Source organism: Furipterus horrens, unplaced genomic scaffold, assembly GCF_987537825.1.
Source record: "Furipterus horrens unplaced genomic scaffold, mFurHor1.1.pri manual_scaffold_9, whole genome shotgun sequence".
Classification (NCBI taxonomy): domain Eukaryota; kingdom Metazoa; phylum Chordata; class Mammalia; order Chiroptera; family Furipteridae; genus Furipterus; species Furipterus horrens.
Window position 1 is genome coordinate 91061482 of NW_028327179.1, and position 116320 is coordinate 91177801.

The following is a 116320-nucleotide window of genomic DNA, read 5'->3' on the forward strand; positions in this document are numbered from 1 at the left end:
AGCCCAGTGCTCAGTCCACTGAGCCACGCCAGCCAGGGTTCTAGCTCTCTTTGTTTAGCTTTACCTCCCTTTCTACAGGGCAGCTGAAAATTTTAGAGCATTATGTTTTTCCTGCATCTTTTGCCTAAATCAATGGTATAACTAAAATCTTACTCCCTTCTCCCCTTTTAAGTCTAGCTTTTGGCACAGGTTTAAAGGTAACCTTTAAAAATTTAGAAACACAAACCATTGCATGCACGAATAATACCAGCAAGCCTCATAATGTATTTTGGCTGTCCTCTTTTGGAAAAAGCATTGAACTTGTAGTGAGAAGACTTAGGCTTTATGCGTCTCTGGGCCGTCTTGGACAAGTCAGTTAACTTGTCTGATCTTCAGTTTTCTCATTGGTAAAATTGGAGAATAATAATTTTTCATTTACAAAGTTGTTACAAGAACAGATGAGATAACATGTGAAAGAAAGAGGACTCTGTAATCTGTAATGATCCATTCAATTAGAAATACAGCTGATCTCATGTATATTGAATATATATGGAATCGAAAATATTCAAACTCATAGAAACACAGTAGAAGTGGTTACCAGGGGTTGGGGGAAGGGAGGAATGTGGAGGTGATGGTCAAAAGGCACAAAGTTTCAATTATGCAAGATAAATAAGTTATGGGGATCTATTATACAGCACACTGCTAATAGCTAACTACTGTACACGTAGTTTGCTAAGAGGTTAGTTCTTCTTAGTTTTTTTCTTATGTATTTTTTCTACTTTTTTTTTTTTTTACCTTTCAAGAGGGTAGTTCTTAAGTGTTCCTATCTCATAAATAATAATAATAATAATCGTCGTCGTCGTCGTCGGCAGCCGTCCGTCTCTAGAGACGATGGTGTAGCTTCTTAAGAGTCTATCTGCACCGCCGAGAATGGCTGTGCAGTCCGATTCGGGAGTGACACGGTATCTGTCTCCTCCCGTGTTGAATCGACATCTTGCGATGACGCTGGAGTGTCCTCTCCAGTGAAGCTGAAGCTACAGAGCCTGGGCAGGGTGATATGGAGGGTCTGCTGTTGCCCATGCAGCAGACCCCCCCTCTCTTCGCAGCTGAAGGATCCAAGGGAAAGACGGAGTCAATACAGCTTGGCTTCAGGTGCGCCGCAGGAGTTGCCGGTGTTGACTACAACGTCAAACCGCCTTAGGGACTCCGGCTCCGGATTTTCTGTCGGGGTTTACTCCCTTAGCCTTTCCCCTGAAGAGGTATGCCGCAAGGCAGCGGAGGTTTTTTGGAATCAGAGTTTTCCCTCTCTGATGTGCCCTGACTGGAAGATCGAACCAGCGACACTTAGCTCGCAGGCCGACGCTCAATCCACTGAGCCAAACCAGCCAGGTACTCACAAGTGATTTGTATGTATTTCAGAACTTTGGCTTATGTCCATTGTTTGAAACTCAGAACTTACTTTACCATAGAAATCACTTGAAGCCTCTGTTTAACAAAACTTATTTAAATTTATATTGTAAACATGCTCAAGTATTCTCTTTGCTGGCCATATCTCCTAGCATCAGGTTTTTACCTGATGCCTAGTAATTTATTCATTAGTAATCCAAATTCTTTAATGAGATGGATATCTAATTTGAGTGTCTATTTTTTTTTAAAAAATCTCTTCTGGGTACCTTCCAACTTCTTAGTTATGCATCAAGGAAGGATGTGAAATGAAGTAGACTCAAGAAAAACTTGTGCAGATTAAAAAATATTAAAGTAAACAGATCTTCCTCATACATTCACAACACCACTTGTCAATTTCTAACAAGATACCTGTCCTTAAAGCACAGTCTAGTTAAATGATACTAAAGTATTAACCTAAAGATGGCTCAGGTGTTGAGAGATGTCTGTGACATATGTCACTCATTCATCCTTAGGGTATTTTGGCTCATCTAGCTGAGAGGATAGAAATTCCCTTTTTACATCATCTGCTAAGATCACCCATTCATTGAGAATAATAATAATAATAATAATAATAATAATAATAATAAAGTAATGGGAGGAAACATTGGGAGGAGATGGATATGCTTATGGCCTTGATGGTGGTGACGTTTTCACAAGTATATACTTGTCCCCAAACTCAACAAGGTGGATACATTCAATCTATACAACTTTTTACATGTCAATCATACCTCAATAATGTGGTTTTTAAACACTTAGAAATACAGTCACATGCATTTGCCTCACAAAAGCTGATCTAGTTTTCTGTAGCTAGCCATGCCCATGGTCCGTTCATGTTGCCAAATAATTCCGCAGCCAACCGGCCCAAAGCTTTGAGTACTTCCCTCAACTGCAGATAAATCTAAGAAGCTGACCTAGGGCTTAAATTGCACGAGGGGTAGATTTGTGGGTATGGGAAAGAAACTAAAACTGTTTTATTTTTATTTTTCTCTTTATTCTCTTTCTCCTCTCTCTTCTTTACTTTCTGAAAAACCCTTAATTCGCCCATTCAGCTAAAGGAGAAGAGGTAAGAGTTTTTCTTGTCCTTTATCTGTATTGTTATGCCCTTTTATATTTATCTGTATTCCAAAGTCACGATGCATTGTGGTTATGTGTTAATATATCTGTTACTCCTATAGACCGCTTTTTAAAAACTTGTTTTTCATTGTGGGTTCTCAATAAATGTTTGTTGGGTTGAATTAACATGAATAAAACATAATATAATTGAAGCTATTCAGAGCTCAGAACATAGTTCACACACTCAGATCCAGTGACTTATTCAAAAGGTTTCCAGGGGGTTAAAAATAGAGATCTGGATCCAGGCAGTTTTGTTCAGAGAATTTTGAGGGGGTGAAATAGCTCTGGCTGCAGACTGGGGTCTTTGTTATGAGAAAAATGCAAATACGAAGAATTGCACAGCACTGCCAGGGTAATGTCTGGGTATTTTTGAACCTTTGGCAGAACCGAAGTTTTGTCTGGAATACACTTCCTTCCCTTTCCTCACATCTCTAATCTCAGTCACGGCTTAACCCGGTAACACATAATAAATAAGGAAAATTTATCGAAATCTTTTTCTAAATCTCAATCCCTTGAAATGATGACCTGGCAATTTCTTGCGCACCAATAATTCTGAAGTCAACATGGTGTATAAATATGGCAACTGCATGTCCTAACTTTTCTGCCTCAGTTTTGATTTAAAATATTCTCTCTCATTATCAGACTTGTCTTGTTTTTCGGTTTGTATTTATGGAGGTCCTATAATAAATAATTTATCTATGTGAGAAAACTACTATACAACATCATCTTTAAGGTATTATGCTTCAATTATGTTTTTAAGTGTAGAGTAGGAAGAGTAATTGGATTCCTAAAGACATGTATTTGAACACATTCCCAAACTTAACCGGCAATAAAATGTATAAGCTAGGATGTGAGGGTGATCTGTCTGCAACATGTCACCCCACTGACTGCCAGGTTTGATTCGGCTGATCTGGCTGGCTAGGTGGGTGTACCTTTCCTCCCTCACTGCTCCAGGGGCTGTGCTGCTCCCAAGGCTGAGCAATCCTTCTGGGTGGAAGAGGACACCTTTCCCCTATAGAGCGGACCCAATCTCCATCAAGTGTATGCAAGTAGCTACGCTCCCCTGCTAGACCAGCCAAACAAGCTCTCGAAGGCCCATTTGTAAGAGAAGGTAGGGTAGTCAAGCTTCCAAAGTCTCCAGACACATCCAAATAAGGGGGAAAAAACAAGTTAAAATTAGATACCATTAAAAAAAAATCAACCCAATAACATATATGTTTAAATTTTAATATATAATGTTGGTAAAGGTCGGAAAATCAGGTGCATCCTCCAGTAAGCATATAAAGTCTTTAAAACAATTTTTCAGTATCTAGTGAGAGTATTAAAAAATTCAGCCATATTAAACTAATAATGTTACTTCTAGGAAACCTTTCTAAAGGATGTGGGTAAAGATTCATACATAAAGATGTTTGTCAAAGTATTTGTAACAATGAAAAATTAGAAGAAATCTAAATCTTAAGTATTCGGCATTCAGCTACATATATTTTGCACTTTATATCCATGCAGTGGATTAATATGCTGGCTTTTGAGTTCTTTCCACATAAATGTTCTCTGAGAGAAATAAAGAATGGTCATGTTGAAGAATAATTAAATTAGTCTTACTAAGAACATAAGAAACAAAGTAAACATATAGTATTAATAATGTATATTAATATCAATATGCCCCTCTGGAATTAAATCAAGACCTCTGACTGGGATTATGGCTAATTTCAGTTTTTATTCTTTGCTTCATTCTGTGTTTTAAAATGCTCTGTAATGAGCATGTGTTATTGTTGTAATCAGAAAAGAAGAATTAATATTATGGAGACTTATCAGTGAACCTCAACATAGAAACAAAATATTATATGAGAAGCTAGGTGGAGTGAAGGAGGGAGTCAGCAGAGCTTTGTCAAAGAAATTCTTGCTTGGAAAGAACATCACAAAGGACCATGCTGCAGACCCAGAAGGGAGTGTTCAGCTTTGCCTGTTACAGTCCAGGGAATATTTAAGTGCTGAGAACTCAGTAAGCCAAGATCATGGAAGAATTTTGGTTTGAACATGCTTTAAGTAATCAAAAACTTCTCTGTGTAGCAAGGGAGATAGAGAAGAAAGCACCAAGGGTTTAAGGAGAATGTTAATGAAAGCTGATAGCTATGAAGTTACACAGCAGGGCAGAACACTGTCTCTTGGAGAGACCAGCCACCTGGACAGGTCCCCCACCTCTGCCTAGGAAGGTGGAAATTAAGTAATTTATGATTCTTATTCTCATTTATTGATCTCATTAAGATATTAAGCACCTTCTAAGTACCAGACACTGTGCAAGGCCCAGGGAATTTATTGGTAAATAATACACCTGGAACATACTTGTAAGTTGAACAAGTTGGGTTTATTAACTTGTTGCTGCTAAGGAGAATGCACACCGTGGGGAATCGTGGGGGCCTTTCAGTGAGGGGGTATTAGAAAGGACTTAAAGGATTTGGGTTTGCCCTGACGGTGTGGCTCAGTTGATTGGGCATGATCCCACAAAGCAAGGGATTACCGGTTTGATTCCTAGTCAAGGCACATGCCTGGGTTGTGGGTTGGGTCCCTGGTTGGGGTGCGTGCAGGAGGCAGCTAATCAATGTTTCTCTCTTACATCAATGTTTCTCTCCTTCTCTTTCACCTTCCCTTCCTCTCTCTCTAAAAATCAATAAATGGGAAAAAAAAAAAAAAGGATTTGGGTTTAGGTTAGGTAATTTAGGAGAAAGTCCAAAAAAATGAAGTTTGGTCTATATTGGGTGTTTTCAAGAAGTGGGCAGTATTTCTATGATTGGGCATATATATATATATACATAATTCCTTGCCTTAGGATACATTACTTGATTTGAGAGAGAGAAGGAAAAAAAAAAACAAACCCAAACCCATCAATATGAGAGAGAAACATTGATTGGTTGCCTCCCACACGTACTGGATCGAACTCAGGCCTGGAACCTAGGCGTGTGCCATGACCAGGAGTCGAACTCATGAACCTTTGGTGCATGGGGTGAGGCTCCAGCCAACTGAGCCACACCAGCCAAGGGATATCAATATTTCTTACCTGTAGGGAGGGCCCACAAGAGTAAGGCTAATGCTATCACTGGGAACAAAGTGGCAGTTAACCATATGAGCTGGAGGGAGGATATTTAGTATTCTGTAATTTGGACAGCGTTAATGTTTTCTGTTTCTTCAGATATGATTACAAGTGGTTGTGGTTTTTTTGATTCACCACAGTCACATGGTGCTCCTGTCTGAAGTTAATGGTGTGTGACATTGTTTCTGTTCAATGGGATAACAGCAGGCCCTCGCTGTGCGTGCCGGGCCAGCTCATAGCAGCACCAGGCCTAAGAGACTATATCAGGCCAGCTCCTGGATATCCGGGGACTGCTTTTCTCTTTCTCACAAGTAAAAATGTAAATGCAGTGCTGACTGGTGTGGCTCAGTGGATTGAGTGCTGGCCTGCAAACCCAAAGGTTGCTGGTTCAATTCCCAGTCAGGGCACATGCCTGGGTTGTGGGTCAGGCCCCCAGCTGGGGGCGTGCGAGAGGCAACCCATTGATGTATCCGTTGCACATTGATGTTTCTCTCTCTCTTTCTTTCTTCCTTCCTTCCCTTCTCTCTAAAAATAAATAAATAAAATCTTTAAAAAAAAAAGTAAATGCAGAACTTCATCTTATGCTAAGTGCTATGCAAAAATGAATAGGTGCAATGACAGAGGGTCAAGGGTCGGGTAGAACCCATTTGCACAGGTTGGTGGAAGAAAGTGTCGCGGCCCTGACTGGGTAGGTCATTTGGTTCCAGAATCATCCAGATTTGATCCCCGGTCAAGGCACATACAAGAAGCAACCAATGAATGCATAAATGAGTGAACAAATCAATGTTTCTGTCTGTCTGTCTGTCTGTCTGTCTGTCTGTCTGTCTCTCTCTCTCTCTCTCTCTCTCTCTCCAAGAATCCATAAAATAAAATAAAATGTCCTAGAACTGGGAATGAGGTCAGAAAAAGGTTATCATTGGAGAGTCACAGGTTCATGGATTCCGCTGTCTGCTGAGCCGGGTACTTCAGCTAGTTGCTGAGGGTTAGCTGTGAGAGTAGGAGGTCTCTGCCCTCCTACTCATTAGTGACAAACTTAGCCATGAAACAATTAATTTGCCAAGTGATTAATCTGGGAGTGAAACTACTAATGACGGCATATGATAAACTAAAGTAGTGATTACACTGTTTAAGTGAAATGGTCATTTGCAAGAAATCTTTTCTTAGTCTTCAGGCTGCTATAACAAAATACCTTAGACTGAGTGGCTTGCAAACAGCTGACATTTATTTCTCACAGCCTGGAGGCTGGATGTCCAAGGTCAGGGTGCCAGCATGGTCAGGTTGCACACTTCTCATTGTATTCTCATTTGGTGGAAGGGGTGAGCTAGTGCTCTGGAGCCTTTTTAAAAATAAAGCCATTAATCTCATTCATGAGGGTTCTACCCTCAGTTCCTAATCACCTCGTAAGGGCCTCACTTCCTAATACCTTTGCAGTAGGGATTAGGATTTCAATATATTCTAATTTGCAGGGATACAAATATTAAGACCATAGCAAATCCTGAGGGACAGATTGCAAATGTGTCATGGAAGTTTGGAAGACGGAGTCCATTCCAGACATAGGAGTGTGTCTCCTTCTCGCCAAGAGGTTGCTGATTGAATTAATTCTGGAAAAATGAAAAACAAAAAATTTGTTAACAGAAATAGAGTGGTTTGTTTCCTTGGAAAAAAGGGAGCAAAAGACCTAGATTCGTGATTGCCAGAGTCCTGTGGAGAGAGGGCCTAGACCAGCCTGTCCACAGGTCTCAGCTGGTTTAATAATATCTCTGGATAAACACACGAGAATTCTCTTTTGCCACGTACTCTCTTTATCAAATAGAATTAATAAAAGTCAGTTCTTATATGATTGAAAAGAAACTGCTAAAGGTTAATTTTGAAAGCTCACTTGGTCTTGATGTATTATCCTTTCTCTGAATTGCTGAATTGGTTTTTCTATTTTTAGTTGTTCCTGTTAAGAATTTTGATATGTTATCTTCACGAGTAATATTGGTCTGTGGTTGTTTTTTTTTTCTTTTTTTGCAATGTCTTTGACTTTATCAGATTAATAATAACCTCATAAAATTAATTAACTGGGAAGTGTTTATCCCTCTGTTTTCTGAAAGACTTTGTGTAGGATAGGTATCATTTCTTAAATGTTTGTTAACATTCACCAAGTAAGCTGCTGAGGCCTTGAATTTTCTTTTTGAACAGTTCTTCATTACAAATTCAGTTGCATTAACAGATATAAAGCTATTTGGGTTTTTGGTTTTGAAAATTTTTGTCTTTTTGGGAAATTGATAATTTTATCTAATTCTTCAAATATATTGGCATAAAGTTGCTCATAATATTTCATTACTCTTTAAATGTCTGTAGCATCTGAAGCAATGTTTTCTCTTTCTTTCTTGATACTGGCAATTTATATTTTTCTTTCTTTTTTTCTAGATAAATTTTATTTTATTCAAAGAACAAATGGTTTCATTGACCTTATTTTATTTCCATTTTCTTTTTACTTGATTTGCATGCATTGTTTCTTCTTCTACATACATTTAATTTGCTTTGATTTTACAAAGTACCTTATTTTCATTCAATTTAAGATATTTTCTAATTTTCTTTGTAATTCTTTCCTTGGACCCTTCTCAATAGTTCTTTCTCTCTAAATATTACTCTGACTTGTACCTCAAGATTTTTCTTATGCACATTTGTTCATTCAACAAATATTTATTGATTACCTACTGTGGGGTATTAGGTACTGTTCTAGGTACTTGAGAGACATGAGTAAATAAAATAAATATGCCTGTCCACACAGAACATACATTCTAATGTGGACTATAATTTTATGACTTGGCTTGTGTATATTCCTAATGAAGGGGTCCTTTCTTTCTGTAGTCTTGACATAGTACTTCCTTCCTATATCTCCATTATGATGCTACAGTACTTATTTGCAACTATGAAATGATACCAGTGGCTTTTTTCCCCCCTCACCTGAGGACATTTTTTCATTGCTTTTAGAGAGAGAAAGAGAGAAAGAGAATCACTGATGCAAGAGAGAAGCATCAACTGGTTGCCTCTTGTATGCGCCTGGTCCTGGGATCATACGCTTCTGGACTGGGGATAGAACCCACAACCTAGGTATGTGCCTTGACTGGGGATTGAACCCATAGCCTTCTGGTTACAGGGCGATGCTCCAACCAACTGAGCCACACTGGCCAGGGTGATACCAGTTACTTTTACATTAAAAAATACTTAACACCTAATACTTATATCTTAATTGATTCAACCCACCTGTCTACATGTATTTCCTAAATTTATAATCTTTCTTTGAGAAAAATGGTATTTATTGGAAGAATTGTTTTCCTCTGACTTATTTATGCGTTATCCTGACTGAAGACAGGAAGATAGACTGGATTTTCATAAGCATCGTATGGTTTTAGGATTTAATCAGTACCAAGGTTTCCTAACATTGCCAACCAAAAGTATTATTAAAATGATCTCTCTGAGTGCCGGGATTATGGTGACTTTTTTTTATCTTTTGGAGTTATGGTGACTTTAATTTTCTCTTTTATACTTTCACTGTTTCAAAAATAAACAAAGGAAGGAGCCCTTTGAATGACCTAAAGTCTTGAACATAATTGAAACATTTTCCTGGTCACTTGCAGAGTGATCTGATCTTTTAAAAAAAATAATGCATTTAAAATTGATGCATTATTTAAAACAAACAAATATTAACTGAAACAAAAAAAATGAATACTTGGTAAGGGATTAACATTCAGAATATATAAACAACTCCTACAATTCAACCACACACACAAAAAAAATACAGTAAGATTTTAAAAAATGGGCAAAAGACCTGAATAGACATTTTTCCAAAGAAGACATACAAATGGACGATGGGCAAATTAAAAGATGCTCAACATTACCAATTATTAAGGAAATGCAAATCAACACCACAATGAAATACCGCTTCATTTTTGTGGACTTGGAGAAACTGGAACCCTTGTACCCTGTTGTTAGGAATGTAAATGGTGCAGCTACTGCGGCACAGGATGGTGATTCCGCAAAAAGTAAACACACAATTGCCATACGATCCAGCCATCTCACTGCTGGGGATGATCCCAGAATAACTGAGTGTGGGGACTCGAAGAGATTTTGTACACCCATGTTCGTGAGCATTATTCATAATCATCAAAAGGTGGAAGCAACCCAAGTGTCCACCGGCAGATGAACAGAGGAACAAAATGTGGTGTATACATACAACGGGCTATTATTCAGCCTGAAAAAGGTAGGACATTTTGACATATGCTATAACATGGATGAACCTGAGGACATTAACTAAGGGAAAATAACCAGTCAGCCAAGGACAAAGGACAGCTATTATATGAGTCCACTTATATGAAGTCCTTAGAATAGTCAAATCATAGAATCCGAAGAATGGTGGTGGCCCTTGGGCTGTGGGGGAGGGCAGAATAGGAGTCAGTGTTTAGTGGGCACAGAATTCAGTTGGGGAAATTGAAAAAGTCCTGGAGATGGGCGGTGGTGAGGGTTGCAGAACAGTTCAAGAGCACTTCATGCCTCACAGCTGCGCCCTTAAAAATGGTTAATTTTAGGTTTTGCATATTTTATCACAATAAAAAAGTGGGCGCCCAATCTTTCCCTAGGTATTATGTGGAGGTAATTTTAGAAACCAAGAAGCAACAATACTTCAAGGCTAGGTAGTTCTTTTTTTTCCCCTCTCTTTAAATTACATTTAAAAAATGATTATCTTGCTTCAGGATTGTGGTGCTTATGGGTGGAGATTGAAATCTTAAAATCGCAGTAAGCTCTCTGTTCCTCTGGCCACATCAATTTTCTATCTAATTTTAAAAGCATTTAAATTCTTTTTATTACACAAGCGCTTATTAAATGTGCAATTTAAAATGTATAGGGTTGTGCAACACGGTTGAGTTAACATTGCCATGGGAATCTCATTAATCGAATTCATCGCTACTCTGCTATTATTAGTACTGCATTAACCCATTCTTATCAGATACTCTTAATTCATAGCTTATTTTTCCTTTATAGAATTTCCATACTTTCCCTTCATTGTTCTTCACCCTGATTGTCCTATTCCTACAGCAGAATATCTTCTAATTTTTTAATGTTAAAGTGATATGTTATTGCACTGAATCTTTTCAGTAAACCAAGGAAAGTATTCTTATTTCTATGTTAATAGATGAGGAAACTCAGGCTCAGAGCAGTTGAATAACTTGCTCACTGTCACACAGTGAGTCACTGGCAAAGTAGAAATTTAGATTCAGGGCAACCTGTCTTAATAAAAGCCTCTCCTCAACTCCATCAGCATGTTATACCTTATTTTCAGTATCTTCCTGAAATCTCAACTCTTTCATGACATGAGAAAATATAAAATACACATCACTGATAACGACCTTAAGCTTGATTGAGGCAGAGAAATGGCACACATGAGAGTTTCATGTTGATCTGGAATCTTTCTTAAAAATCATCTTTCTCTAAGTAATTTCTGCACTTATTTGCATGTGGGAATATTTCCTATTGTCCTTTGTTGCTGAGTTTACATCATATCCTGAACAGTGCCGTGGTTTATTTCAATTCATGCTTTCTTGTTCCTGGTACATCGTTTTGGTTTGAGTATTCTTCTGATGGGATGAATGCTCTGCTTTTCATCACGCTCAGGCAGAATTCGGCTTCTCTCCTCGCTCCCCACTCTCCTTCACACGCTCCCTGCCCAAGACAGGGACCAAGTATTCATGCTAATTCCCAGAGGACAATCAAGACTCTTTCTGATCCGACGATTTGTCTTTGCCACCAGTACTTTTACATTACTCTCCACCCCATTGCCCTGGTTTATTCATGCACCGTTGTGGCTCATGCCTTCTGCTGAGGCCCACGTTCCCACATGTGTCTATAGGAAAACCTCTCCAGGCGGTTCAACCAGCTGATTCCTTAGCTGGAGCTCCAGGAAATATGGAGTACTCTATCTTCTTTAGGTCTGTTTTGGTAGTCCAAGAATTAGAAAAAGAGGGATCTAGTTGTTTTATGCTAAAGTGTTCAGGCACTTGCAAGAGAGGTGGTAGGTTATGAAACTGTCTTCAAGGAGCCAACAGTATAGTCTGGCAATGCGTTAGAAGATAGTAGTAGCTCGACTTTTCCCCAGCTGTATGCACTCAACAGATATTTATTGGCTACCTTTTGGGTACCTCTATCTTCTATGTGGAGTTTTCAACCTAGAGGGACCAAGTTGTGGAAAATTGTGACACATTATGGGAGAGCATAGCATTTAATCCAGCCTGATGTCAGGCAGCAGGGTGGGGAAAAGAAATGCCTGGAGAGTGACCGGACAAAGGGGCTAAACGTATTCTAGAATGAGGATATAGTGCCAACAGAGATTCAGGGGGAAGGACGATGTGACTACAGTAGTCAGAGGAAACACCCCACGGAGAAGGGGGCTGCCTGGTTAAGAGCTTGGGAGCTGGAGGGGCTGACTGTGTATCTCAGTATACAATAGTCTCCACTTATCTGCAGTTTTGCTTTCTCCATGGTTTCGGTTACCCGTGACCAAGCTCAGTCTGAAAATATTAAACGGAAAGCTCCAGAAATACATAATTCATAGGTTTTAAACAGCTGTTCTGAGAAGCATGATGAAATCTCCTTCGGTCCCACCCCAGACTTGAATCACAACCTTTGTTAGCATATCTGCATCAATTAGTCACTTAGAAGCCAGTTCGGTTATCAGATTGGTTATCAGAGAGAGAAACATTCACATTACTTTTACTACAGTATACTGTTATTATTTTTCTAGTTTGTTGTTAGTTACAGGTAAGTTAATCCTGACTGTGCCTAATTTATAATCAAACTTTATCATACTTATGTATGTATAGGAAAAACCATAGTATATACAGGGTCCAGTATTCTCTGCAGTTTCAGGCATCCACTGGGGGTCTTGAAACATATTTCCTGCAGATAATGAGACTGCTGCATTTAGCATTTATTTTGCCTTAGAAATAATTTATTGTTTATTTTTATTTAACACACACGCACATCATGCTACATATCCTGTTTCCTTACATGGTTTCTCAGAACAGCAAAAGAGCAAAAGTGAAACAGCAAGGCCTCTTAAATTCTAGGCTCAGAACTTGCCCACTGTAGCTTCCACGGCCTTTTTTTTTTTTTTTTTTTTTTTTTGTCCAAGCCAGTCGTAAGGCTCGTCCAGATTCAGTGTGGCAGATGATTACACAATGGCTTGAATTCAGGGAATGTGATTTATTGGGGGCCTTTTAATAACAATCTTCCACAAGAAGCTAACAGTTTTAACAGGGAGACAATCATCAGCACATAGGGCTATAATAGAGGTAGGTCACAGTGCAATTGGGACGGAGGGAAAGAAACCCCTGGACTGGAAGGGGGAATCAAGAATAGCATCAGGGAGGCATCATTCACACGGGGCCTGAGACTTGGGAGACAAGTCCTGTTTAGGAGGTTAACTTAATGGGTGCTGAACAGAGGGATGGAGAAGGGAAGGGAGGGCATTCCAAGCAAACAGAACACTAGGTGCAAAGGCATCAATAGATGATACAACAGAGCATGTTGTACTGGGGAAATAATAATACTTTTCAGAATGGTCAGAGTAAAGGGCATTTGAGGGAGGGTGAGGATGAAGAGGCTGAACCTGATTTTAGAAGAGGTCACGGAGACATTTTGATCAGAGCAAGCACACAATCTGATCTGTGTATTTGAAAACCCCTTTGGAAATCTATAAGAGGGGGATGAGATAGAAACCAGCACCACCAGTCAGAAGACAATCGCAAAATACCGGGTATAAGCACGTGAGACCTGAAGAGAACAGTGGCTTAGGGGGCAGAGACGAGAAAGGGATCCAGAAATATTTATGAGATAGAATGGATAGGATTAGGCAACTGAAGGAGGAATGTAAAAAGACTCTCTCAAGTTTCTGACTCTGGCGACCAAGTGGCTGCAGGTGGCATGGTTTTAAGAGAAAAGTGCTCATTTGAGTTATGGATAATTGATCGATTTTGAGATGCCTGTGTGACCGTCAATAGCGATGTGGGGTTGACAAGTTAGAAATAGAAATCTGAAGTCTAGGAGAGAGGACTGGACTAGAAATAAAAGTATAGAATTGATCAGGTCACAGGTGGTAGTAAGAAGCCATGGACTTCCCAGAAGTGCGTAGACGGAAAAGAATGGAGGCTGGGCATGATGGGAAGGGAAGAGCTACATTTAATGGTGTGAAGAGGAAGAGAAGTCCCTGTAGGAAATTTTCAGAAAAGAACCCGAAAGATGGAAGGAAAACCAAGAATAGTGTGTTGCACGACTCAAGGGAGAGAATGCATGTGTGATGTTGGGTGAGGGGCAATTGCAGGAAGTTCAAGAGTTCCCTCTTAGAAAGTGAAGTGATCTACCCAGAGGGAAGTGTGTGGGCTTAAAAGGATATGGAGGGGAAGCCTTGTAATAATTGGGCTGAGAAAGAAAATGTTCTCTGAATGCCACTTCCTGCCAAGTTTCTGCTCAATATTCTTCTCACTTTCCCACTAAATTTCGCCTTTTCATGCTCTCTTCCCCATTCACTCCTTAAAACCACTCTAATTGTCTGGCATTTCTTGCTGTATAAAAATGACTTTCAAAAAATCACCGATGACTTTTGTGTTCCACCTAATGTACATTCTGTCACTGTTATTTGTTCAGGAGAATGAATATGCCTGGTAGTCTTAATAACATACTCTGTGACTTTGTCTAAATTCTTTAATTCTGACTTCCAACAGTGAAGTGAGAATATAAACTATTTTCTCCCAGTCTTAGTGGAATGTCGGAGGAGTCGATAAAGTGAGGTTGTAAGGCACGTGGACGTCTGCAATATATAAGTAGCTGTAACTATATTATCTCCCTAATAGGATTGTTCAGGGATTAAGTGACATAATGAAATAATATAAAATACATAATAAATAAGACATATAAATATATGTAATACTATTTATTGTTATTATTATTATAAGATAATGTGAAATTCTCAATAAATATCTGGCACATGATAGCAAATGGTAACGACTATATTTTAGTTTGAAAATTAACAAACTAGGACTTCAGGTCAAGATGGAGGCATAGGTAGACATGCTGCATCTCCTCACACAACCAGACAAAGAATTACAACAGGATCTCAAAAACAGATAACAACCAGAACCATCAAAAAACCAAGCTATATGGAAGTCCAACAACCAAGGATTTAAAGGAGCCACACTCATCGAAACAGGTAGGAGGGGTGAAGTCAGGGCAAAGAGGCAGTGTGGCTCAGAAAAGTGGCAGTAGAAGGGACAGTTCCACATTCACATGTGGTGGATAAAAATCAAGAGGGACACCCTGGGAGCGAGCGATCCCAGCTCCAGGCCAGGTGTCCAGCACCAAGAAGATAAACCCCCATTGCCTCTGGCTGTAGAAACAAGTGGGGGGTTGGGGCGGTGGAGAAAGGGCCCACATGGTCTTAGAACCTACTCGAATCCCAGGGCAGGAACTGAAAGGGCACCAGTTGCATAGGGGAGGTGGGTGATGTAACTGAAAATGGGGTAAGTGGCTGGGCAAATCACCAGAAGCCAGGTAGTGGCATTGTCCCGTCTCCGAGTCCCCCACCACAGAGTCACAAAGGGGTGATGTGGGTGGCCTTGCCCTGACAATTACCTAAGGCTTTGCCCTACACAATTTACAGGTGCCTTTGCTACATAGGCCATGCTACTATGATAGGGAATAAAAGCAGCTCTACCTAATACACAGAAACAAACATAGAGACGCTGCCAAGTTGAGGAGGCAAAGAAATACAGCCCAAAGGAAACAATAGAACAAAACCTCAGGAAAAGAACTAAACAAAATGGAGATAGCCAACCTATCAGATGGGAGAGTCCAAAACACTGGTGATCAGGATGCTCAGAGAAATGATTGAGTATGGCCACAAAATAAAGGAAGGAGTGAAGGTTATGCAAAATGAAATAAACAAAAATATACAGGGAACCAATAGTAAAGGGAAGGAAGCCGGAATTCAAAGCAATGATTTGGAACAAAAGAAAGAAATAAACATTCATCCAGAACAGAAAGAAAAAACAGGAATTGAAAAAAATGAGGAGAGGCTAGGGAACCTCTGGGACCAACATCTTAATCATAGGGGTGCCAGAAGGAGAAGAGGAAAACAAGAAACCGAAAACTTATTTGAAAAAAATAATGAAAGAAAAATTCCCTAATTTGGTGAAAGAAATAGACACACAAGTCCAGGAAGCACAGAGAGTCCCAAACAAGTTGGCCCCAAAGAGGACCACACCAAGACACACCATAATGAAAACGCCAAAGGTTAAAGATAAAGAGAGAATCTTAAAAGTAGCAAGAGAAAAGTAGAGAGTTACCTGGAAACAAGTTTCCATAAGAGAATCAGCTGATTTCTCAAAAAAAAAAAAAAGGCAAGAAGGGACTGGCAAGAAGTATTCAAAGTGGTGAAAGCAAGGACCTACAACCTAGATTACTCTATCCAGCAAAGCTATCATTTAGAATGGAAGGGCAGATAAAGTGCTTCCCAAAATAAAGCTAAAGGAGTTCATCATCACCAAGCCATTATTACATGATATGTTAAAGGGATTTATTTAAGAAAATGAGGATCAAAACTATCCAAATGACAACAAACTCACAACTACCAACAACTGAATATAAAAAACAAAAACAAACAAAGCAAACAACTAGAACAGGAACAGAATCAGTGATATGGAGATCATTTGGAGGGTTATTAGCTGGGAGGGAGAATGGGGGAAATGGTGCAGGGATCAAGAGGCATAACTGGTAGGAACAAAATAGACAGGGGGATGTTAAGAGTAGTACAGGAAAGGAAGGAGCCAAATAACTTACACACAGGAACCAAGGGGGTGGGATTGTTGGAGGGAAGCGGGGTACTGGGCAAAGGGGGACAAAAGGGAGAAAGTTGGGACATCGTCGTCGTCGTCGTCGTCGTCGTCGGCAGCCGTCCGTCTCGAGAGACGATGGAGTAGCTTCTTGAGAGTCTATCTGCACCGCCGAGAATGGCTGTGCAGTCCGACTCGGGAGTGACAATCCCTGCCGCACTTGTTACAGGTGAAGGCAGATGGCGTTGTTGCTGCTGTTGACGCTGCTTCCGCCTCGATCTTTTCTGGACCGCCTCCTCGTTGCGCGCAGCCTCTGCACGTGACGTACCTTGCCTGACCGCGAGCCTCCAGGCTAGGCGGTCGTCTGCTTGAACTTCCCATGTGTTGAGATTGATGGAGCATTGTGTCATGTCCTTTTTGCAGATGTCTTTGAACCGCAGTTTTGGGCGCCCTGTCATCCTCTTGCCTTCTGCTAGCTCGCCGTAGAGGAGGTCTTTGGGGATACGGCCTGCATCCATTCTTTTGACATGGCCGAGCCACCTGAGGCGTCTCTCGCTGAGAACTGCATGCAAACTGCTCATATTGGCTCGCTTCAGCACCTCGGTGTTGGGGACCTTATCCTGCCAGGCGACATGCAGGACGCGTCGCAGGCACCTCATGTGGAAGCTGTTGAGTTTCCTTTCGTGCCTTGCGTAGGTGGTCCACGTCTCGCTGCCATAGAGGAGAGTGCTGAGCACGCAGGCTTGGTAGATGCGCAGTCTGGTTTTCTCAGTGAGGCTGGAATTGTTCCACGCTCGCCGGTTCAGTCTGGCCATAACTGTGGCTGCCCTGGCGATTCTCCGGTTGACCTCCAAGTCGACTGACAGAGAGCTCGAGATGGTGGACCCGAGGTAAGTGAAGTCGTTGACAGCCTCCAGGGTGTACCCGTCGATGGTGATGCATGGGGGAGTCCCCGTGCCTTGAGCCATAACGTTCGTCTTCGTCAGGCTGATGGCTAGTCCGAACTCCTTGCATGCGTGGGAAAGGCAAGTGACTAGCTGCTGGAGTCCCTCTTCGGAGTGTGATGTCAAAGCTGCGTCGTCGGCGAAGAGCATCTCACGGATGAGCACCTCTTTGACTTTGTTCTTGGCTCGTAGACGGGCCAGGTTATAGAGCTTGCCGTCGGATCTAGTGTGAATGAAGACACCCTCGCTGCAGTCCTTAAAGGCGTATTGGAGGAGCATGGAGAAGATTCCGAACAGCGTAGGCGCGAGGACGCAGCCCTGCTTTACTCCGCTGCTGACTGGGAAGGCCTCAGAGGTTGCGCCGTTGTAGGACACCGTGCTGTGCATGTTGTCGTGAAAGGACATGAACACGGCAAGCAGATGTGGTGGACAGCCAATCTTCCGTAGCAAGCTGAAGAGTCCGCTTCGACTGACCAGATCAAACGCCTTCGTGAGGTCGATAAAGGCGAGGTAGAGTGGTTTATGCTGCTCGTGACACTTCTCCTGCAGCTGGCGTAGGGAGAAGATCATGTCCAATGTTGATCGGCCAGCTCTGAAGCCACACTGGGACTCTGGGTAGACGCGGGAAGCAAGGGTCTGCAGGCGGGCAAGAGCGACCCGGGCGAATACTTTGCCGACGACGCTGAGGAGAGAGATGCCCCGGTAGTTGTTGCAGTCGCTGCGGTCTCCTTTGTTCTTGTACATGGTGATAATGTTGGCATCTCTCATATCCTGGGGGATGTAACCCTCCTTCCAGCAGCGACAGAGTAGATGGTGGAGCGGCTAAGTTGGGACAACTGTAACAGCATAATCAATAAAATATACTTAAAAAAAGAAAATTAGCAAACTAAAATTTAGCGAGTGAAGAAAGAAGGACCAGTATTTGGGGATGCTTAGGTAGAAAAATACTAGGTGTTGTGAAATGATACAGCTGGAAATTGCTTCAAAATAATATCTGGTGTGGCTCAGTTGGATGGAGCCTCCTCCTCTAGACCCAAAGGTTGCAGGTTTGATTCCCAGTCAGAACACACACCCAGGTTGTGGGCTTCTGGGCCCTTAAGAGGAGACAACTGATGTTCTCTCTCTCTTCCTGTTCCCCCTTCTCTCTTTCAAAGCAATGAAGCAATGTCCTTGGGTGAGGATTTTAAAAATAAATAAATACAATAATCTCCATGTTGTGGGTGGGGTACAGGAATTGGCCATGCTATGGAAGCTGGGCTTTCATTATTCCAATTTTGTGTACATTTGAAAACCTCAGAGTAAAATGCTATTATTTGTTTCACTCTCTGCAACTGTGTTGACGCAATGCACTTGATATATTGAAATGTAATGACAACTTGTTAACAGCTCAGATGGCTTCTTGCGGTTTAGGCACGTTACACACCATTCCGCTCCCTAAAGTAAGGGGTTAATGCAAGGAATATTTCATTTGAAATGAAGACGATGATTTGAGTTTACAGCTCTTATATATCATAAATGGGAGTCATTTCAATAACTAGTCTCAGATATCTTTTTCTGTTCCAACTCACAACTTTACGCATCATGAAAAAAAAAACTACAAGTTCCAGGATGCACTGCCCAATCAACGTTAAACCCAGGACCTCGCGTTTCCGAACTGGCTGCCCTCGCCTTATTTGAATAGGAATCATCCCGGCGAAAATTGACTTCTGCGACCCGGGGAAAATTTCCGAGTCTTTGTACGCCTGGGTCGGTCTGGCGCGCAGTTCGAAGAGGCCAGAGCGGTGCCTTTCTGTTCAGGCGTCGCCCCGGGCAGCCTTCCGCTCCTCGGGGGCTTCCGTGAGCCCAGGGCTCTGTAGGTGCGCCTCCAAGATGGCGACGCTGTTGGCGGTAAATTCGGGTAAGTGCGGCGTGGCCGAAGGGAAAGGGGGGCAGGGCAACGATCGGTTTTCCAGGAAGACACCCGGGCCGTGATGTTCCTTGGAGTCCAAGCCCTGTCTTGTGCACAGTGCCTGCTTCTCCCTCGCTCTGGGCCTAGGGTTCCACCCCCTCGCCAGTTTGAATGGCGCGCGTCGCCGCTGCGGCTCTGGTTCCCCGAGCTGGACTTGGAGGCTTGAGACAAGGAGACGGAGTTCCCTGCAACCGGGCATGCAGTGTCTCGCAGCCCAGGGCCGAGCCTGATCCTTTCCCACTGCTCTCCCCATTATGAGTCTGCGGCCGGGATTTCTCCAGGATACTCGAGTCTCGGGCAGTGAGGCCAGAAGACCGGAGATATTTTTCAGCCACCAACGCCCGCTGACAACTCGTACCGGGACCCCTCGTGGAGGTTGGGGGGGTCCTGCAGGATGCAAGGACCCGATTATGAAGCCTGCAACCCGGAAGGTGGCGGAGAAGGGGTACCGCGGGTTTATCAGATTATTTCCAGTTTTGCGGGGGTGTCCCGTTCCTGGACGCTCCCGTGCCTTTGGAGTGTTTGGTCTTCGGGGCGAGGTAGAATCTCGAAGGCAGCCAAGGAACTCGGGAAGATTTGGGCCGTGTTCCCTTTTGGCAGTTCTCTGCGCGGGGCGGTACCACTCCTTCCCGCCCCCGGCGGCGTTTGAAAGAGTGGGTGCATTTTGATTGTCACAATTCCTGGGAAGCATTGTTGGCGCCTGGTGGGCGGGGCAAGGATTCCTGAAAATGAATTATCTGCTAAGAATGCCAGTGAGGGCACTGAAACGTACTAGGCTTCGCGGGCACAGTGAAGAGCATATCTGTGTGGTAAATGCTTGTCGAGAATCTCACTCAAGAGCCCTCTTTCTTGGGCACTTTGTCCTTCCGGCTCTATGCAGTGTTTTGTTTTTTTTTTTTCCCCCAAGATTTTATTTATTTATTTTTAGAGAGTGGGGAAAGGAGGGAGAAAGAGAGGGAGAGAAACATGAATGTGTGGTTGACTCTCACGCGCCCCCAACTGGGGACCTGGCCTGCAACCCAGGCATGCGCCCTGACTGGGAATTGAACCAGCGACCCTTTGGTTCGCAAGCCCGCACTCAATCCACTGAGCCACACGGGCCGGGGCTGCAGTATATAAATATAGTTCTTCTTGTTGCTGATTTGTTCTGCTTTGCACAGGTCTGCTGCTGCTATTCTTGAAAAGTTGTGTAAAGCTGAGTGTTTCAAATCAAACCATTTCAGAAACAGAGCTTACTCAAGCTAAGTATGTATAATACAAAGAAATTTATTAGTTCCTCACAGGTTCTATTGTATACTAAGTGTTATTTTTGCAACCAGAGCGCCTACTTTCTTTTGTCAACTCTTGGTCAGATTTCTTAAATGCTTGTGGTAAGGCAAGTTTCAAATTTGCCTGTGAGCCGTTTTTGATATCTTCATACCCTGTGCCGGTCGGTTACCAGTTCTGACTGTACAAGCAGGCCTCGTCTGTTTTACTGCCCTGGTTCAGGTTCTCTCGCCTCCGGAGTGGCTTACCTATATCACGCTTGGTTCCCGACACTTCCTATCCTAGTTAGTCCATCCATCACGCCATTGTCCCACAGTGCCAGTTTCATTTTGTCACCTACTAGTACTTGCAACTTTCCCATTTACTAATAGGAAAAAAGCCAACTTGTTCAGGAATCCAAGGCTCAAAACTACACCGCCTTTTGCAGTTAGAGAGGGCGGAGAAAATGATTTCTAGGGAAGTCAGCTAGTCACCATCCAAATAGCACCTTATAGGGGTCACCAGGATCCAGGGGCAGACCCTCATTTTGACAGGTCCAGAACTATTGGTTAGTGTATCCAGAGTTGCTGAGATGCCAGTAATTGAATTTCTCTAATGAAACTTGGTAGAAGACAGATATATGCCATACCAGTATGCCAATTTACTGATCTGTGATAGGAAGTGTATCTGCATGGGTGCTCATGCTGGTTCGTCAGCTCATTCTTTACTCTAGACATTTATATGATAGTTGTATTTTTAATCAGAGGGTCGGCAGGGAGGGGAGCAAAGCAGGGCATTGGATGATTACTCTCTGTGTGGTCTAGGCATTCTGATTCCATTCCCCCACATCGCCATGCCAAAGACCTGACATGCCATTTCCTACCTTGCCTTTCAGATTAGGGTAGGTATTCCCTTTTATATACAGGTAACCGCGGTGTAACACAGTTAGGTTCCTAACAAATGCCATGTTATGAGATTCCGTGTTATATGAAACAAAGAACTAGTACAAAAAGGGGGGTTAGGTTCCAAAAATTAAAAAAAAAATCCTATTATATTTTTATAATTAAGAGAAATATCTTTATTAAAGCAATTTTCGTCAAAAGTATTACATATGAATTAAGTAATGTTTTCTTCGTCATCACTACTAAGCTCCATTAATCGATTGCGTTTTCTTTTTGACAAGATAGCCTCATCCCCTGAACTTTCTCCAGCATTATCTTGATTTATATGCTCTACTTTTTGCAAAAAATCTGTTATTTCAGATTGCTTGCTTTTTGCTGAGAGAGCTTTATAAAGTTTGTTATACGGTGCTAAGCACTTCTGAAGTTCTCTCTTAAACTTTGTGCTCCTTTCAGTGCAAGGATCTGCATTTAAGAAATACGACTCTAAATGTTTGGCTGAGTCTAGGCCTTTCTTTATGCTTTTTAGAGTGAACCGTTTAACTTCTTCGTTCTCATTAGTGCTATCGTCCCCTAAGTTATGTTGGCACATTCCAGATGTCGTTTCCACCAAAACTGCTTCATCAGTTTCTTCTTCTACCAGCAATTCTTGGATATCTTCCACAGTCATATGTTAGAGCGAAACCGTGTTGTAGAAGTGCTGTGTTATATTGGGGGGGGGGGTGTTCCCCAGTTCTCTGTGTTAGAGCAAAATGGTGTTATAAAAGTCCGTGTTATACGGGGGATGGGGGGGTTCCCCAATTCTCTGTTAGAGTGAAACCGTGTTATAGAAGTTCGTGTTAAATAGGGGATGGGGGGGTCCCCCAATTCTCTGTGTTAGAGCGACACTGTGTTATAGAAATCTGTGTTATATGGGGGATGCCTGTATTCTCAGCACTCTATGCTTCATCGCATTTTTTATTATACTGGTAATTGTTATTTGAAGTCTTATTTTTAACGTCCCACTTGTCAGTCTCTAAGTTCCATGAGGGATCCTTTCTGTTTTGCTTAGTGTATAGTCCCAGGCCCTCCGTAAATATACGTTGAGTGAATGAGTGAGCCAGCTTGACTGATTTAGTCTGTCCTCTCCCTGCATGTCCCCTCTTTTAAAAAATTCCCCAGTACTTTGGCTTTTGACATTGTTCATAGAAATGTAACGCATTTAATTAGGTTAACTTTCATGTCAGTCATATTGTCCTGGTAACTTTAATTGGTTTTGTGTTTTCTCAGATACCAGTTAAACGTGTTTATGGACCATCCTTTACAGTTTAGGCTAATTTTACAGTTCGTATCGTTATTTATTTCTAAGTTTCATCTGCTCAGTGATTGATTGGATGGGGCTAGTTTCCCTGCCAGAGTCTTTATAAACACATACGGGAACCATATCTGATTGTTTGCGGACAGAGACCTTGGACTCCAGGGTAATATCTTTCAAATAAGGGGTCTTAAATACATGTAGTGGGTTCTCCACCAAAAAAGGAAAGCGTATACAAAATGTGAGTGCACTTCTGTAGTCAATGAATGAATGTTAGTATTTCATATACAGCTTGTTTCCCTTTGCATATATGTGTGTCCTGGGTTGAGATATGGAATATTTCTTACCATGGGTTGTAGTAGAAAAAAATTTGAAAGCCATCAGGCTGACATCTTCAATCTCACACGTGCCCTTTGAATTCTCTTTCATACTTTCCCTTGGCTGTTCTTTGTCGCCCAGGGTTTTCTCATCCTTTAGATTGCTGTACAAGTGTAAGCATCCCTTAGAAGTCCTTGACCATCATTTGATCTTTAAAAATTTTTATATTGTTTGCGGCAACAATCATACTCTGTTTAATATTGTTAGTGGAATAGTTCATTTATGTACACTTTGTCACCCGAATTGGGAGTTTTTAAAAACCAGGATTGTTTCTCTTAACCCCTGTGATATCATACTGTTCATTCGTGGAACTTAAATATTTTTAGATAAGTAAATTTGGCTGAAGTTTAGGTAAATTTGCCTAATTGTGTCTGTTTACCAGATGTGTCTGAAATACCTAAATTCATCTCGCTTATGTGTGGAGGCAGTGCCGCTTAGTGGTTAGGACACATTCCGATGCCAGGATGCCTGGGTTCACAACCTACTTACTTACCCAGTGTGACCTTGGGTGAGTTTCTTGACCTCTCTGCTTAGTTTCCATATCAGTAAACATGGAGGAAGACATAGTGTTGACATCATAATGTTCTGAGATAAATAATACATGTAAAGAGCTTAGAACTATGCTCAGTAGCACATAGCAAAAGTTTGGTATTACTTATTACCTTTACAAAGCCAAATGAAACCTTTTTTATATGCATTTACAAAAGTTTTGTATTTCTAATATCCCAGCCAAAATTTTTTTTTCAGCTGCTATATTTTACAAATGCTGATTTTTCTCCCCTACTCCTGCTTTTCACTTGGATGGAAAGTTACTTACATTTATTGCGTGCCTGCGGTATGCCAGGCAGGGTATTGTGTGTTTTATCTAGTGTAGCTCATTTAACCATTCAACCCCATGAAGCAGATGATGTCCTTATTTTAGGTATAAGGAAATTGAAATGTAAAGAGGTTATTTCCTCACTCCGTGTCACACAGCAAATAAAGTGGCAAAACCAGGTTAGATAAAATGATGTTTACATTTTTGCTTGAGAATTTTAATAAGTATGCTTTTATGTTAATGTTTGGTTTATATGTATAACTTGGTATGTTTAAAAGTATACGTGAGTATGACTAAAATGTTTAGACAACACCTTATGTTATTTTCCAAATACGTTTTATTTGATGTTTGTTTTATTTATTTTTTTTCTTTAAGCTGCTAGTCTGTGGGGTCCGTATAAAGACATTTGGCATACGGTGGGAAATGCTCTTTGGAGAAGACAACCTGAAGCTATTCACCTTCTTGACATGATTTTGAAGAAGCATAAACCCGACTTCATCTCATTGTTCAGAAACCCAGTAAGAAATTTTCTTTCTTTTTTTAAAAACTCTTAATGCATATAAATGAAATACATTACTTATACTGGTTCATTGATTTCAGGTTTTCTCTAAAAATGTGATGTTCTCTAGAACCAGTTATTATCTTCTTTTTGTTCTCTATAGAAGTTAATATTGATTTATTTCTAGCTAGGAGATATCTTAATATTTGAATACAGGTTAGAAAGCTCAGTATATTCTAGAAAAATGAGCCTCCTTGGAATTTCTGACTTCTAGTTAATACATCTGAGATCAGTAAGATTATTTTATTTGTTTCTAGGTACACTTGAAAATTTTAACTCTTGATAATGTTATATGAGTTGTGTTAGCTGAACTAATCATTAGTTCCTGCATATCATTAATTACTGCATCTTGAAGTCCTTTTCATCCAGGAATACTTAAGTGGAGGGCATTTGTGTTTGGAAATTCCTTTTCTTACTGTTTGTCAATTTTCTATTATAGACTAACAAGATCATATAAGAACTATTTATAAGTTTGTCTCACCCAGAAATGACCTTTTGCTTTTTAGGTTTTTTAGCTATTTTTATTAGAAAGAGTCCTAGCCTGGGAGCCAGCTGAGTTGAGTTCCAGTCTGGGCTATCCCACTGGAGTTGTATTCCCATAGGCTGGTCGTCTGCCTTATTTGGGCATCAGTTTTTCCATGTATTAAAAGAGCAGTTGGATTAAGTGATCTTTGTAGCCTTTTTTAAGGCGTAAATTTCTGAGATTGTATGATCCATCAAGTAATTCTTTATTGTATGCCATTTGTTGAATATTTGAACCAAGTTGGAAGACTTGTTTGGGGATAAGACTACATTTTAAAAAATGTATTAGTAAATTATCATTAGCTCCACTAATTAATTCAACACTTCATATCTATCCATTTGTTATTTTCCACTTGAAGACCTTATTATTTTTATTTATTAAATATATAATTGGAAAAGTTCCTTAGAAACTTGAGAAACAGTATGCTATTTTATGTGTTTTCTTAAAATTTTGTAGTTCAGAATTCAGCAGGAGCCATTATTGAGAAGGTAGTAATAGTATAAAAAGGTGGAGGTAATGTAAAACGTTACCTCATAAAGGTCTAATTGTAGATTATCTGATAAGAAATGCCTCTTCTGTCATGTTACCAGGCTGTCTTATGAATCAACTCCTTTAGGTAACAATTTAAGACCTTGTCTCCAATGTAGTCTTTTCATTACATGACCTCATTTATTCTTTATCATCATAGCCAAAAAATGTTCAACAACACGAGAAGGTTCAGAAAGCCAGTACAGAGGGAGTGGCCATCCAGGGTCAGCAGGGAACCCGGCTTCTTCCCGAGCAGCTCATTAAAGAGGCCTTTATCCTCAGTGATCTCTTTGACATCGGAGAACTAGCAGCTGTTGAGCTTCTCCTCGCTGGTAGGTTGACATTTAACTGCACCCACAGTAAGGTAGTAAGAACTGTAAAATCATTCACTCAGAGTTTAAGGTAGGACATATATCGTTTAGATTCCAAAATAGTATCTAAGGATGCCGTTTATTTGAAAAACTGTATTAAACATATTTCCCTTTGTTTTCCTTTGGCTAATGGAAGGCTTTAGTGACTGGAGGCATTAAAAGTCACTTAACTTTTAAGGTAAGCTTTTACATAGTAGTTCACTAGCAAAGAATCATCGACTGCATCTGAGAAATCCTATAGCACAAACATTTAATGTCATATATTGAGCAAGAAGGTAAGGTTGTCGCTTTTTTTGGAGTTTCTCTTGGAGGGGGTGATTCAGATAATGTCTAGGACAAAAATAAGATAATTTCAATTATATTGAGTTCGAGGGAGAAAATAAAAGAAGGCGGTGGATGGTAGAGAGATGGAGGCAGCTCTGAGTAGGGTACTTAGAGGTGGCCTCTATGAGACTGGGACACCTGACCTGACTGGCATGATGACAGATGCCAGGGTTGTCGGGGAAGGATGTTCTAGGCAGAGCAGACAGCAGTGCTTGAGGTGAGAACAAAGGATGACAAAGGATAAAAAGGCCACTGTGCTAGGAATGTTAGGAATGAGGGGGGAGAGTGAAGGGAGATAGGATAGAGCAGGAATCTGACCATACTCAGTCTTTTAAAATTTTTTTAAAATTGATTTTTGAGAGGAAAGGGTCGGGGGGTGGGGGGTGCAGAGAGATGGGGGGTGGTAGAGAGAGAAAGAGAAAGAGAAGAGAAACATCAGTTTGTTGTTCTACTTACTTGTGCATTCATTGGTTGATTCTGGGGATCGAACCCACAACCTTGGTGTATTGGGACAATGCTCTAACGAGCTGAGCTACCCAGATAGGGCCTGACCTTGTTCAGTCTTAAAGGCCATGGAAATTATTTGGATTTTATTCAAATAATTTTAAGCAGAAGGTTTATATAATCCAGAATAACTGAGATTATTTATTTGGCTATATAGAAAAAAGATGGAGATTTCCACAAAATAAGCAATTTGTTTTAATTACAACAGAGAAGCCATGTAGACGTTTTAATTGAAAGAAAGTCTGATATGTCTAAAGATATCATGTGGCTGCCACAATCCCTTTTAACCTAAGGCTGCATTAAAAGAAATGTGATATTGAGGATAAGTAAGGTAGTTTTCCCATTCTGTGATGGAAATGTTGACTGGAAATGCTTGAGTTTTGAGTTTAACTCAGAATTTTTATTTAACAAACATTTTTTTTTATGCATACCATGAGCTACTCACTGTTAAGATTCCAGGGAAATAGGCCCTGGCTGGTGTGCCTCAGTGGACTGAGTGCTGGCCTGCAAACCAAAGGGCTGCCGGTTTGGTTCCCAGTCAGGGCACACGCCTGAGTTGTGGGCCAGCTCCCCAGCTGGGGGCACGGAAGAGGCAACCAAACATTGATGTTTCTCTCCCTCTCTCAATCGCTTTCCCTCTCTCTAAAAATAAATAAATAAAATCTTTTTAAAAAAAGATTCCAGGATATAAAGATGAATAAAACCTCAAGTAATATAAAGGAGCTCATAGTCTAGTCATTGACAGAGATGTGGAAACAAATAATTGCTACACCATTAAGTGCATTAATGCAGGTGTGTGCTAGATTTAGTGATGGTCTGGAGGGTAGAGGATTAAACTGACCTCGGGTTGTACAGAGAAGTCTTCACAAAGACCATGAGGCGTAAGGTAGGCATTGAAAAATGAGTAGGCACGTGTCAAATGGAGTAGGCGTGCACTTAGGACCAAGGGCATCCAGACGGAAGCCATCGCCTGTTCAGATGTGAAGCAGTGAGATGAATTTGGGGAACAGAAGGGAGGGGAGTGCAGGAATACTTGAACTAAGGGGAGAAAATAGGAAATGAAACAAATTATAGGCAGGGTGCTCTAAACAGGACAAAGTGAAACGTACTCAAAGGAGAGCAGTTGAAACGGTGAGTGAAGAAGATGAAACACAAGGAAAGGCTGTTTAATTTTCAGAAAAGACTCCAGGGAAAGAAACTTCAGATATTGGAAAGCTTTCATGTGAGAGAGAAAACAGTGGATGGATGTTTGCAATAGAGAATCCATACAGCCCCTTAAGCCCTGAGATTCTGGGATTTCTTTGAACAGTGGTATAGTGACTTTTGTCTCACCCTAAGCACATAAGTATTTATTTACTAAATTATTTCTCAACCTCTTTTCCAGGAGAGCACCAGCAGCCACATTTTCCTGGCCTCACCAGAGGACTAGTGGCTGTTCTTCTATACTGGGACGGAAAGCGGTGCATTGCAAATTCCCTGAAAACTTTGGTGCAGTCTAGACGAGGGAAGACGTGGACCCTCGAACTCAGGTCCCTTAGCTTCTTGGGATTTCAGGGGTTGATTGGAAATTACCTGAGGAATTATAATTTTAGAAACAACAAAGATTTCTCATTAATATGTATAATTTAAATAATGTGTGTAATATAAGTTATAAATGCTCCCTTTTTCTGCCAAGAATGACATAACAGTTTAAATGCACTTAATTTTGTTAACAAAAAATAACTCAGTTATTTATGGTTATAAGCTTATTGAAAGTCAGGGATCTAAAAAGGATGAAAAGATCTAGGTTATAATTCTGGTTGTTTCTAGTAATGCAACATTATTGTCAAAAACATTTGCTGTATACATGTGATGAGGAAATATAAGCATTACTATTCATTATAACGTTTATTGATTTCTTTTTATTACAGCCCAGAACTGGTTTCCATGACAACACGCTTTACAGATGAGCTGATGGAGCAAGGGTTGACTTACAAAATCCTTACTCTGGTGTCACAGATTGATGTGAACAATGAGTTTGAGAAACTACAGCGCGAGAGAGGTTTGGGCAGCGAGAAACATCGCAAAGAGGCAAGGTTTCACAAGATCACTTCATGGGTTGTTAAATCCCGGGGGAAGAAGAGTCATGACAGTTAGAACATTCTTCTAGTACAGGCATGGGGAAATTAATAATGCATAGTCAAGTGTTCAGGCAGCTGTGTGCGAAATAGACTTGCAGTGGTTTGGGCTTCTTCCTAGTCCCTTTTGTACCATTCTGGCTCTCCTTTGGGAATAAACTTTACAAGAAATTGGTTATCCCTCGCAGGAGCTTGGAATTTAGGAATGAGAAATTAACAGTAGGGTTTGTCCAGAATTTCAGAGGTGAGATTGTAGGATAGAGATTGTAGGATTCAGATACATTTATTTAGTTAGCCTTTATAAAAGATAGTTTAGGTTTTGGAATGAGACCAGGCTTCATTGTGATTTATTGATGTATTTTTATTTTAGACATAATTTATTTTAGACATACATAATCATGCATTTTTATTTCTAGGTTTCTGACCTCATCAAGGAGTGCCGGCAGTCTCTGGCAGAAAGCCTTTTTGCCTGGGCTTGCCAGTCACCTTTAGGCAAAGATGACACTCTCCTCCTTATTGGACATTTGGAAAGAGTGACAGTTGAGGCTAATGGCCTGTTGGACACAGTGAACCTGGCTCTTCTAATGGCACTCCTGTACTGCTTTGATATCAGCTTTATAGAACAAAACATAGAGGAACGCGATGGTATTGGATTTTATATCTATTAATACAATACATGTATTTCTAAAAATCAGATTTAAAGTTGTGGAGATAACATTTAAGAAGGATGATAGTTTAACTACTAAGTTAAAAATTTATTTTTTATTTGTGTACAATTCATTTATATTTGAATATATATATATATTTATCGAATATTTTATGGTTGTCCTATTGCAGTTGTCCCAGTTTTTCCCCCTTTGCTGTCCTCTGCCCAGCCCAGCCCCCTATATTTGAATATTTAGATAAAAGATCACATTTAAAAAATAATTATAGTCCTGTTTGATGTTTCTGATGTCTTTTTGGGTTTTGGAATGGGAAACTGTTACAGGTTATGTAACACATGTTCATGAGTTACACATGCCAAATTTACTTAATTGCTTGCTTCTTTACTATTTATTTACATTTCAAACCTTTCATGAAAACATTCTAAGAGAGAACTATCATTTTTAGTAATATATCATCTTTGACTTATATTTTCTCTGAAGTAGATAAAATTTTACTTGGTAACACATAACCAATTACTACTTAGAACTGAGGATCTCAAAAATGATTCCCCCAAGGAAAGATTATTGCCATTGAATACCATAGATATTTATAATTATTCCGGTAATTATCCACTGTCCACTTGGTTGTATCATCTACTTCGTCATTAGGTACATGAAGAGAAGGGACGTTACCTGGTCATCTTTGGTGACTGTTCTTAACCACTAGGGAAGGCTTACTGAACACACAGCTATACCTCTTTCCTCCAGTCAAGCTGTCACACAGTACCTGTGTATCAGAATAAGCAGCACCCACGCTTGTATAGGAACGCTACTAGTTAGCGCATTGGTCAGATGTCCTATAGTGAATGAAATGAAGCATGGAATTGAATAGGGGTAGGCTGTATTAATGAAAGTTTGTCAGCTGGGACTTTCCAAAGATAATGAAATGCCTGGAAAGTTTCTTTGGCTAATAACTAAGATAGAAAGGTTTTAGCACTAGGTTGTAATTGTATCAATTTCAGGTGCTTAGATTGATTATCTCCTAATTCCTATTACTCTGTATATAGTTGATTAATAAATGGAAGAAGTGAATTATTAGTGCACGTACAGTAGTAGACAGAAACTTCCAAAATACAGGAAATTAAATAAAGAATGTATTCTTAACCCCAGCTGCTGTGGCTTGGTTGGTTGGAGCGTCCTTCTGTGCACTGAAGGGTCATGGGTTCTATTCCTGGTCAGGGCGCATGCCTAGTTGAAGGTTCAGTCCCAGGTTGGGGCATGTATGGAAGGCAGCCAATCGATGTTTCTCTTGCATGTCAATGTTTCTCTCTCTCCCTGCCTCTCAAGATCAATAAATGTATACTCAGGTGAGGATTTAAAAATAAAAGTATTCTTGAAGGTTGTGAACTAATTATTCACAAGATGACATCAAAATGAAGTATAAGAAAGTAAATGAAATCTTGGGTGGTAAGTGGGGTTTCCTGTTACTTATTTATTTTTAGTATTTATTCAGAATTCTGTGCTTGTTTGAAGAACCACAGTACAACTGAACTGTAAATAGAAAATTCTTTATCATTTGGCTATTTAATTTATGTTACAATCAAAGTAGGTACTTGTTTGCAATTTGCATTCTTGTTTTTGGTCAGTTTTTACTTGATATTTTAAATTCAGGCTGGCTTCTCTAGTAAGATTCTGATATTTTGACCTTTAAGTAGTATTGGTTTATATTTTAGAATTTATACAGAAAACATGAGTGGCACTTTATTTTTCTAATTTATTTATAGTACACTTAAAAATCATCGAAAATGATAGAATTAAAATTTAGGATTATTGATTTCTTTTGTTTATTTGTGTAAAATTTTTACAGTGGTGTAAATTTTGATTTCTCAAACCTTAGTCAATTCTTTAATGAGAATTCTGGGGTTTTTCTGATATTTAGACATTAGTTCTGTATATCAAAGTGGGAATTTTTCTACTTCTTTGGTATAGTGGTCTGTTTTTGTCATTTCAGACATGATTCATCAACTCCCGCTGTTGACAGAGAGACAATATATCGCAACAATTCACTCTCGCCTTCAAGACTCACAGCCTTGGAAACTGCCTGGGCTGCAGGCCACTGTCAGGCTTGCCTGGGCACTGGCATTGAGGGGAGTGTCTCAGTTACCTGATGTGACAGGTAAATGGATTGTAGGTCATTTTGTTATGAGAAAGAACATATCCACTTTAATGGTATTTTGGAAGGGGTGTTACTTTTGCCCTGTTGAAGCATGAGCATAGGGACATATCCAGAGCTGTATTCAGTGAAACTTTGTAAGGTAGTAAATACAGAGCTTTTTTCCACTTGTCTCCCAAAGGTTTTATATGAACTCTTTTTTCCCTTAACTCTACTATGTTAGAAAGGAGGTCTTCGAATCAGTCAAGAGTGGATGTGGGATTCTGACTTAACAATTTATTACCCGCGGCAGTATGTCCTGTTCTGCTGTTTACGTTCATGTAAAGACCATGCTCAGGCAGTGGGGTGCACGAGCAGGGTGAGGCCTGTGCTGGCGTTGCCATTTGAAGCCCAAGAGTTGTCACTTGTTTTTGTGGTAAATCTGGAAAGATTTTATTGAAGTTTACCGTTCATGTCAATGTTTTCCAGTCTGGAGTGTCAGCTGATGCCAGTGTCTTACCAGCTGTATGATTCTAGAAGATTCTGTACACTAATGTCATGCTGTTCCCAGGGGGGTTACACAAAGCATTTTTTGTATTAGGAGGTTTTCTTTGGCCAAGTGGTTTTTATATTAAAGCTGATAGGTGGCTAATTAGACATTTATGATCATGTGCAAATTCTTTTTTCTGGAGTATATCAGTACTTTTCTGGCATAAAATCACCCTTTAAGCTTTTAAGTGGCTATATGATGGTTAATCAAATTCGTATGCTATAATTTGCACCCTGGCTGGTTTAGCTCAGTGGATTGAGCGTCGGCCTGCGAGCTAAGTGTCGCTGGTTCGATCTTCCAGTCAGGGCACATCAGAGAAGGAAAACTCTGACTCCAAAAAACCTCCGCTGCCTTGCGGCATACCTCTTCAGGGGAAAGGCTAAGGGAGTAAACCCCGACAGAAAATCCGGAGCCGGAGTCCCTAAGGCGGTTTGACGTTGTAGTCAACACCGGCAACTCCTGCGGCGCACCTGAAGCCAAGCTGTATTGACTCCGTCTTTCCCTTGGACCCTTCAGCTGCGAAGAGAGGGGGGTTCTGCTGCATGGGCAACAGCAGACCCTCCATATCACCCTGCCCAGGCTCTATAGCTTCAGCTTCACTGGAGAGGACACTCCAGCGTCATCACAAGATGTCGATTCAACACGGGAGGAGACAGATACCGTGTCACTCCCGAGTTGGACTGCACAGCCATTCTCGGAGGTGCAGATAGACTCTTAAGAAGCTACACCATCGTCTCTTGAGACGGACGGCTGCCGCCGCCGCCGCCGCCGATGCTATAATTTGCTAACTGTTGCCCGATCTTCAGAGGCACAGTAGAATATACTGTAGCTGGCTATAGGGTAGTAGGTAAGAATAGGCTGGGAATCCAGACTCCGTTTCAAGTCCTAGATCTTTGGTTACTTAATTTCTTTAGCTTTACACGTTCAAACTCTTTTATAACTTGGATGATTAGGGATATTATAATTAACATTTTTAAACTATACTTTTTTTTGTAAATTTAAATTTAAAAAATTGCTATAAAGGATGTGTTGTTTATCTTATTTTGCAGAAATGGGTATTTCTTGAAATAATAGAGTTTTAACAAAAATTTCAATTAAAAAAAATTAGTTCCTGCTCTCCTCATAGACTTCTTAAAATTTTATCAAACATGAATTATATTATTTTATAAAGGGTATGTTTGGAATTGTGCTTAACTTTTACAAAATTTGAATACTTACTTGACAGTAAAACTCAATTTACATTAAGCTATTGATGCCACGTGTTACCAAGTATTCTTCCATAAATAGTTCTGGAACTGATCATCAAGCAGTTTTAATTCCAACATTTATGAATTGAAGTGAAGGTTTGGAATTATCGTTGCTATTAATATTTACTTAATTGGTAATTTCAGTAATCATTATTACTCATAATAAGAATTAAGGAACTATTTGGTTCTCAAGGAGGCTGCATGGAATGGGTAGATATGTAGGTTTTATTTCAAAATGCAAAACAAAACAGAAACCAGAAAAAAAAGCCCATCTGTTTTCCTCTGGTTGAGATTATCCTGGTTTATATCTATCCCTGACCCTTTTCAAGGCAATGAAAATCCTTTGAGTAGCACACTGTATTTATATTTGGTCTCTGACAGTGAAGCAGAATAAGCTATGCAGTAGTTCTTTTCCAAAGCCAGATCACAGATTTACCTAGCAGTTTTATGTGTCAAATTTAAAAGAAGCAGTTAGCAATGTATTTCTTGATTGAAGGACTTAAAATATACCATTACCAAGGAAATTGAATGTAAGTCAGATCAAGGCTCTCTAGATAAAACTACTAATTTTTAGCATATCCAGAGGACAGAAAATATGTTAACCACACCATTGGGATGCATGCCACACCACATTGTGGAAAATCTACAGGATAAAAGTCCCTGTTTCTTCAGCAATTAAAGGACAAGGGAAATACTCTTAAGATGTAGGAGAAGCCTACAGATATATCAGTTAATTGCAATGTATAATTCTTATTTGGATTCTGATCCAAGCAAACTGCAGAAAAGATAAGAAGCAAAAAGATTTATGAGACAATTGTAAATTTGACTACTCGCTAGATATTTGATATTGAGGAATTATTTTTTAAGATGGTAATGATATTGTATATGTATATGGTTTATTTTCTTTTTAAAATATCTTTGAGTTTTATGCCAAAATATATGTAAAATGTTAAATTGTCTGGAATTTGCTTGAATCTAATTTTGGCGGAGGAGGGGACACATGGAGATCTAGATCTAGATGAAATGAGATTGACCATAATGCATAATATTGAAGCTAGGCGATGGGTATGTGGAGGTTTGGTCTTTTTTGTTTTTTTTTAGATAATCTGACGTTTCCAAACAAAAAGCTAAAAATGTTACAAGTAGACTAGTTTATCATTAGGTTAAGATTTGTTTTTTTAATTTTTGCTACTTTATTATCAAATGAGGAGAGTTACTTAGGTGGTTGTGTTCAGGTGTTGGTCTCACTTATTGGCTGTGAAGACTTTTTCTGAATGATCCACATCATTTCACTGTCAGAGACCAAAGCCTTAGCATCATTTTCAGATGTTAATGTTTTAACAGTAGCTCCCTGACTGTGTCAGTGTTACATCATGTATCTCTGAAGTAATTTTTTATCCTTCATGATGCTACTGTGGAGAGCATGTGGTTTCCTAATGCACTTTTTCAGCACTTCTTTGGGTCTGTGAGTATTAGAGCTAAACCCACTCTTATTTTGTGCATAGCACGTGCTCGGAGGTTGAGCAGTTTTGAAACATCAACAGAATATTATGGGATATTGTAATCTAGTTTAGTAACTTTTCTTCCATGTACTGTTTTTTGAAATACATTTCTAGCGCTCGCTGAATTCACGGAAGCCGATGAAGCGATGGCAGAGATTGCAATTGCTGACAATGTTTTCCTGTTCCTCACTGAATCCGTAGTGGTGGCAGAAAACTTCTATCAGGAGGAATTTTATATTCGTAGAATCCACAACCTCATCACAGATTTCCTTGCCCTTATGCCAATGAAGGTAGGTGAAATAATTTACAGTGAGTAGAAAAGTAGTGGAAGAATTTTATAAAATAATCTAAGATTGATCAGCGAACTAACATTATGTTTTAGAAACTAATACAGTCTTTTAATACAAACTAAAATTTGACAGTAGTTGTGTTACAGCTTGGGAATTAATTTGTGATTCATGAAAATGAAATGAAACCTGTTAACTGAGAATAAGCTAGAAGAAATTTTCACACTGAGAATGATTTATAATGAGAAAGTAATAGTTAATGAAAACGCTTGTATGGGTAGAAAATTGTTAACGCCACGCTACCCTAGGGACTGATGCTAAGTTGCCTTATTTATATTGCTGTACATGATTTGGAAGCCGTAGTGGAAAATCTCATTTCACAGGTAATTGTTTAGATTCTTAATTATAGTATATAAATGGGCTTTTGCATAGATACAGGTAACATGAAGGATTAAATAAATTAATACAAAGGCCACTTTTGAATAAAGGGATTGATCCAGAAAAGGAGCCTTAGAGTCATTTCAGACAGTTTCTTCATAGCATATGCTCTGAAGAGGGAGTAAAGTGCTATAAAATTACTTTTTGTGTGTGTGTATTTAAAAAAGCACTCTTAAAAGATCTATGCTTGTAATGCTGTTGTGTGGTTCTGATACCATACATAAAAAAAAAAAAGATTTTATTTATTTATTTTTAGAGAGAGGGGATGTGGGGAGAGAATCATGGATATGAGAGAGGAGAGATACATCACCCAGGCATGTGTCCTGACCAGGAGTTGAACCAGTGACCTTCCGGTTCACAGGATGGCACTCAATCCACTGAGCCGCACCAGCCAGGGCTCATACCATACTTCTTGAAAAACAGAGCAAGTGGAAAAAACTACCCATATGGCAGCAAATAATCAAGGAATGAAGTGCTTATTCATTATTTAATGAATCATGTTCATTGAGTTTGTCATGTTTCCAGGTACTATGCTAGGAGTTGTGAAGAAGACAAATAAATAGGAGACTCATTTCTCTGCCAGCAAAGAATATAAACTGGTTGGAGAGAGAAAAAATATACACAGAAAAACTTAGGTAGTAACAGTCAGTAGATGAGAAGTGCAGAGAGTAAATTACTGTGGATTTATTTAAGCTAAGGATAACTCACTCAGGACTAGAATAGTCAAGGAATACAGAACCGATAACTTGGCCCCTCATCAGCCTTGAAGGACTTGATGGAATAACATCACAGGATGTTGGAATAGGAAAAAGAAGCCTGCTAATCCTCTCATTTTACGTTTGCAGAAATGAAGCCTTAGAAAGGTTAAGGCTTAACGTTTTTCCTAGTTAGTGGTACAGATGGGACTTTGGTGATGGAATAGTAATGGTGTCTGGAAATGAAGGATGAGAGTAATTTGAATAAATAAAATCATAAATGGCTTGAATAGGGTAAACAATAAATTTATTTACACAATTCTGGGATACTAGAATTTTTAAAAATAGGTATAGGACTATTCTTGAATGTGCTTTGGTGGTTTGTCAGTGACTTTGTCCATTTCATTCAAATTGATTGGTATAAAGTTTTCTCTTATATTCCTATATCATATTTTTCATGCCTATAGGCTCTGTAGTGATATTTTTCTTTCTCATTTATAATATTGGTAATTTGTGTCTTCTCTCTCTGTTTTTTAATTAACATAGCCAGAAGTTTGTACATTTTATTGATTTTTCCCAATGAACCAGCTTTGGTATCATTGATTTCCTTATACTTTGTTTTACTATTTTTTATTTCTGCTCTTTATTATATTCTTCTTTTTGCTTTGGGTTTAATTAGCCTTCTCATTTCATTTTCTAGGTAGAAGCTTAGATTATTGATTTGAAGCTTATTTTTTCCCTAATAGAAGCATTTAGTATTATATATTTATCTCTAATTACTGCTTTAGCTGTGTCACGAAGATTTTAATTTATTGATTTGAGAGAGAGAGAGATCGATTTGTTGTTCCACTTATTCATGTGTTCATTGGTTGATTCTTGCATGTGCCCAGACCCGTGATTGAACCCGCAACCTTGGCCTCTCAGGACGACACTTAACCAACTGAGCCACCTGGCCAGGGCCTGTGTCATGAATTTTGATATGTCGTGTTTTCTTTTTTGTTTAATATATTTTCTAATTTTCCTGGAGTCTTCTTTCATTAGTGGTTGATTGATCAAGTCTTTCCCATCCGTGTTGATTTTCTGTGTACTTGTTCTATTGAATATTGAGAGAGGAGTATTGAAATCTTCAACTATAATTTGGATTTATCTAGCTGTAATTGTTTTGTAAGGGAGAAGTAGTTCCTTATTTCAGTTGGCATTTAGTTCACACAAATGTTATAAGGCAATGGTTCTCAACCAGGGCTGTAATGTTCTTCAGAGCGTGAGTGGGAAAGAATGGGGCCAGTTTTGCTTGTTACAATAACTATAGCTGTATTGTTGGTAGTCAGTAGTTAGCCAGTAGTTAGTCCAGGGACGCTAAACCGTCCTACGGTACTCAGGATAATCCACACCAGTGGAGAAATGTTCTGCCCGAAAGGCCAGTAATGTCCCTTTTGAGAAACACTGTTGTTAAACATAACTTCCCTATAGTGGAAAAATGAATAGAAATTTTAAGATACTGATATTATATATTATGGCACGTATGAGATACAGCTGATCGATGTTTCTCTTTCACATCCATGTTTCTTTCCCTCTCTTTCTCTCTTCCTTTCCCTCTCCCTAAAAATAGATAAGATCTTTAAAAAATGTACTGTAAGTTATGAATAAGTAATATAATAAAATTTCAAGCATATTTCTTCATGTCATTGAAGTGAATTAATATTTAAACAGTTTGTCCTTTATGTAATCACTTTTAGATTGTTGCCTGATTTTCTGATTTCAGTATTACGCACTCATATAATAAATTTACATCTTAAACCATATGTAATACATTTATTAGGTGAAGCAGTTGAGGAATCGAGCGGATGAAGATGCTCGAATGATTCACATGAGTATGCAGATGGGCAATGAACCCCCCATTTCGCTTAGAAGGGATCTGGAACACTTAATGCTCTTGGTAAGCCATTATATTGGATAGATTGTCATCTTCTTCCATGGTTTTCCCCCTAACTTTGAAAGTTTTAGATATAATATCTTAAGTGAATTCATTGAAATTGTAAATTTTTATTTAAAAGTAATTTTTGAGTTGCATGCATCTCCCCAGTGTCTTTACTTACTCTTTGCAGATTGGTGAGCTGTACAAGAAGAACCCCTTTAATTTGGAGCTTGCTCTAGAATATTGGTGTCCTTCAGAGCCTCTGCAGACTACCACCCTCCTGGGTTCTTACCTCGGGGTGGCCCATCAGCGACCCCCTCAACGCCAGGTGAGCTCTTTTTTTTTTCACTTTTCCACTCTGAGTTGGTAATTGGATTGGGAATCTTGAAAAAAAAACGAAAGATGTTTTTTCTTGATGTTATTGCTGTTAACACAAATGAACTCTAGTAAAAATCTTTAAGTTTTGATTATTTTGGAATTTATGTAGTCAGGCTTTTATAACATACTAGGCAAATCATTAGAGACAGAAAGGTGTCTAGTCTCTGTGTGTAACTTATTTGAATTTTATTAGTATTAGTCTGTCTTCTACGGGTATGACAATAACCAATACAACTCATTCTTAACAAGTTGGAGAAGATAGGAGAGGTACAAGTACTAAAGGAAAGATGACAAAATGCCTATGAGTCGGTAGATAATGTAGGAAAAAGCTCATTTTCTATCCTATATTAACTATTCTACTCAGTAGCAAATAAGATGGCTTGCCGTGTCTGTCGTTGGGATTTCCTGTTCTAGAAGCTTTCATGTATTTAATATTCATGTAAGCTATAGAGTTTTAAGATCAGATGCCATTTCTTTTTACTGTATTTCTTACATTTATTGTTTCATTTTTCTCCCATTTAAAAAATGTTTTAGAGAAGGATTTATTAAGTTTTTAAAAATTCTCACCCGAGGATATGCTTATTGATTTTAGAGCAAGAAGAAGGGATTTGGGGGGAGAGAGCAAGAAACCTCAGTGTGAGAGAGAAACATCAATCAGTTGCCTCCCATATGTGCCCCAATCGGGCATTGAACCTGCGACCTAGGTATGTGCTCTGACCAGGAATCGAACCTGCAGCCTTTTGGTGTTTGGGATGATGCTCTAACCAACGGAGCCACCTGGCCAGGGCAGATTCATTAAAATTTTTAAAGATTAAAAAATCTCTCTACTGTATTATGAAAATTTTCAACCGTGGAAGAGAAATTAATTATAATGAACACCCAACATCTTAATTTAACAGCTATTAATGTCTTACCATTGGCATTTGCTTCATCTACTGTGGTTATTTTTTCTACCTTTATTTTGCTGGAGTATTTTAAAGTAAATTATAGGCATTATGACATTTCACCTCTCCTTGGTAAAGTTAAAACTCTTAAAAATAAGGGTATTTTTCTACAAAATTACAAAACCATCATTACACCTAACAGATTTAACAGTAATTTCCAGAGACCTGTGTATTTTCAGCTTAGAGTCTGAATAATATTTTTAGCTATTAATAATAGGTTTAAGGAATAAGCAAGAAAAAAGGAAAAATGAACCCGTGAACTCACAGAACAGGAGTGTAGGAACATGGTTTTGGCTGGAACACAAATAAAATATGTTTAGGTTACTATAAAAAATTCTTTTAGGTTTATAGGTCTTTATACTAAATTTGACTGGACTTTAGGAACTCTGGTGTCTAGGTGTATCTTTGAATTTATTGGTTACTTTTACATTGGTAAATTTTTTCAGTTGTTTTGCCTAAGAATGCGAGTAGTCTTATGTTCTGTGATACTGAGATGTTTTGGAAAAAAATGTATCTTATATCACAAAACTGTTATTCTGTAATTGCATTAAATTGCTAATAACAAGCTTGAAAAAGCAAATTTTCATAAGTAGAACAGCAGATTATTTTGGCTTTTTGGGGGGTAACTCAGAGCACTTAATTAATTTTAGTTAGTATGTAGTCTTTTTTAGGTAGTCCATGTTGCCTTAAATTTAAGGTATGCTTTATGTAAGCTAATGGTTTCTCCCTTCTTCAGGTTGTTTTGTCAAAGTTTGTCAGGCAAATGGGTGACCTGTTGCCTCCAACTATTTATATTCCTTACCTGAAAATGCTGCAGGGACTGGCCAGTGGGCCCCAGTGTGCCCACTACTGTTTCAGCCTGCTCAAGGTCAACGGTAGTGGTCATGGTAAGAAAAACCCGGATGTCGTCTAAGTTTGTTGTGATTCTCTTTTTTTTAAATTTAATCTTTATTGTATTTTTTTTCCATTACCATTTAGTCCCCTTTTAACCCCCCCCCCCCCAAACACACTTATTTTAACCGAGACATGCAACACCATTAATTTGCAGGAGAAAATAGTTGTGGGGTTGGCACCCTTGCCATGCAGCTGTCGTTGACATGACTGATTGGGAGAGCTACTGAATAATTGCGTATGTGAAATTCTGAGTTGAAACAGGGAGCAGAATTCTATGTTCAGTTGTGCCGGTAGTTGCAAAGGTGATTTTTGTACAAGCAAAAGTGCTAGAAAACCTTTAAAGGGCAAAAATGGAGGGCACTGTGACGGTCCACGTAACCTGAAGAGCAAGTGTACTTTGCAAGCCTCTCTCCAGCATGAATGTCGTAGTGGCAAATGGACATTTCTTGTTTTTCTTCGTTTTTTGGGGATTTCTCACGTTTACAAGCAGTTCTCTATTTGGAAATGGGGAAGCTAAACAATAAACATATGGTCTTGCCAAATTCAAATTGAGTAGATTCTTAAAACAGCATACTGAAAAAATTATAGGTTCCTCTTAGCCCAAATAGCATTTCCTTTTTCTTAAAAACAAAACAAATAAACAACAACAGCAAAAAAACAAACCTAAACCTCTCCTTGTCCTCCTGGGACAAATACAGATAGCACAGTAAGTGAAATTAATATCACTTTCTATGTGACCCTAATTAGTAGTTTCTTGCTCAGACCAGGTGACTATTTGCAAGGTCTGCCAAATATTTTAAATTGTTGGCTAAAGAGATGCTAGGTGAACGATGCACTGCCTTTGTTTGGCACAAGCCACTTTAAAAGTTTAAAGTGGGTGGTAAATCACACCAAAGATTCCCTGAGTCCTCACCGTACTCGGGGCTGGCGGTTAGAGATTCTGTAACATGGGAGTAGTGACTATGTAGCATGAGGAAAAGTGGCTGGAAGTTGGTAACCTTCATGCTCCTTAGAGATCAGGGTAACCAGGAGTGGTGAGGGGAACTGCTTTGGAGTGCACAAGCCGTTGGCTGGATGGGTCATTGCCCAGCCTCCAAAATAATGCCGAAAGTCTCTCTGCAGCTTCCTTTATCCATGACCATCCTCTGAGCCCTCCCAGAGTCAGATATGTCCAATTGTTTGAAGGTTATGAAATTTTGAGTTGATTTCTGCTTCCTTATGACACATTTGCCCTTGCACTACCTGGAAAGCTGAACTTTAGGATGCATAAAGATCACCTGAGGGTTCTTTCTTTCCTTTCTCTTAAATATTTTATGTTGTGATACTCTTGAGTTCAGTATCCTTTTGTCTATTAACAAATGTTGGTTATTTGTGGTAGATCCTACAGGTGTATAAATTATTTTTATAATAGGGAAAGAAGTACATGTGGCTTTATGCAGTGTGATGCCGTGATTATGGTCTCACAGACTGGGGAATTTTATCATTTGCTTTATAAAATACAGTCATGGTAAGAAATCAAAATTAATATGTAAAAAGTTTTAAGAATGTATCTGGTGCTCAAAGCAAAATATATACACCTTTGCCACTTAATTTTGATTTATTAATGTTCATAAGTGCTTGTTTTCTAAATTTCTGCACTTAATGTTTTCTCTTTTATTCCCTTTCCCAATTCAACTTTCAGACTTGAGTCTGGTTAAACCAAAAACACTGCAAAAGGGAAGAGAAAGAAATATTTATTGAACATCTGCTTTATTGGGCAGATATTATTACTTTCATTTTTACACGTGAGGAAACAGGTTTAGGGAAGTCATTTACCCAGAGTCACAAGTTACTGGGGAGCCACGATGGGCAGAGGGAGCTGCCTGGCCCCACGGGCAGTGCCGGACGCTTCTGTCGAGGCTGCTGCTCTGTGTGCTGTGCTGCTGCTCCCGGAGCGCGGCATGTCGTGAGGAGGGTCATTTACAAACCTGGACTGTAGTGACCTCTGTGGGAGTTTAAGCTCAACATTGGGGAATTATTTGGTGGGAGAAGTAGCCCTGTACGGTTATATGACAACATGAGGCGCTCTCCTGGGTGTGGAGTAGATTGCTGACGTCCAGGGCAATTCACCTTTGCATTTACATGGGCACCACCCAGTCTTAGTCCTGAGGGAAATCGGTCCAGAATTCCAGCTCGCAGGTGGATTCTGGCCCACTTTCAGCACACTTCTTATTTCAGACAAAGGCAAAGGGTTTTTTTTTCCTTTTTTTTTTTTTTTTTAATTTTCTTTCTTTATTGATGTTAGAGGAGAGGGAAACATTGATTAGTTGTTCCTCTTATTTATGCACTCATTGACCAGAGATTGGACCTGAAACATTTGGCATATTGGGACGATACTCTTAACCAACTGAGCTACCCGCCCAGGGCAAGACAAAATTTATTGTTTCAAATTTGTTTTCTTTCTCCACTTCCAATCAAATGCTGAAAGAAAATTTTGTGCCGTCTTTCCTTACAGTTGAAAATATTCAGGGAGCAGGCGGCAGTCCTGTTTCCTGGGAACATTTTTTTCACTCCTTAATGCTTTACCACGAACACCTCCGGAAGGATCTTCCGAGCGCGGACAGTGTCCAGTACCGTCACCTTCCTTTGCGTGGCATCACCCAGAAGGAGCAGGACGGGCTGATTGCCTTTTTACAGCTCACCACTACCATCATTTCTTGGGTAGGTAACCCGTCCACACTATATAAGAGTATAATTTTGTTTTCTAGCACAGTGGCATTTTAAGCAGCCCCCAAATTTTTGTGTGTTCTGTTTGGGTATCACTAAGTTCATTAGTGATAAATTTAGCACATATGTAGGATTAGGTTTTGTTTGGCTTTGTTTTTTTATTTCATTTTATAACCCAGTCTTTATATCCTTAATTATAAGAGTTCTGTTTATCTAGTCTTCAGGTGGTTCTCAAGGATGGTTCTCTAATTTAGTTGTAATTTTTCTTTTTAGCGACTTTATTGGGGTGACATTGATCAATAAAATTACATAAGTTTCAGGTGTATTTAGATTTAACTTTGATATGGTCGTTAGAGGTGAGCACAGTGTTTGCCTACTCTGCCACCTTTACGGGAAGCCTCCTATAAGATTCTGTTCTGAAGCTCTTTTATCTCTTCACCTTTAGAAGGTATAGTTGTAGTCGTCCTTATTGCCATAAGCTTGTAAGAAAGTAACAGCACACACCTGGAAAAAAATATTTATAAGACCAAGTAATAATCAGTTGTTGGCTGCTCATTCTTCTAGAAAGTTTCCCTGCATTGGTGTGGATGTGTATGTGTGTGTGTGTGTGTGTGTGAGCGCACTTAAAGAATGTTTTTAATTAAAAGGAAAAGTTACTTACTGAATTACTCATCTTTCCTCTTCTTACACCAAACCATCTTACCCGCCACTACCAAATTAGTCTTTGTTATAAACATCATTTTCATCACATAGTTTCTCTACTCAGAAGTCTCTTCTAGTTTCTTTTGTTCACCAGAGCAAAGATAAGTTGCTCAGTCTGACACATTCTGACTGAAGGTTAGGAAGTGTCTGGTAACTTTTTGCTTTTTGTTTTCAATAATGCTTAACATTATTCAACATCAAAATAAAGTTGGTAATTATTTCTTATTGAATTAAAATGAAATATTTGCTACTACATATATCTTCATTTTTTTTCTCAGTAAAGAACAAGTACAGTATGTATTCATTTGTATGTTATATTACAGTAGACTATATTGTTGGATTGACCAAAAAATCTATATATTTTTTTCTGTAAAATAGAAGACACATTTTTCATTTTCACCAATAACATTACTGACTTGGATGTTTTGAGTATGTCTGCTGTCTCCTGCTATTGCCTTCTAGTGGGCAGAGGCCAGAGGTGCTGCTAAACATCTTCCAATGCATAAGACAGCCCCACAGCAAAGAATTATTTGGCCAAAGTGTCAGAAGAACCAAGAAACTTCACAAACCACATTTGACATGTTTGATCAGTGACAGAACCTTCTCCATACACTGCACAAATCTTTTTTTGTGTTTCAGTTTTTACCTTTCTTGAAATAATAAAGTGTAATATGCTGAAAATGTGTCTTCTTCCATATTCAGCATTAAAATGGCTGCACAAAAATTCACCAATTTTGAAAATTTTTTTTCTTAAATACACGCTGATATTCCAGCTGTCACAATGCAATCTAACAAAATTGTTTCAAATGAAGTTAAAGACAACTAAGCACTACTAGAGCCATCGTACAGAAAAAACTAAATGAGCTCTTTGGCCAACCCAATACATTGTTCCAGAAAGGATAGAAAGTGCCTGGGTAAGATTTATGTGACCATGGCAGACCATTTATCTCTGCATATATTACTTTCATGCTTAGAGCTGTGAAAATAATGTTACAAAGGCTGTTTCTCCTCCATTCTTTACATTGACTGAGCTAGTGATCTGATTCCTTCCACTGGTAGACCTCAGGCATAAGCCACAGACTTACCTTTTAATACGTATTAGGCCTATGAATACTCGGTGTAAGTGCCAGAAATTCAAGATGATTGCTGGCCATTTCCCATTGCCTTTAAAAACGGAAAGTCTCGTATTCCTTTTGTCTTCAATGCTCAGAGTGAAAACGCCCGCCTGGCCCTCTGCGAGCACCCTCAGTGGACCCCTGTGGTGGTGATCCTGGGCCTCCTGCAGTGCAGTATCCCCCCCGTCCTAAAAGCTGAACTGCTGAGGGCACTGGCGGCTTTCGGCAGGTCGCCTGAGATTGCCGCTCTCCTCTGGCAGTCGTTGGAGTACACTCAGGTAGTGTTATGAGCTCCTTTATTTACATTATTACCATTTGGAAAGTGAGTCTTGATAATGTCGTAGGAGCAAGAGCATCCAGTTTGAAACTTATACCGTGAACTTCTCGATTACAAAGTTACCATTTTGATCCTGAGCATCTGAAATTGATAGGCTCCGGTTTTCCTCTTGGATCAGTGATGATGTCACTAGATTATGGGAGACTGGTTCTTCTCGTAGGACTTAGTTTTTCAGTGTCTGTTAGATATCAATGAATGGATGGAATTCCTCAGCTCAGTCTCTGAGACCAGGATGATAAAAGCCTTCGGAAGCCATCTGTACTCACTTCATGTGGAGAATGCCTGTTTCTTTTCTGCTTTTCCTTCTGTGCACATCCTGTCCTGTGCCAGGAAAGTGAGTATCTACCACCTTTTATTTCTTTAGATGTAAGCCCTACTGGGATTTTTCTTTCAAGGCATAGTTATTCTATATGTGGTAAAAGAAAAAGGAAAATAAGAATGTATTATATAGAGGTATTTCTAGGAAAATGGTCGGGTGGACTGTTTGTCTTCGAAATAATACAATGTAAGGGAGCCTGTGATTCTAACACGTTATTCCCAGAAGCAGCTGTTTTGAAACAGTAAAATATTCTAATTACGTTCTAACATACATGCCCTGAAGATGTTAATGATACTTCATGAAAACAAGAATTAAGTTGTTACGTGCTGAGAGGCCTAGCCACTTCCCGTTTGGTACAGTGATTCCTCTTTGTATCGCGGTTCACTTAACGCGCCCTCACTGTATCGCGGAATTTTAAAAAATATTATATTTATTTATTGCGGATTTTTCGCTATATCCTGGGATTTTGCGGTACTGTATACATATGTTGTTAAAGTTACGTAGGTTTAAGAGTGTAGAATATGTTTAAGAACATAAGTAGTGTTTATAAAAGTGGAAAAGGTTAATAAGGGAGTGGGAATGGTTTATAAGTGTGTGGGAAGGGTTTATAGAGCCTTAAAATATATATAAATACTAAAATAAATGTAAGGTTCCTACTTCGCAGATTTTCACTATTGCGCGGGGGTGGGGGGCAGTCTAGAACATAGTACCTGTGATAAGTGAGGGAACACTGTATTGATACTTCATTTTGCATTCACACGGGTCTCAGTACTGATCAGCGTCCTCAGTGCTTAGTGCTTCTTTATACCTGAGGTGAAACGTGATTGGGCTTAGACAGTTCTATCCTTAGAGCATGACTATTTTTTTAAAGAACCTCATCTAATAATATATTCTTAACGTGCAAGAGAGTTAAGTTACATGACAATAAATATAATTAATTACATCATAGACTATATATGTTCTAAGCAAGGTCAGGACAGAGCATCTTACCTCAAAACTTCTGCCCACATAACAGATCTGTTCTTTACAAATGTACTTCTTGGTTTTCTGGCACCAGCAGTAGGGCTGGTTGTAAAACGGACTAGTGTTTAGAACACTGGTGAGATTTCATCCCACAAAATCCTTTTATGATTCATTCCTAGAATAGCTGAGAGGAAATTTGCTGAAAACACATCTTGTGTGCACTTAGATATTATCTGAAGCCCAGGTAATTGGAAGTCCTACCCAAACCTGACCCAGCTGCTAATGAAGGTCCACAGAGCCTTCTCAGTTGTCAGTTCTGATGGTCACTGTAAGATTTGTGGAGGTGGTGGGTGAGGACTGTGACGGTCGTATCGCAAAACCAGGACATTTTGATGATGAGTGAGGAATGCTCCTAACATCTCATTTTTATTATTTTAAGATACTGCAGACCGTAAGGGCTCCAGGCCAGAGGCATGCTATTGGTATAGAGGTAAAGTTTTCGTTTTAGTTTGAATGCTATATTTATACATTCACGTAATAGAAGGACTAAGAATTATTCTTACTCTATTAAGTTCCTATAACTTTCACATTTAATGTATTTTCATTTGAAGGGTTTCTTGGTCAGTATTGAAACTTTTTATGAAAGGAACCAAAGTACTTTAGGTTTCAGAGCTGGAAAAGGATGTCCCATGGCAGTCTTCCAGTCTGAAAGTTTAGTTTCAACTCAATTTAATGACCTTACTTGGGTCAACCCGAAGTAGAACTTTGTTTCTTTTCTTTTCTCTCTCTATGCCCTGTCTTCTTGAAAGAAACATTTGAGATTTCTATTTTTAATTCAGAGTTGGGAACAGTATGTGCAAATTTGAAATTTTCCCATCTGAGTGATCTAGATTCACATACTTTGTATTGCTTCTTGGCCTTTTGGCTAAAATCAAGTGTTTAAAATACTGTTGTGATTTTTTTTCTCTCTAAATGAGTAATGGTAATAATCTGTAATGTGGCTTTTGGTGTGATACTGTAGCAATATCACTGAGTTAATGTCTGCAGAGTGCTTTGCACCTTATAGTTGATATGTTTATATTATCAATTTTTCTTTATTTTCCTTTGTTAGGTTGAACTAAATGAAATAGAATCCCGATGTGAAGAATACCCATTGACACGGGCCTTCTGCCAGCTTATTAGTGCCCTGGTGGAGAGCTCATTTCCTTCCAACTTGGGTGCTGGACTGCGGCCCCCTGGCTTTGACCCCTATTTGCAGTTCCTTAGAGATTCTGTGTTTCTCCGGTTCCGCACAAGAGCTTACCGGAGACCAGCTGAAAAGGTTATGTTCAGAGAAAAACTTTTTTCTCCTTACTCATTTATTGCTGCTCTTTCTATTAAAGAGAGATAAGATGCTACAAATTCATTTTAGCTTTTATACGTTAGTAAGCTTCAGAGTCCTACTATTGAAATGTCTATGGTCTGATTAGATTATGTGCATTAAAAAAGACTTTTGGGCCCTGGGTGGTGTGACTCAGTGGACTGAGTGCTGGCCTGTGAACTGAAGGGTCGCCGGTTTGATTCCCAGTCAGGGCACATGCCTGGGCTGCAGGCCGGGTCCCCAGTTGGGGGCATGTGAGAGGCGGCTGTGGATGTATCTCTCACACATTGATATTGCTTGCTGTCTCTTTCATCCTCCCTTCCCCTCTCTCTAAAAATAAATAAATAAAATCATTAAAAAAAAAAATTGGACGTTAAAACCAAAGCACTGACTTTTTTTTTTTTTTTTTTTAATCACTGTGTGGTTGCCTCTCCCTCGCGTCCCCAACTGGGGACCTGATATGCAACCTTGTCATGTGCCCTGACTGGGAATCGAACCAGCGACACTTGGCTCGCAGGCTGACGCTCAATCCACTGAGCCACAGCAGCCAGGAAAAGCACTGACTTTTAATGATCAATAATTTAATTGATGTGAATTCATAGTCATTCAGATCCTTACTGAACAAACTTTGACCAAAATGGAACCAAAAATGTTACACCTTTTTCAGTTGGAAATGCACTATCCTTTATTGGGATGATTTAGGTAAGGGATCGAAATAAGTTTACATTTGCACCAATTTCTGTTAACTATTGGTACTTCTGGGTTGTGGAGTCTGGCTTAGTGGGAAAGGGTTTTATGATCCATTTAGATTATGTCTGCCATGGATAGAAGCTGAGGGAGCACTGGTATCATTCACGTTTGCTTCGGTTGCAAACAGTCACAACTGAGCTTATCATATTTATCATTTTATGTAATTCCAATATTACTGTGAGGCAGGTACTATTAATATTCCCATTTTACAGATGGAGGCTTAGCAAGGATAAGGAACTTGCCTAAGGTCCAGGACCAGGATTTGAACCTAAGACTCTGATTTCAGATCCAGGCAGAACTACTAAGCTATGTAAGAGACCCTTCCAGGTTTTGGCGTAATTCACTGTAGTTAATGCTGTTTATTGCCTCACAGAGTACCCTAGGATGTATCGTGTAGGGATAGTTCTGCCTTATTTTTAGAGTTTGCTGTGTTTGAGCCTTTTAGGTTTATTTGTTGTATTAATGATTACAAGAATAAGTGCATGCTCATTTGGGACAATTGGGAAAAATATAAGGAATTATATCATTCATAATCTCGTTGCCAAAGATAACTACTTCTAGTCTTTATCCTATGCATGTGTACTTAAATTGAGATAATTAGTTACATTAGTTTGTGTCCTTTTTGGCCACTAAACAGAATATCATGAGGATTTCTTTTTCGTCTATTAAAGATTATTTGAAAATAGTCTTTTTAATGTCTACATAGCCATTACTTGTACCTATCGTAGTTTCTTTATTCATTGCTTTATCATTGAATATAGTTTGTTTCTAAATTAGTCCCAAATTGCTGACGTTCATTTTTGTGTCAATTGCTTTATAATTTTTGCTTCTCATGTAGTAAAAAGAAACACATTTTATTTAGGGTCTAGAATTTCCTTGGTAACATATTTCTTTATCAGGTGAAACAATAATAGCAGCCATGCCTCATTAATGAAAATTATTTCATATAAAGTGTTCTGATATTTTTTGCATTTGTTTTGAGTATCTTATTTTCCTTTTCTTAAAAAGGTCATTATGACCTAGGTGTTTAGAGCGTCAGTCAGCCATATTCTTCCCAGGTGTTCTTGCGTCTCGCCCAAGCATGTCTGCATTTCAGGTGCTGCTGCCGCCTTCCCTATCATTAATCAGTTCCAGCCCGACATAGATACCCCATGGGTTTTCCCTCAGTTTGTGAATTTATTTCACTTGAATGTCTTCTTCAGATTTAACTTACAGCATGTTTTAGAACACTGGCTCTTCATAAAAACACTGCTTTGGTGAGATAAATAACATATATAGTGTTAGAGTCAGCATGTATATTTATCAGTCCTAAGATCTATTATTATATGGCCTAAGCCTTGTATATTTAAATAAATGATCTTGAAAATTTTGGAAAATATAGAAAAGTGAGTCATTTTAAAATAGTTTAAAAAAAAAAATCAGCCCTGGCTGGTGTGGCTCAGTGGATTGAGCAGTGTGACCTGTAAACTGAAAAAGGCTGCCTGTTTGATCCCTGGTCAGGGCACACGCCTGGGTTGCGGGCCAGATTCCCAGTTGGGGGCGTGTCAGAGGCAACCAATCCATGTTTCTCTCACACGTTGATGTCTCTTCCCTCTCTTTCTCCCTCCCTCCCCCTCTTTCTAAAAATAAATAAAATCTTAAAACATAGTGACCCTATAGACCCAGTTCCCAAACTGAGCCTTGATAAAATTATGTGCAGTGAAAATAATGATTTTAAAATAATAATTAAAAATATATATACATATAATTACCAGACTCGGCCTTTTAAAAAGTCTTTGCCATGGATTTTTAAAATAAAGTTTTAATTTTACTGCCTGTACTATTGTATATATTTATTTTTCTTTAGGCATAAATCTTTTTTCCTTTTTTGTTACATTGTTTTTAAAAACATTTTTAACAAAGAGATGATCATGGGTTCTTTGGGGGCAAGCCTACCCGTGGTTACGTCTTCTTAACGTCTTTGGCTCAAGACACTAGATAGAACACTGGTCTGCAGTTAGAAGCCCAGGGCTTGCCCCAGCACGTTTGCTGCCAAGCTTCATCGTTTTGGGGAAACCAGTCATGCTGTGAGCCTCACACGATTCACCTGGGAAGTCAGGGTGAACAGAGCGGATGGTTTCTCACATCCTTTTCAGCTGAGATTCTTAGAGGAAATTTGAATTATTTGACATTTTGCAAGAGTGTCCAAATCTGTTGTTTAATTATAAATGCACTATGACTAGTTACTAAGTGCTTTAGATGTGCTAATGAAGCCCCAATATCTGCTGCAGAAGCATTTAAGAGTAATGCTTTTACAAATGTTTTACCTTGAAAAATTTGCCAGTTCATTATCATTTAGCAAAACAAAGCAAAATGAATTGGTATTTCTATATTGCTTAGCATAAATTAATAAAATAGATGGATTTCACTCATTTCTGGAGAAAAATCGGGGGTGGAGAAGGAAAAGCCTAGCCTGGCTATGACCTTGGACTGTTTTGCTGTTATTGAAATATCTGTATCTTTCTATAGTGGGAAGTTGCTGAAGTTGTTTTGGAGGTGTTTTATAAATTGCTCGGAGATTATGAGCCTCAGCTTGAAGATTTTGTGGACCAGTTTGTGGAACTACAAGGTAATTAATTCTGTCACTTTCAAACAAGGTGTCAGCTATTTATAAAACTTTATAAATTATGTATTATATGTAATATATATTATTTGTTTATAAATTAAGTTAGAACTTAATCTCTTGTTTTTAGCAAGAGAGAGTGAAGTAAAATTTTACTGACTGGAAGACAAAGAGGATTTCCTTATAGGTTCTTTAGTGAGTTAACATATAATAGAGACTAATTGCTGTGTTCAGGTTAGCCTTTTGGGGAACTACCACTGTGTACAGTTTGTGGTGTTGTCTCGAAATCGAAACTTTGCCTGTGTCTATTTTGGTGCCATTTGATTTATGTCTCATACATTTCCTATAAATCAAAGGTGTAAGAAAAATACGAATTCACTATCTCTTCGACTATGTTATGCTGTATTTAGGAGAGGAAATCATGGCCTATAAGCCACCAGGATTCAGTCTGATGTATCACCTTCTAAATGAGTCGCCGATGCTGGAGCTTGCTCTGAGTTTACTGGAAGAAGGCGTTAAGCAGCTCGATACCTACGCCTCTTTCCCTGGTATGGGCCTGAATGTCTGTGTCTTGGAAACGGTTCTGATATTTTCATCTTTTGTTATCTAAGGGTTTGAAATAATCAAATGATCTCTGAAGTTCTTTTTCACTGTAAGAGTCTCTCTCTGGATCTACTGTGGGGTTTTCAGAGAGTCATATAATGAAAAGTATGTTTTCATGCATTTAATCTTTACGGAAAGCCCTGTGCAGTAGATATTATATTCGTTTAACAAATGAGGAAATTAATGCACAAAGAGGTTTCACATCTTTCCCCAGAAAGTGGCAGGGCTCTGATTTGAACCTCAGCAGTTTGGCTTCGGAGCCCACATATTTTAAATTTGAACGATGGGGTTATAAGTGATCCTTGTTTATATTTTTAGCTTTTTTATTTCCCAGATTTTCCACAATGGGCATGTATTACTTTTAACAGTTTTTCTGCCTTGGCACCATTGACATTTTGGGCCAAATAATCTTTGTTGTGGGGGCTTGTCCTGTGCATTATAGTCCTTTATTCATTGGATGCCTGTGCACTTGGCCAGTTGTGAAACCCAAAAGTGTTTCTAGACATTGCCAATGTCCTCTGGGGCCACAGCACTCTCCCCACCCTGCCCCATCTGAGAACCATTGCTCTATATAATTAAGGAAAAGATACAGGACAGATGACCAGGAGCCATTGCATAAGAGTCATCTGAAGCACAAAAGTTACCTTGACTTGCATGGGTGAGCAGTTTTGTGAAATTGCTGCTAAAAGTTTGAGAACTTGAGGGCTTTTTGAATCTAGAACTTGTCTTTTATTTTCCTAAGTCTTGACTGTGAGTTTCTAAGATTCACTGGAACTTTCTAACTTCAATTTTTGGTTGGTAGGGAAGAAACACCTAGAGAAAGCAGTACAGCATTGCCTTGCACTTCTCAATCTTACTCTGCAAAAGGAAAACCTCTTTATGGATCTTCTAAGAGAAAGTCAGCTGGCTCTGATAGTTTCTCCTTTAGAACAGCTTTTGCAGGGAATCAATCCCAGAACTAAGAAGGCTGATAATGTGGTGAACATTGCCAGGTAAGTTACAGCTGTGGGTGGAAAAATGATGAAATGAATCAGCTGGGCATTCTAGCCTTGATTTCCAAATCTGGTCAGATCCCTAATGCACCACTGGTTTTTTTTTTTTCTGTTCTTTTTTTTTTTCTTTTCACCTCATTTTGTTTATGCTTTCTGTAGCTCTGATTTTAATTACTTTACACTTTCTTTTTCTTCTTCCTAATTATTTTATATCCTAAACATTTCCAAGTATAAAATGAAACAATCTTTATGTGTGTCTCCTGTAGGGAAATCGGATGTTTGGAGGGCAGGACTGGGAACAAACTCTTCACTGGGTATTCTAGCTGTTCGTGCTTTGCTGGCAGGGTCTGGGGTTCCAGGGCTTGTGGAGCGTCACCCTGATCTCTGCCTGCAGCTTTCCAAGGCTTTCCCCCTATGTGCGTCAGTGTGCAAACGTCCCCTTTTGGTGAGGACACCATCCAGTGGATTAGGGCCCTCCCTAGTGACTTCATCTTAACTTGATCGACTACCTCTCCGAAGACCCTATTTCCAAGGTCACTGTGGGTTCACATATCGACATAGGAATTCTAGAGGTGCACGATTCAACCCATAAGAGGCTGCACGTAGTGAGAAGGGTAAACCGTTGTCTGATTCCTCCAAAAGTGCCGTATGGGTAGGAGAAGCCCTGCTTCTAAATGTTCTTTATTGAGAATAGTGAGAAGCCAAGTTCATCATGTTATTCCTCAAATGTTTTCTTGTTTTAAAGATACCTGTATCATGGCAACACTAATCCAGAATTGGCTTTTGAAAGTGCCAAAATCCTTTGCTGTATCTCCTGCAACACCAACGTTCAGATAAAATTGGTTGGAGATTTCACACATGACCAGGTAACTGATTCTGCTGTTAATTTTTGGTGCATTCTAAGCTTATATGGAAGTCACACTGTCTGGCGGGGAATCTTATTGGTGGAAAAACTCTTCGAGAGTAAGTATATTTATGTATGTTGAGTGAAAATCTGTCCATGTAAGGGGTTGTGATTTATACTTGAAGGAAATGACAAACAGATTCCACGTTGATATCACATATACTGTAGGGTTGGTTATACTGTCTGTACTGTAGTGTATGTGACTGTAATGTCTAATGAGACAGTTGCCATTCTGAGCGCATGTAAGTGATTGGTTGTAAGTATAACTTCTGTGTGTTTTTGCACCTGCTGTTTTCTTCCTCTGTCAGTTGCCTCTGTTGTGAGCGAGCCTCTGCGGTGCTGAATGTAGCTCACTATTGTGAGTTGTGTACTTCTATGGCTTTCGGATAACTCACATTTGTGTCACTTAATTTGATATTACATTATAGGAGTTTTTAGATATTTCTCTATTAATTTAATTTACAATCTGTGTTTGCTGAATAGCTACAATTGGGAACTTGCTATTTTTTTTCTCTTCATGTATGTTTGTGCCGTTGTATCTCTATGTTGGGTCAAGGTGTTAGCTAGTATTCTGAAATGGGCATTTTGGGTGGGACAGATCTTTTTTGTGTGTCTTTATAACCATCATATGGCTGGACTCATAGCATCCCTGGTCCCCTGCCACTAATCTGTCAGTGGTAACTTAGAGCTGTGACAACTCAGAATGCCCTCACTTAACGTCTAAATGCCTTCTGGAGTGGTAGTATCATCCAGGTTGAGGAGCACTAGTTACAGTAAAATATAGATATCTAATTTCGTCTTTGGGTGTGGTTCCTGAAAACTGTATGATAATCAGGGGATGTTGAAGATGAAGCTTTTCAGTTCACTGGCATTCATTTGAGTATGAATTATTACTAAATTTAACATCCTGCTAAATTTTTTAAAGATTTTATTTATTTATTTTTAGAGAGAGGGTAAGGGAGGAAGAAAGAGAGGGAGAGAAACATCAGTGTTTGGTTGCCTCATATGTGCCCCCAACTGGGAACCTGGCCTGCAATCCAGGCCTGTGCCCTTACTGGGAATTGAACTGGTGACTGGTTCGCAGGCTAGTGCTCAACCCACTGAACCACACTAGCCAGGGCCCTTCTTAAGGAGATTGAGTAGTATCTAATCTTTCAGGTCAGAAGTATAAAACTAGTAATAAGTAGTACATTTCTTCTAAACATGAGAATTTTTGATATAAGATGAAAATTTTATTTTATATTTTATTTTAGATTCGGTAGCATTTAGTATATAACGAAGAGATCATAAAACAGCAACTTAATGATACTTAAAAAAAAGACAAACTTAGTTTAATTCTTTGGGAAAGACAATTGGGGAAGCAAGTTTTAAAACCAATAAACTTAAGATTTTTATTTCTTTATTTTTAGAGAGAGCTAAATTATGGCAATTTAAGGAACTGAGTGTTCTATTAAAAATGTAGCTAAAACCTAAATCTTTACTTGGGGCAGATTTGCCTTTTTTTCTTTATAGACAAATGTTTATATATATCATATTCATTATAGTTTCTCTAATATTTAGAAACTTTGTAATTTATTTTTTATCTTTATATGACTTTAGAGCATAAGTCAGAAGCTGATGGCTGGGTTTGTGGAGTGTTTGGATAGTGAAGATACAGAAGAATTTATACGTCTAGAAGAGGGTGAGATTAACATGTATATTTTTTTACTTCACGTAACTACTTAATATAAAGGAAACATCTGTCTAGTGGTGATTGATGTAAGAGAACTTAGAGAATTTGCTAGCATAAATATAAAAGGCTTTGGAAAACCTCTAGTATAAATCTGAACTCGGTGTGCTGGCTAACCAGGTAAACTGAAACCAACGAGAAGATGGAGATTTGGGATGAAAGTTTTAGATTTTTAAATTTGACTTCTGCTAACCTGTTATTGTTCCGTCATTTTGTTTTGTGATTTTTGCATTAAGGATCAGAACTGGAAAAGAAATTAGCCGGAATCCGCCATGAAACAAGAATCCACATCTTGAATCTCCTCATCACCTCTCTGGAGCGCAATCCACCCAGTCTTGCTCTCTACCTGCTGGGCTTTGAATTGAAGAAACCTGTCAGTACCACAAACCTGCAAGATCCAGGTATAGCCGTAAGACACAGAGAGAGTTATTTCTTTTCACATTTCTGTAGCTAACTAGTCACTAATTGAATGCCGGGCTCACAGGATAATCCACTGTAAGAAATAAATAATGTAGTGTGATGGGTCCATATTCAGGACTTAAAGTCTGGGCAGATTAACGAGCCTTAGAAAATGAGTACTTATAGATTTTTTGTATCAACATTTGTAAGCCTGTTTGTAGCAAAGCAAATGCTTAAGGGATCTACCTTTTATAAAGGTGTTTTCAGATTTTTAATGCAGGCATCTCAAAAGAAAAGTTGAAATTTCTTTTGGTCTCCTGCAGGAGTGTTGGGCTGTCCACGGACGTGCCTTCATGCCATCCTGAACATCCTGGAGAGGGGGACTGAAGGGAGGACAGGCCCCGTGGCAGTGAGAGAGACTCCTCAGCTGGCTGAGCTGTGTTACCAGGTACACTGCAGGCTGCGCTTGGTAGCGCTTCACCGAAGAAACTTACCTGGGGGCTTGCACACAGTACAGAAATGAAAGTGTGACAGTCAGAGCAGTCTTTCATTTATGGAGAGAAGCCATAACACGCGAACTCCAAGGTCCTATGGATCTGAAGCTCCTATATGTTGATCACTTGAAAAATGAGGGAAACTGAGTTTTTGAGCTGGGTTTTGACCAGGTAGTGTAGAAACTGTCCAAGGATGCTGTGTTTCAAGTTGCTTCTTTCTGGGGAAGAGAGTAGTAGATCTGGGTCTGAGGAGTTCTGGTGGGTTCCCTTCTCTGCCCCTTGCCAGCTAAGTCGCCTTGGGCATTCCATGAAGCTTCTCTGAGTCCTGTGATCTGTGAAATGGGCTGTTGTGGGACTTGATGAGAAGGTAAGAATGTGAGGGAAAGCACTTTTTAAGAACCATGTAAATTATGCAGCCCTATAGCTGTATAAGGTGGTAGAAAGTCAAATTAGTGTGCAGTTTAAACTATAGTGAGAACTTTTTGTTTTGTGTTTTATATTTGTGTTTATTTTTTATTATTATTTTTTTTTCATTTCATAAGTATTTTAAGAAGTAGGCTTTGTAAGATACAACTAGTTTCTCAACTTAAATGACACCCCAAATCACATTTTTATGGTAAGAAATGCATCATTAACTGTAGAGGCTGGAATTTTTGTTATTCTTCTGTTTTTCTTTTCATAATTCTTGACTATTTTCTTCTGTCCTCTGGTTGTCCAAATAGCCTTTCCCTGTAAGGGCTACAGCTAGGTCTTACTTTGAGTAGAAATTAATTCTTCCCTAATGGGGGAACAGCCTTGATGTGCAATTATTTAGCATGCTCTTGGAAACTTTGACGAACGTAGGGAAGCAGTGGGTAAGCGTAATCATTAGGCTAAGTGAGTCAGGCAGGTGAGTAAGAGACTGGAGCCAGATTTAAGACATAAAGGTGGGGAGGGGGAGGGAGAGGAGAATCTCACAGGCTGGAGAGGACTTGCCTGGCTCTCAGCCCTGCTGATTTTTTATGGTGTTGGAATGCAGACCCTCATTTGCCAGATCCTCTGATTTTAAAACACTGTACTGGCCAAACAAGAGATGTCTATACCAGCAGTCTGTGCCTTTGCTGCTAAAAACGTGGTCCAGCATCATCAGCATGACCACCGGGGAGCTGGTTAATGCAGAAGCTCAGGCCCCACTCCAGACCTGCTGAGTCAGAATCTGCATGTTAACAAGCACCACTCCATTGTTCATGAAAGTGCTTTCTTCACCTATAGGCTTACGCTCCAGAGAAAAACTCAAACTACCTCCAAAAAGAGCTTGTTTGTTTAAGTGAATCTGGTTGTAGCAAAGTGAAATAATTTGGTCCTTATTGGTACCTTCATCATCCAAAAGTATAAGAAGTCAATACTGAGCCCTGTGTCTTTACGCTCACTCTCTCTCGTTTTTTCTACTTTGTAATACTTTTATTTTGGTATGTTTTATTTATTATGCTATTACAGTTATCCCAATTTTTCCCCTTAGCCCTCCTCTACCCAGTACCTCCCTCCCCACAGCAACCCCCCCCCTTAGTTCATGTCCATGGGTTGTGCATGTAAATTCTTTTGCTTCACCCTTTCCTATATTATTTGTAACTTCCCCCTGTCTATTTCGTACCAACCGATTATGCTTCTTAACCCCTGCACCATTTCCCCCATTTCCCTCTTCCCCCTCCCCAGTTGATAACCCTCCAAATGATCCCCATACCTATGATTCTTTTCCTGTTCTAGTTGTTTGCTTAGTTTGTTTTTGTTTTTGTTTTCTGTATTCAGTTGTTGATGGTTGTGAGTTTATTGTTATTTAAATGTTCATAGTTTGGGTTTTCTTCTTTTTCTTAAATAAGACTCTTTAACATATCATGTAATAATGGCTTGGTCATGATGAACTCTTTTAGCTTCACCTTGTCTGGGAAGCACTTGATCTATCCTTCCATTCTAAATGATGGCTTTGCTAGATAGAGTAATCTTGGTTGTAGGTCCTTGCTTTTCATCACCTTGAATACTTCTTGCCAGCCCCTTCTTGCCTGCAAAGTTTCTTTTGAGAAATCAGCCGATAGTCTTATGGGAACTCCTTTGAAGGTAACTCTCTATTTTTCTCTTCCTACTTTTAAGATTCTCTCTTTATCTTGAGCCTTTGGCATTTTTATTATAATGTGTTTTATTATAATGTGTTTTGCCCCTCTTTGGGTGCAGCTTGTTTAGGATGCTATGCTTCCTGGACTTCTATGTCTTATTTCCTTTGCCAAATTAGGGAAGTTTTCTTTTATTACTTTTTCAAATAAGTTTTCAGTTTCTTGCTGTTCCTCTACTCCTTCTGGTATCCCTATGATTCGGATGTTGGTATGTTTAAAGTTGTCCCAGAGGTTCCTAAGCCTCTCCTCATTTTCCTCAATTCTCACTTTTTCCTTTTGTTCCAAATTGTTGATTTGAATCCTAGCTTCCTTCCCATCACTGTTGGTTCCTTGTATATTTTTCTTTATTTCACTTTGTATAACCTTCACTTCCTTTATTTTGTGGCTGTACTAAATCATTTCTCTGAGCATCCTGGTCACCAGTGTTTTGAACTCTGCGTCTGGTAGGTTGGCTATCTCCGTTTTGATTAGTTCTTTTTCTGGGGTTTTGTTCTGTTCTTTCAACTGGGCCATGTTTCTTTGCCTCCTCAATTTGGCAGCCTCCCTGTGTTTGTTTCTGTGTATTAGGTAGAGCTGTTTTGACTCTGTGTCTTGGTAGTGTAGCCTAATGTAGTAGGTGTCCTGTAGGGTCCAGCGACACAGCCTCCCCTGTCACCCGAGCTGGGTACTTGAGGTGCACCTTTTGTGTGGGCTGAATACACCCTCCTTTTATAGTTGAGGTTACACCCTCCACTTGTAGTTGAGGTTTGTTGTGGTTGGCAGATCAATGGGAGGTATTTACCCAGGCCAGTCAGTTGCAAGGACTCGCCGTGACCACTGACCACCAACCTCCGCCCTCTGTGGAGGATCAGCTGTATGAGGACAGGGTGGTGGTGCTCTGATGTGTTCTGTAGCTGTCCACTGAGTATGCTGGCCCTGGGGTTGCCCAGGTGGTGCAGGCCAAGGTCAGCCCCCACCTGTGTTTTGCCCAGGGCACCCTGCATAAGCTATAAAGCAGTCTGAGATGGCTGCTACTTGTGCTGGGCTTGGAGATTCCCATGCGAAGCCAAGCTGTGAATCTAGGCTGGCTGCTGCTAGTGCCAGGCCTGGAGCTCACTGAGGCCAGCTGTTGCTTGTTTGATAGGATTTAGGAAGTTGTGAAGCATGAGCCAAGACCAGCCATTCATATGGAAAAGCAGCTTGGGTGGGTCTGTATGTTGGGTGGGGTGGAGTCTCTGGGGATCTCTAAGCTGGGTCAAAGTGTGTTAGGTTAATGGAGTCTCAGATATGGCACCAGCTTGCTGGCTCTGTAGGGGGAGGGTTTAGAGAAGAGACACTGGCCTCTGCTTTCCTTGATGCCAGACACCAGTTTCTCTCAATATGTTGTGCCTTTCAAGCTGCTACCCCAGTGCTGGAGCGCAAAGGGAGTGAGTCTGAGTAGGTGAATCCCTGTGTGGGTTCTTTAAGAGGAAAGCTTGGGGCTCCAGACTCAATCCCTGCTGGTTTTTGCAGCCAGAAGTTGTGGGGACTTATCTCCCTGGCACTGGAACCCTGGGCTGAGGGGCCTGCTGTGGGGCTGGGACTCCTCACTCCTGAGATATCCCTCCCAAATTTTTATCCACCACACTGGGTGTGGGACCAGCTTGTTCCATATCTGCACCCCTCCTGCCAGTCTGGATGGATATGGTTTCTTTAATTCTGTTGTTGTCAGACTTCCATTCAACTCAGTTTCTGAAAGTTCTGAGTGATGGTGGTTTAGTAATTTAGTTGTAATTTTGATGCAGTTGTGAGAAAAGGCAAGCCATGTCTGCCTATGCCACCATCTTCCCAATGTTTATTTTAAGTCTTCTTTTATTAAAAATATTTTGTCTACATCTTCTAAATGTGTATCTCTATCCTCAGGGAAATCCACGTGACTGTCACCAGACATCTTTTGGGAATATTGCTAATCATCCCTTTTCTCCAGTTCTCATTCTGCAAGAGCGTCCAACTATGCAGGTTTTTCGCTTTTCACTTTTACATTTTCCAGAATTCTTTCCACACCCATTCCTTTAATTACCTGGCCAAAGACCACGCTTCCCATCCAGATGAGTCAGAACGTAGAGAGGTTTCCCAGCGGGGAGTTCAGGGCCCTTTTCTTCCGCACACTATGTGTGACAGCGTTCTGCAGTTTTGGGTACGGTATCTACAAACAGTGGTGAGACAGTTCGACCAACTCGCTTGCCTCCCACGTCCACTTCAAAGAAGACTTGGGGTTACCGAGGTTCTCAGTGTGGGGGGACAGGTGCGACACTTGGACCTGCGGCGCCTTTGGAAGCAGGTTCAGAGCATCTCCCGGCTGCCAGCAGCTGAGACCCAAATGTGGGTCTTGGCAAAGTTGCAGCCACTCTGTGCTCTTGAAGGATAGACTTTTCCTACCGAGTCTTAGACACTAGGGGGGCTGTTGGGTGCGCCCTTGTGAAAAGTCTGTTGTGCTGTGGGAACTCCCCATTCGTGTCCTCCTCCCCCCCACCTCTCCCACGCCTCTGAGGATCTGTTCTTGTATCTTCTCAACTGGGCCTCTAATACAAATAGCTGAGTTTTGTTTTGTTTTGAGAAGCTCAAATTAGCTCATCAGATTTTTGTTAGTTTATGGAGCATTAAAACAATGTCAAGGCTCTTTGGAGGACAAGAATACAGCTGCAGCAGAACTACCTAAGTTTTGCTTTGTGTTGCCTTGTCTTCTTCCTTGTGTATGCACATTGTTACACTCAGTAGACATACAGTTTAGTTGCCCCCCGCCCCAGTGTTTAAACTTCCTATGCGGCTATGATATAAATTACATTTTGATTGTTTCCAGTTTTTTTTCCCTCTGCTTTATATTTTTAAAAATATATTTTTAGATAGGATATAGTCAATTGTCGTTACTTTGCTTTAAACATTTAAAAAAAATCTTTTTAGAGAGAGGGGAAAGGGAGAGAAAGAGGGGGAGAAACATTAGTGTGCAAGAGATACAGTGATCCCATCGATTGGTGGCCTCTTGCACGCCCCCAACTGGGGACCCGGCCCGCAGCCCAGCCATGTGCCCTGACTGGGAATCAAACCCGCGACCCTTTGGTTTGAAGGTTAGCACTCAATCCACTGAGCACACCAGCCAGGGCTCATTAGTTTGTTCTATGTATTTACAGTGAACACTGACTTGGCGAATATTGAGCCATTGCTCCTAGGGAAGACATAGGGTCAGAAGCCTGCAAACCTCTGGTCTCAACGTTTTTGTCAGTTGATGAATATGTAGCTTTGTGTTATGTGTGTTTCTGTTTATTGGCACTATTTCATATATGCTGTTAATTAATTAACATTGAATTCATAGCCAGCAGCACTACGCCTCATGTCTGAAGGAACCTTAACCCAACACACCCCTATTTTCTCTGTAAGGCATATCACAGCCTTTTGGCCTTAGGAACCCCACATAGTGTTCCATTACTGTGCTTAGGGACCAGCTTAACCAGTAAAATCACTAACAAAAAGCACAGAACAGAGCACTAGATGGACTGGGTGAAGGACACCTGTTTACAGCATGAGAAATACCCTGTTCAGTCTCAGCTGAGGGCATCAAACTGGGAGACTCGGGTTTTTTGCTGCTGGGTGCCTTTCCATGAATGACTGCAAAGCATGCTAGTTTTGATTTCGGAGTTACAAGTACATTTTAACATGGAGACGAACCTGCAAGTAAGTATGGACCTGCCAATAATGAGGACAGACTGTGTTGGTCAGAGGATATGAATAGTTTTATGAATTGAGATTTTAATTTAAAAGTAATTGTAACAATTATGGCAGGTATTAAATGGTGCTCGGTACATGGAAAACATTTAATAAACATTTGAAAAATGAATTACTCATGAATGAAAGTTTTTACTACCACTTTGCCAAATACTGAGATTTCCTTTTTACATTTAACATTTTTGCTGATTCACATTAGAGGCCTGTTTTATTGCCTTATTATTATTATTTTTTAATTATTGCAGAGAGTGAATATTCTTTGATTACTGGCTATTTTTATTTTTTCTCACATAAAGTGTATTTGTCATTTTATCTATTTGTATCTCTTGATGAGATTCATATATCTAATGGAGACCTTTATATGTATTATAAGCTATTCACATTTTCTCATATTTGATATGAAATCATTTATTCCTAATTCTGTTATTTTTTGTTAAATTTCTATTTAGAGTTTATATTTGTTATTTAGTTGAATCTATAGGTATTTACTTCATTTCTGGTAAATTTATTATTTTCCTGAGGTTGGGCTAAAATGACTATGGTTTTCAGAAGTTATTTGCAAGTAATTGCTACTAGTAATAGTTAAAATACTAAAACTTGTTATGAACTATATGTGTATATATTTATAAATATATTTAGGATGGTTTTAAGATTAGTCTTATAGTAATGTCTTCATCACTCTTACTTGTATTTTAATGCATCTTCTTGAGTTAAGGTGCTAAGGACTGTTTATAGCTCTGAGCTTCTAAGTTTATGTTTGTGTTTATCCATTTCACTTGTGATGTTGAAGGGTCTCAGCTTCCACTTAGTAGATCTAACTGTCTTAAGATGTATAACTCAAAAACTGACTTGGGGATTTTCTTATTTTATTTTAATTTTTAAGGTGATATATCAGTTATGTGCATGCTCTGATACATCTGGTCCTACTCTGAGGTACTTGAGAACCAGCCAAGATTTCTTATTTTCTCAGTTGCAGCATTTACCTTTTTCTAACAAAGGTAGGACATTATTTTTCCTTACAACAAATGTGTAAAGCCCAGTGTTGAGTGGGCATACTCATGTAACTTTCGGGGGTTGTAGTTACAGTTCTGGAATTCTGCTCTCCTTTTGTTACTTACTTGGCACTGTGGGTTGCTTTTGTAATTTGTGCTAGATACGACTGATATTTAAGCTGCTAGCACAAAATTATTTTAAAATAGTCTGTCAAAGATGAAACTTGATTGCTTTCTTAACAAATAAAAATTTTAATTGTGTTAAAGGATAAGAAAATATTTGGGTAAGATAACTCTGGAAACTTAAATTTTTTTGAGTAGAAATTGTTTCATAAAAATCTCTTTTACTTGTTTCTTGTGTATATATTGAAATGAATTAGGTCTTGAAATGAAAAATAGAAAACTAATTATGGTGGAAACTACTTATAACTTAATTTACTGACCTGACCAACACAATTATCTAGGCTACCCGTGTTTTATAGGGTTCTACATTATATAATTTTTTGATCAATTTTCAACAATTCTTTTGAGTTCATATTATATCCAGACAGTGGGGATCTGTTGAGGTTTTTAAAATTTATTTTGTATCAGCTTTATGTTTTAGGAAATCCAGGCTCACTGATTTCACAACAGATTTTCATTACTAGTAATTATCAACTTCTAATTTACTTTTTAGAGTGATGGTGTGAGAGACTCTTGGGAATTAGTCACTGGCAAAAATTTTTCACTTCATTTTCATAAGTGTATCTTATTTTTAGTTCTAAGATTTTGTTTCTGTAAGAAGCTTCTTAGTAACCCTCTTTTATGCCTGATTAGAAAAAAGTTAATCTTGCCTGTTATGATATGTTTTTAAAAAATCGATCCAACTTTGCCCATTATTATTATAAGCAGTAGTAGTAGCAGTAGTAGCGTTTGGTGTGCTTTATGTTTATACGATCACAATTGAGACTTCAAAGCCAGGCATATTAAAGTAATATTGGGTTCAAAACTTATATAAGTGATTCCCAACCCTAATTATATGGTTTTTAAATTAAGTTTTAATATGCACAGAGGGATCATTGGCTCTTCCTTCCTGGCAGCCACTTTTCTCATGGCCACAGGACATTGCTCAGTTCCTCACTCTTCCTCTTGGTGTGGATGTGTGTCCTCACCCTTTTCTTGATGAACTTGAGGGCCTGCTTGTCCTTGGAGACCTTGAGCTGCTCCATGGCACTCTGCTCAGAAGGGGCTAAACCACGCGCCTCTGTCGTGCCCACACGGACTTGGTGTGCTTGGTGAGGTGCCCTCGGTTGCAGCTGTGCCTTGGCTTGCTCACATTCTTGGTCACCTTGTGGCCTTGGTTGCAGCCCCTGGCCGTGGGGCAGTGCAGAGCCTGGCTGCTGCTCCCCAGTGGCCGCTGTGCTGGAAGGCCCGACCCGAATGATATGTTCAGCCACCTGTCCTGGATTATCTTAAGAGATGTCATAAAGTTACACAATTTAAGTTAATTTTAAGTTTTTAAAATGTATTTGTTCTGTGGACTAAAAATGAAACTGTGATAGTTTCTAGTGTTTTTAATTTTTAAATATTTTTATATATTTGAGAAGTTTTTTAAGTATTACATTCTATAGTAATGTCAAAGTGTGGTCTCAAAATTCTGTAGATGTATATGATACTATCCTGGTAATGGAAACTTGATTCTCTTGTTCTTCATATGCTTTTATTCATCTTTTATAGTGTATGCTATCTTATTTTTTTCCCTTGGCATCTGCATTTTCTTTTTTCATTGTATAGAATGATAAATTATTATGTTGCCAAGTTTCATAAATTATTGACTGTGTTATGTGGGAAAAGACTTGATGAGTTATTGAATTTAGGCCTGTTCTGATCTTGTGTTAATTTTATGGGGAACTAAATTTACGTATTTAACTTCCAGAATATGAAATATCTATTTTGAACCAAATGTCATGGCTGATGAAGACTGCCTCAATAGAACTAAGGGTGACTTCTCTGAATCGCCAACGGTCACATACCCAGAGGCTCCTACACCTCCTACTGGATGACATGCCAGTGAAGCCATACTCAGGTGAACACGTGCACGCTGGCCTTGTTCTGTCTTGCTGCTGACTTGTCTGGGTGAATGCAAGCACAGGTCTGAATCTTGTGCTTAGATTGTGATTGTAGGCTGAACAAGCTCTTTCTGCCTTTAGAATGTTTTCCTTAAAACATAAAATTATAACATTATCCCATAATTGTCATTTTATTATTGTTTGAAGCATCCACATTTTGCTATAGTCATATACATATAGTCATATTCAGTGGGGTTTGTCACGTAGAGCCAGCACGACCTAAAATATTTGAATGTGTATTATATATGCAAATTAAGCATAAGCTTTTCAGATAGTCTCTTGGACACGATTGGGTCCTGCCTCTTTTGGGGTTCTGATTATCCTCTTTACAATTGTGAAGTGGATCCCGTAGGGACAGAAAGAATTAGAGGAATGTTGTTGATAAGTCCTCATCATCTTTGCATTTTAATTATCTGTTTGCAGAGGCTCTTTGACCTAGAAACAGTGACCTAGAAATAGAATACTTTATGTTCGTTGTTTTCAAATAAATTTTACAAGTATGTTGTTCTTTTTCTGATCTATTATTACTGATGCTCCAACAGATGGTGAAGGAGGGATAGAAGATGAAAATAGGTCTGTCTCTGGGTTCCTTCACTTTGACACTGCTACAAAAGGTAAAGACCTTTTAATTCATGATTAATTTATAGATATACTGTATTTTTCACTCCATAAGACACACCTGACCATAAGACGCACCTAGGTTTAGAGAAGGAAAACATGAAAAAAAAAAAATCTGAACCAAATGGTGTACTAAAATATTTAATAAAATATAACAGAATAATATTTCAATCATGCAAAATGAACAGCAGTCAGCAGCAGGTATTAAGAACCATCATCACTGTCATTAACAAATGAGGAGAGACTTTAAGGTTCAGGGACTCTTCTAGTTTTCTGGGTACCCCAAGTCAGGTAATACACATCATGGTCTGTGATGCAATATTTGCTTCATAAGATGCACAGACATTTCCCCCCACTTTTGGTGGGGGGAAATGTGCATCTTATGGAGCAAAAAGTACGGTATATTAAATTGCTTAAAATTTCAAGAGATTATTATGCCTGTATCTTCAAATCTTAACTAGTTTAGAAAAGCTACATAGAGGGTTATATGTCATTCAAGAAAAAACATTGTAACTGGGATGACAGGTGGGAAAAATATTTTTGCAAGTGGGTATATTAGAAATAAAATAAATTAAAAACAATTTTTCTACACTAATGGCCTTTTTGAACATAGCACTCACTATCTTTGATTTGAATACAGTGGTCTGTTTTTCTCCTCAATGTCCCACGTAAAATCGAACTACTTTTTATTATTTCTAGTACGTCGAAAAATTTTAAGTATTCTTGACTCAATCGACTTCAGTCAGGAGATCCCTGAGCCTTTGCAGTTGGATTTCTTTGATCGGGTCCAGATTGAACAAGTTATAGCTAACTGTGAACACAAGAATTTACGGGGACAGACAGTCTGCAATGTCAAGGTGAGGATGGGGTTCAAGTGTGTGCAGTATCAAGTAGTTCTTACTGAGTCATCAGACAAAAATTTAATCATACAGGGGTTGTCTTCTGATAGAGGTACTGGTTTACTCGACTGTGGCTTTTAGTTTTCAGACAGCTGGGAAATCAAGCTGAATCGACCACACTAACTTCACCTGTTTAAAAGGTTCCTCATCGTCTGTTTCTTAGTAGTTGTGCTGCCCAGCCATGACTGTTGAGTGGCGGTAACCATTTACCTCTCTACCTGGTAAATGGTTAATGGCCCCACTAGTGGGAAGAAGATAACCAGGGCATTTGCACTAACTTACCTGCATCCGAGGCCCTTCGGTACCACCCTCAAATGTGAGGGGTACCTGATGTTTTTGACTAGAAACTGGACAGTGCCACAGTTAGATTATATAGAGTATCTGAAACTTTGCCCTCTAGGGCAGTTTATACTGATTGTTTGGGGTTATTGTTCTATCAGTGTCTGAAATGGTCTTATTTTTTCTCTTTACCCACTTATATAGCTTCTTCATAGGGTTCTCGTAGCTGAAGTAAATGCCCTTCAGGGCATGGCAGCCATAGGACAGAGGCCTCTACTCATGGAGGTAAGCCTACTAAGTCTGTGTTAGTTTTAACCCTTTACCTACTTGAATTGCCCGTTAAAAGACAAAACTAAATTTACTTGCAGTTCATTAATTAATAAATAACTTAAAAATTAAACTGTAATGGGATCTTTCATTTTTGACTTTAGAATTCATATAAACTGAACTGAAGCTAATGTCTGGATGTCAGAATACGGAACATTTTTTCTGCTAGGCTAGTTAAGATTTGCATTCTGTTTATATTGTGTATTAGACCTCACTTGCTCCCTGTCCATGACGGAAGAGAGAGCCATTTGTCGTCACAAGTGGGTAGTTATGAGTAAGAGGTCAGGTGGGAAGACCGACATATATGGAAACATGGAGACCCAAACAAGAGTTAAAGAAATAAAAGATACATTAAGGAAACATGCCATTGAACTTGGGTTTTAGGCAACCCTCGTGCTCAAGGATTTAGCATAAGTAGGTAGTTATAAGAAGAAAGAAGATTGGCAAGTGTCGCTGGTTCGATTCCCAGTCAGGGCACATGACTAGGTTGCACGTCAGGTCCCCAGTTGGGGGCGCGAGTGAGAGGCAACCACACAGTGATGTTTCTCTCCCTCCTTTCCCCACACTCTAAAAATGAATGAATGAATGAATGAATGAATAAATAAATAAACAAATAAATAAATAAATAAATTGTTAAGAAGAAGAAGAAAGAAGATTGGGTTAAAAAGCTGATTTCCATTTGTACAACCTTTGCTCCCTGCCTTACACGCACACAGCCATATATATGTATATATATATATTTTTTCTTAGCCGTGGCCACCAGTAGAACATGGAAAGTTGTCTGCTGGCTGGCATACATGTGGGAGGTTTCCAAAATACCACTGTTTTCAGATTAACTGACTGAAAGCACTGGAACCTGTTGGTAAAAGACTATCTGCCACGTGTTACCCTTGCAATTCGATTTCTCTGGCTTTAGGAGATCAGCACTATCCTTCAGTACGTGGTGGCAAGAAACAAGTTGTTGCAGTGTCTTCACGCCAAACGGCACGTGCTGGAGTCGTGGAGGCAGCTGGTAGAAATTATACTGACAGCTTGTCCCCAGGACCTCATTCAGACAGAGGACCGACAGCTGATTATTCGTGATATTTTACAAGACGTGCATGATAAGGTGACGTACTTCCTAAACTACTTCCTGCTGCCGAACAAATATTTATATGCATGTAGTTTGCCAGTCTTCTTTTTCTTCCCATTTAGATTAGGAATAAGTAGAGTTGTGCAATGCCAATGTTAAGCCTTTCCTTGAGAAAGGTATTCTGTACAGTGGTCACTCTCAACCAGGGTGTATCAGAATTACGTAGGGAGTTTTTAAAGAATTCTCATGGACAGATTCTACCCTAGACCTGTGGAATGGGACCCTCTAGGGTGAGGCCATTTATGTAAGGTGCCATTAAAGACCTCCTAGGGAATTCTGATGGGAATCCTTCTGGTTAAGAACACTTGTTACTCAGCATCCTATATACTTGTATTAGCTTTTATTGCCTTTGAACAGAACAGTGCTATTCTTATATCCTTATGGTATTTGGAAAGCTAAGCAGATGTAAAACATACTGATGACTGTAGCTGAAAGCAGGGCCCTCACTCTGGCTTGTCTTTCTGCTTTAAGATCCTGGATGATGAGGCAGCACAGGAGTTAATGCCGGTGGTGGCAGGTGCGGTGTTCACCCTGACCGCCCACCTGAGCCAAGCCGTGCGCACAGAACAGAAGCAGCCGTTAGCCTCGGGGCTCGGGGAGGCCCATTACGCCTTTATGCTGGAGAGTTCCGTCACCTCCCCTCCTCCTGCCGAGAACCCAGTGGTGGATTTTGCTTCTATTGGAGATTCTTCACTTCACATCATATTGAAGAAACTGTTAGACTTCATTTTGAAGACAGGTTTTTCATCTAAATTTTCTGTAAATAACAGCTTTTGTATTTGTCGTAACTTCAGTTTGGAAAAAAGCTTTTACTCTGTCTCCCTAGGAGGCGGATTCCAGCGAGTGAGGACACACCTGTACGGCTCTCTGCTTTATTACCTACAGATTGCCCAGAGACCAGATGAACCCGACACCTTAGAAGCAGGTAGAATTAGATAGATCTCCAAACTCTTCTGGTTTTAGAGTTGGGTTAAATTTTTAAAAATCACTTCTTTATCTTTTGTCTAAGCAAAGCTGTAATCAACGAGTCTTTATGGAATCATTAGAGGGCTTACTCTAAAGCAGAAGAAGAATATTTAGTTTCCTAAAATTACAAAGGTAAAACATGAGTGCTGTGAAAACAAACCCTCACATGTGACCTCAGCTTATATTTCTGTCACTCACTCTCTTGCCCCCAGTCCGCCGAGCAGTGTGCTGTAGTATCTGCCCATCTCTCCTCCCTCTGTAGAGCATCTCAGTGCATATCAAGGTGACTCTTTAAAATGGCTCCCTTTTTCCAAAGCATGGAAGTAACAGTATTTTACAGTTCGCTTTATTCATAGGTATTTGAGTTATTTCTAACTGTGCTATCAGAAAACTGTTGCAGCAAATATTCTTTTATATGCCTAGGTATTTTTCAAGAAGATCCTTGCCAATGAAATTCCCATGATAGGAGAGTGCACATTTTTCTTCTGATGGATTCTGTTGAGTGGCCCTGTACCATTCACACATCCATGTGTCTTCTTATACGCTAATGTGAAGTTCTTCCTGGACGCATTCTGAGAAGTAGAATTACTTCTTCCAGAGGATAATTTATATTTAAAATATTGATAAATATTGCTTTCTAAAATGTAGTTAGCATTTTTAATTAATAGTAATAAGCTGGATTCTTTGGTCTCCAGATATGAAAAATGTTTTTGACAGCTCAGCAGACCCTTCAGTATATAATACTCTATGCCAGAGTTATTCTGTTATTTAGGGACTTGTTATGAGCACCTTCTGGTAATAGACTCCTCGTGCCCTTCTGAGAACCCTTATGAGTATTTGTTATTTTGTATATAGATTCTTAAAAAGCACTGTGTGTAAGACCCAGATTATCTCATATTATTCTTCACTGGCCATATATTTTTGCACAATATCTTTCTTAAAAGGTAAAGTCAAGTGATATATTTATAGACATGGTCTACACACTTAATGCACTTAGAAGTGTTTTTAAGGTTATTAAAAATAAAAGCATAGTTCAGAGAAGCTTTTTAAACAAAGATGAGCTTTTTCTTAGAGAGATGGCAATGGGGATCCGACACCCCCTTCCCCACAGCACAACTCCTCCTTTTTCCTCTTGTCTAAAATTAATTTTGTATTTAGTTGAATTGGCAAAATCACCACTTAACCATTAGGTGGCGTCCTACATCACATCAAGATGTGGTAAAGCAGTGTAACCATGAAAGAAAATTCTTTGTTTTTAATTTCCAGATGGTCAACTTTTAGAGTAATTTCATCACTTAGTGTTTTCTTAGCCATAATTACATCTTATTTTGATTTATTTTAAGTAATAAAGTACTCCCCCCCAGATAATAGTATATTTTTAAGTTTCAAATTAGAAATATTAAATTTAAAAAATATTTATCGCGCACATAGTTTTGTGCCAGACACTGTACTTACTTTATGTTTTAAAAGAAAAACTGAATTTTAATGTTTATATACTTATTTTTCCAAACAATTTTACTTTATTTTTACTATAGCCATATTACTGGTTACTGGGCAACCATTTTCCCTGTTTTATGCAAAAGGAATCTGATTTACAGAGACTAAATAACTTGCTTGCCTGACAGATCTGAGACTCAGAATTCAGTTTTAAGTTTTCTCCATGTTTCCCTTGAATGTTGTTTCTCTTGACCTCAACACTTCACATTGTCATGTTTTACTTCATGTTTTTGTTATTTGTGATTTTTTCTTATTGTAATTTGACAGATAATACGTACCAGCGTGTTGTGCTTGAAGTGTAATAATTCAGTGACCAACACTGCTTTTTTATCAGAGTGTTTAAAATTTTTCTTTTCTAACTCTCGTAGCCAAAAAAACCATGTGGGAGAGGTTGACAGCCCCTGAAGATGTGTTTAGTAAATTACAGAGAGAAAACATGGCCATCATTGAGAGCTATGGCGCTGCCCTCATGGAAGTGGTCTGTCGGGACGCGTGTGATGGTCATGAGATCGGAAGGGTACGGTAACTCCTGTTTAGTGTTATTATAACCGAATAAATATTTTAACTTGTGAAGGTATAAACTGATTTGACATTTTAAATGTATGTTACAATTGAGAATTATTTTCTGCAGTGTATTTTAGTGAACTTGCTTATTTGCTATAATTTGGAATTTTTATCTTGTGTAGTGATATACTTAATTCTGTTTAGAATCTTAATTAGTTCAGAATTTCCCCTCAGAATAATCTTTGCTGATTTGGGGGTTGGTCTGACACTGGTAGAAACAACAGAGATGCTGCAGATAACTTTCTCCTAGTGGAAAGTTACATAGTATGTGAATCATTCTTTTTGAAAATCATGGGAAACAGGATTTTAAGAAATGGGGTAAAATATAAATTGTGTAGTAAATTCTGAATTATGTTTTTTTAAAAAAAGATGATTGTGTTCTTATGCATAGAAAAAAGAGTGGGAGCAGATAAACCAAAATGGATTAACTGTTTATCAAACTGTTTATTTCCTGTATACTTCTCTATGTTTTCTATAATGTGTAAAATTTTACCACTAGGAGGAGAAAGCTGGTTTAAAGAATCTTTGCTCCAACAAGTAATGTTTTAGATTCTGCTAAAATATATTTAATGCTATTATTTTAATATATTGGGTTTTGTTTCAGAAATAAAACTCTATCCTAAAAACTTTTATTGATCAATGGAGATTTTGGATATGTAGCTTTCAGTTTCTCAAAAGGAAAAAAAAAAAACAAGCAAGTTTTATTGCAAGCTACAGTTCTCCTTGTCAGAAAAGTTCTAAGTCCTTGAGAAGCACGCAGGCCACGCCTGTCTGCAGCAGCCACCACCATGTCTCGTCCTTGGTCCCCTTCAGATGCTGGCGCTGGCTCTCCTGGACCGGATCGTCTCTGTGGACAAGCAGCAGCAGTGGCTCCTGTACCTGTCCAACAGCGGCTATCTGAAGGTGCTCGTGGACAGCCTGGCAGAAGACGACCACACTTTGCAGAGCTTGCTCACGCCACAACCCCCGCTTTTAAAAGCCCTTTATACGTATGAGTCTAAAATGGTAAGGCTTCATACTCATTTGAGGTTAGACAAGCGCTTGTTTCCTAGGGCGATAGATGCAGTACACAGCCCTGATGTGGAATAGTGCATTTGGAATATTTCTGTTGTGGAAGCTGTAATCATTCTAAGGAGTTTTAGATTTGGGGACGTGTGCTAGAAATGTGTCTCCTAAGCATGCCAGACTTGAGTTGAAATGGTCCTAAGAGAGTCAGTTAGTTGGACAATGGGACGACTACTTACTCAGGTTACTGATGGTGGTGAATGACGTGACACTCAGTGCTCCCTGAGGAGGACAGGGCGCAAAGCTGCCCTCCCATGACAAGGGTCTGGCATGCTAGTTCCTCCTGAACATTCCCATGTAGATGTGCTGGTTCTACTTTAAACACAGGATTTCCAGTCCAGTCTGTAATTCATCATTTCCTTTACTCCAAATCTTTTCTCTGTTTCCTCCTGCTTAAAAATGTTACAATGTCACAATAATAGAAACACTAACATATTAGATGGTTTATTAACTCTTTCTCCTTCCTTCATTCATTTGTTCAACACGTATTTATTAAATAATATTATATGCCAGGCATGGCACTAGGTATGAGTGGATACAGCTGTGAGCAAAGTCATCTTCTCTGCCCTTCATGAGCCCGCATGATCCTAACAGGACTACTGTTTATTAAAACACTGTATGCTATGCCATTTAATCCTCAAGAAATTCTGTGAAAAAGCGGGTATAACGTGCCCCTTTATAGCTAGCTAGAACTTCTCGTCAGCGATGGTTCAAGATCAGAAATGTGCCATGAGAGACTCGTTTTTATCTTGGATATGGTCTCTGTCGTGACGATTTTCCTTTGGTGACTTCTTAGGCATTTCTCACAAGAGTGGCTAAGATACAGCAGGGTGCCTTAGAGCTGCTCAGGTCTGGGGTGATTGTGAGGCTGGCACAATGCCAAGTTTATGACATGCGCCCAGAGATGGACCCGCAGAGGTAAGTGTCCACACAGATTGTTTTGTTAAGTTTCCCGTGAAGGATTATTAAGGAAAAAAGAGATTCTAACATAATTTTGCCACTGGTTTATAATTCTGTCTGCATAGTACTCTTTTATCTCAATGACTTTTTTGGGGGTGGTCATACATTCCTGCCATTTACTAATAAATGGACGTTGCTAATAAGAGCAAAAGTGGGCCGGGACCCAAAAGCTTTTTTCCATTTTATAGCAGTAATGTAAGTGGGAAATGGGGGAATATTTTGTTAGAAAATGTTTTTCTTCCCAACTGTTGTTTTGTTCAGTAGACAGACATGTTTTCAGTTATAGTGCTGTTTTTAAGTATTTTAGTGAAATTACAGTTTGTTGTGGATTTCCTATTCCTAATGACTGGAGTAGCTATTTATATTTTTCTCATTTTAACATTTTACACAGCTGCTTGCTAATTCAAAAGCTTCAGGTCAAATGATTTTAAGTTTCAAGCTTTTTAGCAGATCTCCCAGTTTACATGGCTGTGGCATTGTTAGGCAGATGGCTTGCCCCCTTCACGGCATATGACTCAAAGGTCAATTTTTCTAAAGTCCTTCAAAGAGCCATTGTCAAATTGAATGTTCAAGGTTTTCGGGATTAGCCATAGAACTATTTTACCTCCAAAACTTTTTAAAAATATTGCTTTTTATTTTTCTTAAAGATGTTATTCATTTATTTTCAGAGAGAGAGGAGGGGAGGGAGAAAGAGAGGGAAAGAAACATCCATGTGAGAGGGAAACTTCAATTGGTTGCCTGGCATACTCCCAATCGGGGACCTGGCCCGGAACCCAGGCATGTGCCCTGACCAGGAATTGAACCAGTGACCTTTTGTTTTGCGGGATGATGCCCAACCCACTGGGCAATTTGCTTTTTAAAGTTTTAAACATGAGAATTATTATTTTTATCTTACGTGAAGAGACTTGAATTAATTCATTTCTCAGATCACGGCACTTGCTTGTGCAAAGCCTTTCTCCTTATCTCCCTTAATCTTCATATTCTGCTTCCATTCCCTTCTCTTCAGCAGGCAACCATTTTCTTTAGTCTACAACTTTAAATGTAACATTTACAATAAGTAAGTTTTATTAAAATTCAATATTCTGAGACCATCTTAAAAGTCCAGTGACTTTAATCTCATTTTAACTTTTTTAAATCTTGGGTTTTTTTTTAATTGAATTTATTGGGGTGATGTTGGTTAATAAAATTATGTAGGTTTCAGGTATACAATTCTGTAATACATCATCTGTATATTATATTGTATGTTTACCACCCGAAGTCAAGTAAACCTTATGTGTTTTTTTTTTTTTTTTAAATATAGTGGACTACAACTGTAGATTCATTTTTCGCTTTGGGTACAAGAGAAAGAAATTTGGGAAGGATTTGTTCTGTTTCTTACCCATAGTCTCTATGGCCCAAGGGAATATTTAGAGTAGAATAAATATGTTTAGGAAATTTCAAGCATTGTCTTTTCAGATTATGCTGATCTTCTTACTGAGATTTTTCAAAATTCAAATAACGTTGGCTTTACTGTCTCTGTGGGGTGCAGGGTACTCATTAGTAGCTTCGTGTCTTAATCAGCCACCTGCGGTGGTTTGCCGTGGATATAGATGGTCAGGGACGTTCATGTTCACGTTCATCTTAACCCTTGCACTGTTGTTCTCTCCTTGTTCGGTGGAAACGAATGTAGCATGTTTGGCATGAGGGACCCCCCAGTGTTCATCCCGACTCCGGTGGACCGGTACCGCCAGATTCTCCTTCCAGCTCTCCGCTTGTGCCAGGTCATCCTCACGTCTAGCATGGCCCAGCACCTGCAGGCAGCAGGGCAGGTGAGAGGAACCTTAGCATAGAAATCGTCTCCTACCACATCTTCATGTTCGAAATGTAGAAACCTTAGGCATAAAAAGCGTAAGCGAATTTACCATACACTTGGGTATCAAAAACAGGCCCCTGTGCTTTATTCTGAACCTCATTGGCCTGTTTTAATACTTTTGTTTGAATGAAACAACACAGCTAATTAATAGAATAGTGAGGTGGAATGCAAGAGATCTATTGGGTTGGCCCAAAAGCCCATTTATTTTTTTCCATAAAATAAAAAACACGTTTTTCATTTCCACCAATAACATTATTGAATTGGATATTTTGAGTATGTCTGCTATCTCCCGCTATTGGCTTCTAGTGGGTAGAGGGTGCAAAACACCTTCCAGTGCATGAGACAGCCCCACAGCAAAGAATTATTTGGCTGAAATGTCGATAGTACCAAGATACTTTGCAAACTACTTCTGACATGTTTGATCGGTCACAGCACCTTCTCCATACACTGCACAAGTCCCTTTTTTTTGCATTTCAGTTGCATTTTTACCTTTCTTGAAATAATAAAGCATAATATGCCAAAGATGTTGTGTATTTTCTTCCATTTTCAATATTAAAATGGATGCAAAAAATTAACCAATTTTGTTAAGTTTTTTGAATTCACACTGATATGACAGCTGTCACAATACAGTCTTAACAAACTTATTTCAAATGAAGTTAAAGACAAGTAAGCGCCACTAGAGCCATCGTACAGAAAAAACTAAATGAACTTTTCGGCCAACACAGTATATTTTTTCTTCATAAAAGGAAGCTGTTATTGTGGTAGGAATAAGCTGGCTTTAAAGTGTAATTTTACCTGGTATTTATTGAGAGGAGGTTATCCACTCTGTTGGGCCTTGCAGAAGATACAAAAGATAGATGATAACACCACATTTAGTTGTGATATTTAGAGAACGAAGTAGTTTAAATAAGTGAATTTTCAAACTCACAAAAGCATTTCTTGAGCACCAGAAATTAGGTTTATTTTCATTGCTTTCCGTGGAACCTTCAAAATACATATTTCTTTCTTTCTTCAAACTACTAGTAAAATGTACTGATTAATAAGGCTTATTATGAATCTGCAGTCCTATTGTATCGCTCTTTTATGGCAATTTTGTCTGCTTTTTCTGCCGTCAGTTCAGGCTTGTCTTGCCAGGACAGACCGCTGCCGTTTCTGACATGGCACGTTGTTTTATGCTGCACCCGTCTCGGTGACATTCTGCCCCTTTCACACCTGGCCTTTGTGTCGCCTCTTTAAAACTCAAAGACTTCTCTTGTCTTCTACTTGACTGAGATTAAATTTTTTTAGTAGGAGGTGACCGTTGTGGTATAAGACATTGGTTCTCTAATACTAGTCTTTTACTGACCAGAGCAGAATCCCCTATGAAGGTTTTTTAAAAAATACAGCTTACCGAGTTTCATGTCCACTGATTATGGGCTAAGAACAGGAATCTGAATTAAAAAATAAAAGGGGGAACAGTTCCTGAGAGATTCAGATGTTTGAGTTGTTCGGGCATAGTGTCTGTGAAGGCATTTGTGATCAGGCTGAGGAGAAATCGTACCTGAAAATGATTAGAGGCCTCCTTGAGGGTACAGTATAAATATAGATGCCAGGTGGGAGGGCAGGGTTTGAAGGTCAGGCTTTTTATCTCAATTATTTTGACCTAACCAGAGGAGGTTTAAACAAAGCTTTTATGGGATTGTCCCATGTCACACTCGTCAGACTTTCATAGGGCAACCTCAGTAACTCATTTTAATACCCATTTTAAACTCATATTCTAATTCCATTTGGGTAAAATAAAAGAAAGAAAATAGGGGTCAAACAATAGTTTTCATACACTACTAAGTTTTGCTCTTCTACAGCAGCCTCTACATATTTTTATTTTAATTTTTTATTTTATTTTATTTATTTTTAGAGAGAGGGGAAGGGAGGGAGAAAGAGAGGGAGAGAAACATCAGTGCGTGGTTGCCTCTCATGCGCCCCCAACTGAGGACCTGGCCTGCAACCCTGGTGTGTGCCCTAACTGGGAATCAAAACAGCAACCCTTTGGTTCGCAGGTTGGCACTCAACCCACTGCGCCACACCAGCCAGGCCTAAATATTTTAATTTTTAAACTTTGAAATAATCCTTTGTCTTTCTTAAGAATTTTAGGTAAATGTTTACTTCTTGAAGAAATAAACTACGTATGTGCAAAAGATAATTGCTTATCTAATAATCTTCATTACGTTGAATCAATTGCTTCAATGTTGTAAGAAAGATGAGCTGTAGCTTTATAATTTCCTACCCTTCACCTCTGTGTCTTCCATCTCTCCTCCCTTTTCTCGGCTTAGGTGCTGCAGTTCCTCATTTCGCATTCGGACACCATCCAGGCGGTCCTGCGCTGCCAGGACGTTAGCGCCGGGTCTTTGCAGGAGTTGGCTCTGCTGACGGGGGTTATAAGTAAAGCAGCACTTCCCGGTGAGCTGAGGGCGTTGGTGGACTTCTAATAATGTTACTCTTCACAAACTGACATGCATGCTTAATAGGATGAGGTTTTTATTTGCAGCTATATGAGACTCATTTGAAATGGGTACTAACAGAGTTCAGTGCCTTCTTAGGAGAACTAAGTTTATATTTATAAAAATGATGTATGCTCATATAGAAAATTCAGAATCCAAGGAAATAATTAACACTCAAAATTCCACTACCTAGAAATTACCAAAAGTTAACATTTGGTAAGTAGCTTTTTAAACATTGTTCTTTGTTTGAACAATGTTCATCTGTACATAAGAGAGAGAGAGAGAGAGAGAGAGAGAGAGAGAGAGAGAAACAGAGACATACCAAGGTAATTTATAAGAATTACCTTTTACATGCACTAATTTTACATAAATTTAACAGATAAAAACTAATTAAAAAGAAACTGAAAATGTTGCTGAATGGAAGACAAGTGTTTCTTCACTACAAGAGTACAAGAGATAATCATTCTTAAAAATCACTAGGATTAAGAAGAAAAAAAGATGCTGAAAAATTATTAAGATATTTTGGTCATTTAAAAATTTTTGATTTTTTTATTGCATGTAAATTTTATATAGTAAACTCCTGATGTAAAAGATGAAATGAGTTCTTTTACACTACCTCTTCTACCTTCAGATTATGTGTCTTTATAGTATATTTGTCAGATTTTATAACATTTCAGTTCTAAAACTATACCTTCAGCTATTTAGTTTTACTTGCATATTTACATGGGTTCACTGAAAAACACCAATTCTTTTTTTTTCCTTCCCATGGTTTCACCATTCCTGAGGTCTTTCTTTTGATTTATCTCTTGGTATTCTTAATTTGAATTGAGGTCCCGTCCCCCAAGGAAGAGTATGTTAGAGTCTCTGAATTCTCTAATGTTTATGAATGGCTAAAGGTTGTCTTTATTCTTGAATGACAGCATGGCTGATTATACTTTTCTTTCCCTCAGAACTTGTAATATTAATGATAATACCTCATATTTATTAAGCATTTATGTGCCAAATATTGTCTTACATACTTAGCATGTTAATTTATTCTCAGAACCATCTTGTGAGGTATAACTATTAGTATCTACAGTACATTTTACAATGAGGAACAAAGGCTCAGGTCCTTGGTTATGTACTATGGCGCATATGCTTGGAAGTAAGAAATGAATGAAAGGGGCTGTGAGAATGCACAGGAGGTTAGGGTGGCTAGGGAGGGGTACCTTGGAAGTGAGAGATCCCAGCCCCAAACCAGAGCACCCAGCAGCCCAGGGTTCCAGAGCCAGGAAGACAAATCCCAATGACTTCTGGCTGTAAAAACCAGTGGGGTTGGGGCAGTGGAAGAAACTGTAAGGGCCTACCCTCTCTGGGAGTCATCACTGGAGCAACAGCTGAAAGGGCACCAGTGGGATACCGGGAGAAAGTGAAGTGACTGGAAACAGGGCGAGGGCCAGGAGACAGCTTCCTCCTGGGCAAACCATCAGAAGCCAGGCAACGGCACTGTCCCCTCTCCAAGCCCTCGCACCACACATGGCCACAAAACTGTGAAACAGGTTGCCTCGCCCTGGAAGTCACTTAAACTCTGCCCCACACAATTTACAGGTCTGCTCTTCTACAGTAGGCCATGCTAGTAAGACAGGGAGTCAAAGCATCTCTACCTAATACACAGAAACAAATAACAGGGTGGCTGCTAAATTGAAGAAACAAATATGGCGCAATTGAAAGAACAGAAGAAAACTCCAAAAAATGAATTAAATGAAACGGAGGTAGCCAGTCTGTCAGACGCAGAGTTCAAAACACTGGTTATCAGGATGCTCAAAGAACTCATTGAGTACAACAGCATAAAAAGACCCAGGCAGCCCTGGCTGGTGTGGCTCAGTGGACTGAGTGCTGGCCTGTGAACCAAAGGATCACTAGTTCGATTCCCAATCAGGGCACATGCCTGGGTTGCAGGCCAAGTCCCCGGTTGGGGGCACATGAGAGGCAACCACACAATGATGTTTCTCTTCCTCTCTCTCCCTCCTTTTCCCTTCTCTAAAAAATAAATAAATAAAAATTTTTAAAAAACTTAATTTGAAGTAAAATAAAGAAAAATCTACTTGGAACAAACAGTGGCAGGGATGAAACTGAGAATCAAATCAACGATTTGGAACATAAGAAAGAAAAAAGTATTCAATCAGAACAGCAAGAAAAAAGAATAAAAAAAAAAAACAAGGACAGAATGAGATGACTCTGGGACATCTCCAAAAGTGCCAACGTCTGAATCATAGGGGTGCCAGTAGGAGAAGAGGAAGAACAAGAAACTGAAAAATTACTTGAAAAAATAATGAAAGAAAAATTTCCTAATTTGGTGAAGGAAATAGATATACAGAGAGTCACAAAGAAGTTGGATCTGAAGAGAACTACATCAAGACACACCATAATTAAAATGCCAAAGGTTAAAGGTAAAGAGAATCTTAAAAGCAGCAAGAGAAAAGTAGAGTTACCTATTAAGTAACTTGTAAGACTATCAGCTGATTCCTCAAAAGAAACTTTGAAGATAAGAAGGGACTGGCAAGAAGTATCCAAAGTGATGAAAAGCAGGGACCTACAACCAAGATTGCTCTATCCAGCAAAGCTATCATTTAGAATGGAAGGGCAGATGAAGTGCTTCCCAGACAAGGTAAAGCTAAAGGAGTTCATTATCACCAAGGAGGAGGATGGGGAAAAGGTTCTGTGATCAAGAAGCATAACTGGCAGGTACAAAAGAGACAGGCTGATGTTAGGAAATGTGAAGCTGGAGAACTTACATGCACGACGCATGGACATGAACTAGGGGGGACTGCTGGAGGGGAGGGGGGCAAAGGAGGGAAAATTGGGACAACTATTAGCACAATGAATAAAATATATTTAAAAAAATGAACCACTGGAGAAAATGACCTGGGGTTTGGTTGCAGGGCTGGATAGAAATAAAGGGAGTCCATAGAAATTGATAGGCTCCATTTAGGAATTTTGAATGGGTCCAGACTGTGAAGGCTGAATAGAAACTTTGCATGTGTGCAAAACTACTTTGCCTCAGGGAAAAGAACCAATCAAATGATGCCATACCTAGTAAAGGTAAAAAAGAGCGCATTTGTATTAGTGTTTTATTATATTCTAAACTTTTTCATGAGAAAGTAACTTACTGCTGAGTTTAGAAAATTAACTTTTATAGCTATAGATAAAAAGTAGATTTTTCTCAAAAACTTTTAAAAAGTGCCTTTTAAAATCACTCATTGAATCTAGATTTAGATTGCATATGAATCTTTGTACTGTTTCTCCAAACTCCCTCTTGGCCGAGTCTGTGTCTGTTGATGCACATAAAAGATATAAATTACTAGAACTGCTCTTCCTAGCTTTTCAGTGTTTTTATTTTCTTGATTATAACACTACATTTGAAAGCATTCTGAATTTTCCAGGTATATTAAGTGAACTGGATGTTGATGTCAATGAAGGATCTCTGATGGAACTACAGGGACATATTGGAAGATTCCAGGTAACTGAATTGTATTTCTCTAAAGAGCAGCGTAACATGGTTTTCCCTAAGTAAATAATTCTCTTACTTGCTTGATTTTTATGTACTTATTTTTAATTTATTCATAAACTTTTCTCTAATTATATAATCTTCTGTCAATGTATTCAAACATATTAGATAGCGTATCAGTTAGATATTTTATCACAGTCTTTCAGGGAGCCTTCTGGCCTGCTTTGATCATCTTCACTTTTTATTGACTGCAGAATAATTACATTTATGTACTAGAGTTTATATTCCGTTGTTTTTGTTACAGTAATTTCCTTAACCAATCCTCTTTTCATGAATTGTTTTTTAAGTTTCTAGGAGCAAATGCCGCTCAAAGCACTTTCGTGTACAAAGTGTTAAACTACAGATTAAATATAAATGCTATCACTTGGGCCATGGGTAGGCTTGCCCGTAGTGCATTTTGACTGACCTTTGTTGTGCTCTCACCAACAAAACCCAACTATTCTCGGTGGTTTTTTCTTTTTTAGTCTTTTAACTTTTTTCATTGGTAGGGAAAAAAAGGTATTTTTGACAAATCATTTATAAGGTGATCTCTGGACATGTTTTAGTGCATCTGTTTTATTGTAAGAATAGCAAGCAGCCAGTTATAAGTTTTAAAAATAGATAGGACTATTTTGACAAAATAAGTATGTTATAATCGCAACATGTTTTATTTTATCGAAACTTATTATTTAGACATCAGTTTAAATAGGTATTTTATATTTTATATATATGTATGTAAGTGTAGGGAGGTGTGTAGTACCAAATTTTAAAATACATATTTTTATTGTTCACTTACTATATGCAGAACACTATACTAAGCACTTTAATACAATTCAGTGCCTCAGGTAATCTTGGCAACAATATTATAAGCTAGGAATTGCTATTATCATTCTAGAAATGTGACCATAGAGGCTGGAAGAAGTTAAGTAACTTGTCCCAGGTCACATAGGGGAAAGTCATGCACCTGCTGTTGAACCCATCCCTGATCCAAAGTTGTGTACTAACCACTGGACATACTGCCAGCTTTGAAAAGCTCATCCTTTCCCTTTGAGACCTTGGGGAAAATTGTATTCTCAGACGAAATGGACCAACACTTCAAACAGATGGCATTTTATCTGCCAAGGAGAACCTGTGTGTTCCCAGCCTCTTTATGAAGTCCCCAGAAGTGGCCACAGGAATAACAGCCTTTAAATTTGAGCTTTAGTAGAGAATTCCCATGGACCTGCTTGTTACAAATCATCTTTTACTTGCCATTTCACTTTGCTTCTCGTTATTTATTGACTTGTGTTTATTTAGTGAGCATCTACCAGGGAATTATTTGGTGTCATACGGAGAATTTTTTGGCAAGCACTTAGATTATAGTTCGGATTCATTGCTTTAAACAAATGGTATTATTCTTGCGAAGAGTTAACTGCCAAGCATATACATTTGCAAAAAGATGAATTTTAATAGTGCTTTAGTTGACTCAGTTGGCAATAGGAAATAAGACACTTTAAAGATTGATTCCACTCCCCACTGAGTTTTTCTTTTTTATATCCCTCAAGAAAGAGAGGTTGCTAATTTTAAACATATTTAACTAGATATGAACTCAGTATCCTTTTCTTTTTTAGCGCCAGTGCTTGGGACTGCTAAGTCGCTTTGGGGGCTCCGACAGACTCCGTCAGTTCAAATTTCAAGATGATAACGTGGAGGGAGACAAAGTGAGCAAGAAAGATGAGGTTGAACTGGCTATGCAGCAGGTAAGAGGAGTGGGAATTTGTACCTATTCTTTAAGTGTTTTATGGTTTTAGAAATATCTGATGAAAGTAACATTTGAGTGATTTTACAAATTGATTTATAACTGTTGTCATTTTACAAATGGATCATAACTTGATTCTCCTTCAAATCTGAGTTTCCATATCAGGGCATTTGGGGAGCTAGTATTTTTGTTACTGCTATTTTTCCTTTGTAGATTTGTGCCAATGTCATGGAATACTGCCAGTCACTCATGCTGCAGAGCTCCCCCGCCTTTCAGCAGGCCGTGTGCCTCTTCACGCCGAGCCTGTTGGAAAGCGTTAATCGAGAAGGCCCCCGGCAAGGTGAGCCTCGTTCCTTCTCACGGTATTGGAGGAAACGGGTCGTTGTGGTTACGGCCAGCTCTCACGGCCTCCAGTAAGATGTTCTGTTGTTTTTCCTTTATGAGTAACAATGGGAAATTTTTTAAACAACTTTAAGACGGAGTGGTGAAGAGGTCTTATTGTCAGACCTATGGATAGACTGGGGAGCTTGAGGGAATAGAGAAATTCTGGATTTTATGAGGATAAATCTAGAAGAGACTTGTGGCCAGAGTATAGATTTGAACAGTAGTTGAGACTCCAAAGGAAGGATCTAGGATTGGAGAGTAAGGCAACTGGGTGAAAGATACAAAAATAAAACAGACCCATTCTCTCCAAACATATTAGGCTGCTTGACACTATACAGTATATTCCTGAGACTCTGTTCATTTTTTTTTTTCAGTCTTTTTTCTCTGTCCTTTTCCTTAACTATTTTAAATTCTTCTATCTTCAAGTTCACTTATTCTTTCCTCAGTCAGCTCCATTTAGCTGGTAAGTGTACCCAGCGAATTTTTTCTTTCAGAAGTGGTCTTTTTCAGTTCTAGAATTTCCATTTGGATTTTTTCTACTGAGATTTCCTGTGGTTTTTATTGATTATGAGCATATTTTGTTTTCTCTTGATTAGCTACTTTGAAACCCTCATTCACTAATTTCCAACATCTGGTTCACCTGAGATTAGACTTGATTGGTTTTCTTGTCTCTCGAGAATGTCTTCCATTTTCTTAGTTGTTTGTATGTTGGACGATTTTAAGTTGTACACTTCACTTCCTACCCGTGACTCTGCTTCTGTTCACGCTGATACCTTCAGGGAGCTGTTTTTGTATTATGTTTAGGTCTTTTTACTAAATGGTAACAAAAACAATAGCAATAATGAAAGTAATAATAGCTAACGTTTAGGCAGAGCTAAGTGCCAGGCACTGTTCTGAAGCATTTACATATAGTAACACATTTAATCCTTACCATCATTCATTCGAGCAGAGCTCGTTATTACTGCCATTTCACAGATAAAGAAACTGAGGCGCAAGGAGGGTAATTGTTTGGAAAGTTTGCTTCCAGGAAGATCCCTAGAATAAAAAGCTGCCGCCATGGGAGGAGATACTGATCCCGGCGTGCTCTCTGCAAAGGTGAGAGATGGTCTTCACTCTGGAGTGACTGGCAGTCCTACCAGAAGCCCCTCATTCAGAACAGTGGTTTGCATATCGCCCAGCAGTGACATTTAACCTAATCTATCCCCTCTCTTGTCTGGCGATTTGTAAATGAATATGAGTCTGTTTATTAATCCTTGTAGGGTCTCGATGGAGACCTCTATCTCTGCCTCAAGAGAGAAGTCCTTTTCTTCCCCCTTAAACCTAAAATTTTAGAAAACAAATTTAACCTGAACATAAGATTTTCAAACAAAATTGTAATTTTGTCATTTATTCTTCAAAAACATTAATCATATGCTAATAATGTAACAGTAGTAATTATTAAAATTTTGTTTCATTTCTTCTCACTTTGAGCCAGTCTTTCATAAACTGTTATCATTCTTTGATCTTTAATATTTAAAAGATGAACTTTATGAAGCCTTATAAATTGATCTTTATTATTCCTCAGGCAGGCAGGTCTGTGGTAGGTCCACGAACACTGAGTTGCATATAGAGAGGCAGTTTAACCTACTGCCCAAGAACACAGACTGGTGATGAGCTGCCAAGATTTGCGTCTCAGTTCTACGAGTCTATTGCTGTGACTGCAGAGAAGTGACCTTTTTGTGACTCGGTTTCTTTATCTGTGAAATGGCAGTAATAACAAGCTCTGCTCGAATGAATTATGGTAAAGATTAAACGTGTTACTATATGTATTGTAAATGCTTTAGAACAGTACCTGGCACTTAGCACTACTTAAATGTTAGCCATTCTTTTCATTATTGCTATTGTTATTGTTACCGTTTAGTATGTTTATTACTACTTGTGATCCAGGGACCCTTTCCTATAGCATCTCTACTGCTTGGACCTCATGGTCTTTCCTGTGGAAATATGTTTTTGTAGTCACATTTCTTGTGAGCCACCCCATCTGACACCTACTCCTGATAGCCTCTGAACACTAGTGTTTTCTAGACTGGAGCATGTTAGTGTGTAAGAACTCCTGAAAATGCAATGGAGTCATCTCAGCATTAGACCATCATCTTTGTGGATATCTTCCTACCAGGGTTGATATCACACGTATGTTGTCTGGGGACCAGGGTACCTAATTTCACCAGGACAAGGCTGTGTGTAGATGACCTGTATTGTAAAGACTGTCACGTTTTCACTGAAGACTGGAACGGGAAACCTGGCGTATCAGATGAGTCTCAGATGTCCTAGCTGGTGGCAACATCCACCGATAAGGGGCTGTTTTCTTTCTGCCCCTCTGCACGGAGACCTATGAGATGTGACTCTGGAGCAGAGTGGAGGGAGGTGGTAGTGCAGGAAGCAAATGCAGATCTCCCTCAGTGTTCATTGCTGTCAGGGCCATTAAAGATGATCTCCACATTGAACTTGAAATTACTGAGGTGTTTCTCAGGAAGTCCCTCGGTCAGAGGCAAGCGCGCTATTTGCAGCACACAAGCCGTCCATAGGAGAGCGGTGTTGCTGTTCTCCAGCCCCTCCCCCTGCAGACGGCTTTCCTGACAGCTTACCGTCCTTGTGCCTTCATCAAGATTGTCAAGTAAAAGGCAGACCATTTTGTTTCACTACCCAAATGGAGCTATTGTTGTGAAAGACTCATTGAAGTTCAAATCCAGTTATATTTTTTGAATATTTTAGCTGGTGTTTTCCTTCTCTCTTTGGAAGAATGACTTTGAGTGGGGAATTCAGCAACCAGACAGATGCAGACTGGAGGTGAATCCAATAACTAGAGCAGTGAGGCAGGGATTACTCCTGGAGCGTGTGTGCGTAAAGGTTTATAACTAACACAGAGTTCTGGAAGGTGTCTTCATCCAACAGAGGGAAAGCTCTCCCTGTGACCGTGAGTCAGATTTCCTTATTCGCTCAAGGTCTTCAGCCTTATGTTCATCCCTGATGATGTACATATGGTAGCTCCTAACTACTCCTTCGAACTGTCAGCGGTATTTAAGGGTAGTCTTGGGTTGGTTTTAATGATAGTTTACATGCCCTTAAAGGCGTGGGCGTCCCTTGTTTTAAAACAGGTCATTTGAAATCCATATAAAATGCTTATAAATGGAACATTGTTTTTTTATCAACTGTTAGATTCCCAAGCTCCCGTAGTTCCATATTGGCGCCTGCCTGGTTTGGGCATTATTGTCTACCTGCTGAAACAGAGCGCTAATGATTTCTTCAGCTATTACGACAGTCACCGCCGGAGTGTCAACAAGCTGCAGAATGTAGAGCAACTCCCACCAGATGAGATAAAAGAGGTATGAATCTTATAATGAGCTTTGAAGCCAATGACTTCACCAATAAGGGCCAGGTTACTGGTGTCAGACTTGTGATGATGCAGTGAGACAGAAGGAATGAAAAGGATTCCTCTGTGTGGCTTGAAGGAGAGTTCCTCACCTCAGCACCACGCCTCGGAAGCATAGAAACTCTTGACTGAAGACAGTGAAGTTGCACCTGTTCAAGAAAACCACCTGCCAGTCAGTAGAATGGCAGCTGGCCTTTGAGTAGGAGTTTGGTAACTTACATTCTAAAATCTGTGCTGAGAAACTTAGGCTTCTATTACAGGTGCTTATTCAGCAAATGTGATTCCTAAGCTGTCCCTGTGCCTTCAGTATCTTAGTACATATTTAGTGAAGTTTTCAGACAGTGGGATGATGTATCAGACGTGACTGCCTGTTCTCAGTGACCCAGAATCATTCCCTGGCATTTATTGAGGGTAAAGATGCTGAGGTGCCGGCCTTGCTCCGTGAGTAGCCTGCCATCTTTCCCATGTGGTACAGCTGAACTGTAAGGCATCTCTTGGCCGGTGCTGAATCTTCCTGGTGTCCTGCGGCAGCCTAGATGCTGAACCGTTTTGCCATTCCTGGTTCGCACCAACTTCCCTAAAAGCTCTATGTCACTCTTCAGCGTAGTTAAAGCCTCCTCCCTCTTGCCACTCTTCAGATTGTCATAGGGAATGTTTATTGAGTGTTTACGATGCACCAGGTCCTGAGCTACAAGTTCTGCCTGAATACACGAGGCAGATGGTGTTGCTCTTCTCGTTTCTCAGATGAGGAAGCGGAGGCACTGGAAGCTGGGACACCCAAAGCCACACAGCTAGCGAGTCCAGGCTGAGGCAGGAGTTACTGACTGGGCTCAGGTAGCCCCTGAATAGTATGGTTTACATCTGGTAGCCCTCCCCCTCACGCGTGGCTTATGGGCGACGCTGGGGCTGGCCAGAGGAACTGGAGCATCTCGACCATGTACATGCCCTCCCACCAGCCCCTCTGCCAGACCCTGTGTCTGAATTTTAACTGAACCGTGTGCCCTTAGGGGTCTGCCAAATGGAGAGGTGCCAGGGAGGTCCCGGTTGGTGAGCATATCTTATGCTCTCAGTCTACTTCCCATTTTCTTCAGAGGATACTTGACAGCTGTTACAGAAATCTGCATGGCAGCGTTACACCTACTGCTGGAAAACCTGTTCCTTTTGTCTTAATTTGACAGGAAATTCAGGGTTGGTTGGCCCATCAGCAGATTGGAAATGTCTGTTTCAGGGACAGGATTTTTTCAAGAAGCACCAGATGAATATTCATTAGTAATTCAGCTGCTTCTCTGGCTCTTGTTTTTTAAAGCTACTAGCTTCCTCACTACGTAACTCATGTCTGCCAGGGTATTTAAACTTGTTTGAATATTTTCCACAGTGCTTATTACGAGTGACCCTCTTATAGTAGACTCCAGGAATTGCTGCTGACAATTTGTGTCATTCTTACACTGCGTTTATTTCCTTTTCTTAGTTGTGTCAGTCTGTGATGCCTGCTGGTGTTGACAAGATCTCCACTGCCCAGAAATACGTTCTAGCGAGACGGCGCTTGGTGAAGCTGATCAACAATCGAGCCAAACTGCTGTCCCTTTGCTCTTGTATCCTTAACGAAACCACAGTGGGACTTGAATGGTAACCTCTACAGGAATCTGCAAACGTAGCAACTGTTTGCTGCTTCTCACATTTGGGCATCAAAACCGTATGGAAAGTGACATAATTACTACTCCTTTTTTCCCCAGTTAATGCCTGATAATATCCAAATCGGAAGTTTTCTTATCTTTTGGAGCGGCTAGTAACCCTGAAAATGTATACAGACACTTTCTGTCAGGACAGGAGACAAGGACACAGGCGACTGCTGGCTCAGGAAGCCCCGCCCCTGACCCCGCCCCCCAGTCCCCACCACCTTCTCAGCTCACCGCTGCTTTCTGGGGACACACGTTCCGTGGAGTCTCACCCGTCTGTTAGGCTGACACCGTGGGTATGTCACCAGAAGGCACAGTCTCCTTTTATCTTCTCCGCAGAAACGGGTTTGTAAAGAACTTGTGCTGAGATTTTCCTTGACCTGAGCTCTGCCCTGTAGTTATCATAGAGACCTGCCTGTTCATTCTTTGGCGCCATCTGGAGTATTATCTGTTACATTGCACGCCCACCGATTCTCAGGATTCCTTGTTTGCCTCCAGGACCTTGTTTAAAAGCAGAAGGCCACAAGGTAAACTCTGTTCTGCAAATTAATGAACCATAAATGCCTTTGAATTTCAGTGGCTTGGAAAACAGTCTCGTCTTTATTTTTTTATGTGTCTAGCTTACTAAGAGTAGATTGGATAATCAAGACCTACTTAGTGACTAGACACGGCTTTGTTTTGTATTTTACTTCTATCCACGGGAACCTGTGCAGAACACAAATGCATCTCAGAGGCTGCTCCTTAGCTGCTCCTCAGCTTCTTTCAGTTACAGGGTGACCCAGCTCCAGAGACCCCTGGTCACACATCATTGTTGGGAAGAAGGGGAATGGGTCAGCCTCGGCCAGGGCTCGTGCTGCCGGAGTGAGCCTCCGCGGCTGAGGAGCATGTGCTGGGTCCCCCGGGGAGCACGCAGAAGGCCCGCTGCGGAGCCCTGGCCTCGAGCAGCGGCGGGATTCCCAGGGGCGCCCATTTACTGAAAGGGGAGTAGCAGGCTCAGTCTTGTTCCGTGTTTTCCACGGCCCTGTGGTTCCGTGTTTTCGGGCTCCTCCACCATATGGTAGGTTTATACTTGCAAAGATGGTTTGATCATGTCTTCTGTCTCTAGATTCCTTTGCTTCCGAAGCCAATATGGATTTTAGAAGTGGGCTGACTACAGTGAGCCAGCACGACATAGACCAGGTAAGGTTTGCTTCTCATACGGAAAACGGAAGAAGTCTGGTATGTTCGCAAGATGATCATTTTCAGGATGTATACAAAGACCTGATTTGAATTCTGACAAGGCCACCTTACAGCTATGTGACTCGAAACAACTTAACTTAACTTCTGAGCCTCCATTTCCTCCTTGGAAAGATGGGAATGATAGTTCAGTTTCAGAGGTTTTGTCAGAATTAACTGAGGTTTCATATATGAGGCTCTAGGATAGTGCCTGGAACCTAGTAAGAGTTCAGTAATTGGTAGGCATTATGATCTGGAGACTCCTAATTTTTATTTTTATTTTTTATTAACTTTGTAGAATTTTTCAGAAAATAATTTAATGGAGAGATTGCGAGTAGCCATTAAAAATTTCACTTTTTAATTTATAATATTATATAGTCACGTGTTGCTTAAGGATGGGGATACATTTTTAGAAATGTGTCGTTACGTGATTTTGTGGTTGTGCGAACACCATAGTGTGCACTCACACCAGCCTAGATGGTGTAGCCTGCTACACACCGAGGCCCATGGGATAGCCTCTTGCTGCTGGGCTGCAAACCAGTTCAGACAGCATGTGACTGTACCGGATACTGAAGGCAGTTTTAACCCAATGGTTTTGTGTCTCTATAATAGACATTTCTAAATATAGAAAAGGTACTAAAAATATAGTATAAAAGTTAAAAAGTGGTGCACTTGTATAGAACACTTACCGTGAACGGAGTCTGTAGAATAGGAAGTTCCTCTGGGTGAGTCAGTGAGTGTGGGTGAGTGAGTGTGAAGTCTAGGACATTATTTTCTGCTACTGTAGACTTTATAAACGCTGTGCACTTAGGCTACACTATATTTGTTAATTTTTTCTTTCTTCAATAATAAATTAACCCTAAGAAAACAGGAAAACAAGGAAAAAAAATAAATTAATCTTAGCTTATTGTAACTTTTACTTTATAAGCTTTTTAGCTTTTTAAACTTGAACCCATTGTTCAGCTGTACAAAAATATTTTTATAGCCTTATTCTCCAAGCTTAGCTTCTTTCCACTTATTTATTTATCTTTGCTTTTGACACTTTTTGTTAAAGACTAAGACACAAACACACACGTAAGCCTGGGTCTACACAGGGTCAGGATCACCCATGTCACTGTCTTCCACCCTCACATCTTGTCCCACTGGGAGGTTGTTGGGGACAACAACATCATCTCCTGTGATGACAGTCCTTTTGGACCACCTCCCGAAGGACCTGCCTGAGGCTCTTCCTGAGGAAGTGGTCCTCTTTTCAGAAATATGCCCACAGTAGCTTTGGGTGTCTTTTTTTTTTTTCATCATAGATTTGCTTGTAAGCAGCTAACGCACCGTGAACATTCCTCTCTATTAATAATGGCAACAGAGTCACTAGGTGATAGGAATTTTTCAGCTCCGTTATAATCATATGGGACCACTGTGACACATACAGTCCAACGTTGACCAGAACACCACTACGTGGCACGCGACTGTATATGCGTGGTATTCTATACATACATAGTAGCCCTTTGATCAGCAGTGTTGGAATTGAATGAAGAGCATTCCGAAAACAGTTAAAATGAACACCTCGTAGAAAACAAATACAAAGTCTTAGGGACACAACTGTTATCAGATGTGTGTGATATTAGGGACTAGATCTGCTCCTAGGCAACTAAAATAAATGTCCTCGACCGTGATTTGATAAAGCCTCTGCTTTCCCCGAAACCCCTTTGGTCACTGCCTTTCTTAAAACTGAAGGTGGGGTCTTACCCAGGAAAGAAAGGCACAGTCCCTGTGCTTTCAGACCCACATCAATAAGACATTGTAGATACTATGCTGTCAGCTGAGCCCCGACTACATTTGCCTCTTAGTGACTTTGTAACAGTTATTTATTTTTTAGTGTGGGTTGCTTAGGGAAGCTAATGTTAAGTGAGGCTATCTGCAGAATTAGCTAAAAAATATTCCTTCCAGAAGATGTTTAATGAATATATGTTGAGTTAATGACTGGTCTGTTATAAAGTTAGAAGAAATGCAGGATTAGTAAGTAGCCTTCTCACTCTATGCTTTAATTTTAATGCAAAATTGAAGTCAGGTAGATTCACATAATTTCGTACTTGATTTTAGCTTTTCAGGGTCCTACCAAAAAGATCCAGCTGAAACTACATAGGCTTTCTAAAATACAACTGAGGTCCAAAGTGTGTACGAGATTTTATTTTCCCATTTATACTTTTTTAAAAGTAAAAGCACGCACATTTCTTTGTTTGTTTTAATTGCAACATGAAGTTAGAAGTTCAAGTTCTTTCCAATGTATCCTTTATTTCCTTCTCCAAAAGCATCCACCCTTAATAACTTAAGAACTCTCTTTTTTTTTTAATGTATTGGTTTTTTAGATTGGGGGAGAGAGAAACCTTGATTTTTTTTTTTTTTTTAAATGAGAAACATTGATTTGTTGTTCCACTTAGTCATGCATTTATTGGTTGATCCAACCCACAACCTTGGTGATCGGGCTGATGCTCTAACCAACTGAGCTGCCCAGCCAGGACCTTAGTAACTTTTTGTATGGCACTGCAGGAAATGTTTTTGCACATATGTCCACATGTCAACAGCATCAATAATTGTTATTTAAAGCAGGCTTTAAATTTTATGTATTTATACAGGAAAAGAAAGAGGGGAAAAACAGTATGAATAAATTCGAGGGTGGAAAATATAATTAGTTTTTCCATTTGGTACATGAGAAAGGACCAGTATTATAAAGATTCAAAGGTATTTTAAATTGGAAGGCATGGAATAAAATAAATAGTTGAGACTACAGTGTTAATGAAATGTCGTCTGTTTCCTCTAGCTTCAGGCTGATGCCATCAACGCTTTCGGAGAATCACTACAAAAGAAACTTCTGGACATTGAAGGATTATATTCCAAAATTCGATCTCGCTATAGTTTTATACAAGCTCTTGTCAGACGTATTCGAGGCCTATTGAGGATATCACGGAACTGAGAACTCGTGTTTATTATACTCTTCTAGGCAAGAGAGGAATTGGGGAAAACTATCTCCTTTTTATAGATTAGTTTGTCTCTAAATTATGGCCAAAAAATATTTTGCTATTTCTTTCTTTATACATGGACATTTTTTTCTGTAAACTTCTTTGCCCGGTTTTATCCTCACTAGTAAAAATAAACACTTTAAAAACAAAACAAATGTATAGTTAGTCTTTTTGAAATTTTACCTAGAAAATGATTGACATTATTGGGAATCTATTGTATCAGTATAAACTTTCTGCAGTGGTGGTTTTCCCCGGGGATATAGTTCCAAATGCTAAATTAAAGGCATAGTCTGGAAATTCTCACCTTTTCTCTCTTTGTACCTATATTACACTTCTGTGGTACTTAGGATTACTCTCTGGGGCACAGTGGGTAATCAGCTATAGCCATGCTCTTTAATAGGATAGTGTACTCAGTACTGTGAATAATGTATTATAGAAATTTCTCAAAAAATCAAGCCATCTCTTTCCGAAAATTATTTTTTCTTTTCTGCATTTAAATGATATAATAATTTGCATTTGTTCTTTAAAAATGATTGTGAAATTTCTCTAATCCTCTCCCTGTATTTCTGATATAATTAATATGGTATCTACCATTAGGGCAAAAGAATTTACACAATCACCTCTATTTCTTGCTCAATTATATTTGTGTGCAAATGAGTACATCATCTGAAAGTCCATTGTTTCCCTTCTGACCACTGATTTTTTCAGCCTAGCATATAGGAGAGACTGCTTTGAGAAGGGGAAAGAGTCTTGACTCTCCTGTAGTAGCAGAAAATTAATTCTTTTTTTTTGTTGTTGTTGCTTTTTCTTGGTCTTTATTGGGGCAGAAAATTAATTCTTAATGCTGTAGTGTTGCTCTTATTTTTAATCTTATAATGAAATTTCCATGGCTTTTAAGCATCTTAAAAACACGTTGTTGTTATATTTTTAAATTAATTTACTGCCCACCACTTATAAATACTAGTCTTTATATGTTAATAAATAAAAGTCTTAGAGGGGCACAGATGAGTAACTAAGTGGGTATAAAATGTAGTGATAGTGACTTGCTCCACTGGTCAGATGGAACATGGTGGTCTTGACCATCTGCAGCTCGGGCAGGAATCTACATAATCAGAAGAGCCTGGAGCACAGAAGCAAAGCATTCTATAAACCTGCAGGACAGAGGTATTAGCTAAATTTGGAGTTAAGATTTTGAATTTACTAAGCTCATAACTTGTTTTCCCATCATTTCTTCTAAAATTCTAGCCGACTGTGGTGGAGCAGCTGGGGCAGCGGGGGCGTGTGTGGGAGGGAGAGGCAGCACCCATTGCAGCCGCCTGTGTGCTGCTCAGAAGGCGGCCGGAAGTGCTGTTTGTATCATCAGCCCTGGGGGACACGCGGCCTGACTCGCCCTTCTGTTCCCCGCACGGAGAGAGGGCGCTGCGTGCAAAGCAGAAGGGATAGAAACAGACGGTAGTTACTGTGTTTTTTAAAGTTTTAGCATTTAAGGGGTAGGTTGACTTATTCCTTCAAATAAGCATAGGATTTTAATGCGTTGTTTTTACTGAGTTAATCAGTTTGATGGGGTTAGAACATGAAAAAGAGGTGAGTACCTTCCTTATCATTATTATAGTTTTTCTAAAACGTTGATACATAAATACAAGACTGAACTTCCTCTGAGATATAAATGCTGTTTCTACACAACCTTTTCTAAATACTTGTCTATTTTTTTCTCCCAACTGATTTTGAAAAAAATTGAATCTTCACGAAAGCTGAGAGAAAAGGATAGTAAACCTATACACTTTTCACTTGGCTTCACCAGTTAGCATTCCACACATTGCTTTAGCTCTTTTATATGTATATATACTGCTTTTCTTCTTAACTATTTGAAAGTCATTGTGGACATCATGGCACTTTTTCTGTAATATTTCAGCAAGTAATAGTAAGGATATTTCTTCCCTAATCACAATATCGTTAGCACACATAAGACATTTGACAATAAAATTTTCTAATACTTAGTTCATGTTTAAATAACTTCGAGTGCCCCCAAATACTTCTTGAACCTTTTTTGTTTTACCCAGGATTTAATCAGGAATCATACATTCATTTAGTTATCTCGTTCTGGAACACTTCCTCTCCATTCTGGGGGGAAGAAGGAAGGGTCTTTTATATAACACTCACATTTGTTTTAGCTGTTTTGAAAAAGTTCCCACAACTTTTTTTTAAGTTAAATTCAAGTTAAACATTTTTGGGAAGAATACTACCATTCTACAGGTGATATTATGCTCTTAGCATGTCTATCAGAGGGTACATATCAGTTTGTCCTTTTGTATTTGATCACTTAGTTAAGGTGGTGTTTGACACACCTGTCCATTATAAAGCTGATCTTCCCATTGTAATCTGTGGGTTGATACTTTGAGACTGAGAATCTTGTTTCCAAAAAAAAAAAAAAAGAAACCCTTTTGACTATTGCTTTTATCATTCATTCTAATTTAATAAATTGTGTACTGTTTCAATCATACAAATATAATCAATCTAGCGCACAAGTGCCCACTCTATCTTCATGTCATATACCTAATTTGATAAAATCTTAGTCATATTTGCTCTGGATCTCATTTTTTCTTTTTAAGGAAATACAACGTGGTAGATAACAGTGGAGGCACCTGTGAGCTCCCCGATCCCATCCATTACTTCCCTCCCAGAGGTAATCATTATCCAGAACTCATGGTTGATCTTGGTCATTTGTATGCATTCATAGGCAGTAAAAAGTACTGTTTTACAGGTTGTTAGTCTTTACATGTGTGTCATCATACTATGGAGCAATTTGCAGGTTGCTTTTCTTTTGTTCATTGTGTTTTTGATAATTCCTCATTCTTGTTTATTGTAAGTATTAAACAGTAGATCACATTTTACAAACACCCTAATTTATGAATTCTACTGGGGTAGGCTAGTATACATTTAAGTTCCAAATATTTGGCTACTGCAGACATTGCTGCAATGATGATTATCATGTGTGTCTCCTTGGGTCAGACATGTGACATGTAATAGGGCTTCTCTGGATTATGTAACTGGAAATGGAAATCCTGGGTTGGAGATTAAGAGCTTTAATTTCACTAGACGTTGCAATATTTTTCTTATTTGCACCCATTTTCTCCCACCCATGGAGTGAGAGTTCCTGTTTGTCCACACCATCAGTAACAGTTCTCGAAGTTGAGGGGGATACAACAAAATTGAGATGGAGGTAAAGAGATTTCCCATATGTCCCCCATTATCAACATCACTCAACCAGAGAGGAATATTTTTACCAAGGATGATCCTACATTGACGTACCACAATCACCGAAAGCCCATGGTTTTTATCTCAGGGTTCTGTCTTGGGTGTATACATTCTATGGGCTTGGACAAATATGCAAGGAGCTATCCATCACTGAAATATACAGAGTATTTCCACTGCCCTAGAAATCCTCTGCACTCTGCCTGTTCATTTATCCATACTCCACCCCCACCCCTGGCAACCAGTGAATTTTTTTTTTTGTTTGTTTGTTTCCATTGGTTTGTCTTTTTCAGAATTTCATAGAGTTGGAATCATACAGGATGTAGGGTTTTAGATTAGCTTCTTTTACTTAGTAATAATACGCATTTAATCTTCCTCCTTTTCATAGCACGATAGCTCTTTTTTTTAAGTGCTGAGTAATATTACATGGTCTGGATGTACCATAGCTTATTCAGCTAATCACCCCACTGAAGGACATCTCGGTGGGTTCCAGGTTTTGGCAATTATGAGCAGACTGCTATAAAGATCCCTGTGGAGGGGTTTATGTGAGCATGTTTTCGACTCCTTTGGGTAAATACCAGGTTACACAGTTGCTGGATCATATGGAAGAGTATGTTTAAAGTGGCCGCACCATTTTAATTCCCGCCAACAACGTATGACAGTCCCTGTTACTCTGTGTTTTCACCAGCATTTGGTGTCAGTGTTCTGGATTTTGGCCAGTCTAATAGGTGTGAAGTGGTATCTCATTTTAATTTGCATATCTGGTGATATATGATGTGGAGCATGTTTTCGTAGGTTTATTTGCCATCTGTATATCTTTGGTGAGGTTTCTGTTTAGGCCTTTGTCCCGTTTTTTAAAATCAGGTTGTTTGTTTTACTAGTGGGTGTTAAGAGTTCTTTGTGCATTTTTTTTTAATATGCTTTATTGATTATGCTGTTACAGTTGTCCCAATTTCTTTTCCCTTTGTTCCCTTCCACCCAGTGACATCCCTCCCTCCAGTTGCCCCCCCTCCTTAGTCCATGCCCATTGGTTGTGCATATAGTTCTTCTCAACCTCTTCCTGTCTACTCCACTCCCTCCTACTATGCTTCTTAATTCCAGTACCATCTCCCTCCCTTTGCCCCCTTCCCCCTCCTTGCAGCCTCCCCCCATAATGTTCCCCATAGCTATAGTTCTTTTCCCACTCTCATTGCCTACTTAGTTTGCCTTTGTTTCGGTTCTCTAGCTTCTGTTGTTGGTTGTTGTGATACAGTTTTCATAGTTTTGATCCTCTTTATATCTTGGGTGACGTTTAGGTCTTTGTCCCATTTTTAAAAATCAGGTTGTTTGTTTTACTGGTGGGTGTTAAAGAGTTCTTTGTGCATTTTTAAAAAACATGTATTTATTTATTTATTTTTAGAGAGAGGGGAAGAGAGAAAGAGAGGGAGAGAAACATCAATGCGGATTTGGCCCGCAACCCAGGCATGTGCCCTGACTGGGAATCCAACCAGCGACTCTTTGGTTTGCAGGCTGGTGCTCAATCCACTGATCCACACCAGCCAGGGCAAGAATTACAATTTTTAAAAGGCAAGTATTATAGAAGACCAGTGGGTAAGAGAACTGAGACTTATACACCTTGATTGAAGTTCCAGTGTCCAGGGGTTTAGATCAGCTAGGAAAGGAGTGTTGCTGGAAGGGAACTGATAGCTGAGAATATGGAACAGATGAGAGACTGGAGATCTGGCTAAGGTCAAAGTTGATAGGATAGGAGGTACAATTTGAGAATTAGTACTTCGCAGGTGGAATAGGTCCAGGAATTGAAAAAGGTGCGTTAGAAACATGGTAGCAGATTGCCCACATGGCATGAGGGTGAAGATCACTACTAGAAGGATTCTGGAAAATACAAGTGTATATGACCTTTGAAGTCACCCATGATTATGATAGCTTGGGGCTGAAAGGAAGGCTGTTAGATGCCAAAGCCTTCAGGGAATGAGGGGGCTGCCTAGGAAGTCAGTAGATTAAGGCATCATGAGAGAGTAAAGGGAGAACGTGACTCTTAAAGGAGGTGTTTTGGTTTTTTGTGTTTTTTATTTTTTATTTTAGAGAGAGGGGAAGGGAGGGAGAAAGGGTGAGAAACATCAATTGGCTGCCTGCTGTATTGTATGCACCCTGACTGGGGACTGAACCTGCAACCCAGGCATGTGCCCTGACCAGAATCGAACTAGTCTTGGTTTGCAGGGCGACGCCTAGCCAACTGAGCCACATCAGCCAGAGCAAGGAGGTGTTTTTATATGGGGACATTGAAGTAAAAATCTCAAAATAGCAAAAGAGTTCTGCCTTTCTTGTCCACAGCTTGTGGTGGTTTGAGAAAGACGAACCTTTGAAATGCCTTAGCAAAAAAAAGTCAGGCTTTAGCCCTGACCGGGTAGCTCACTTGGTTAAAACATCCTCCTGATGCCTTAAGGTTGTGGGTTCCGTCCCCGGTCAGAGCATATACAAGAATCAATCAATGAATGCATGAGTAAAAAAAAAAAATTTTTTTTTGAGAAAAGTCAGGCTTCATTTAAGGCTTTATCTGTAAGAAGGGAATACAGTTTTATGCAAAGAACTTCAATAAATATTTATTGTGCCAGCCACTTGCTGGGCGCTGGGGATGGAGTCATGAACTGAAGAGACGAGGTCTTTACCCTCATGTAGCTCACAGCCTGGTGTCTTGCAACTCGAAACATGGTCCACAGACCACTGGCAGCTGCATAACTTGCAAGCTTAGTAGAAGTGCATAATGTCAGGCCCCAACTCAGATCTCCTGAATTGGAACTTGTAGTTTAATGCGATCCCCAGGTGATTTCTGTCTGCACATTCAAGTTTGAGAAGCACTGGTCAGGACTTGGCCGAGTCAGGTTTCTACCCTCGACATGCTGGAAAGTGGAGTGTGTTACAGCCATCTGCCGGCATCTCCTCCCTGTGGCAGCCACTGTAGTTCCACGAGACCCCACCCCTCCTTGTTATAATTGACCTGGGAGAATCTGACAACAGCTTGACCAATCCGTGTTCTTTTCCCACGTATGTGAAAATGTTTAGGAAAGAGTAATCCAGTCTTCTGTCGGTTGGATCATTTAAATGAGTAAGCTCAAATAGGCGTTACAATGGGCCATATTCTAGAAAGCTGGATAAAAATGCAAGGCAAAGAGAACCATGAAGCAGATGCATGGACAAAGGCAGAAATGGAGAGAAAAATGCTTACGTTCCCGGAAGCTTTTCTGTGCCCCATCATTGCCCACTTTATCTTTATAATACAGACCCATCGGGTTAAAGCGCCTATGATTTGGGGGTTATCATCTGGAACCAGAGTTCTACTTTTTACAGCAGATAAGGGTGAATTCAGAAGGCTGAATGCAAAGAGAAAAAGGTGCCTTGCTTTGTACGTGTGTGTGTGTTGACGGAGGCTGTGCAGGGGTGTGACAGCCAGGAGTCGAGGTGGCCCACAGCGGAAAGGGCAGCTCTGTGTGGACAGAGGACGGCCAGACCTCTTCCAGAGCTCACTGTCCGCACCGGACACATGACAGGCAATTTTTGATCCCTCACGTGATCTCCTTTGATCCCTGCAACAATCCAACAAGGAGTCATCGGCCTCTTTTACCGAGAGGAAAGCAGACTTCAGGGAGCCTTCTCATCGGCCGGCCAATTCGAGACAGAATTCCAGACACGCCGCCAGATGGGGCCGAAGCGCCGCTAGCGGCTTCCGGGCGATCTGAGGTGAGGAGGGCGGGGCCCGAGGTGACCCGGAAGCCGACGGCGGGTTCCGCCCCTGGCACCGGGGGAGGCAGGACAGGAACGGCCCACCGAGCTGCTACCACCCTTCGCTCCTTCGCTGACATCATGCTCCAATTCCTGGTGAGTGGAGCAGTCGAGAAGCGGGGCCGGGGGCTTGGGTCAGGGCCCTCGGGGGCTCCGGGCCCGGCCGAGTCGGCCTGTGTCCGGGAGCCTGGGCGTGGGTCCCGCGGACCCCCAGCTCCCGTGTCTGCTCGTCGCCTCTCGGGCTGGGCTGCGAGGTTTTGTTTGCCTCGCTCAGACCCCCTGCCAGTGTTTTTCTGCAGCCATTCGAGTCCCTGAAAGTTTGATGTGTCAGAGCACGCACTTTGAGAGCTGTTGTATTTACCCTGCGTGCCTGTGTCATCCTCATGATAAAGCTTTTGGGTCCTTCAGTCTTCGTGCCCGTCCCTTCTGTTCTCGCCCCGACGCGGACACGGAGCCCGTCCGGACTCGGGCCCCTGCTGGTTGGCGTTTCTGAGGATGCAGGAGGGCCAGGAATAAACTAAATTACAACAGTAAGCCGCCTCACGAGGCGCGGAAACACAGAGCTGTTCCAGCTTCCAGGCTTTGAGGACGGCCGGCTGCTGGCCGAGTCAGACCCTGGTCTGCAAGTGGTTCTTCCAAAATGCTCATTTGAGGGGGAAATGATTGTTGCCGTGATTAAACAGTATTTCTCGGGGCTCTTTATTTCAGCTAAAAACGGGTTTTCTGGCAAAGCTCTATTTCAGATTTCTTGGTGAAGGTTTCAGGAGGCCTTGCCAATCAGATTTCCAAGAAAGAGTCTTTCTTCCAAATTCTTGTGCTTTCAAAACTTGATCCTTTCAATGTCTAGTAAGAGGCAGGTATTGTAATATATTTCAGGTGGTTAATGGAAATCTGATGCTCTGGGGATGAGATGCTTTCTCAAGTGTTAGGTTAGGATAAAATGCCGCTTCTGTCCTTTTTTTTTTTTTTTTTTAAGTATATTTTATTGATTGTTACAATAGTTCCAATTTTTTCCCCTTTGCTCCCCTCCGCCCAGCAATCCGCCCCCAAGTCCATGCCCATGGGTCGTACATACAAGCTCTCCCGCTTCACCCTTTCATATATTCTTCCTTTTTAAAAAATAATTATTTTAACAATAAAAAATAACAGTCCCTCCCTCTCAGACTTAAGACCCTTTATAATCTTATGAAGGACAATGGGCGAAGGTCTCCGCTTCTGTCCTTTTTGAGATGGTAATTGATTTTTAATTCTGTAGGCCAATAGGGGAGGTATCCTTGAACATAAATCACCCAATTAAGAGGGCTGCTGCTCTTCTCTGGAAGTTTCTCCAGTGTCCTAACTCGGTATTAATTTAGGAGTAACAGAAGTAATTACTGTCACTGAGTTGTAGGAAACAGTTTAAAAACAGTATGTTTGCCCCAAAGTGTACAGGTGAGTGTCAGACTCCAGCTGCAGCTCATTGACAAAGTGGGAGGACGTCGATTCAATTATACTTAACTTTATACGTGCTTCTGCAGAGTGAGTTTCTGTGGTTTTGGAGTGCCCTGCTGCCGTGTGTCAATATGGATGCGGCTGATTGGAGAACTCAGAATCCCCCGCACTTGGGGACAGTTGCTGAAGCCGTTCGTTGCGTTCCTAGCCCAGCAGTAACTGGGGCCCTCTGTTCTCCCACCTCCTCGCTGCACCTGTTGTTGAAAAGAAGTGGCTAGAATTACTTTTCACCTGGATTCTGCCGCTGTCCAGTGACCCACCAACTCTGGGGACTTGGGCAAGTCTGCCTGCTTCTAGCCATTTCAGTTGTGAAACAGTGGGGTTGCAGTGGAAGCTCACTGAGGTCTCCGGAGTCTAGCTTTTACCCTGTGACCGGCCACCATGCATGGCCCATTGTGTATGAGGTCAGACTCCTGGGTTTCAACCCTGGCTCCATCACTTTTCAGCCGCGGGAACTTGGGAGGCTGACTTAAATTCTCTGCGCTTCAGTTTCCACATCTGAAAAGGAAATCTATCTCATGGTTTTGTTGTGAGGATTAAAATGAGTCCATACATTCAATTTCTTAAAACGGCGCCACGTAACACGGACTCATCGACAAGGTGTCAGTAATTGTGATTTCGCTGCTTCTCAGAAACGGGGGTTAGTTCATCCTCAGAAGTGGAGGTGAAGGGGAAGGTTTTGGCAGCGACAGAAGAGTCACAAGTTAAACACGGGCACTGGCATCACACACTTTGGGACGCTCCAAGATGTTTCCTACAGTTGTCCTTTCTGGGACACTATTTAAAACGCACTGCACGGGATTGGAATGCTTATAAATTATTCATTCCTCCTTGGATTAGAATATTGGCCCATCATCCCAGGCTGGAGAACGTGTTCCTGTGGTCCTGCCGCTTCTTTCCTCTCCTTGTTGCTCCAGGAGCCTCCTTAGTTGCAGTGTATTGGGTTGCCTGAAAAGTCCACTTAGTTTTTCCCATAAAATAAAAGACACATTTTTCATTTTCACCAGTAACGTTAATGATTTGCATATTTTGAGTATGTTGGCTATCTCCCACTATTGGCTTCTAGTGAGTAGAGGCCAGGATGCTGCTAAATATCTTCCAGTGCATGAGACAGCCGCACAGCAAAGAACTATTTGACCAAAAGTTCATTTAGTTTTTTTTCTATACGATGGCTATAATGGCACTTAGTTGTCTTTAACTTCATTCAGAACAGTTTTGTTAGAGTGTATTGTGACAGCTGTCATTATCAGCGTGCATTTTAAAAAAACTTACCAAAATTGGTGAATTTTTGTACAGCCATTTTAATATTGAAGATGAAAGAATATACACATTTTTGGCATATGATGCTTTATTATTTCCGGAAATGTAAAAACACTGCTGAAATGCAATAAAAGATTTGTGCAGTGTATGGAGAAGGTGCTGTGACTGATGGAACATGTTAAAAGTGGTTTGTGAAGTTTCTTGGTACTATTGATGTTTTGGCCAAATAATTCTTTGTTGTGGGTCTCTCTCATGCATTGGAAGATGTTTAGCAGCACCTCTGGCCTCTTCCCACTAGAAGCCACTAGTGGGAGACAGCCGACATAGTCAAAATATCCAAGTCAGTAAAGTTATTGATGAAAATGAAAAATGTGTCTTATTTTATGGAGAAAACTCAACGGACTTTTTGGCCAACCCAATAACTTGGCTACAGTTGTAAGGAAACTAAAACTAGAAGCTTTGGAAGGGAAGCCTGGTAGGGTGGATGCCTCTGGGGGCTTTGTGTACACCGCCGGGGTACTGTTCTGGGTCACGTGTTGCTTTCTTTACCTTCCGAAGTGGTAGCACTTGGTGCTCCTAACAACCTCCTCTTCAGTCCCTTCTTCTTTGCCCTTTGGATCCTGCATCTCAGTACTTTCCAACATTCTTTCACATTATAACGCACATGGATTTATTTTTATGGAAGAATCTGCAAGAGTCAAGGTGACTGGCTCTGGTACTGGCCCCTCCAAGGGCTGAATGGACCTGTGTCTTGGGCTGTGTAACCTTGGGCCAGTTACTTAATTTATCCGTGCCTAGTTTCCCCAGTATAAACTCGGCAGTAATTGGACCTGCTATGTAAGGTTGTGAAGAGCTTGAATTAATTTATGTAAGAGAATTAGAATGCACCTAAGTAAGCATTGAGTAAATGTAGCTGTTGTTTTAAGCCATCAAGTCTTCATTACTCATATCATGGAAAGTTCTGCCTTTACGTTCCTTCCTACTGCCAAGTTCGTAGAGCAGGTCTTTTTGACGCCACCTTTGGCCCAGCTGCATTAGCCTACCTGGTGTGGAAGTGTAGGTTTGGAGCTGGAAGAGTTATTTTACGTTCTCCAGTCCAGCTAACATGCTGATGCTTCCGACTCCACTACGAAGAGGGCATCCAGTTTACAGTTGGTCACCTCCAGTGACAGCAGGTTCACTACTCCCACAGGTAACTGTTTTCATCGTAGGTCAGCATCTCCTTACTTAGTTCTACTCCTTGATGGTAAAGAGCAATTCTAATCTACATGACAGCCCTTTACATGTTTGGTGCCTCTCACTGTCCCTCACCCACCCCATCCATCAGTCTTGTCTTTAGGCTAAACATCTCTTGTTTCCTTCCTCCCGTTCTTTCTGATTCAGGTTCATGCTGGTTACCCTCCTCTGAATAGTCTAGTTCTGAATTCTTAAAACGTGCCACTTCGGATATGGTCTGATCAGTCACAGAGCAGAGCAAGGCTGTTGCCCCTCGTTCTGCGTGTGCTGCCTTTGGTGCCCTTGGTTCTGTCCTCTCTTGCAGCTGCTGGAGTGATTGTCCAGAATGAATGGCCTGGTCACATGCCCAGGAACCGTCCCTGTATCCTTGCACATCAGATCGTAACCATCTGGCCCTGTTTTCCTTTCCTACTGCCGGACAATGTCCATCCTCTTTTAGACTGGCTAGGCCAAACTTAACCAGTGCGTACCAGCCTATGGACCTTCTTGTCTTCATACCTTCCCACGTGATTTTTTTACCTTTACCTTCCTTTTTGCCTTCCCAGATACTCCTGATGGCCCAGCTCCCATCTTTTTTCACAAGCCTCTCTGATGACTTTAAATTCCTGAAATCTGTACACTGTTCCAATCCATTTCTCTATTTATTTAGGTCGTACATGTCTTTCATCATTTTTTAAATCTTCTAAGTACTAGTCTTACCCCTAGTTTGTTTTATTTATGTCTATGTATTTTTGAGTTTTGTTGTGAGAGGCATACTTTTCAAAATAACATTTCCGAGTTGTTGCTGATGCATGGAAATGATGAAAGTTTGTTGTATTGATTTTGTATTGAGCCGTGTTCCCTCTCCGTAGCTATCTTGTCTGTAGGTTCACTTGGAAGTGAATCAGGAAAGGCAGTACTGTGAAGGCAGTCGTATCTCCAGTGAAGGCTAAAATGACAGTTTTGTGTTTTTTCCGTTTTTATCCCCTCCCACTCCTCAAGCTAGCACTTCCAGTAGAAGTAACGAGAGCAGATAGCCTACTTTTGTTGTTCCCTGTAGTGGAAATGCTTCTCAGCTTCAGTGATGTTTGTGTTTCTGGTATTTTCTAACAGGTTAAGGGAATTCTCTTCCATTTCTAATAGTTTTTGACTGCTGGCTCTACCGTGCTCTTTCCCCACCTGGTGATCATATGACTTTCTCCTTGAATATGTTAATACGACTTCCATTAGCTTTTAACACAAAGCACTTAAACTGTGTGGCCCACTCAGACCATCAAGTGGTGACCTGCTGTGTTTCGTTCACTGCACCTTCACATATTTCAGTCTTGTCTTGCTGGAATAGATCATACACGCCATGGGAAGAAGCCACATACCTTGTGATTTCATTTATTTAATTAGGTATTCCTTTTTTGGCTGATGATTACTCTCAGATATTCATAAGATACTTGATTGAATATTTGAATCAGCTTCTTTGAGAACAGGCAAACAGGTTCTACCTGATGCGCCTCTTTCTAGAGCATTACTGGCTAACTTTTTAATGAATGTCCCTATTTAATTCACGAGCTCACTAAAGAATTAACAGCTTTTATGTTCTGTCTTCATTCTCTAAGGAAAAGTATTAAATAGAATACTTAGCTTACATCTTATTTCCCTCCCCTCTAGCTTACATCTTAAAAATGTGCTTTCCTGTGGTGGTAGCAGAAGGGATATACAGTAGGCCCTGTCCTCAGCGGCTTTCTGTTTTAATTTACGGAACTCGGGTTTCATCACTTGAAGTAGTTCTTAAACAGATCCGCTGATGTTCTCCGCACTGATGTCTTAGGTGGCTAAAGACTAAGGCACAAAAAGGGTGGTTTTCTTCCTGCCTCCTTGGAATGGAGAGGTCTTCAGACAGCTCTGCCTGAGACTAAAACTGAGAAATAAAATGATCAATTTATCTTTATTGTTTGATAATGTGTACTTTTGGTTTTCTTGTCAGTGTGTAGCTTTTCCCACCTGAGACCATAAAATATTTTTAGGTATTCTTTTAAATGCTAGTTGTAGCTACATTGGCTAAATAAAACGAGATATTTTTAGGTTTCCTAAGCTGTTGTCCAGAAATATAAGATGGTTCAGAGTCTGTCATAACTTGGTTTGGGTGTGTACTTTTTGAAAATGCAATTTGATGAGTCACTTTCAGATCTGTGAGGCACTGTTCACTCTGGGTCATTGCCAGGAGCCATCGCAAATCAAAAACCGTAGCTTTATTTGCTGATTTAGACACAGAACAACATTTTGACGGGGGGGACGGTTTGAGCAGCAAATGATCGGAAGGCAGATTGCTTTGGAGTTGGCGCTCTCTTTGACTTCGTGCTTTTCTCGGTGTTAACAGCGTTGTGACTTAACTCGCTGCCAGTAGGGACTGGCAGCCTTTCCTTGGAGCTCCCGTGCACAGAGCCGGCCCTGTGTCTGCGTTGCTCCTCGTTTTTCCACTCTGACACTCCAGTCTTTGAAAACGTGTATTCCACCTAGAAACCTTGAAGTTGTCCTTGATTTCCTCGGTTTTATCCCACGTAGCTGACATTTTACCAAATCTAACTGATTTTTTAATAGTTTTGAGATGTAATGTACATCTTATAACTCACCCATTCAAAGTGTAGAATAAGTGTTTTTTGGGGGGGTATATTTTATTGATTATGTTGTTACAATAGTTCCAATTCTTTTTTCTCCTTTGCTTCCCTCTGCCTAGTACCTCCCTTCCCTGCAGCAATCCCACCCCCCTTAGTTCATGTCCATGGGTTGTGCATACAAGTTCTTCGGCTTCGCCCTTTCCTATATTCTTTGAATCAATGATTTTTAAGAGTCTATAGAGTTGTGCAACCATTATCACTGTCTTAATTTTATATCGAGCATTTCATCGCCTCTGAAAGAAACCACATGCCCATTAGCATGCGTTTCTCACTCCTCTCTCCACCTCCGCCCTGGACAATTGCTCATTTATTTTGTGTGCCTGCAGATTGGACTGCTCTGGGCATTTCCTTTAAGTGGAATCATGTGGTATGTGGTCTTTTCTGACTGCCTTTCCATTAGCATAATTTTTTCAAGGTTCATATATATCGTAGTATGAATCAGTACTTCAATCTGTTTTATGGCTGATGAATATTACATTGTATGGATATACCACCTCCTGTTAATCCATCCATCAGTAGATAGACATTTAGGTTGTTTCCACCTTTTGGCTGTTATGAATAGACTTCCTGTGAACATTCGTGTACAAGTTTTTGTGTGCATGCATGTTTCAGTTCTCTTGCGTGTATGCTCTAAAGTGGAATCACAGGATCACATGGTAACTCCCTGAATTGCTGGGCGGTTTTCCACAGCGGCTGCGCCATCTTACATTCCCACCAGCGACGTAGGAAGCCTCCAGTTTCTACACTTGCTCATCTTTTCCGTTAAAGTCACCCTGGTGCATGTGTTGTGGCCTCTCGCTGTGGCTTTGATTCGCATTTCCTTCATGACTAATAATTTGAGCATCTTTTCATGTGCTTGTTGGCCATTGATTTATATATCTTCTTAGGAGAAATGTCTATTCAAATCCTTTCATTTTTAAATTAGGTAATTTTTCTTTTTATCATTCAGGCATTAGAATTTCTTATATATTCTGTATAAAAGTCTCTTATCAGATATATGATTTACAGATATATTATACTATTTTGTGGGTTGTGTTTTTACTTGATGCTATTCTTTGAAATACAAACATACCTAATTTTGATGAAGTTCAATTTATCAATTTTTTTGTCACATGTGTCTTTGGTGGCATATCTAAGAAACTGTTGCCTACCCCACGGTCATGAAGATTTACCTAAATGTTTTATCCTGAAAGATTTATAATTTTAACTCTTGTATTTTGGTCTTTTAGTTAAGTTTTGTTTATGATGTGAAGTAGGGTCCAGCTTCATTCTTTTGTCTGTGGATACCCTGTTGTCTCAGCCCCATTTTTGGAAATCATTAAATGTCTCGCCCTGGCCGGTGTGGCTGAGTTGGTTGGGGGTTGTCCCGCAGAACGAAATGAGAAGTCATCCTTCAGTTCCCAGCCATGGCACATGCCTGGGTTGGAGCAGGTGTGGAAGGCAACTCATTGATGTTTCTCACATTGATGTTTCTCTCCCTTTTCTTTCTCTCTTTCTCTCTCTCTCTAAAAGAAAAAAGAAAGAAACAAACAACCATTGAATGTCTTAACACACTTGTGGGAAATTGCTTGACCGTAAATGTAAAGGCTTATTCCTGGGCCCTCCATTCTGTTTCTTTGATCTTCGTTTATTTTAAGAAAAAAACCTCAATATATTCATATTTGCTTGCCACCTTCTCTGCGGGGAAAACTTGGCAGGGAGTGCAGCTCATGTGATGTGGAGGGGACCATGGGGATTGCATCTAGCCATTCGGGTGGAAGTTTTAGGCATTCTTGGCCTGTGGAGAGGGTTCAGACTCATTCAAGACCTTCTATCATCTGGCTGCAGGCTAACTTCTCAGACTAATGAGTTATCATTTTTCAGATTAAAATTTTACTTTTTTAGATTTTTTATTTTTTTTTTCTGTCTAAACTTGCCTGTGGAGCATCCCATGAACATGTGAATGCTTTTTGGACTTCATGCATTTTTTTCCCAACATTTCTCTTAGTGTGCAACATTTATCTTCTTATGTTGCGTATTTACTTTTACAGAGTGCCATTGGTAGACCTGGAAGTATTCTGAAACTGGGATTGGATATGACTTGTCTAGAGGCCCATAGTTTTTGTTTTATTTTGTGTTTTTAAGTAACTGCTATATTTTTATGCATCCTGATGTCTGATAAAGTTGCCAAAGTGAAGCCACATTAGATATACCGTATTTATTTTGAGATATCAAGGTAATAATCAGGAATCCTAGAATGTTGGAGCTGGAAGGAACATTATTAGTTTAATGTTTTTTATAAATGAGGAACTTTAAATCAGCAAAGCTCTGAAGATGTTAAGTTTCTTGCCTACAGGTACAGTTAGATAATGGTAGAACCCAAACTGTAGTTTATTTATTTATTTTTAATTTTCAGCCCTGGCTGGTGTGGCTCAGTGGATTGAGTGCTGGCCTGCAAACCAAAGGTTAACCAGTTCGATTCCCAGTTAGGGCACATGCCTGGGTTGCGGGCCAAGTCCCTAGTTGGGGGCATGTGAGAGGCAACCACACACTGATGTTTCTCTCCCTCTCTTTCTCCCTCCCTTCCCTTCTCTCTAAAAGTAAATAAAATTAAATTTATTTCAACCTCATGTACTTTTTGTTTGGTGTCAGAGCTAACATTCTCAGTTGGTTTTTCTCTTCCCTTTTAAGCAAATTTAATACTTCTGTTCTGGAAAAATCTGTCTACCTAGTTTCAACTCATAGGAGTGAAAAAAATCTTTAAAAAAATTCATTTGAGAGAGAGAGAGTGAGAGGAAGATGGGTAGAGAGGGAGAGAGAAAGAGAAACATATCTTTGTTTTTATTTACGTATTCATTGGTTGATCTTTGTATATGCCCTGACCGGGGATCGAACCCACAACTTTGGTGTATCAGGACGCACTCAAACCAACTTAGCTATCCAGCCAGGGCCAATCTTCTGCTTCTTAGTGCCCACCCCTTTGATAAAAATACTATTTCACAGTATATGTCTGATTAATCAAATGATTAGAAAGTAGTCTATGATTATAGACTATAGCCTCTTTTATATTGATTAATTTACTAACAAACCAATTTAAATTATGCTTTTGGTGTTTAAAGCTTAGTAAGCTTAAAGTTTATTTTACAGAAGCATGATGTGAATTTCACACTGTGCACTGTTCACTCCTAGACTGGACCCTGGGGTCTTCAAACTATGCTTAGCTCCTTAGGAGAATATTGTCTATATAGTTTGGTTTGGCATCAGGTGGCACTGAGCTCAGTATCCCATGTATAACTCTTCCTGTTCTATTCTTTCAGCTTGGATTTACTTTTGGCAACCTGGTTGGAATGTATCTGGCTCAGAATTATGACGTAAGTGACCATATTTACTTCATCCATGATCCCATGTAATTGACTTGTAGTGACTTGTCTTTGTTGAAATAAGGTTTGCTCTCCAGCATAGATGGGGTCCATAGATCTGAGGGAAAAGGCCTAAAGATTGTATATTTTCTGAAGTCACAGAAGCATCTGTCCGCATTAGCACAGGAGGGCAAAATCCCATCATTTAAGCGGCCTCATGGTGATGCTGAGCGTGTTTGTTAGCCCAGAGTCATATTAGGTTCACTTCTTACAGTTCTGTGGCCTGTTATGTGACAGGTGAGAATTTAAAGATGAGTTGGATAGTCTCTCCCGGCCCCATTCCCAGGAGTAGAGACGTCTGGGTTCTTTGGAGGTGGATCTCCCTAGGGCAGCACATTCCAGGGGGCCGAGGGCACTCTGTTGGCCTCACTTTATAGATGGTGGATGAGAAAGTTGAAAACCAGGTGGCAGACTGCCCATGATCGGAGATTCTGGAAAGATAATGCTTGTTTTAAAGAGAAAAGGAAGGGAAACATGATGTTAACTTTTGATTTGTAGTGGAGCTTGTAGTGTGACAAAGGGAATTCACTCTGCCAACCTTCACGTGAGTCATGTGATCGTCTCGGCCAGGGCTTTATCCATTTGTACACATTTATTGTTTTTCTGCACAACTTTAACTTGGCACTGGATTGGGGGGCCGAGTGGGTATGTGAAAGTCAAAAGCAGGGTCTGGCTTTCAGGGAGGGAGCGTCTTCTCTCTTAACTTGTAACGTCCAAGATCCTTCCGCCACAGTTAGGAGGCTACAGCCACCAGGTCTCTTTCATAGAAAGATAAAAACTCGTGCGATAACCATTTGTATTTGGAGGAAGAGAAGTGAATGAATATTAATTAGATGCAAAATTATAATAATCTCTTTTCTCTTTCAAGATACCAAATCTGGCTAAAAAACTTGAAGAAATTAAAAAGGACTTGGATGTCAAGAAGAAACCCCCTAGTTCGTGAGGTGCGCTGCAGCCCTGCCCCCAGGAAATCCTGCCTCTGCTCTCCTCCAGGGCCGCCTCCTGTTCCGTCCGAACTAAAAGCTCGCGTCTTCCTCTCCAGTCTCAGCCTCGGCTCCACCCTGCGCTGTCTTCGAGCGCACATGGGGCCACAAGTTAAGAACTATCCTGCCTTTTCCAACATCCTCACCTCTTCCTTTCCTCCTTCCAGTCACTCGGGAGGTCCTGAGACTGGAATTATGGTGCTAGATTAGTAAACATGACCTTTAATTAGTGGTCTCTCCCTTATTCTTTGGGATTTCTACTGCCTTCGAAAAATCGACAAGTTTTGTATAGCTAATCAGACATAAATAATGCCGATTTCACAGTTTAGCAATTATATTGGGTGTTTAAACATTTGGTACTAAATTATGTTGTTTAAGGTCATTAAAATTAAAATCTAGAAGCCAGTTTCTGGTGAATTATCCATTTATTTTCTACTGTTCTCAGTATTACTGACATATATAGCTCCATAGCTGCTAATTTAACCAATAAATCCATTTGCTACTCATCACTGAGAAACTACATTCTGAGAACCCCATCAGGAACTGGGGAATTAACAAATATGTAAAATAATGGCCTTTGTCCTCAGTAGGCTTCCTAGTCTAGCATGCCTGTTTTTCCTTGGTGATGTATTTGACCTGGTTCTTTTCTCTCAAAACAGTCATACTTATTTTAAGGGATTATAGGTACATTTGACATTACATGATGGATAAGTGATGCCTTTTCACATTAAAAAATGTATTTACGTATAACTTTATAGTGATTCTCACAAGAAAACTTTTATTTTTCCTGCAATCAGAAATTATCATAATTTGTTAAATGTATATTCAATCCATTTAAAAAAATTAAACAAAAAAATGTGAATATATCATTTTTCTGAAAGTGATGCAGAATAAAGGGCTTCTCCAACCCCTAGCTCCTAGGGCAGGCACCGTCCCCAGTTTACACGTTTGAGAAAGATTCCGTGCCTAAACAAACACACATGTGCATGGGGTTTTTTACCCAAATTATAACAACTATCTATAGACTTTGTCCCCCTTTTATTTTCCCCATTCCATATCAGTATGTAAGGAGTAAGGGATCTCCTTTTTTGGCTGTATAAGATTCAATTGAATGAATATACCATAATTTATTTAATCTATTACTGATGAATAGTTAGGTTATTTCCTGTCTTTTGCTGTTACAGTGCTAACCTTGAACCTTATGTTATTATACATATCTAGGCAGGGTATTAGCTAACACCCTAAAACTGTGATTTGTCCTAAATATAAGTCGAGTCCTATTTCATTGCATGTTTTTGTTTTCGAGGGCTTGTTGGGCAGCTTCACTGATAATGCCATTTCTGAGGACATTTCAGCAGAATCAGTAAACTGGAAGATTATTTAGAAACACCTTTTTCCAGACAGTGATGATGCTGATATAACATGCAATTATAAAATGAAGTGATTCTGCTCCTCTTTGAATACATGCAGCTCTCTCATAAATGGAGATACATTTTACCCATCGTTTCATCCTGGTGTGTGAGTCAGATTAGGATCGTATTATGGTTTGGCTTCTCCCTAACAGTGTGATCGTGGGCAAACAGCTTGTTTTTCCGAAACTGTTTTTTTCTCTAAGATCTGGACATGATACCTACCTCATAGGGCTTCCATGAGAAACCATTGAGATAATGTATGTGATGCACAGTGCTTTACAAATTTGCCCAATAAATAGTAGATCTTAGTCCAAACATGCTGCTTTTGGTCAGAATATTTTGTTTCTCTATAGTCACTTTCGAAATCAGTTTATGAACCATGCACAATTCGGCATTATCCTGTGGTCATTCTCTTGGTTGGTGATGAAAATCTACAATATCCACTGTGATCTTACCACCTGGCTCACAAGATTTGATCTTAAATGACTGAATTGTTAGCAGAATGAATTACAGCCTCGGAGAATAAAGGTTTACCACCCTTGAGGGTAGTCAAACTTCTAGAAGCTCAGGTGTTCCTCATTGTCATTCAGGGTAGCATTGTTATTTGTGTTTGGTCTCCCAGAGGGTCTTCTTGGGGAGGAAGGTCACTTAGACGTTAGGAAAAGGTCTCTCTATTATACCTTGTATACAGAGCTCATTTGGAAATCAGAGCGTCCCTCAGGAGTGACACTTCACTCCACTAAGGATTATTTCTAGGAGTGGGAGCCACCCAGCTGCGCCACAGTGAGCCAGGCTGACTTGGTGGGCACTGCTCACGTCCCGTCTCGTAAGTTCTTGCAGCAGTGAAAAGGCGCTCGGGGTTCTCAGGCAAGAGCACCTTCGCTGAGGTGGAGGAGGAACTCAGAGCCAGTAGACTTGAGGGTGTAGTAGGTGGAGTGGCAGTGATTGTGATTGTGGAAGTTACGTTTTCCCTGGGTGTTTTGTAGGGACCCTGGCCTCACAAACCAATGGAATGATGGGAGGAACCACTGCAAGAAATGCTTTTTTTTTTCCCTTTTAAAATGTTTGAAAACTTCCAGCAATGGGATTTAAGAAAGCTTGTTGTCACACCGGACCGTAAGTGGAAGGTTACTCAGAACACTACTGAAGGTTACTCACATGTAAAAAATAAGGCTTCAGGGTTGATGTTGGAAACCTAATAAATTCATTGAACTTGGAAAGCTTATCCATAAACTGTAATCCTCCCAAACAAAGGGAGAGAAGAACCAAAACCACCTGATTTAAAATCATCCAAAGGGGCTATAGTTTATTTTACATACTTTAGTTACTTGGTATCTTCATGGACTTCTGATTTAGTATTTTATGCAATTCAGCAGTTACTTGCTTCTGATTTAAAGGCAGACTTTTGTTTCTTGTAACTCATTTACTAAATTTTCATTTGTGTGGCTGTAGAGTCTTGTGGTTTTCCTAGTTGTCTGTGTGGACGGGCTCATAGAGCATATGAACACATGCATGATGTTTTCGTTTCCACTAAGCAGTTCACTCCCTAGACACGCCAGTGTTTGTTTTTCTGCTGAGGTCGCCTGCATTTCAATGCTTTTTCTGTTCCTCCTCCTGAAGGAACACTGTATACCGTGCTGGAGCAAATGAGGCTGTTCTTAAACTTCCCATCTTGGACTTTGCACGTAGCATTTCCACTCCTTATTCAGATGAATGAGTTCTTTTTTCCCCTACTATGAAGGCCTTGTGGAAAGGAACAGGGTGGTGAAAGGAAAATATTTTGAGACGTTGCCTAGTCTTAATAGAGGAGTTAGTGACGTTTAGGTTTTCAAACGTTCAGTGTATACCTTTCCTAAATTTGGGTGCAACATAATTACTCACATACCAAAGATCTTGTGGATGGCATGTTTTGCTAGGCACAGGGAGACGAGAACAAGCTGGGGTTTTGTGGAAAGTGGCCAGGAGGGACACTGCCAACCCCATGTCCTGGACCTGCTTGAAGCCTTGCCTCTGCGGTGAGGCGTGAGGGGAGGAGGTGCAGTGCAGGGGCATCGTTCTGCTTGTACAGCCGCACAGTACTGGGACAGGCTGAGGTGCCGCCCAAACCGCGCAGGTGGCCGTGCTCAGCGTTCACGCGGTGAGGGCAGCCCCACAGTGAGCTCCCTGTGAACGTGGGTGTCTCCGTTCCCTCTGCCTATGAATGGTTTGAACAGCTTGCCGTACTGGGGATTCCAGTGTCCAGATACACTTTTTCCAACTTGGGCCCCACATGTGAAACCAACTACTTCATTTGGTTGGTGTCCAGCTGAAGAAAGAGGGATCTGGCCTGACATTGGAGGGAAGACTAGCAATTTTTTTATTTATTAAAAGATGGCACATGAGTCTTTGTCTCGTGTAAATGAGAAAGATTGTATACCATGTACTTCATGGGCGACTTAAAGGAAAGTTAAAGGCAACATTGACTGAACAAATTTCATATATACTTGACTTGAAAACAAGATGCAACAATAGTTTTTTCTTATTTTCACCATCTGTCAAGTGAGCTGGTATAAGATGATCATTTACAGCTTTTCTGTCTATATGTTGTTGTGGTAGAAGAAGGTAAAGATCAAATTATAATAAATTTGCAAGAAACAGGTCCACTAAGGAGAGCTGTTAATACCCACCGTGGAGTGGTTTTAGGTGACCAGGAATTGTTAGCGACTGTAATGAGCGGTCTTGTTTCGCCTGACTGTTCTGGTTTGGGCAGAGAACAGTGCTGTTCTGTAGACCGGCCAGTAGACCAGGCTGAAATAACCACCCTGTCTCAACTGGCAGGCTGGGTGCCTTCCCTCCTGAGAGCGTCTGGCAGCAGCTGCCGGGGAGAGTCTCACTGCTTTCCCTGTAGGACGAGTCAGGTTCTCAAATAGCCGAATAGCGGCCAATAATTCTAAGTCAACTTTTCTTTGTCTGTTTCATTATTTACACTCCCAGAATCTTATCGATTATCTGTGCCTTTGTCTTACTGTCTGACTCGGGGGCTTAATGTCTCAGTTCTGTCATGGGTCAGCCATTTGACAATATCCCAACAGTAGGAATAACATCCTGACTCTTCCGAACATCTAAAGCAAAATAGCTGCTGTACGTGCCTAATTCTGGGATTTTATTTGGGCTCATGAGGTCACCGCTTTTATAAGTGGTCAAATAATTTGGCCTAAGCTTGTTGACAGGGCAGAAACAGTAATGTTCCTGGTTAAGCCTGGTCAATCATATGCTGTGGTCAGAGCACAAGTAAAATTTGACAATTCACAGATACTTGATAAACCAACAGCGACTTCATTGATCAATTATTGTGGGAAAATGGCACATGCTAAGATGGCACCTGTTTTAAAATAAACTAAAACAATGTAATAATTACGGGGCACTCCTTTTCCCATAAGGTAGCTTTAGCAAGTAACTGGTGGTAGAAATCAGAAATACACAATGTCAGGAAACCAGAGGGATAGGGAGCTACAAGGGGGGACCCCCAAACCCCCCTGGAAATATCCTCTGGAGGGCAGGCGCCTTGGAGTACAGGCTTCCCCCTCTGGATGAGTGCTCTAGGAACCTGTCTGTATCAGTGTACCACTGGTGTGAGAGGCTGCATTTGGCTTCAGTGAATTTTTTTGGAAGACTCAACATGTTTGCCCATTTCATGATGGGTGGTTTACGAGCACACCTGCCCACACTGTGCTG

The 116320-nt window shown here is 39.9% G+C and overlaps 2 protein-coding genes and 1 pseudogene across 2 annotated transcripts; 2 read left to right on the plus strand and 1 right to left on the minus strand.

Annotated features, from left to right (window-relative positions):
• Positions 1-19286: 19286 nt before the first annotated feature.
• Positions 19287-93304, plus strand: NUP205 (nucleoporin 205). The gene is made up of 43 exons (XM_090287553.1): positions 19287-19338; positions 24398-24540; positions 25793-25964; positions 28216-28360; positions 28742-28901; positions 29365-29593; positions 31604-31768; positions 35158-35333; positions 38283-38399; positions 38569-38706; positions 40437-40587; positions 43089-43294; positions 45213-45395; positions 47176-47226; positions 47848-48057; positions 51355-51454; positions 51859-51996; positions 52854-53043; positions 53789-53909; positions 55547-55628; positions 55913-56077; positions 56399-56523; positions 63335-63449; positions 65359-65508; positions 66094-66165; positions 66869-67026; positions 67552-67632; positions 68591-68782; positions 69278-69545; positions 69633-69731; positions 71638-71786; positions 72647-72838; positions 73695-73816; positions 75528-75666; positions 78020-78146; positions 81610-81686; positions 83324-83452; positions 83665-83791; positions 87031-87197; positions 88713-88836; positions 89319-89447; positions 90026-90099; positions 92951-93304. Exons 1-43 carry the CDS (start codon positions 19311-19313, stop codon positions 93101-93103), a joined length of 6039 nt encoding a protein of 2012 aa, XP_090143679.1. The 5' UTR covers positions 19287-19310; the 3' UTR covers positions 93104-93304.
• Positions 64458-64908, minus strand: LOC150002179 (large ribosomal subunit protein eL36 pseudogene; annotated as a pseudogene).
• Positions 93305-100141: 6837 nt separating the features above from the next.
• On the plus strand, positions 100142-111423 carry STMP1 (short transmembrane mitochondrial protein 1). Its single transcript, XM_090287554.1, has 3 exons — positions 100142-100274; positions 110110-110163; positions 111080-111423. The coding sequence occupies exons 1-3, from the start codon at positions 100260-100262 to the stop codon at positions 111152-111154; spliced, it is 144 nt and encodes a 47-aa protein (XP_090143680.1). The 5' UTR covers positions 100142-100259; the 3' UTR covers positions 111155-111423.
• The last annotated feature ends 4897 nt before the right edge of the window (positions 111424-116320 follow it).

Bases quoted from the DNA above. Each gene is read 5' to 3' on its own strand.
- NUP205 (XM_090287553.1), top strand. From the start codon at position 19,311: ATGGCGACGCTGTTGGCGGTAAATTCGG. The intron at 67,633-68,590 runs GTAAGCCTACTA...CTCTGGCTTTAG, and splicing joins AGAGGCCTCTACTCATGGAG to GAGATCAGCACTATCCTTCA. The intron at 83,453-83,664 runs GTAAGAGGAGTG...TTTCCTTTGTAG, and splicing joins TTGAACTGGCTATGCAGCAG to ATTTGTGCCAATGTCATGGA.
- STMP1 (XM_090287554.1), top strand. The intron at 110,164-111,079 runs GTAAGTGACCAT...TTCTCTTTCAAG, and splicing joins ATCTGGCTCAGAATTATGAC to ATACCAAATCTGGCTAAAAA.